Below are 144179 nucleotides of genomic sequence, written 5' to 3' on the forward strand. Positions count from 1 at the left end.
TATCACATTTCATATATTTCCATCGTTGCGTACTAATGTTACTATTATTTTATTACTGACATATGATACGTATTGTCCTCCTAGTTTCTTCGACGTGTGCAAAGCTTTCTCAAGGTTGAGTAAGTGACAACTCTCGAAGCGTACCACTTGCGTTCTTACGGTACTGGACAAACGTTACTTTTGTGTATTACTACAAAATCTACGTTTCCATCGAAATCTACCGAGATAATTTATTTATCGTTCTCTCTACGAAATTTTACCGATTTCGTACCGGTCAAACAACAATTCAAAATATGCGAAGTATCCGATAGATTTATCCGATACTATACACTTACACTCATCACTGTACACGAGTGTAACAAAGACGTTACGTAAAATAAAACAATCAAATACCTTTTACCTATTCGACGTACACTAATAGTTTGCTCGATAAGTTTCGTAATTTGATAAGAAACAGACCTACTAAGTTCGTCGTTTTATTCTTCTAAAGATGATACTATTGAGTTGTTCGTAAAGTCATTTCGTCTTTTTTTTGGTGAAAACGAAACACGATTTTTTTAGAGTGTACAAACATTTTATTAAATTATATATTCTCCATTTTGGAAAACGAAATTACATTACGAAGACCCCAATACTATTTAACGAACTGACGTAAAGTTTCATATAGATCCGTCGACTCGTTCGTATAAGTATAATTGTTCAAAGTCGAAGTAGTATTTTTTTATAATGGAAAAAATGACAAAACTTATCTAACAAGCTAGTATTTGTACGATTCTCTTTTGGCGCAAGGTCAAACCGAGAAATACTAAAATCGTCGCCTTGAGTCTCCAAGTTCCCAAAATTCCAAATTTTTCGTAAAATTTCGATATCGGTGAATCGCTTAACAAAGTTTTTCAAACGAAACTTGCGCAAAGGTCAAACCGAGAAATATTAAAATCATTGCTTCAAGTTTCCAATTTCCCAAATTCCAAATTTTTCGTAAAATTTCAATATCGATAGATTGCTCAGGAGAGTTTTTCAAACGAAACTCGCGCAAAGGTCCAACCAACAAATATAAAAATCATTGCTTCGAGTCTCCAACTTCCCAAAATTCCAAATTTTTCGTAAAATTTCAATATCGATGGATCGCTTAACAAAGTTTTTCAAACGAAACTTGCGCAAAGGTCAAACCGAGAAATATTAAAATCATTGCTTCAAGTTTCCAATTTCCCAAATTCCAAATTTTTCGTAAAATTTCAATATCGATAGATTGCTCAGGAGAGTTTTTCAAACGAAACTCGCGCGAAGGTCAAACCAACAAATATAAAAATCATTGCTTCGAGCCCCCAACTTCCCAAAATTCCAAATTTTTCGTAAAATTTCAATATCGATAGATTGCTCAGGAGAGTTTTTCAAATGAAACTCGCGCGAAGGTCCAACCAACAAATATAAAAATCATTACTTCGAGCCCCCAACTTCCCAAAATTCCAAATTTTTCGTAAAATTTCGATATTGATAGATTGCTCAGGAGAGTTTTTCAAATGAAACTCGCGCGAAGGTCAAACCAACAAATATAAAAATCATTGCTTCGAGTCTCCAACTTCCCAAAATTCCAAATTTCTCGTAAAATTTCGATATTAATGTATCGCTTAGAAGAGTTCTTCAAACGAAACTCGCGCGAAGGTCAAATCCTCTAATATAAAAATCATTGCTTCGAGTCTCCAATTTCCCAAAATTCCAAATTTTTCGTAAAATTTCGATATCGATAGATTGCTCAGGAGAGTTTTTCAAACGAAACTCGCGCGAAGGTCCAACCAACAAATATAAAAATCATTGCTTCGAGCCCCCAACTTCCCAAAAATTCAAATTTTTCGTAAAATTTCAATACTGGTGTATCGCTTAGAAGAGTTCTTCAAACGAAACTCGCGCGAAGGTCAAACCAACAAATATAAAAATCATTGCTTCGAGCCCCCAACTTCCCAAAATTCCAAATTTCTCGTAAAATTTCAATACCGGTTAATCGCCGAGGAGAGTTTTTCAAAGTAAACTCGGGCGACCGTCGCTACGCGTAGGCGATGCAACAAGGGACCCGGTGACGCAACCACGCCGCGGCGCACGATTCTTTCGGGCGTCCTCCGTCGATTCTTCGTTAAATTCGATCCACCTGTGTGCCAATTGTTTTGACATGTGTCCCTATTGTGGGCTCACGGTCCGCGGGACGATACGACGCGGTGACGGAGAGACACGCGCGCGTTCACGGGGACCCATTCGGGCTCTCGTCTCGTAACGACATGCGGGTCGTACAGTCCGACATCGAACCGAAAAAAAAGTCGAGAAAGACCGACACGGGGCTACCGTTGAAAAAGAGAACGCGGAGAACGCGCCGACCGAGAGAAGACGATTCAATTTTCTGATTAGCCGACGTAACGGTGCCGGAGCTGCGCCCGCCGAATTTAACCCACACCCCATCCACCTCTACATCCGACTTCTAAAACGACAGAAACGCTCCTCGGACTTGGTTCGCGCCGTACTCGTTTCTCCAACGATTAAAATAACGCGTTAGTAGACAGCGTATCGAGTTTTGCGACAAATACGAGCACTTTGAATCAATTACGCGCGTAGGATTCAATGACATATGGAAATGGACGTGGAAAGATTGGGTGGTTGGATCGGTGCGTTATTAGGTGGCTCGTGGAAGTTTCTCTAATAAATAAAGTGTAAGATTTTACATTTCTTTCGTGGTTTGTATTTTACTCAATTTTACAACACTGGTAAGAATATTTTGTCGTAGATGAAAAGTTCTGAGAAAAGAATTCTTTTTCGCTCTTTTTGATCTTTGTTTATGTTTTATATTTTATTGAATTTGATAACATGTGTGTAAATATTCTTTGACAAACTTACAAAGGTTTGTAAATTTTCCCATGTCGTTGTTAATAATATTTTCTCGTTGATCCAAAGTTCTGAGAAAAGAATTTGCATATTCTCCTTTCTCTCGATTCTAATCGTTTTTACAATTTATATTCTACTCAATTTGATAATCTACGTGTAAACGTACGTTATCAAACTTGCGAAAGTTTGTAAATTTTCCTTCACCGTTATTAATAATATTTTCTCATTAACCCAAAGTTCTGAAAAAAGAATTTACAGAATTTTCTTCCCTCTCTCTTTCAATTCTAATCTTCCTTTACAATTTATATTCTACTCAACTTGATAATCTGTATCCAAGTATACTTTAACAAACACGAAAGTTTATAAGTTTTCCCTCACCATTGCTAATAATATTTCCTCGTCAGTCAAAAATTCCCAAAAAACAATTTGCATCTTCCCTCTCTCCTTCCTTCACAATTCATATTCTACACACCTTGATAATCCACATCCAAACACACGTAACCAAACTTACAAAAGCATATAAATTCCCCCCTCCATCATTTCTAACAATATTTCTCCATCGATCCAAAGTTCCCAAAAAGCAATTTCCACCTTCCCTCTCCCCATCGATTCAAATCTTCCTTCACGATTCATATTCTACTCACCTTGAAAATTCACATCCAAACACACATAACCAAACTTACAAAAGTATATAAATTCCCCCTCCATAATTTCTAACAATATTTCCTCTTCTATTCAAAATTCCCAAAAAACAATTTCCACCTTCCCTCTCCCCATCGATTGAAATCTTCCTTCACGATTCATATTCTACTCACCTTGAAAATTCACATTCAAACACACATAACCAAACTTACAAAAGTATATAAATTCCCCCTCCATAATTTCTAACAATATTTCCTCGTCAGTCCAAAGTTCTTAAAAAAAATTGCATCATCCCTCTCTCCTTCCTTCACAATTCATATTCTACTCACCTTGAAAATTCACATCCAAACACACGTAACCAAACTTACAATAGCATATAAATTCCCCCCTCCATAATTTCTAACAATATTTCCTCTTCTATTCAAAATTCCCAAAAAACAATTTCCACCTTCCCTCTCCCCTTCGATTCTAATCTTCCTTCACGATTCATATTCTACTCACTTTCATAATCTTTATCCAAACACACGTAACCAAATTTACAATAGTGTATAAATTCCCCCTCCATAATTTCTAACAATATTTCCTCTTCTATTCAAAATTCCCAAAAAACAATTTGCATCCACCCTCTCCCCTTCAATTCAAATCTTCCCTTACAATTCACACTCTACTAAATTCCGTAACTCGTAGATAGAGACGCGCATTACGTAAACAGCCGGAGAGAAATCCTCCGTACGGAGTATACAGAGATCAGAAATTTACGGCCGAAAAGACAGATTTCTCCCGTACAGGGGCCACGGCTCGTATGCATTCTTTGCATCTGTTCTCGGTACGCGTAATCGTGCGCTCGGTGTAAACTAGCTCGCAGACGATACTCTACGGTCCGTGTCGTCGCGTTCGGTAGATCCGCGTGATTTTTTGGCCACGGTCTCTCGCGGCCGACACAGGATGTAGCCACGACCGCGCGGAGAAAGTTATGGCTTTTCTATTGTTTCGCGCGGCTGCCACGACCAGCGGGATCGTCGTTTTTGAATGGGGCATCGCGGCGTGCCCGCGTCTCGCTCCTCGAGATGTAACGACAGGCCTGGAGACCAGCGAGAAGAATGTTACGACCTCGCCGTTTCGACGGGGCTCCCCTTTGTTTAACTGTCCGACGATCCACTTTCAGACCGTGGCCGAACTCTGCGCGCGCCGCCCGCCGAATTTCGAATTTCGCGCGGATTACGAACGAACGTTCTCTTCGTCGAAAATATGAAAATGTGCACACTAATAAAACATATTTGGAATTTAAAATTAATCGACAACAGGGAGTCTCCATTTCATCGAAAGAACACGTTAGTCGATGTAAGATGCGTAGTTAAATTTTTTGAAATTGTTTTATCAAAATTTTAAAATACATAATCGAAAGAAACTTTTGAATTTGGAGAAGATTGGTAACCAAAAGTCTCTGTTAGAAGAAGGTACGAATTGGTAAAAGATGGTATTTTTTTTTTAATATATAGTCTTGTATTTCTACGAGGCAGTTCCAACGGAGAACGATCGGTAACTTCCGAACCGGAAGTATAGAGAGCTTGGAATCTGAAGCAGGCGCAACTTCGAGCCAAGACCTTTCGAACGATACCTAATTTGTCTAGTTCGGGGCACGTACTCGGGGCAATATAACCCGTTGGAACGTTCCTCTTGTTCGTTTAAATGTCGTCGGTAATAATCGTCGATTGATAAAATTTTACGATTCGTATAGATTCTTTTCATCGAATTGGAAGATGTAGACAAATAACGCAATATCGTATAGATTGACCTTAGGAAAGAGTAAAGTACTCGTCGTCGATAACGATCGACGATTAATCAAATTTGCCCGCTCATCGATCTATGAACACTTTTCTTTGGTGAATCGTGCAACGATAACACAACGGACACAAGTAGAGGTGTATCGAGGCTGAAATTATACTCCATGGAGAATAAACGCTCCTGTTTGGAAAATGGGGAAAAAAGGAGTTTAATCGAAGTAAATAATAACGATGGAAAGGATCGAGGAGCCGGTCGAGTGGTTCGCCGAGGCTCTCGTCAGCGGGTCCTTCCTTTTTTTGTTGCTTCGACTGTACAGGTGGTCAGTTGTCCCGGCGTGGCCCGCATCGTGCAGGACAGGTGAGGGCCAATGAGATAAATTCGATCTGACCCTCATGACCGGAGGGTACGTTAAAACGCGTAATTATGCAAATTTCCGTACGAGTTCTGACAAGAAGAAGGTCGTGCATTATTTGGGACGCGTGGCCCGAATGGATCCGTGTATTCTCGGAAACTACACGCTCGCGCGAAGCGTGGAGCGATACCAGCCAACGTGGAAGCGGAATACGTCCAGCCGAGAACCCGCGAGTTTCGTTTCAACGCAACTACGAACCGGTGAAATTAACACTCGATTAATGAACACCGTGGGCAATTGACACGCTACGGGCGCAAAATGCGGTATATTGTAAACTGGTAGAATTTACATCGCTCGAGACGCTGACGAGAGAAATTTACATCTTGCTTCTTTGAACGAAGAACGATGAAACGTTCGAGAGACCACACTCGATACGCAATTAAATCGGATATGTAATTTTAAAATCGTTCACTCGGTACTAAACGCGACTCGTTTCGGTACGATTAAAGAGACTATCGATAAATGACAAGCACTATTTTATTTACCTTTTCTTCGTAAATTTCTCAAAGAATTTCCAAACTTTGCGTCATCTGATGTTTCTATAACCATTTTCTTTCGAACACCGTGTCCTAAATGTTAATAGAAATATTACAGTTGTACACGAAGGTGACTTTAAAAGATACTTATTAGTCGTTGAAATCCACTTTCGAGATTTGTCTATTTTAAGGTATCCTTATTTGCTACAAGTTCGACCGTATGTTTTTCCAAATGTCGTCTGTCAAATATAATTACAAACATTGTAATTGTATACATAGAGCTCCGAGAAAATTTTGAGAGGACTTTGAAAAAAATTTATCAATGGTCAAAAACGATTCCCAAGATCTTTTCACTGCTTTACACAATTATGATCACGTTCGACCATGCCTTTTTTCGATCTTCCAAATATAATTCAGAGCTTCAAAAAGAAACTTATCAATGATTGAAATCCGTTTCCAAGATTTCTCTATACAATTACAAACATTACAATTACACACATAAAGCTTGAAGAAAATTTCGAGAAAACTTTGAAAGAAACTTTCACTGCAACCACGTTCAATTATGTCTTCTTTTGACCTTCAAAGCATAAATACATCTTCAAAAAAAATATTATCAATCTATACAATACAATTTCTCTATACAATTACAAACATTAGAATCACGTATATAAAGCTTGAAGAAAATTTCGAGAGAACTTTGAAAAAAACTGTTACCACGTTCGATCATGCCTTCTTTCGACCTCCCCCTCCCAAGCATAATTCGGAAATTCAAAAGAAACTTATCAGTTGTCAAAACCCTTTTCCAAGATTTCTCTATACAATTACAAACCTTACAATTACGTATATAAAGCTTCAAGAAAATCGAGAGAACTTTGAAAAAAACTATCGTTACCACGTTCGATAATGCCTTCTTTCGACCTTCCAAGCATAATTCGGAAATTCAAAAGAGTTCCTTTTGAATTCTTGTTGAATTCTTCACTCGTCGAAATCTGTTTCCAAGATTTCTCTATACAATTACAAATATTATAATTACATATATAAAGCTTGAAATAAATTTCGAGAGAACTTTTAAAGAAACTATCACTACAACCACGTTCGATCATGCCTTCCTCGACCTTCAAAGCCTAATTGAATCTTCAAAAAAAACTTATCAATCAGTTGAAAACCGCTTCCAAGATTTCTCTATACAATTACAAATATTAGAATCACATATATAAAGCTTGAAGAAAATTTCGCGAGAACTTTGAAAAAAACTGTTACCACGTTCGATCATGCCTTCTTTCGACCTCCCCCTCCCAAGCATAATTCGGAAATTCAAAAGAAACTTATCAGTTGTCAAAACCCTTTTCCAAGATTTCTCTATACAATTACAAACCTTACAATTACGTATATAAAGCTTCAAGAAAATCGAGAGAACTTTGAAAAAAACTATCGTTACCACGTTCGATAATGCCTTCTTTCGACCTTCCAAGCATAATTCGGAAATTCAAAAGAGTTCCTTTTGAATTCTTGTTGAATTCTTCACTCGTCGAAATCTGTTTCCAAGATTTCTCTATACAATTACAAATATTATAATTACATATATAAAGCTTGAAATAAATTTCGAGAGAACTTTTAAAGAAACTATCACTACAACCACGTTCGATCATGCCTTCCTCGACCTTCAAAGCCTAATTGAATCTTCAAAAAAAACTTATCAATCAGTTGAAAACCGCTTCCAAGATTTCTCTATACAATTACAAATATTAGAATCACATATATAAAGCTTGAAGAAAATTTCGCGAGAACTTTGAAAGAAACTATCGCTAAAACCACGTTCGATCATGCCTTCCTCGACCTTCAAAGCCTAATTAAATCTTCAAAAGAAACTTATCAGTCGTTGAAAACCGCGTCCAAGTTCCATCTCCGAAGGGGGTAAACGGTACGCGCAATGTCTTCCCAAGGTTTAACGAATCCCGGAGAACTGAGGCTGGAGATCGCTCAAAGGGCCTGCAAGGAAGATGGCGGATACCGGCTATGAAAATCGAGGGGCAGCTAGAATAATACTCGCGCAAAGATGTACCACGCGGGAAGATCGTAGAGGATAACGACTACGGAAAACGATCCATGGACGTAGGTGGTGTTTGGCCACGGATGGAGGGGAAGTCTCGAGAAAGAAAGATAGATAGATAGATAGAGAGAGAGAAAGAGAGAGAGAGAGAGATCCTAATCTCTCGGGCCAAGGCCTCGGTCGAAAATTCAATTAAACTTTTGATATACGGGCGGCCGGCAGCCGCGGCGCGTTCACGGCTACGCGGCTGTGTAAACGAAAATTTCGCAAGGTTCGCGTACTTTCCTTGGCCGGGCACCGGGTGCCCTCTCTCTCTGCCCTCTCTCTCTGCCCTCCGGATCCCCCCTCCGTCCCTCTCGTCACGGAACAAAGACACGCGCGAACGTTACCGATGCCCCCGAAAACCCGTAAAACGATTAAGCCACCGCGACGCTCCTTCTTCTTGGTGCCATGGATCGTCAAAGGGGGTGGTGGCGATGGAGAAGAGGGGGTTGGTTGCCTTTCATCCGGACAGGGACCGTTGAGAAGAATACCGTGGCTGGATCGATGCGAAACGACGCATCGCCGCTGGAAATCTGGAAAATTTATCTCGCAACGATTTGTCGCATTTCGGCCAGGGGGACGCCCGTTCGTCGACGTCGACGAACAAGACGACGCTGCTTCTCAACTGTTAGAGGACATCGACGCCACGCGCCCGACAGGGACCTCTTCTTCCTGGTCTTTTTGCCCTCCTTCTTTTTTCTTAGCCAGTCTGCTCTTAATGCGCGGACAAAGAGAGAGAGGACTGGCCCCGGTGATTTATACGCGATCATCCGGTGACGCTGATTCTTAGTTCCTTTTTTTCTCGCTTCTTCTTTATTTTTTTTCTTCACAGATTTTCGCGTTCTCCGGGAGGTCTTTGGCGACGTTCAAGGCACACGGGGGAACGACATTTTTCGAAGATTTTCCAAACCGTCGAAAGCACTTTGAATTCTGGAGATAAAGCGTTGTTCCTGGAGATGTTTTCTGTAGGAAAAGGTACCATCTACGCTGGTCCTGTGACTTTGGATACTAGGTAGGGGGTGTTTCTTTGGGAATATTTACTATTTTGAAAATAGTGTCGATTAGTTTTTCGAAGATTTTCCGAATCTAGAAAGCACTGTTGAGTTCTAAAGGTGAAGCGTTGTTCCAGAAGATTTTTTCCGTAGAAAAGAATACGATCCATGGTGAACCTGAGACTTTGGATACCAGGTAGAGGGTGTTTCTTTGGGAATATTTACTATTTTGAAAATAGTGTCGATTAGTTTTTCGAAGATTTTCCGAATCTAGAAAGTACTGTTGAGTTCTGAAGGTGAAGCGTTGTTCCAGAAGATTTTTTCCGTAGAAAAGAATACGATCCATGGTGAACCTGAGACTTTGGATACCAGGTAGAGGGTGTTTCTTTGGGAATATTTACTATTTTGAAAATAGTGTCGATTAGTTTTTCGAAGATTTTCCGAATCTAGAAAGCACTGTTGAGTTCTGAAGGTGAAGCGTTGTTCCAGGAGATATCTTCCGTAGAAAAAGATAAGTTTCATGGTGATCCTTTGGATACCAGATAGGAGATGTTTCTTTGGGAATATTTACTATTTTGAAAATAGTGTCAATTAGTTCTTCGAAGATTTTCCGAACCGTGGAAAACACTGTTGAGTTCTAAAGGTGAAGCATTGTTCCAGGAGATTTTTTCCGTAGAAAAGAATACGATCCATGGTGAACCTGAGACTTTGGATACCAAGTAGGGGATATTTCTTGGGAATATTTATTATTTTGGAGCTAATGTCAATTAGTTTTTCCAAGATTTTCCGAATCTAGAAAACACTGTTGAGTTCTAAAGACGAAGCATTGTTCCAGGAGATTTTTTCCGTAGAAAAGAATACGATCCATGGTGAACCTTTGGATACCAGGTAGGGGATGTTTCTTTGGAAATATTTACCATTTTGAAGCTACTGTCAATTATGGGTGACAAAGTCATACGTACAGTGATCATTTAGGGCGAGTAAGATAAAATTACCATTGTCAAAGAAAGATTGTCATTCCTTCGCCCTTGGACAAAAGTCGAGAACACCAGTCACAAATATAGAATCCAAAATAAAAACAATGTCCTATGAAAGTTCTTCTACATATTTTCCAAGTTAAAATTTCTTTTTCTTCATGAAGATTTCTTTTTTCATCATTCGTAAAAGCAACCTTCCGAGAAAATAATACAGTATACATAATCGAACTAACTATTACGTTTCCCAACCGAGAGATTATTCTCACGTGGTGTCCAGCGAGCAATTCGTAAACGCGATTGACGAATCGAGAAACGTAACTCGCGCCTTAACTCCGATTTCGTTCGAAATATCAAACTTCGAAAGAGTTTAGGCACGTGATGCATCGGTCGCGTGTATCCACCGGCGAGGTTATTCCATGTCGTGCATTATTTATGAGAATTTAAAATCTAAAATTCTGCGGGGGTTTATGCAAACGGCACGGAACAATCTACATTGTGCTTGCGTTCTTTAATCGTTGTTTCTTTATATAGACACCGTTGAGACACGAATCCGGCAAATAACGTGTAGAACGAAATATGAAAAAAGTGATACGTTCCGAGTTACTCACGGTTGAAATCAACGTTGAATTCACCCCCCTCCCTTTGAAACGAATCGTAGCCCGGTTTCTCCCAAAATATTCGTTTCTCATCCTCTGGAGCGATTTCCACCGGCTTCGAAACCCGATCGGTGATACTTTACGAGCACAAAGCGCGTCGCGAGATCAGTTCTTTTCCCCGTCTCTCGTCTCGATTCGATTCCGAGTGCACTCGCGTGTCCCGCGCACAGACAACGCGAGCCAGCCCAATTGCCGTGGAATTCCGGTTCAAAGATAGAATTGTCCAGATGCGGGGCCATATTTTGCCGCTCGATCGGCCGAGAAATGCCTCGAACGAGACGCGACACGATTTATTTTTCGACACGGAGACCGACGTCGCGGGGACGAGGGGGAGGTGAAGAGATTCGGGCTCGAGGGGCGGGGAGGGGGAGGTTGTTCTCTCCTCGCTCTTTCGTAAGAACGAGGGGAGAGAAAAAAGGAGAAAGAAAGAAGAAAAGAAGAGAAAAAAGAAAAAAACCCCCCGACCGAAGACCAGGCGTCGTCGTCCCTTGCGAAACTACAAAAACGTGGACTCGCCGATCCGTGGTGGAACGAGACGGACCATAATCAGAATCGGTTCTGGAATTGCCGAAATGTGGTCCGTGTTCCGTCCGTCTGAATGAGAGAACACGCTCGTCATCCCCGTGATGCCGTTTGTCGCCTCGTGGACTCCATTCTCCGATGAATCGTCCATCATAGGCAAATATGACAACCGGGCAGCGCCCCCTACAATGGGGATCGGCACCGTGAAAAATCTCGCTGTACTGACTCTGCAGATTCGGACCGCGTCGATCGTTGTGGTGGGGGGAGCCCAGTGCCGACCGGCGCGGTACGCGATGCGCAGAAGAACGACGACACCGTTCAATGGACGAGCGGCGGCCGCGGCGAGCTCAGAATGTCGGAAACCGGGGAACGAGCTTTCAGGAGAAGCGGAAATCGTGACCGGTTTACTCGCAACCGAACCCGTTTTTCGAACCGTTCTCCTCCTTCCAGGAAGTAATGGGATTCACCGTCCGCGATCGAAACTACGGTGGAAAAATTAGACTTTTCTTTTCTTTTATTTTTTTTTTTACTCGGGAATCGAACGATTTTTCCACCGGTGACGACGGACGATGGACAGAAGCTAGGTTATTGGTCACGATTGCGTGAAATGTAGGAAATCGTTAAATATGAATATTTTCGGGTTACGAACGAAGGAAAGTGTAGACGAATGAAAGTAAGTATTGATATAAGAATTATTGATCGAAGTTAAAATCAATTTTGTTAATGTAATTGATTTATGAATTAATTTTTAGATATTAGTATTTTAAACAGTTTTAGACTTGGAAAATTAGGATTAGACACACTGTTGTGAAAGTAAGTTTTAGTAATTAATAAATAGATGTAAAGCGTTGAAAATTGAAATTTTATCTATTGTTAATTAGATTTATTTATTGTTGTTATTAAGAAATTAAATTGAATAATAATTCAAATCAAAGTACGTTTGTATTTAAGTTTTCACGAGTTACGGTTAAATTTTTGAAGAGTATATTTTAAAACAAAATTGAAATTGGATTTAAGAGTAAAAATTTTCGATTAAAATATAATTAGTGTACAAATCGCCCGTTAATTTCGTATTTCGTAATTGATGTTAATTAAATTTATCAGTATTAATAAATACGGCACTAGGTGATAAAATAATTTAATGAATGTTAATAGTAATTTCTAATAAAGGATGACACAATGTGAATATAATAGATTGTTCGATAAGTTTCATCGAACGACGAAACTTATCGAACAACCTAGTATATTGTATAGAAATTTTCTTTTACTTTTTTACAGATTCACAATTCGCTCGAAATCAAATCGCTCGCAGAGGGGTAACATTTTCCCGCGCCACGATCGCGCGAGCGTCTTCGAAACTGTGACACGTATTTTCCCGCGAACGAGACCCTCGAAAGTTTGCAAATACGCGTAGAAACGACGACGCAAAGTCCCTACCCGGTGTTCGAAAACAGCGATCGTTTCGTAAAATTCCAAACTATTGGCTCGTTCGGAAAGTCGTTTCGTTTTTTCTCGTGAAAATGAAACACGATTTTTTCAGTGCGTTGACACATTTTATTAGATTATACTCCATTTTGGAAAACGAAATGACTTCCCGAACAAGCCAATGCTAGTTTTTCCGCGTGGAGACTGAGAGTATACACCGTGAAAAACGGATCGATGGAAAAGCAAGACGGTATCGATCGTATCGAAACGAGCCACGGGTCTATGATTAAAACTATCCGTGGAACGATTTAAAGTATCCGAGTACAATACTCTCGGTGACTAATGAAAACCGAAGCTTCGTTCGAAGCTCCAGTCCTGACCGGCTCATCGATCGAGAGCGAAGAAACACGGTGACGACGATTCGCGATAAACGACAACGGTTTGGATAAGAAAAAAAAAAGAAGAAGAAGAAAAAACTCGAGGAAACCGAGCAACCAGTCGACAAGGTCCACCTCGCTAGTCGCGGATCGCATATCTGAGATTTCTCCTGGATTCGCCAAGGAGGAAATTATTTTTTCCGTTTTGCCGGCTATTTTTGCGCCGGTCTTGCGCCCAAGGAGTTACTGACCTCTGGCCAGTTCGCGGTACGGCGATCGCCTATTTTTAAACGCACGAAAAATGCATAGTCTCCCTTTCGAAAGAACTCGACGAAACGGAGCACGGAAGACAAGCGGGGGAGAGCGGAGGGGCACGGAGGGGCGCCCGAGAGAAAGATGAGACAGACGAGAGACGAAAACGGGACAACGAGAGAGGGGGAGAGCAGAGAAAGAAAGAGAGAGAGAGAGAGAGAAGGTCCAACGTGGTCGATGCTCGAGGAAAAATTTATTTCGAAGCGGCCACATGTCACGGTCAAGAAAACTGTCTCCTTTTCCCGAATTCTTTAAGTGTACACCGCGGTGGAGGATCGTTTATTTATTCTCCGCGGTCTAAAATACGTCCCGTGGCAACAACGGCCAGACGACGACGTCCCAGAAGGATTTTATAACGCGGTCCGTGGTGCCGCTGGAGAACAAATCACCGAACGTTCACCCTCGCTGACAAACAGTGGCGTCTGATTATCCGCGTAAAGTGGCGTCGATCTATTTTCGGTCGCGTTTCTCACCGCGAAACGATTGTCTCGGCGACGCGGCCGCTTGACGAACACGGGACGACAAAGCGCGAGATTTGAAAGAACGCGGGCCGCTGGTGGCCACGGTGATTGGTTGCGCGGGTGAGGTGCGCGCGGTGATCGAATTAGAAGGGGAACGCGCGAGTGCACTGCGTCGCGTGTCCCCGCGAACGGTATAGACGCGATCCGATGCTAATTGCAACGATCGGGAAACCCGAGCTTGCTCGCCGAGCGTGTAAATCTTCACTCGAGCCGATTCGAGTGTGTATTCGGTGCCGAGGGATTGTTAAGTGTTTAGAAAATATTGTTGCGAAGTTTGTTACGAAGGTTGGATTGATATTGTGTTATCCAAGGAACTATTGGGTATTTAGGAAAGGTCGTTGCAAACTTCGTTAGTGAAATATCGAATAAAAATTGTATTCCAATTGTATTCTATACCTGAGGGATTGTTAACTGTTTAGAAAATATAGTTATTAAGTTCGTTACGAAGGTTGGATTGAAATTGTATTATCCAAGGTTATTTAGAAAACTTCGTTATGGAAATATCGAATAAAAATTGTACTCGATACCTAAGGGATTGTAAAGTGTTTAGAAAATATAGTTGTACACTTTGTTACAAACATTGAGTTAAAATTGTTTTGTACACCCAAGGGACTATTGTTTAGAAAATGTAGTTACAAATTTCGTTACTTGAACATTGAATAAAAATTGCATTGGATACCCAAGGAACTGTTACTTGTTTAGAAAATGTAGTTGCAAATTTCGTTACTTGAACATTGAATAAGAATTGCATTGGATACCCAAGGGACTGTTACTTGTTTAGAAAATATAGTTACAAATTTCGTTAACCGAACATTGAATAAAAATTGCATCGAATTCCCAAGGAACCATTGCAAATTATTTAGAACAGACAGTTGCAAACTTCGTTACGGAAATATCGAATAAAAATTGTACTCTATACCTAAGGGATCGTTAACTGTTTGGAAAATATAGTTAGAAATTTTCAAAGTGCTCGAGTAACCGAGTAAAAAAATTTTAACAACGAACCAAAGTCCAAACCGGACGATGTAGCTTTTGTTTCGAATCTCAGCACTTGACTTGGAAGATTATCTTTGCCGTGGTTTGAACTCTCGATAACGATTTACCTAAGAAGGGACTCGTTTATGAGTAATTAATTATGCGAGAAGCTCTAGGATAAAGTTGTCCTCTAACTGAAGTGTTATCGCGTACCGGTATAGTGAAGTGGTAAGATGCTTCATAAACGCAGTGATAGAGAACCGTGCGCGATTTTCATTATCGCTCGTACCTCGATAATAGTTCGAGAACTGTCCTCTTTAAATGGAGCTCCGCGAACTGAAAAAATTCGTATCGCGTTTCCAAAAATCCCTGTACAGTAACATTTTCCAAAGTTAAAAATACGACACCCCAAAGGTGTCGTACTGATATTTTCCACCCGAGTATTTTTACTTAATCGTAGAACTATACATTTCTTATATTACTTAAATACTCCACTACCTCGTTTAATGAATTCCCTCGATTTCAGAATTTCGTTAAAAATAAATCAAATATTTCCACTCCTTTCATTACACTCAATATCGCCTTTAACAAAATCAAAGAACGACGTATAATTTTGCACACTCGTACGGAGAATTCAGTTGCTCAAAACGAACGGAAAAGCAAATATTTTTCGCCAAATCCGATCCGGTAAAAATTTTCTTACGCTCGAGAGGGGATCGCTACCGAGAAAGACGAGGTCCTAGGTGGCCCAATTTCACGTTCCCCGAAACGAAGAAACGAACGAGAAGAAGAACGCGGAGGAGTTACGTGTGATGGTTTTCTGAACGAGTCCTCTTCGAGAAAGCCATGACGCGTACTAATAAGGACCGAGGAAATCAGTGGCGGACCCTGACCGGTTCCTCCGTACGATTTCCGGAAACGGGGGCTGAAACTGACCGGTCTACCTGTTCGGATGCATCTAGCCGGCTCGGTGGCTCGCCAATTTAAAAGTAATTTTCTTCTCGGACCCCTTGAAAAAAAAGAGAACGCGATCGTCTCTTCCCACGGTTGGTGGTCAGCTGGTCTGCGTCCACGGACGACGATCCGTGCCGCTCCCGTCTTTCTCTATCATTTCTCCGCCGCGCCCCTGCACTGCGCCCGCGTTTTCTGTTTTTTTACGAATTTCGATTTTTCTACCTGGGATCTATTCCCCGGGTCATCCGAGCGCCGGCCCAGGTCCCGTGATCCTTTACAGTTACGCAACGAGATCCGTCCAGGCGGATAAAGCGGAAAGGTTTATTATTCCTTTCACGGCCGAGCTAACTATTACCCCTGGATCTTGCCCGATTCGTGGACGTTCCAATTTCAAGGACGAGTATCGCTCGGATACGTAATTTTAAAGACAGCTCTGGTCGATGGTAGCTTGCGCGCGCAAATATTTGACTTTAAGCCGTTTGTTCCCTCCCTTCGCGTTTTGTATAATATTTTATACCCGAGTTAGAAAATTCGGTTACTCGAAATCGATTGAGGGGAAGAGTGCACGAATTCGAAACGTGGAAACATTTTACAAGGAAGATTCGCTCGCATGACATCGATAGGGGAAAAATTGTCCACGAACGTAGAAATTTTCTTACCCTTCTTATCTCAAAGCGGGGGTAGCTGTGCTGAAAATATTTCTAGCACTTACTGTCGAGAAAGATTTCTACAACCGAATAATTCAACAATCGATCACGTCCGAGGTAGAAATCAGCGAATGGGAAGCGGACGGTTAGATAGCAGCTGAAGGGAGTGAATTTTTCGAAAAACGATCGCAGGGTCACGCGAGACGCGAGATCTCGCGATACTCAGGCAACGATATCGTGTCACAGGGTTGACGAACAGTGAGAGGGGCCCGATGGAGGAAGGTCGATTGTAAAAATCGATCGAATGAATGGCCGAAATTCGATCAAAGGACGAATCTCGTCGGTCGAACGTCGACGAGCCGTTCTCTCACGAGAAACGTCGAAGAACACACGTGGTCCGTCGCCCCCGGGCGTCCCCCTGCGTTTTTTTTTTCTTCTCCTCTCTCTTCTCTCTCTCCTCTCGGATCGCTTTTTACAAACCTCCTCCCTTCTTTTTTCCTTCCGTGGGCCCTAGGATTTTTTTCTTACCCCTTGGCCGGCCATCTGCCGCTACGGAAGGGGCGGCCAAGATGCAGGATCCACACGAGGGGTTAACCGGGCCAGAGGGGAGGGGTAAGCGAAGAAGGACGCTCGGCGTCTACGCCGTGGTAGGAAGGAGCGACGCGGACAGAGACACCACTGAAAGGAGAAGATGAGCCGCAGAGGAGCTCCGTCACCCTGGGCTAACGGCTTAAGTCCCAGTTTCGGCTCGGAGCGGATCCATTGCGCAGCCTCCGTCCGGTGACTCCAACGGATGCGGCACAGGACCCCGTAAGATATCACGTGAAACAGAAAATTGCTCCGAAACGTAATCCGCTGGAATTAAAGCCAAATTGGACAAAACTCTCCGGTCATTCCGCGTAATCGACCAGAGAAATCGGAAACGGGGCCAAACGGTACACCGTTTTCAATTTGGTGGTATCGGGATCGTTCTTCGAGGGTTAGGTCTGGGCCTCCAGGGGAAGAATTATTTATTCGATCGCGTTTTCTCAGAGTCGACAAATAGACAGACTTTATTTGCGGCGAGAGTTTAGGTGTTTTTGTTTTAATAGGTTATTAATGAATTGAGCATGCTTTTTTTAATTTTTCCAAAATTGTGTCTTTCAGAATCTTCTTCGGGGATTTGATTATCTGATCATATTTTCTCAGAGTGGACAAATAGAGAAAATTTATTTGTCACGAAAGTTTAGGTATATTTTTTTTAATAGACCAATATTTTTTAATAGGACTATTTTTCAATGTATCATATTTTTTTTAATTTTCCAAAAACTGGGCCTTTCAGAATCTTCTGCTGGGTGTTCCCTCGTGTCTCGAGAGGAAGAATTAGTTATTTGATTGCATATTCTCCGAGTCGACAAATAGAGAAAATTTATTTGCAGCGAAAGTTTAAGTATTCTTGTTTTAATAGACTTTTCTTTAAATTTTCCAAAAATTGTCTTTCAGAATCTTCTTCGGGGACTTAATTATCTGATCGCATGTTTTCAGAGTGGACAAATAGACAATCTTTATTTACAATGAAAGTTTAGATAATTTTGATTCATTAGACTATTTTTGAATGAACTATTTTTCAATATACCATATTTTTTTAATTTTTCAAAAATTGTACTTTTCAGAATCTTCTGCAGTGTGTTCCCTCGTATCTCGAGGGAAAGATTTAACCATTTATTTTTCTTAACAGACTTTCCAAAAATCGTCGTGCCTTTCAGAATCTCTTTCAAGATATACTCGATCGAATCTTACAAAGTTCACCTTTACTCTAGATTCAAGCTAATTTTGTTCTCTCCCTAAATGACAAAATAAATCGGTAACATCGTACAAGAATCCTCTCCAAGTATTTCCTCGCATCTCTAAACAATCAATTGTTCCTCGGTCTTATATTCTTCGATTCTCGGACCTCGAACAATTCGCATCTACAATTCGCTACGATTTTCGTTACATCCTCGACTTTCCAAACAGACCTAACCCAATACATTTACCTACGGTACCCTCAGTGTACGGGATAAAAAATCCTAGAATTAAAAAAAAATGTTCCTCGTCCTGTCCGTGGTCGAGCTCCTCGACTGAGGATCGCGTCTTCGCGTTCCCAAGGGTGTGTTTCCAAAATCAACGGTACCGCTCGGTCCGTTCTCACGGAGAAGCGAGCGTGATTTTCCCCGAAAAAGCTGCGGGAAATTTTTCATCCGGCATCGTTTCCTCGCCCAGGACCGCCGGTATTTTAATTTTTTTTCTCCCCCTCTCCCCCCACCACTTCTTCTCTTTTTTTTTTCGCTTCTCCGCGCTCGTATGTTCCGTTGTCGGGGAATCTGTGCCAGTCGGGGTACCGTAAACGCCTCCCCGGTCTCACCCTCGGAACCTGCCCCCCTCCTGGTCGTTTTTTTACGCCGCACAAGGTGTTTCCGTCCTCGCGCTCAAGTTCCGGTGCCCCCTCCCCTTTTTCTCTCGTTCCTCCCCGGCCTGCAACCCCACGGTCGAATCGACGTGAAAAAACAGACACGGTGCCCCCTGCCCTCTTTCGTCCCCCTCTCGGCATCTCGGAAGTCGCACGTTCGCGCGCGCTACGGATCGTGATCGACGGAATCCACCTAACCGCGTCGCGACGCGTTCCTACTACCCCAAGCAGACAGGACGCTCTTTTTTTTCTTTCTTTTTTTCCTCCCCACCACTCACCGTTCGGCGACGTTCACCCTCCCGTTTCGCACCGCTCCTTCTCCTCGTGAGAGTTTTTTCATGCAAAACTGGACATGGGAAAAAACGCGTCTGCGGATCGTCGAGTGGACTCGTGAGACACCGCGAGAGGAACGATCGAAGCGGATAAATCGTCGCGCGACGACACGCTGCTAGTCGATTCGCACGGTGTGTCGTAACAGTCGGTGGAAGATTGTTCGAAAATCTTTTCCGAAAATTGAATTCCAATATCGAATCATCGGGCGAGAGAACCGAAAAGGATCGTTTCGGATACTCGCACGATTAATCGGATAATCGAGTGCGATCGAGTACAACGAGGCACGGATGCACCGATAAACACCAAACATCGATCGTCGTGAAATCAACCGATCGATCCCGTGGTAGTCGAAAGATTCGCGAAAAAATGTAATAAATCAACCAAGGTGCTTGGAATTCCTCCCGAATGGTGTTGTTAATTTTTTGGTATTCGTCGAGCCATAGAGTAGAAGTTCACCCCGTGGTTGGTGATTCAGAGGGCCGATGAATCATCGATCGAGCGTGGCCGTTGGTGATTCGCGAAACGGGGTAGCCCGGAAGCTGAGCACGTTAATCATCGCGGCGGAAGGAGGATTCGCGGGGTCTTCGACTCGGTCTGTAAAATTTCCCGTGGTACCGCGTCGAGATGGAACACATGAACGCGGAAACTGGTGGCTGTCCACGAAACGACGAGTCTCGTGAATAAAACGGCTCGTCTCGCGGTTCAACGACCCCTGACGGACCGGGACAAGATCGTCGCTCGACGATCGAGCAGCTGCGACCTTCTTACTGTAAATTAGTGATCGACCGAGCTGCGAATTTTCCAGCGAAGATCAACCACCGTCTTTAAATAGCCGTAGGGAAAATCTACGAACGAAAATACCTCGAAACCGCGCCGAGGGAAGGAGGATCTTTCCTTCCCCACGCGTCGAAACGACTTTCCGGAGGAACGTTCCCGGCACGCAGGACCAGAGCTAACCCTTGAGAGAAGGATGGTCCAAACACCCTTGGCAAGGGGTCTGTCTCTGGTTATATTTGGTGTCTGACTCCTCTCGGGGACACATGCCGCATTGGCGTAGCCGTGGATGGTCGAACGTAATGGTCACTGTCTGAGATTTTTTTCTTTTAGGGACAATTTTCCAGGTGTCGGTTGCTTTTAGATGGTCACTAGACGAGGATAGAGTAACTTTGGCGGTACGAGTTCGTCGAAGGTAGTTCGTTTTGTTTCTGGTTCATTTGTGTATTTCGAGAGACATTTCGACAGTTTCACGTCACAAATCGACTTGTTCCACGTTCTGAAGAAGATCGACCCATAAGTGGTTATTTTCACGTCGTTGATCAAACGTTTGTTAAGCGTTTTTAATCCTGGTGACGGTACTGGGTGAGTTCGTTGTCGAACGAATTTCAAACACGATGTAAAATCGTTCTCGGTAAACGTAGGTGAGAGTTCTCTCATTGTTTCATCGCATTTTCTCAGAGTGGATAAATAGAGAAAATTGATTTGTTACGAAAGTTTAAGTACATTTTTTTAATAGACCAATATTAAGATATTTAAGATTATTCTTAATACACCGATCATCGAATGTATTTTTTGTAGTTTACGATAACCTTTCGGTTTATTACTCGTGTATTACCACCCCCGCGCCTACTCCTGTATTTATAGATCCCATCTCGGTGACATTTCAGCTGTTCGACGTACCACCGATTATTTTATTGATGCACGTCGATAAGAAAATTGTATTTCCCGATCGACGAGCGAACATACTCTAACTCTTGTATCTTATAAGAGAATACACCCTATGTCGAAAGGTTAGCGAAAGTAGTGGATACCCATTCCTACGATGCGATATCGAATTCCTTGGACCGATAACTGTGCTCGAAAGTACTATCCACCTGGTACTTGGAAGTCTGAATACATTAGAAATCTACGCAGCAAATGTGACTTAATATCCTCTTATCCTAGCTGAATACAGTCTAGACTGTATATCTGTCTGGAAGGTATACTCGTTAGTCGGTTATCTACTCGGCTCTACTAATTATTCAAATCTATCGTAGACGCTCGTACTATCTACTCCACGGAACCACCCAACGCACAGGACTCACGAAACCCTCGGCATAAATACGTCTGAAATCTACGCGTTCACCTAGATACGATGTTATCCCAGTTGAATCGCTCGATTACTCATTAGTCGGTCGTTCACTCGACTCTTCTAATTATTCCAATCCATCGTAGATACTCGTACTATCCTCCGTGGAACCTCCCAACGTCAGGACTTACGAAACACTCGGCATAAATACGTCTGAAATCTACACAGTCATGTAGGTCTGATATTATCCTAGCTGAAGCACTCGGTTACTCGTTAGTTAGCTATCTACTTGGTTCTTCCAATTGTTCGAATCTATCAAAAATATTCGTACCGTCTACTCTGTGACACCTCCTAACTTCAGAACTCGCAAAACCCTAAGCATAAGTAGGTTTAACATCTACACAGTCAGATCTAACGTCATTCTAGCAGAATACAGTCTAGAATACGTATATCGCCAAAAGTTGCATTTGGTTGGTTGTTAGTTACTCATCTACTCGGTTCTTCCAATTGTTCTAATCGTCAGAAATACTCGTACCATTTACTCCATGGAACTTCTCAATGTCAGAACTCGCAAAACCCTCGGCATGAGTAGTTCTAACGTCATTCTAGGCGAATACAGTCTAGAATACGTATATCACCAAAAGTTGCATTTGGTTGGTTGTTAGTTAGTCATCTACTCGGTTCTTCCAATTGTTCTAATCGTCAAAAATACTCGTACCATCTACTCTATGGAACCTCCCAACGTCAAGGCTCGCGAAACTCCCAATATAAATACATCTAAAATCTCCACATTCACCTAGGTCTGATGTTATCCTATACTGAATCACTCGATTACTCATTAGTTAGCTACCTACTCGGTTGTTTCAATTATTCAAATCCATAAAAACTACTCGTACCATTTACTCTACGGAACCTCCCAACGTCAGGACTCGCAAACCCCCTAGAATCTACACAGTCAGATCACTCTAGCCGAATACAGTTCTAGAGTATTCTACGCTCCTTGTTTCATCGTACTCAGCTTGCCTATTCGATTCTTCGATTATTCGAATCGTCAAAAATACTCGTACCATTTACTCCACAGAACCTCCCAAAGTCAGAACTCGCAAAATCCTCGGCATAAGAACGTCTAGAATCTACACAATCAGATCTAACGTCTCTCTATCCAAATACAGTCCAGAGTATCTCTTAAAAAGCTACACTCGCTTGCCCCTTGTTTAATCATACTCAGCTCGCCTATTAGATTCTTCGATTATTCGAATCGTCAAAAATACTCGTACCATCTACTCCACAGATGGATCTGCAAAACCCTTAGCATCGGTACGTCTAGAATCTACACAGTCAAATCTAATATCTCTCTATCCGAATACAGTCCAGAGTATCTCTTGTAAAGCTACACTCCCTCGCTCCTTGTTTCATCGTACTCAGCTCGCCTATTCGATTCTTCGATTATTCGAATCGTCAAAAATACTCGTACCATCTACTCCACAGATGGATCTGCAAAACCCTTAGCATCGGTACGTCTAGAATCTACACACTCAAATCTAATATCTCTCTATCCAAATACAGTCCAGAGTACCTCTTGTAAAGCTACACTCGCTTACTCTTTCTTTCATCGTACTCAGCTCGTCTACTCGATTCTCCAATTATTCGAATCGTCAAAAATACTCATACGATCTCCTCTACCTACGAAATCTTGGAACGTCAGAGCTCACGGAGACCCCATCAACGACAAAGGCTCGCGTTAAGTCCAGGCGCGAGGGCTGCGATATCAAAGCGGCTGTCCCCCGTAAGACGAACCGCGGAATATCCCCACCGTTCGGTGGGTTCTCCTCGAATCCCTTAACACCTGGGCGAGATTACTCGATCCTCGCGGCATTCAACGAAGCGATCTCTTTTCCGTTGAGCGGCGGTATCTGGCACAGGAGCGAAGCGTACCAGAAGCCTGCAGTGCGGTTTCAGGCGACCTCTTGACCATCTCTGGTCACCGATATACCAACGCGACGCGCGCAGCCGCTTTGGGGACGCGTTTGCTTTTATCTCCGGGCCTCTGGCGTCCCTCTTTTCCCTCTTGGTTTACGACGCGTCGAGGGAGGGAGGAGGACGGTTGGCCGGGGTTGGTCGTAGGGAGCGAGAGAGCGCGAGCTGTTCGGCTTAGGTGGCGGGGGACGCACCGTGACGAAGACGGAGATACGTACTCGTTGCAGGATAGAAAAAGATAGATGGAACGCGATAAACTCCCACGAAGAGCTGGACGCGGGCAACGAAAAGCGCACCGAAACCGTTCCTCCTCCTCCTCCTTCTCGTCGTCGTCGTCTTGGTCGTCGTCTTGGTCGTCGTCGTCGGTGCGAGGCACATGTGCACGTCGCCGAGTCGCCAGACAGATCTTTTTTGTCCCGAAGTAAAAATAATCTTTAAAACCCCGAACAGGATGCGTTGTTAGGGCAGGGGACGAGGAGAGGACGGCCGAGAGCGAACGAGACGGAGGAGTCCGTGCCGGGCATCGTCACCAAGATGGTCCACGCGGCGTTTTTTCACCCTTTGGACGCTCGGCGCTCCTGTAACGGGTGTCCGAAATTAACAATCGCGCGCACCCGTCGGGTAACCGTACCGAGGCGTCCCCATCTGTCCCGAACGCGTAGATTCGACGTGGATCGTGCCGCTCCCCGAGATCTCGAGCTTTCGAAACGACCGCGTGGACGATCATCGACCATCGACCACGACCACGTTACGGCTACCTCGAAACAGTACCGTGTCGTATATACGTACGTGGCGCGGTGGCCGAGGCGTCTTTCCCGTGAGTTCGTCGTTTCGTTAATCGGGTTCCCTCGGCGCTCCTCGGGACGGAAATTCGGATGTGTTGCAACCGCGTACGCCGGTTCGTTGTAAATTATGTAGCGATCACGGGACCGTGTTCGTGTTCGTCGCACGGCGTTATCGCGGTCTGCTGTTTGACTTAACTAGGCGGCCGCGTTACTAAATGGCACACGTGTCCACACATGGCGCAAGCGGCACAGCTTTGCTACGAGTTACGTGGAAAATAAAGAAATCGACCGAGCCGCACCGTCAACCGCCGATTGTACATTTTTAGACCTCGTCGATGCCACAACGGTCCGAGCACTACTCCCGGCGAGAGACGATTACCCGCAACGAACAATCACGGCGTTATTGTTCGCTGGTTGCGCGCTGCCCGCTCGCAACGTCGGTTTCTCTTTCATTTCGAGAGAAGAGTCTCGAGTAAAAGATAAACAGCGCGCGAGTTACGCTTCTTCGAACCGAACTATCCGAATCTGGATCGCGCGACGCGAGACTCGCCGATTCGATCGATCGAAATTCGAGAGCTCCGTTTCGCTCGGAACGGTTAGGTCGAATCGCGCGAGTGGTATCGAGAATCGAAATTCCACTCTTACGGATTATTTTCCGCGTGGTTTTCCTTCCGGTTGTAAAGAACCGAAATAAAGGGCACGGGAAACGTTTGTGGGCATTTTTCTCCGTGGTTTCTCATCCGGCTTGGGTCCCCAATTTGGAAATATTGTCAACTTTGTCTCGTACTCGAACCGAGATTCCCTTCCCGTAGGATTCTACTCTTTTGGATTATTTTTCATCGTGGTATTCTTCGCCGCGTACGAAGACGAAAATTAAATTTGCAAGGGATGTTTGGGAGAATCCTCCGTGGTTTCCAGTGCGGGTTAGATCTTGAATTTGAAAACATTATTATGTTTATCTAGCGTTGTACGCCGTGATACCAAAACCGAGAACCTTCCATAGGATTCTATTCTTTTGGATTATTTTTCCCTGTGGTGTTCCTTCCGGAGTTAAAAGATGAGAATAAAGTTTGCAGCAAGTAGTCGTGAACATTTTTTTCTCCGTGGTTCCTGGACCAGTAGGTTTCGGTATTTGAAAATTTTACCATTTCGTAATATGTAAACATAGAATTCTCCCCATAGAATTCCACTCTTCCGGATTATTTTCCCCGTGGTTTTCCTTCCGGTAATAAATAACCGAAACGAAGCGTACGGGAAACGTTTATGGGAATTTTTTCCCGAGGATTCTGATCTGGAATTTCAAAGTACTACCATCTTTATCTCGTGTTCGATACCGTGATACCAAAACCGAGACTTTTTTTTCATAGAATTCCACTCTTTCGGATTATTTTTCCCTGTGGTTTTCCTCCCGATAGTAAAAGATCGAAACGAAGTTTGCAGCGAATAGTTGTGAGAATTTTTCTGCATGGTTTCTATACCAGTAGATTTCGGTATTTGAAAATGTTACCATCTCGTAATATCAAAACCAATAATCCTCCCCATAGAATTCCACTCTTCCGGATTATTTTTCCCCGAAGTAGTTCTCCTTCCTGCGTTAAAAGACCAAAACGAAGTACACAGCGAATAGTTGTAAGAATTTTTCTCCATGGTACCAGTAATAATTTCTCTTCAGTAGTAACATTTCTCCATGTACCAATAGATTTCGGTATTTGAAAATATTACCATCTCGTAATATCAAAACCAAGAATCCTCCCCATAGAATTCCACTCTTCCGGATTATTTTTCCCCGAAGTAGTTCTCCTTCCTGCGTTAAAAGACCAAAACAAAATTCACAGCGAATAGTTGTAAGAATTTTTCTCCATGATTTCTATACCAGTAGATTTCAGTATTTGAAAATGTTATCATCTCGTAATACCAAAACCAAGAATCCTCCCCATAGAATTCCACTCTTCCGGATTATTTTTCCCCGAAGTAGTTCTCCTTCCTGCGTTAAAAGACCAAAACGAAATTCGCAGCGAATAGTTGTGAGAATTTTCCTCCATGGTTTCTGAACCAATAGATTTCGGTATTTGAAAATGTTACCATCTCGTAATACCAAAACCAAGAATCCTCCCCATAGAATTCCACTCTTCCGGATTATTTTTCCCGAAGTAGTTCTCCTTCTGACGTTAAAAGACCAAAACAAAATACACAGCGAATAATTGTAAGAATTTTTCTCCATAGTTCCTGTATCAATAGATTTCGGTATTTGAAAATGTTACCATCTTGTAATACCAAAACCAAGAATCCTCCCCATAGAATTCCACTCTTCCGGATTATTATTCCTCGTGGTTCTCCTTCCGTCGTTAAAAGACCAAAACGAAGTACACAGCGAATACTTGTAAGAATTTTTCTCCATGGTTTCTGGACCGATGTGCTCCGGTATTTGAAAATATCGCGGTGCCTTGGAAACAACGGAGCAAGGTAGACTCGCACCGGAGGAGTGACCGTATAAGACCTCTTCCTGTGCGGGGAATCGTAGAAACCCACGGGTTAAGACGCGCGGAAAAATTGCATGAACTTGCGGACGTTTGAAACACAGTGCCCCACGGTAATGAATGTGGGAGTTTCACACGGGTCAACGGATCGCTGCGTTTTCTAGGGATACACACGAGATGCACTTGGAATTTCTCCTGGCGCAGACCGGCCCGCACTATATAGCGTGTACATCCGTAATAAACAGGCTTGATAACTTATGCATTCCAAATAGACGATACGATCTATCTGGCACTGCAATAAATACGACGCGCGCTGGATACCGCGGTTATAAATTCCCCAACATTTTAACCGAGACCCCCCACCCTACACCTTGTACCGCTGCCCAATAAAGTTGTCGCTGCGGCTGAACGGTCAAACGAAGGATTAGCTCAAAATTAGATCGATCGACGATTCCTTCGACGGGAATAATGCAACGGAGAACTCGTTCGGGGAATAAATTTGAAATCGAGAAAGAATTGAATTTAAAGAACGCGCGTTGCCAGAATCGTGGAACGGAACTATACAAGATCGAGGAATTTTACGGTTTGTCGTGCGTTTCGGTGGAAATTTAAGATCGAGAGGGTATCCGAGGATGTAGGAAAAATTTATTAATAATATGTAACGGTACGATCGATCATCTACGGAATAGTTTAGAACCGTAGAATCGTGTACGCGTCTTCGACGGATCGAGGAATTTTACAATTTTTCATGGCGTCCGAGTGGAAGTTTAAAATATCCGAGTGAAGGTTAAAAAAAGAAATACGACGTAGAATTGGTCATCCACGGAGTATTATAGAATTTTAAAAGTGTACAAAGGCATCTTTTACGAATGAAAGATTCCCACAATTTATATTTATACTCATGTCCGAGTGGAAATTTAAAATATCTGAGTAATAATTAAAAGAAAATTGTGTATAAGAAAATTGATCACCCTCTAGTACGCACACGCGTTTTCGTCGAATTAAAGAGTCCAAGAATTTAAATTCATTCTCGTGTCCGAGTGGAAATTTAAAATACCGGAATAATAATTAAAAAAAGAATTATAACACAATTGATCACTCTGTAGTACCCACACGCATTTTCGTTGAATTAAAGAGTACAACAATTTAAATTCATTCTCATATCCGAGTGGAAATTTAAAATACCGGAGTAATAATTAAAAAAAAAAGAACAACGCAATTGACCACCCTGTAATACACACACGCGTTTTCGTCGAATTAAAGAGTCCCACAATTTAAATTTATTCTCATGTCCGAGTGAAAATTTAAAATACCGGAATAATAATTAAAAAAAGAAATATAACACAATTGATCACCCTCTAGTACACACACGCGTTTTCGTCGAATTAAATTGCCCCAAAATTTAAATTTATTCTCATGTCCAAGTGAAAATTTAAAATACCGGAATAATAATTAAAAAAAGAAGTACAACACAATTGATCACCCTGTAATACACACACGCGTTTTCGTCGTATTAAATAATTTCGCGATTTATTCCGCGCTCCACTAAAACTCGGCCATCGAAGAACGTGGAACTCGAAGCTTTGGAAAAGGTATAAAAAAGTGTAACCGTATTAGTTTTTTCATCCCGCTGCGAGCGATCGGGCCCGTTTTCCGTGTTCTTCCGACCCAGAAACCAAGAGGGAGGGGTCCCCCAGTGCCGAAAACGTTTCCCAGGCCTTGGGGCTGTCCTGTTCGCGCCGCTCCTCGACGAAGGATCTGAAGTGACTTTCGACCAACCTGAGGAATTATCTGTCGCGGTTCCTGCCACGGGTTCCAGGGTCCTGGACAATGTTCCAAGGACCTGTCCCCGATATCTCGACCAATCTGTGAAACGAGACCGCTTTCGGGCGCGTTGCTCGTGTACAGACTGCGAACCGCGTTTCCATCGAGTTTTCTCGCGGTATCCGCCTCAACGAAGCCGAAACGACTCGGTGAAATAAGCAACGCGAACGATATCGATGGTTCGATGCGAAGTAATAGGTGAAAGAAGTTGGTGGAAGTATTTGTAAATTTGTAGACATTGGTATTAACATTACATAGTAAGGAGCGAGATGCATCTCACGATCAAAACGTATCGATCGTGCTACACTGGATTTCGATTAGTCGTTGAACAGTACTACGCTGCACAATATTGTTGAGCAGTACTACGTTGGAAGGTACTACATTGAATGGTACTACACTGCACAGTATTGCTGAACAGTACTAAACTGAACAGTACTACACTGAACAGTACTACACTGAACAGTACTACACTGAACAGTACTATATTGAACAATAGTACATTGAACAGTACTAAATTGCACAGTACTAAATTGAACAGTACTACATTGAACAGTACTACACTGCACAATATTGTTGAACAGTACTACGTTGTAAGGTACTACATTGAATGGTACTACACTGCACAGTATTGTTGAACAGTACTACATTGAACAGTACTACGTTAAACAATACTACATTGAATAGTACTACACTGAACAGTACTAAAGTGAAAAGTACTAAATTGAACAGTACTGCATTGAACAGTACTACACTGCACAATATTGTTGAACAGTACTACGTTGTAAGGTACTACATTGAATGGTACTACACTGCACAGTATTGTTGAACAGTACTACGTTAAACAATACCACATTGAATAGTACTACACTGAACAGTACTAAATTGAAAAGTACTAAATTGAACAGTACTGCATTGAACAGTACTACACTGCACAATATTGTTGAACAGTACTACGTTGTAAGGTACTACATTGAATGGTACTACACTGCACAGTATTGTTGAACAGTACTACATTGAACAGTACTACGTTAAACAATACTACATTGAATAGTACTACACTGAACAGTACTAAATTGAAAAGTACTAAATTGAACAGTACTGCATTGAACAGTACTAAATTGAACAGTGCTACATTGAACAGTACTAAATTGAACAGTACTAAATTGAACAGTACTAAATTAAACAGTACTGCATTGAACAGTACCGTTCAATAAGTTTTCTCGAACGACAAAACTTATCGAATCGACCTATTACCTCTTCGTTCAAGACACCATAAGTAGAATCGAGACTACAGTGAATATTTCCAGCAAAATCGTACCGGTTCGAAATCGATCAGCTTACCCGATATATTTTTCCGTTTGTCAGTTTATCAAGGAAATAATATTTCCCCGTATCCGAACACGGTGATCGGTTCAGATCAGGGTGGGAGTTCTGCGTGCTCGAATTCGTTCGAGGAACGATTTTCCCGTCATCCTTAATTCATCGGTGAAAATCGGCACCGAACCGGCGACATTTAAAACAGCCCATTGACCACGCCGCGAAAACATCGGGAGAATTATACCGCGGAGCTCATTCGACTTTTAAAACGGACCGCTTAGACACGAGCCGGTGGGATCCTTGCTACGGTTGTTGGTTCCCTCGAACAACGTATTCGTCGCTGGCGACGCCACGGATTCGCGCCGCGATTACCGATGCACGCTCGTCCCCTTCGAACTTCCCGTAAACACGTACACCGTCGAATCGCAGAGAAAGTGGAGTAGACGAGTGTACGCAAGGAGATACCTGCTCTCTCACATTAATTATTCCGTGACTAAACCCTTCATCCACGGTGGGATCGATACCCGCGACGCGGATCTTTCCACGGGATTACTCGACCAAGGATCTCGATCCTCGAGACGGAAAGACAAACGAGACCGAGACGGATCGAACGAGAGAGAAAGAACAGCGTTCAGAGTTTCGTCTTATCCTGGATTTTAACGTTCGTGGAGCCTCCAGTATGGAAAACTCCCCCGCGATGCGAAAAGATGACCATTCGAGCCGACTCTCCGCGCGAACGAACCGTCGTTCACTTTGCGTCTTTACGGAAGATCCGAAAAATCGATTTCGCACGGAACGCGGAATTCACCGTGCACAGGTATCGCGGTGAAATTCGAATTGTACAGAACTTTCGTGTGTGCTCTACTGAAAACTTCTCTGTAGAGGGAAACGAAACGACGTAACGTCTCGAGATAGGGAGCTGAGACTCGTAACCTAATACGCTAGGTTGTTCGATCAGTTTTATCGAACGACGAAACTTATCGAACAGTGCTTGGTTAGTCGATAATATTTAAATTCTGCTTGATTGGTATTATAACTTAATAATATTGTATCAAGTTGTTCGTAAATATTTTGTCGTTCGATAAAACTTATGGAAGAGTACTACGTTGAACAGTACTACGTTGAACAGTACTAAATTGAACAATACTACGTTGAACAGTACTACATTGCACAGTATTCTTGAACAGTACTACATTGAACGCTATTGCATTGAACAGTACTACATTGAACAGTACTACATTGAACAGTACTACATTGAACAGTACTATACTGCACAGTATTGTTGAACAGTACTACAGCTGCACAATATTGTTGAACAGTATTACGTTGGAAGCTACTGCGTTGAACAGTACTAAATTGAACAGTACTACACTGCACAATATTATTGAACAGTACTACGTTGGAAGGTACTACATTGAATGGTACTACACTGCACAGTATTGTTGTACAGTACTACATTGAACAGTGCTACATTAAACAGTACTGCGTTGAACAGTACTACATTGAACAATACTAAATTGAACAGTACTACATTAAAAAGTACTACATTGAACAATACTACATTGAACAGTACTAAATTGAACAGTACTAAATTGAACAGTACTAAATTGAACAGTACTAAATTGAACAGTACTACATTGAAGAGTACTATATTGAACAGTACCGTTGAATAAGTTTTCTCAAACGACAAAACTTATCGAATCGATCTACTATATTACCTCTTCGATCAAAACACCGTAACTAGAATCGAGACTACAGGTATTCACATTGAGGTTTATTTAAACGTTACTCGAGACTGGACTTTAATTCTGCGATTTTGATTCGCGATATTGATCATAATCGGTAACAGCTCCTCGTTCTTGTTTAACGTTCGTCGCCGACACCGTAAAAGTACAGTTTCCATTAACCCGACGAGGAAACCTGTCGTCGGATTCGCTACTCGTACCCGTATGCAACGCGAAATAAATTGCTCTCGATAAACGTAACTCGAAGCACCGTAAAGGTGACCGGTCTCGTCGGCGGTGAATCGCGTTCGACGAACAGGGCCCTTCTCCGAAAGAATAAGAAGAGAAAAGAGAGAGAGAGAGAGAGAAAAGAAAAGAAAAGAAAAAAAAAAGAAAATGGAAACGACGACCGTCCCAGCGGCAAGGATACCAGAAGAAATTTAGAACAGGCCGCGGGTAACGCGAGTACAACAAATGTGACACCGATCGTCAACAAAAGGCTGGCGCCGCTCCAAGCTGCGTTAACACGCGCAGAAATTACCCCGGGTAATTTGAACGCCTGACCAGCGTTAATCGCATCGTCACCCTCTGAAAACTAACGGCCTGCGTATTCCGAAAACTCTCGAGCCCAACTTCCTCCCCACCATCCAGCCACGGAAACCTGGGAACCGTTAAAACAGCGTCTGGAAACCGAGCGATCGTCCCGGGGCACTGTTGCCTAATGCGTACCGGCTCGCTTAAATCCTACCTTCGGTTTCTTCGTTATTACGAAGAGCGCGATAATACGACCGCTCTGCGAAACGTGTAACGAAACACGGAGAAAATATCGACGCGCGATTCTTACCACTTTTGAAATCGTAAGAATTTTTCCCGTTGTTACCGGTTTAATGAACCCACGACGCGTTAAATAACGGAAAGTATGGGGGAATGGTTGCAATTGTAGCAATTCGACGGTGAACGTGTAATTGAATACGTAACTTGACAATGAAAAATATCGAGGGAAGATTCCTTCGAGTTGTAAACGTCTCGAGATGTCGAATGCGCGAACATCGAGATTCGTGTAACTCGCAGGAACGTAGAATATTTTAGTTCGTTACGAATCGAACTCTTCCGATACTTGAATGGTATCTGTACGATTTCTTTGTATCGATTGGTAGCATTCGTAGATTCTTCTTTAGAGATGTCTCGAGTGAGTAACGCGCGATCAACAAAACGAGTGTGAAAAAATACTCGAGTAAATTCACGTAATCGCAATTCGTGGACGATAGTTACCTTCCAACGGTCAACGACGTGATTCGAGCGCTGCAAGAACGTAAACACAAATAAAAAATCAAAATAAAAAAAAATAAAAATTTGGAATCCACTCGGAGCGGTGTCCGTTAATCGCCGACGGACCTCCTCGGAAATGAACGCGGTCGCGTACGGGCCGGAAACGCGCGAATCGAGCAAGAGAGGAGAATCATCGAAGCATCGCGAGTGGACGCGATTAATTGGCGAGCTCCGTCGCTCGTGGTTGGCCCCGTGAGCGAGAACAAGCGGCGAAAACATCTCCGCGGGGGATCGCGGGGGTTACCGGCGCGGAGTACGGGACGAGGAAGCTGTAGAAGGAGGAGGAGGAGGACGAGGAGGAAGGAGGGAGGGTGGTAGCTACCGAAAAAAAAACCGCGGCTACCCCCGGTCGCGAAACACCGAGGAGATCGCGCGCCGCGTCTCCGAAACTCTTCTCCTGCCGCGAAACTCGCGACACAGCCTGGACAGAGAAGAACGATCGAGGTGGGCAGAGGAGTGTGCGTCGCTCGAGGGAGAGAGCGCGAAACCGCGTTCGGCGGAGGGTCGGTCGGGGTGGGGGACGGTTAGGGACACGTACGCGCGCGTACAGAGCCGCGGGAGCACGGTAGCGCGGGCGCGCGGGCGCGCGGGCGAGCGGGCGGGCGGGCGGACGGGCGAGCGGGCGAGCGGGCGAGCGCTCGGGCGGTCGCGCTCACACAACCGGAGAGAGCCGCGTCTCTCTCTCGACGCGCGCGTATACGTGTACGGCCGAGAGAAGGGAGACCGAGAGAGCCGAGCAGATGCCACCGGGCAGACAGAGACGGGCAGCGGCCGACCGAGAGCGCCGAGCGCCGAGCGCCGAGCGTCGAGCGCCGCTGCCGCGACCGGCACGGTGGAGGGGGACCGCGTTACCCCCACCACGGGGGTGAAAACTACCCCGAGAGCGCGTGGGGTGTCCGGCCTCGGCGCCGAGCCGAACCGAGCGCGTCCGAAGCGAGCGCAGTGCCCGACACACCAGGTCCCGCACGGCACGACTAGGCGCACCGTCCGGCACAGTCCACTCAGAGATACGACCCATGCTGGACCATCGTCGCTCTGGTCCACGCCGGCATCAGGCATCCAGCATCCGCGCGTCAGCCCGCACGAGACACCAGGGCCCAGTGGACGACGAGCACGGCTCGCGACGCCGCCGTCCCATCGCGACCGGAAGAAAGAGGGACCACCAGCCTCCTCGACGGTGCACGAACCAGACTCGACGCTTGGCCGAGCGGAGACGCGTGTCGGACGACGATACCTCCTCCCGATCTCTGCCGCGCGGCGACTCGTATCCGCGAGACCGCCGACGAGTACGGTGCAACGCCGCGTAAACGCCTCGAACGACGAACGCGATCGGCCTCGATTCTCAACTCGGACAGTGCCGATACGCGAGGACTTTCGGTTTCGTTCGTCTCGTTTCGCGTAACTCGCACCCTGTTGTCCGCTTAACCCCCCGTAGTGACCGATGATCGGGGAAAGAAATCAGTGAAGCAGTGAACCGAGAAACCGGCGAGATAAAGAGAGAAACCGAGAGAAAGAAAATACAAGGAAAAGGTGAATCCACGCGCGGCGCGATCGCGAGTTCCCGCGACACGGTGCGAGCGAGCTGTCGGGCGCGCGCGACGGCCGACGACCGTCAGTGATCCCGGTTTCACGGCCGAATTATTCCGCGAGGTGATCAACTCCGGGTGTAAATCGTAATATTAGGAGAGTGGTTCTCGGTTAGATCGAGACGCATCGCGGCTACCTGTGCGCGACGCTTACACCGGGGTCCCGATCCCGCGGTGACCGGGCAGCCAGCCAGTACCCGGCGGCCGGCGAACGACGTCTCACGCACCTGTCCACGCGCCGAGGAAACACCGTCTTACCCTTGGCCAGAGCCGTACCACGCGTCACCCCGACCACTAACGTCGTACCTGTTCCGTCGTCCGCGCGTAACGCGGTTGCGGTTGCGATCGCGTACGATCGCGACGTATCGCGCGGGTCTCGGGTCTCGTATGTGCGCCGCGACCCGCCGCGTCCTCCCGCCCGGGTCTCGGGAGCGGACCGGAACGCCGTTACCTTGAACATGAGGACGAACGTCAGTTGACGAAGAGGCGCGTGTACCCGTGGCCGAGGACCCTCGATCGCCCGTCATCCTCGCGGGCAGCTGCGCGCGGACCATCGGACGACACCCGGATAGGAGGGAATCGGGTGCTCGCCAAGGGGAAAAAAAGAAAAAGAAGAACAAGAAGAAAAAGAAGAAGAAAAAGTGCGACGATTTGCGCGGGGGAGACACCACCGTGACACTCTCCCCCCACCCCCACCGCGGGAACACGGAATCGCTCCGTCGAGGGCCCCGGGTGAAGTTCATCGAGGTGGAAACAGGTGAATACGACGGATGGACTCGTTGAGGGGCGGTGGTGAGGGGGAGGAGGAGGGCTGAAGCGCGTGACGATCGTTCCCTCGTTTCACGAGTTCTCCTCGAAGGAAAAATCTTGCGTTTCCAGCGCGCTCGCTCGTCTTCTTCGTCTTCGTCTTCGTCTTCGTCTTCGTCGTCGTCGTCGTCGTCGTCGTCGTCGTCCCCTCCCCCTTTTTCTTCTCGCCCACGGTGGACGAAACAGGGAAACAGATTCGTACGGATTCGAGGGTACCGCGAGAGCGACCACGAACGACCCGACCGAGCCGACACGACCCCCTCCGTCCTGGACGTCCGTGGGAAACGTTGTTCCAGACGTGCGACGCGCCGCGAACATCGAGAACGTCACCATGAGGATCAAAATGCCCGCGGTCAGGATCGCGCAAGGTGAGTGCGTAGCTGTGTAATATACGCGTGTAACCGAGAGACGGTTGTTATATCTTTTTTTTTTCTTCTTCTTCTTTTTCTTTCTTTCCGCTCCGAAACGGTTGTACGCCGACGACGCCGCGGCGTCCGTCGCCCGACACCGGAACAAGTATCATTATTTTTGGACACCGAACGCGACGAGCCCGCGGCGCGAACGCGAACACGCGGCGCGAGCAAGCGGCCACGACCGCGCTGCCTGAACTTGAAAAGTCGAGCGAAACTTTTCGTGCGCGGATCTCTCGGTAGACCGCGTTTTCCTCGCGGACGATATTTCGACGATCGAGCGCACACGCGCTCACCGCTACCATCGCGAATCGTCCGACGCGTGCTCGTCTCGAACGTTCGAGGAACACGCGCCCGTGCACGATCGTACTCCGTGATTCGTTGAACACCAACCGGGATATCGTTCGCTCGATGATACGTAAAAGAGCAACCGTGATACCGGCGACGATGATTCGCAAATAGAGCAACAGGGACACCGCAGCCTCGATAATTCGCAAATAGAGCAACGAGGACGTTATTGGGTCGTCGATTCCAAAGAATTCCAATACGTTGAATGTAACAGCGAGAAGCGTTTCCGAACGGATTTTCCGCGCGGTGGGGAAAAGAACGGTGGAAGTTTGCTCGGAGAATCCTCGATCGTTCGTAAATAGAGCAATAGAGACGTTACGGGTTCGATGGTTCGCAAATAGAGTAACAGGGATATTATAGGCTGTCGATTCGAAAAATTGTAATTTACCGTAGGTATCGTGTAGAATGTGGTAATTTTTATACAAATTTTCCGTGCACAGAGGAAAAGAACAGTAGAAGTTTGCTTGGAGAATACTCGATCGTTTGTAAATAGAGCAATAGAGACGTTACGGGTTCGATGATTCGCAAATAGAGTAACAGGGATACCATAGGCTGTCGATTCGAAAAATTGTAATTTACCGTAGGTATCGGGTAGAATGTAGTAATTTTTACACAGATTTTCCGTGCACTGGGAAAAAGAGCGGTAGAAATTTTCTTCGAGAGATCTCGACAATTCCTTAATAGAGCAATAGAGATACTATAGCCTCGATAATTACCAAATAGAGTAACAGGGATAGCATAGGTTGTCCATTCGAAAAATTGTAATTTACCGTAGGTATCGGGAAGAATGTAGTAATTTTTACACAGATTTTCCGTGTACTGAGGAAAAGAGCGGTTGAAGTTTGCTCCGAGAGATCTCGATAATTCCTTAATAGAGCAATAGAGATATTACAGCCTCGATAATTCTCAAATAGAGCAAGAAGGATATTATTGGGTCGTCGATTCGAAAAAATTGTAATCCACTGAAAGTACCAGAGGGAATGGTTTTCACACAGATTTTCCACGCAGTGAGGAAAAAAGTGATAGAAGTTTGCTTCGAAAATTCTCGATAATTCCTAAATAGAGCAATAGAGATATTCTAGCCTCGATAATTAGCAAATAGAGTAACAGGGATACTATAGGTTGTCGATTCGAAAATTTGTATTTTGCTATAATTATGGAGAAGAATGAAATCATTTTCACACAGATTTCCACGCACTGAGGAAAAGAGCGATAGAAGTTTGCTCCGAAAATTCTCGATAATTCCTAAATAGAGCAATAGAGATATTATAGCCTCGATAATTCGCAGATAGAGTAACAAGGACACCACAGGTTGTCGATTCGAAAATTTGTATTTTGCTATAATTATGGAGAAGAATGAAATAATTTTCACACAGATTTTCCGCGCACTGAGGAAAAGAGCGGAAGAAGTTTGCTTCGAGAACGCGTGCTCGGGAATCCTCGACATATTTGTAAATAGAGCAGTAGGAATATCACAGGCTCGATAATTTGCGATAGTAATAGAGATATCGTGGACCGTTAATTCGAAGACACCTTGAAATTCGAAGAAAATACCGGAAAGAATGCAATATAAAAGGGGGTTGAATTTTCCAAGAAAATTTTCCATTTCTCGAAAAAAGGGGCTCGCAAGTAAACGTTTCCCTCCAAAATGCACGATAATTTGTAAACGGAGCAAGCAATGGGAAAAACACTTTCGATACAGTGAAGGTTCCCGGAAGAGTTTTCCAACAGATTTTCCATTCGAAAAAGGGGCGCCCTGGGAAAAGCTTCCCTCGAGAGTTCTCGATAATTTCCAAACAGACTAACGAGAACGTTATCTGTTTATTGATTCGAAAACCGTTGTAATTCAAGTACGGGGAACAATGTCGAAGGAATAGAGTTTTCCAAAAGATTTTCCACGTAAGTCTTCTTCGAGAATCCTCGGTTACTCGTAAACGGAGCAGTGGTTCCTAATTTACAAAATTGTAAATTAGGTGCCTCATCGTGGGCTCCTAATTTAACAAAATTGACGATCGAAAGCAGTCGAAAGAACTCGTCTCAAAGCGAATCCAGTTTTCCAGTAGGTCCCCCACCGTCTACGAAAAATGGCGCGGGACGAAATTTTTCTTCGGTCGTCAACCGTGAAAATTCCAAGGTGACCACATCCAACGATCACCGGACAAATTACGCTCTTTCCTTTTTAACCGTCGAATTACGCGATCTCGCGATAAGGTCTCGATCCAGCGTAAAATTAACGCGGTTCGAACGCTCCCGTAGCTGAGAAACGATCGATCGATCGATCGCTTCGTAAGACGTTGAAAAGGCCTCGACGATCCTAATCTCGGCTCCGGTTCGCTGGGAAGCGAGCGTTGCCCAGCGATTCCTCGAGAATCGCTAGAGATCGTGCCCTTAACCCAGTCGCGAGGACGCCCTGCTCGCGCGAATCCTTCGTATCGATCTCGGCTTCGAATCTAGTATACACGCGCGCGAGAAAGAGGGAAAAACGAGCCACGATTTCCTCTATCTCGCCAAGCTGGAACGTGTTCATCGCGGTGACGTTTGCATCGTTGAACTCGAGAGAGAGAGAGAGAGAGAGAGAGAGACACGAGTTACGGTTGAACCGTGAAAACGGTAACACGGTGTAACGGAAACGAAAACTCGGACGGTGGGAAGAATCGAATCGCAACCTGTCGCCGGCTGGTGAGTCTCGGAGTCTCGGAGGCGGCGGCGGTGGCGGTGGCGGTCGCGTGGCCGCGGCGGGAAGAAAATAAAAGACGCGCGGACGTCTCGAAGAGCGACGCGGAATGACGCGAAGGAGCCTCGGAAGAAGAAGGGGCCGAAGGAAAGAGAAAGGGAAAGAAGGAATGAATGAAACGGGGAAGGATCGAAGGGGGCGGCGAGGAAACCGGGACACCGGGCCAACGTCTTCGAGGGACGTCGTTGTCGACGTCGACGTCGTAGTCGACGTAGTCGTCGTCGTCGTCGGTTGAATTTTTAATTAGTACCCCGACACCCCCACCCGTGACCGGCGTCGTCGGGGTAGAAAAAGACGAGGAAGGTGGCGGCCAAGGCGGAGGCGGAGGAGAAAGAAGAAGAGCGAAGGGGGAGTAGTAGCGCGGGGTGGGCGAGAAGGTGGGGCGGCATTGTCATGCGCGCGTTTTTCAGAGACTTTTCCACCCCCGACGGTGCACGCCGCCATCCCCCGCGTCGCCTCGAGCCACCGACACCCCCTCGCCCCCCACGGGGAGCACCAACGGCGGCGGCGGCGGCGGCGGCAACGGCGGCGGTGGCGGCGACGGCGGCGGCGGCGGCTCCGTTTTCTTAATTACAACTGCGATATTCTTTAGTTCGCGCGATGACGCCGCCGCGAAAAGATACCGGAATATTTTCTCCACCGATTAACCCCGAGATTCTCGGTCACGAATGTGGTACGATCGATCGGTGATCTCGATCGGTCGGTGACTATCGTCCAACGAACTATCGTGTTCTCCGACCCTTAGAATCGACCGGCGGAGAAAATCGGAAACGGTGGTCCGCCATGATCGGTGCTGGTCGTTCGTCGCTCAACGAACTCGCGAACCAAAGTTTCCGCTCGCGCGTTCACCGTACCGATTCGCGAGCCACGATGCCGCATCGGAACGCGGAACCGAGATGGTACGCGAGTAGAACGTCTTTGCAGCGCTCAACGCCCTCGGAAAAACGAGTCGAGGTTAGGTTCCGTGGTTCGTCGATGTTCCGAGGAAAACGCGATCCTCGAACCCGTGTGCACCGAGAGTGCGCTCGTCCGTCGTTCCGGTTCGTTTCCAACGTGCCGTCGCGCGTCGTTCTCTCGATTATCTACCGAAACGGAGGTGCGTACCAGTGTCGCGAGAGTGCTCCCTCCCGACAGCAAGATTCTGTGAACGATTGAACACCGGCGCACGCATGTCCCTCACCAAGAGTACCAAAACGCGTGTCCAGCATCGGCGCGAGTTGCACGCCGATCGACGCTACGTGACTCCAACGCGGCGATATCCCGCACGGGTTCGATCGGTTCGTAGTCGATCGCGTTTCGAGACACGCGAGAGGTGAGTTTGGGGAATACGTTAGCACGCGTGTCCGCTCGACGAGAATCGGCGAGATCCCATTCGACGAAAGTGGCTTCGAGTGGTTGAATTCGTACGCGGGAGGCTCCAACGCGAGAATACGTGAACGTTGCTACTGACCGATCGTGATGCGTACTCGGTCTCTCGAGTTGCATACTCGACGATCGTCGCGCTGTCACGCGACCGACGATCGTCACGCAATTTCTAAAAATTCTCGGCTAGGTTCAGAGACTTTCGAATGGGCTCTCCCGGTATACGGTTCGCGAAACTTTGCTCCCGTTCGTCCTTCCAACGGACATTCCAGAATTCGAAGGAGGGGTGAAGGGGGAGAGAGGAACGCGTCTCGATCCCGACGACGACGTCGAAGCTTTAAATTTCTGTTTGCAAACGCGGATTATCGTCTACCCGGAAACGGACCCACGTCTCCTGTTTACACCGCGATTATCTACCTTCACGGCGTCCTACATACGTGTAACGAAGTAAATAGATCGCTCGTTCGCTTGCTCGCTCGCGCTCGCGCGCGCGCGCGTCTGTCTGGCCGTCGAACGGCAAATACCTCTCTCGCGCAATTACCTCGCGGATTTATCTACGATTTCGACGGTAAGCGCGTTCTTCGTGGATTTCGTTGCGATTCGGAACTCGGACGATTTCGAACGACTCGCGCGGAATTCGCGAGTGCGCGAACTCGTACGGGGAAACGATATCTTTCGTGCACGGCTCGTCACGAAGGAAATGCTCGATATTACCGAACGGACGGTTACTCGCACCTGGATCGATCGGTACGCGATATCGACGCGTAGAATGTTTCCAACGGTGTTGCTCGAATAATCGACCCGCTCGAAGAAAATTCTCAGCGCTGTTCCGGAATTGTTTTTAATTGGGAACGGAACGCGTTTCTTGCGCGTACGTTCCGCGCGTTAGGATCCGCTCGATTCACACCGATACGAAATTCTTTCGCACGTCGATGATCAACGATCGAATTGAATATCGGGCCGCGATGTAACGACCTCTTATCTGGATAAGCAAATTCCCAATTAAGATACGAATCGTAGAACGCGTGTACGCGTTACCGGTCGCGATGACGCTTCTGTCCGAGGAATGTCGAAACAGCTGCTGTTTGAATACAAAACAGCATTGAATTCGAGCGAAATATTAACAACAGCGCGAGAGAACGAGCTGCCGAACAACTCACCCGATACGCGGGAATTATTGTTCTTCCGCGCGACGACGATAAAGAGATGAAAAAAAAAGAGAGAGAGAGAAAAAAAAACGAACGTGGAAGGGAAACACGGCGAGGTCCTCAGACGTTGCTTTGTTCGTTTATCTTCTCGGACCGTGCAGGTGGAAATTGTAAATTTAACGCGCTCGAACAAATACGGAGGAAAGGGACCGACTATTTTTAAAAGACTGTTTTCCGCGCGGGGAATTTTCTTTTAATTTTCAACGTCGTGGATCGAATCTACGACGCGAGGCGACAGCGATCGAGACACGAGGTTTGAAAACGTTTGACGAACGTTTCTTCCCGTGTACGAGTTCGATACTTACAGTGCGTTTATGTGACGCGAGGAGAACGAAGAGAGCAAGATTCTCGGAAATGCCAAAATGGAGAGTTCGATGTAAATTATTTTTTTTTTTTCATTCGATATCGAGCACACCTATGAGACGCAAAGTCGCGGCAAAGTCGGATGCGAATTCTGGTAGCCCAAAACGTTAAATATAGAACACAAATATTAGTAAGCGATAATTTCTTGCGAGCAAGTTCTTCTTGCGTTATCTCGGTGCGTTATAAATATTTTCTAGATTATTAATTTTAGGAGAAATATCTCGCGTATCCGAATGATAAATTTCTCGCGAGCGAGTTGTTTCTACCGTATATAGGTATGTTGTAATTTTTACGTCGATAATACATGTTGGATAGTGCCACACTGTACTCTCCTTTCGACGTTATACTTTTGAACGATGCTTCCACCATTGCTCTACGGTATACTTTCTCGATCGATGAAACTTCCAGAATATCGCTATATTAGATTGCATTTTTTGGATCGACACTTTTACGAAGAATACGAACCTTAAACATTCGACAAATAAATTTCTCCAAAGTTCTTACCGTACATCCATACACTGTAATTTGTAAATTAACGATATTTCCATAACCCAAGCTACATTGCATTCTCCTCTTGCGCTAAATTTTATTCTCCGAATTAACACTTGCGAAGAATACGTCGAGCATTCGATAATAAATTTCTCGAAAATTCTGGCCGCATACCGATACACTGTAATCTCTAAATTAACGACATTTCTATAACTCGTGCTACATTATACTCTCTGGATCAACACTTTTACGAAAAAAATTTCAAGCATTAGACCAATAAAATTCTCTAAAGTTCTTATCGTACATTTATACACTGTAATTTTTGAATTAACATTTCTATAACCGTGCTACATTATACTCTTTGGATCAACACTTTTACGAAAAATTTCTCAAGTATTCGACCAACAAAATTCTCTAGTTCTTATTGTACATTTATACACTGTAATTTTTGAATTAACGACATTTCTATAACCCAGGCTACATTATATTCTCTGGATCAACACTTTTACGAAGAATACTTCAAGCATTCGACCAACAAAATTCTCTAAAGTTCTTAGTGTGCATCCATACACTATAATTTCCAAATGAACGATATTTCCATAATCGCTATATTGTACTCCCCCCTTGCGCTACATTTTAGTCTCTGGATCAGCACTTACGAAAAATTTCTCAAGCATTCGACCATCAAAATTTCTCTAAATTTCTTACCGTACATCCCTACACTATAATTTCCAAATAAACGATACTCCAAAATAACCCAGGCTACATTGTACTCCCTTCTTGTGCTAAATTTTACTCTCCGAATTAACACTTGCGAAGAATACCTCAAGCATTCGACCAACAAAATCTCTCTAAATTTCTTACCGTACATTTATACACTGTAATTTCCAAATTAACGACATTTCTATAACTCGTGCTACATTATACTCTCTGGATCAACACTTTTACGAAGAATACCTCAAGCATTCGAGCAACAAAATCTCTCTAAATTTCTTACCGTGCATCCCTACACTATAATTTCCAAATAAACGATATTCCCATAACCCCGTTGTTACATTGCACTCCCTTCTCGCGCAACGCATCGCTCTCCGTACGAACACTTCCGAAGTGTTCGGGGCATTCGAGCTCCACTCGTCGAATATTCGAATGGTTGGAGGCGTTCGAATACTCGTCGAGTAGAAAAATTCGACGAACGCTCCCGGCAGGTTCCGACGGTGCGCGATACGCGCCGCGACGAGCCAGGGACAGCCTTATCGTTCGCGAAACGACGTCTCGGCTGCGCGAAAGCAATTTTATCAGCCGCCTCGAAAAGCGTGACTCGTTAATTGACGCAATTACGCCCGCATAGCAGGACACCTCGCGTCGCGGCGTCCTGCAAAAGCCTCCTCCGTCCCTCCGTCCCACCGTCTCTCCGTCCCTCCCCCGCGAGCACGGTATCGGGCCGGGGGCACTCTCGAGGACGTTATTTAGCAAACAAAGCCGAGTTTTACGCGCCCTTGTCGGCACGTGCGCGGCATATGCGCGTTTTCTATGCCCGCGCGCGCGTTAAACATTGTCTTTGATGCGGCCCGTCGGAAGCCCTTCTTCGTCTTTCACCGATCTTCGTCCCTTATCCCTCTTCCCTCCACCCCGTCACCCTCTCATCGCGCATGGAATTCTCTCTTTTTCTCTCTTTTTCTCTCATTCGCTCCTTTTCTCTCCACCCGAGTGTTTCTCGATCTCTCTGTTTCTCTTATTCTCCGTTAGGTCTCTTCCTCGCTCTTTCTCTCTCCTTCTCGCTAAATCTCGCTCTCTCGACTCTCCGCAAGAGACACAGGGATCCGTCCCTCTCGTTCGCTCTCTCTCCGTCCTCTCTCTTCCTCTCCGGTGGCAACCGGCGCGCCTTCGACTCGGGCAAAAAACTACTTTGATTTGATTTCTTAGATTAACCTTTCGGGGCGTCGGGCGCGTGGCGAACCCTTCCCTCCTCTTTCCTTCTCTAACCCTCTCTCTCCCCTCCTCTCGCCCAGTCCATCGTCCTCCCTTCCTTCGCGCGCTCACGGTGTCCTCCGTGTAGCTCTCCTATCCGTTTGGAGGGCCCGCGGAGCACGTGGCCAGGTAAGAACTCTCCGGCGATCGTGCGCGGAGGGCCCCTCCCCCCACCTGCCCCCCGATCGGGCCCGACTTTTGATCCCAGAAGCACGCGATCGCGCAAAAACTCTTCGTAACACGAGTCTCGCTAATGGCGACGTATCCTTTACGGGGCCGCGAGGAAAAGTTGCTCTCTCGGTAGAGGAAACGAACGGGGACCGTTCTTACCAGGCCCCGAATCGATCCGTGCATCGACGTCTCGACGTCCGCGTCGTCCTCGAGACGGTCCTCGATTGGTTCACAAATACGGGAATGTTTCCTAGGAATCGATCGAACCGAGAACCATTGCCGAGATACACGTACGGACGAAATGATAAACGTACAATTTAATAAAAATTTGTAAAATTTGTAAAGTTTGTAAAATTTTAGAGTTTTTATAAGAGTATCGCGACGCGGACAGATTTTGCGTTTCATGGTTCACGGTGTATTAGAAATTTCACGGCCTATCGGCGTAGTAAACCGTTGGTGGTTATTCTCGAACGAATTGGGTCGTCGTACGCGTTGATTTCTATCGATTGGAAGGTTAAAGTATCGAAGAAACGTTACCGTTGTTTCTCGTCTCGTTTGTAACTCGTATTGTAATACCATTGTAATGCCCTGTCTTTCAACGAAGATAGCGAAGCGAAGCTACTGTGAGAATCGGTCTTTCGATCGAAACGTTTTCCGGTAGACCTCGAGCCTCCCGTATCTTACCTATTACTGTATTTCTAAGTAATGGGTAAGTACTGCGTTCTTTGGAAACTTATCTCGTGGAATTAATTACGAAAATTGAAAACACTGAGTATATATATTCTGGGCCGTTCCGTGCTAGAGGACTTCGAAGGTTAGCTACGATGTTTTGCAAGATGATGTGTTTGGAGTGTCCAGTGTCTTATAAATTTTGTCCAAATCGAACTCGAGAAACAAAGTACGCCGAATAATCGAATACAAGGTACACATTCGCATTTATGATTCGCTCTGGTAGAAAAAGATATGCTTTTGTTGCAAAAAACATGCACAACGACGATTGCTGATTTTTTATATTTACTCTCTCGGGACTGTTCCCTCTGAACCAAATCCAATCCTCGACGACTCGATACAAAGATTCGAGCTACAACCTTCGATACTTTCTACCATTTATTTATCGCTGTTCCCCCCAAACACGTTACTCGAGCGACGATAATACATTTCTATAACCCGTGCTAAATTAACGACATTTCTACAACCCGTGCTAAATTAACGACATTTCTATAACCGGTGGTACATTATACTCTCTGGATGAACACTTTCACGAAAAGTTTCTCCAACATTCGATAATACTCGATTATCTTATTACTTCGACGATACATTTAGGATAATCCTTCCAAGAGTTTTCAAGCTTACAAATTGATACACTCTTCAGATTGCTCGACACGGTGTATTCGGCGAGGCGGCTCGCGGTGCTCGTTCCTACGGGTTGGCACGGTGAAATGCAAATAACGGGGGTGTCCTATCGGAGCGTAGATGGCGCCACCTGCCGCCGCTGTCCGATGTCGCGTTGACGCTCGCTACTGGATACCGCGAGCGAAAGAACGCTCGGCTCTTTTACGCCGATTCGCGAGCAAACATCGCGACGCGACCATTAGCTCGAGATCTCGCGCCAGTTCGGCCGATAGCGTTTGAAAATAGTTGCCCGATAAGATAAGAGAACGTTACAGTACCACCGTGCGCCGCTACGTTATTTCTGGACCCTGTCGACTTGACGCATCGATCACGGGAGACGATCGAAGTCTTTCGGCTTTCAACCGTTGGTAACGGGGACCCTTATTCGCAACTTAAATGATTCGTGGGGTGTTTTGTACAAATGGATACTGATATTAAATAAAAGAGTGATAAAAAGAACGATTGTGGGATGGCTAGTATGTCCGCGAACGTACGATGTATTTGTAAATTCTCGTTCAGGTCTTCTCCATCGGGGTCATTGTTTTCAAGGGTGTCGTACCAAAGACGTCACTGGAAATATTTTCAAGAATCTGTAATATATTTGAAAAATTTTTTTCGGTACCTCTTCATTGTGGAAATTGTTTTCGAGTACATTGCGCTAAAAACGTTACTGGAAGTATCTTCAAGAATCTGTAACATATTTGAAACATTTTCTTCGGTACCTCTTTATCGTGGAAGTTGTTTTCAAAGGTGTCGTACTGAAAACGTTACTGGAAGTATCTTCAAGAATGTGCGATACTATATGTTTGTAAATTTTCCTCTCCATCGGGGAAATTTTTTTCAACCGTATTGTACTAAAAACGTTACTGAAAGTATCTTCAAGAATTTATGATATATTTATAAATTTTGCTGGAAGTATCTTCAAGAATTTATGATATATTTATAAATATGGCTGGAAGTATCTTCAGGAATTTATGATATATTTATAAATTTTACTGGAAGTATCATCAAGAATTTATGATATATTTATAAATATTGCTGGAAGTATCATCAAGAATTTATGATATATTCATAAATTTTACCTGAATTATCTTCAAGAACATGCGATGTCTTTGTAAATCTTATTGGAAGTATATCTTCAAGAATGTGCGATATATTTCCAAATTTTACTGGAAGTACCTTTAAGTATGTGCGATATATTTGTAAATTTTCCTCCCCATCGGGGAAATTTTCTTCCAACCGTACAGCACTAAAAACGTAACCGGAAGTATCTTCAAGAATTAGCGATATATTTATAAATTTTGCTCGGTATCTCTCCACGGAAGAAATTATTTTCAAGCGTATCGTGCTAAAAACATACCTGGAAGTGTCTTCCAGAATTAGTGATATATTTGTAAATTTTGCTCAGCATCTCTCCACGGAGGAAATTATTTCCAAAAGTATCGCGTTGTAAAACGTTCCTGGAAGTATCTCAACGAACACCCAACGTATTTCAAAAATATTCCTCGGTTACCACTCAATCGGAGAAATTATTTCCAAAAGTACCGCGTTGTAAAACATTCCTGTAACTATCTCGAAGAACGCGTAACGTATTTCTAAAATGTTCCTCAATTACCTCTCAATCGGCGAAATTATTTCCAAAAGTATCGCGTTGTAAAACATTCCTGAAAGTATCTCTAAGAACGCGCAACGTATTTCTAAAATATTCCTCGGTTACCACTCAATCGGAGAAATTATTTCCAAAAGTACCGCGTTGTAAAACATTCCTGTAACTATCTCGAAGAACGCGCAACGTATTTCTAAAATGTTCCTCAATTACCTCTCAATCAAAAAAATTATTTCCAAAAGTATCGCGCTGTAAAACGTTCTTGGAAGTATCTCTAAGAACACCCAACGTATTTCTAAAATATTCCTCGGTACCTCTCAATCGGAGAAATTATTTCCAAAAGTATCGCGTTGAAAAACGTTCCTATAACTATCCCAAAGAACGCGTAACATATTTCTAAAATGTTCCTCAATTACCTCTCAATCGAAAAAATTCTTTTCGAACGTATCGCGTTGAAAAACGTACCTGAAAGTGTCTCGACGAACACCCAACGTATTTCTAAAATGTACCTCGGTACGTCTCAATCGGAGAAATTGTTTTCGAGCGTATCGCGTTGAAAAACGTTCCTGGAAGTATCTTCAAATATGCTCAATGTGTTAATAACCGAGCGATCGCGTAACTCTTTGCCCGGAGTACACACGGCGGCTCGGTCCGCGAGCACGATTCGTCCCGAGAAGATTCGAAGGCAGAAGTAATTAAATCCATTACCCGGGAAGAAACGGCGACTCCGAGGAGTAGAAATTAATTAGCCATCCCGGCCAGGGTGGGGGGTGGCACGGTAAGAGAGAGAGGGGGGTGGTGGCTTTCCTTAAATCCTCGTCCTTAGCCGCCAGGACAGACGATGTCGATACAGGCGTCTCCTCTAGCTATCTTTCCCGAACTCGGCTGTATATCGTCCGTCCAATCTGCCGTTGGGCAATTTCGGCTGAAATACGATGTCGTCGGGTTCGTTCGCGCGGCTCGACGGCCCCGGCTTATTGGCCTTCGTGGAAGATCCCTTAAAACGGGGTTAAGATCGCGAGACCGTCTATAGACCAGTCGCGCGGTTTTTTACACACTCGAATCACCGGACATCGTCATCGAGGATCGGTGGTCCCGACGTTCGTTTTTACACACTCGAATCACCGGACATCGTCATCGAGGATCGGTGGTCCCGACGTTCGTTTTTACACACTCGAATCACCAGACATCGTCATCGAGGATCGGTGGTCCCGACGTTCGTTTTTACACACTCGAATCACCGGACATCGTCATCGAGGATCGGTGGTCCCGACGTTCGTTTTTACACACTCGAATCACCGGACATCGTCATCGAGAATCGGTGGTCCCGACGTTCGTTTTTACACACTCGAATCACCGGACATCGTCATCGAGGATCGGTGGTCCCGACGTTCGTTTTTACACACTCGAATCACCGGACATCGTCATCGAGGATCGGTGGTCCCGACGTTCGTTTTTACACACTCGAATCACCGGACATCGTCATCGAGGATCGGTGGTCCCGACGTTCGTTTTTACACACTCGAATCACCGGACATCGTCATCGAGGATCGGTGGTCCCGACGTTCGCGGAACTGATCGAAAACAAGTCCACGATCTTGGAAAAATATTCCATTCTCTCGTGTTTGCACCGAGTTTCGAAAATCGAAATCTGAAAGTACCATTTTGCGCGATAGACTCAACTTGGTGGGTGATTCGGTGTTAAAGATTCGAAGATTGATCCCTGTGGATCGATTTCCTTTTTTCGAGGATTTGCGTTAAATATTGCGTGACTGGGGAAAAGACTATTGTAGATGCTTGAAAAAGTGTGCACGAGAAGCAGAATATTGGGTAATTGGGGAACAGACAATTGTCGATGCTTGAAAAAGTGTGTACAAGTAACAGAATATTGCCTAACTGGGAAACAGACAATTGTAGATGTTTGAAAAAATGTGCACAAGTAGCCAAAGTATGTACATGAAAAAGTGTGTTCGTGGAAAATTTGGAATCGATGGGTGGAATATTGCTCGTTTAACTGACACGCAAAGTCCTCTTAACTTTGGTTCGTTTTTCGGGTCTTTCTCGACCCACCGCGTTCGCGTATACATATCTACCCGATTCCTAGCGTCACAAAATATACAGTCCAACAAGGTTAAAGTGTTAAAGTGAAATACGATCTGGACCATCGACCGAAACTTGCATCTCCAAATGCAAACATCGTCCCGAAGAGAGCCAGTGCCTCGAACCCTTTCGAACTCGAAGCACTCGGCAGGTCCCGTTTCGATCGTAGTCCAGGCATCGGAATCGCAACCTCCGAAGCAGGAGAGGTTCGAAGGACGAGCATTGGGTCTTCGACTTTCGAGTCGTAATGGATTTACAAGCACTTCCGAATAGGCTCGTCGAGAACCCGGGTCTCGAGGAAAGCACCGTCTAAGTACCGAGTTGTTTGTCCGTGGGTAAAACTCGGTGAAAAAAAAGAAAGGGAAAAAAAAACCATCGAGGGACGAATAAAAGTGTCCAACCTGCGAACGGACGCGGTCCGAGCGCGAGCATAATGCTGGGTGCTGTAAGGAAAATTTATGTTGTTTGCAGTCTCGGTTTCCCGGTCCATTGTCCACTATTGTCCGAGTCCCTCCTTCCAAGGTGCGAACACCCTTCGGGGCGATAATCTGCTCGCATTATTGTACGCTTTGTCGGTCGGTTCACTTGTCGGGATGGTGTGGTGGGGAGATTGTACGGCTACCTGACCAAGGGTCACTTCGTAGCGCCTTCTTTCCACTTGCCCGAGGTGAGAGATCCCCTTTCTGGACCTTCGTGGACGGTGTCTCCCTGTTCACCGGGGTGAATTACCAACGAGGTTCTAAAACCTGACCGCGTCTCCTCGTTGCGATCGCACCCGTCCCCTTTTGCGGTCGAGGTTTCACCGATCTGAGGAGCAAAGGTCACCTCGCCACGTGTTGATGCCACCTTCGAGAGGCTGACCAGGTACGGAGGATTGATTCGTCGTGCGCGTTTCGCAAACTGTGTCGCGTGTCTCCGCGGGCGGACACTCGTGTATCTTCGATAATTATTTGTCTATCCGGGAGGTCAGGAATGTCAGATGAAGGAACTGCGTGGGAGTCGCTTCCAAGTGTCCTCTGGTTGCCAAGGTTAACTTTTCTACCTCGCGCGACATCATCTACGTGGAAGACCACGTTCAAGATTCAGGAATCGATTCGTCGTGCGTCTCTTCGAATCTGTGTTCCGTGTCTTCTCAGTCTGGAAGGACTTGCTTCCATAATTAGATGATTTAGAATGTAGGGAGTATCGATAGTGAATTACAGACCTATGTACGAGTTGTTTCGAAGGTTAATTTTCTTCCTTGCGCGACATCATCTACATAGAAGACGATGTCCAAGATCCAGGAATCGATTCGTCGTGTGAGTCTTCGAATTTGTGTTCCATGTTTTCTCAACCTGAAAGGTCTTGCTTCCATAATTAGATGCTTTAGAATATAGGGAGTATCGATGGTGAACTATAGACCTGTGTACGAGTTGTTTCGAAGGTTAATTTTCTTCCTTGCGCGACATCATCTACATAGAAGACGATGTCCAAGATCCAGGAATCGATTCGTCGTGTGCCTCTTCGAATCCGTGTTCCAGGTCTTCTCAGCCTGGAATTTCATAATTAGGTGATGATTCGGAACACAGGGAGTATCGATGGTGAACTACAGACCCACGTACGAGTTGTTTCGAAGGTTAATTCTCTCCCTCGTGCTATATTAACGAGGACGTCTGCTCAACAACGTACGGGTGAGATTCGACTCGGTCGTGTCTCCCTTGCGATTAACCTCTTCCACGGTCCAGAGTTAGTTGCAAAAGTCGTTGCAACAAGTTACACGGTGCCCTTCTGAGTGGAGGACAACGTCCAGGGTCTAGGAATCGATTCGTCGTGTGCTTCGATAATTGTATAAACATTTGGAACGTTAAGATTGTCAATGGCGTGTTACGGATTTGAAGTTTCTTCTACTTGTTGTAAAGTTTAGATTATAATATACTGGATCTCGCGCATCCAGTAGTATAGTTTTTGTACATATGAGAGTACAAAGTCCGAAGAAACAAGTGTACAGTAAGTGTGGAAAGAACACACAGTGTCGTGTGGTCTTCGTGACTCTCGACTTGGAACTGACTAGAAAAAAGCCAAAACAAAAATAGCCAAACTGTTGACCGCGTAGCGGACGACCCTTCCGTGTCCAATATGGAGACAATCCTTAAAACTGACATCGACCATTCGCTATCGACATCTGCCACTCTTGGGATCATTCCATTCGAACATCCATTCGAACATTCATTCGAATGCATTCATTCCAACACCACTGGCCAAGGTTTGACGCATTACTGACGACGTCTACTCGGTAGGGTACGTTACGAGTAAGACTCGACAACGATTAGCACAGTCTTTTTCGCTGTTGATATTTAGAAGTCATTGCGACAAATTACGCATTGCCCTCCCACGTGAAAGATGACGTCGAAGACCAAGCGATTCGTGCGTCTCCTCGACCCAGGTACTCGTACTTCGACAATCGTGTGGTAACACAATTCGTAATGTCAGGATCGTCTACGGTAGGCAGTAGAGAACAGTGTACAAGCTGTTTCGAAGTGTCCTCCCTCGTGCAACATCATCGATGGTGATCGGTGAGATCACCTTGTCGTGTAGGTTACAAATGAGATACGATTTGATTGTGTCTCTCGCGATTAGACCGGTCCCCTTTGCAACACTGGTCGCAAAAGTCGTTACGGACGATTACACCTTTCTCTTCTGCGTAAAAGAAGATGTCGAGGATCGATACGTCGTCGCTCGAGTCTTCCAGTACGCGTGTTTCGCGTCTCGTCGGCCATTGCGGACCAAATGATCGCTTAGCCGTTTGGAATTTCGGGAATGTCGATGGAGGAGCACCAAGATCCGCGCGAGAGACGCTTCAAAGACACCTTCCACTCGTCTACCACTTAACCAGCTGAGTTCCCAAACCGGTGCACCATTCGTCGACGAGTAGCCCGGCTCGTCAGGATACGTTGGAAATCGAGGTGCAATCGTCTCCGCGCGATTAAAATGTCCCCTGTCGCGATCCGCAAGTCACTAATCACCAGTCAACGCATACGCGTCAACTTGTCTTCGAGTCGAGAGGTTGTCGAGTGCTCGAGGGATCGATCCGACTTGGGTTTTTCGAATTCAGCACCGTGTCTCTCCGATCGTGTCGCGAACTGCTTGGATAATTGTTTAACCGTTTAGAAAGTCCGGTAGCCTGGTGTACATCGCGTGGCTCACCTGGGGAGAGCTTTCTTCCGCGAATCAAGGTAATTTCTCCGACGATTCATTATCGATTCGACGAGTTCTCGTCCTGTTTGACCGGTGATCACGTTGGTCACTCATTATCGCGAAAAGAGAGCTTTCGAGCTTCGTATCGAGGACCAGTTTCATTATAAGTCTTGCGTTAGTCTTGGAAGATCTTCCTCGAAGCCTTGGTGTATCGAGTTAGGGTTGGAATCGAGGGTCGATCGTTCGATCGCTTTTGGGGCGCACTATTGAGATCGTTTTCGTTGACCAGTGATACGACCAGTTACGATCATGCGTTGGTAATTCACGATTGTTAAAATAGACTCTCGAGCTTTGTATCGAGGGCCCAGATTCACTATAAGTTTAGCGTTAGTCTTGTAAGATCTTCCTCAAAGCCTTGGTGTATCGAGTTAGGGTTAGAATCGATTGTCGATCGTTCGATCGCTTTTGGTAATTCACGATGGTTAAAATGTGCTCTCGAGATTCGTATCGAGGGCCCAGATTCACTATAAGTCTAGCGTTAGTCTTGGAAGATCTTCCTCGAAGCATTGGTGTATCTAGTTAGGGTTGGATTCGAGTGTCGATCGTTCGATAGCTTTTGGTAATTCACGATCGTTAAAATGGACTCTCGAGCTTCGTATAAAGAGGACACTTTTCCTCTGATCTTGAAAGACTTTTCTCAAGGCTCCGTGTGTCAGGTCTGGGTTACATTTAGACGTCGTCGCAGGGTAATTGGATTACTTTCGCGACGCACGTACGAGATCGGTTGCCCTTGGCCCGTGGTCACTCGTCGTAACCTCGAGCCGGCAACCCATTATTATTATTAAAAAGTGCTCTCGAGCTCCGTTTCCCGTCGAGAGGACGTATTCCCGATAATTCGTTCCCTGGTTCTCGAAGACCTTGTCCTAGGTCGGGTCTGGGTTAGAGTCGGAGTGTCGTTACACGGTCCTTCGATAACTTTCGCAACGCGTACACGAGATAGGTTACCCTTGGGCCATGGTCACTAGCTATAATCTCGAGCTGGCATCTCGTTATACCGAAAAGGTTCTTCCGAGCTTTACCAAGAGTCCAGAGGACATATTCCCGATAATTATTCCTCTCGTTTTGGAAGATCTTGCCCTGGGTCAATTCTAGATCAGAAGTGTCGTTACACAGTTCTTCGATAACTTTTGCAACGTGCACACGAGATCGATTGTCCTTGGTCACTAGCTACAATCTCAAGCTAACGTCCCATTATCTTAGAAAGATTTTTTCGAGTTTTACTACGAGTCCAGAGGACATATTCCCAATAATTCTTCCTCTCGTTTTGGAAGATCTTACCCTGGGTCAATTCTCGATCAAACTCAATGTGTTGTCACACGGTTGTTCGATTATCTTCACACGAGATCGGTAGTCCTTGGTCACAAGCTAGAATCCCAAGCTAGCATCCCATTATCTCAAAAAGATTCTTTAGAGCTTTACCACGAGTCCAGAGGACATATTCTCGATAATTATTCCTCTCGTTTTGGAAGATCTTGCCCTGGGTCAATTCTGGATCAAACTCAATGTGTTGTTACACAGTCCTTCGATAACTTTCGCAACGTGCACACGAGATCGATTGTCCTTGGTCACTAGCTACAATCTCAATCTAGCATTCCATTATCTTAAAAAGATTCTTTCGAGCTTTACCATGCGTCCAAAGGACATATTCCCAATAATTATTCCTCTCGTTTTGGAAGATCTTGCTCTAGGTCAATTCTAGATCAGAGGTGTCGTTACACAGTCCTTCGATAAATTTCACAACGTGCACACGAGATCGGTTGTCCACTAGCTACAATCTCAAGCTAGCATTTCTCAAGCTAGGATCTCTCAAGCTAGGATCTCTCAAGCTAGGATCTCTCAAGCTAGGATCTCTCAAGCTAGGATCTCTCAAGCTAGGATCTCTCAAGCTAGCATGTCTCATTATCTCAAAAAAAGTTCTTTCGACCTTCACCGCGAGTCCAGAGAACGCATTCCCGATCGCTCAACCTCAAATTCTCGAAGATCCCGTCGTGGGTTAGGTCTGGGTGAGGGTCGCAGGGTCGTTGTATTATTTTCGCGGCGTCGCGTGTGAGATCGTCTTCCACGGGCCGTGGTCACCCGTTATAATCTAATATTCGAGGACGCTGCGCGTGTAGACCATGTGGCGTGAACGCGTCCCTTCTATAAATAGGTACCGCTGGAGACCAAGTTCAGAGGAACAGGGAGGATCGCTACGTTTTTAGATTTTCCACCGGTTCCGAGTCAAGTCTGAGGTTAGAACGCCGCGAGCCAGTTATGCGCGCTCGTTTGGGAACGGCGTAACTTCGGGAACTTGAACGCCGCTTCGGTGCCACTTTACGTGAAATCTGGCCCTGCTGCTGCCGGCGTGTAATTAAATGGGGAAAAATTAACCGACGTTAACGGTACAGCCTCGAGGATCATTCGTGACGTTCGATGAATTCGTATCGAACTCGAGATACGCACTCCAAGAGTGCTCGTCGCGCGACCTCGATAAAAAAATCCTTCTGAAGTGTTGTCCACGAGTGACTCGAGATTTTCAACGAGAAATCCTCCGATCGACGTTAGACTAATTCGGAGTCCAGGTGGTTCGAGGAATCGTCGATCTCTTCCTCGAGAACGTTTGCACTGTTACGAAGGAGTTTGTGTTGCGTCGTTTGTACACGTTCGATCGAAAGAAATGATTTTTCGTCGTCCTTGGTGACGCGAGTTTATCACCACCGACGCTGCCTTGGGAACACGATCTTTCGCGAACTCTGTTCCACGAGGCTTGGAAGCTTCGCTTTTTTTCGGGGTCGTCTGTGTTTACGCGCGTTCGAGTTTCGGGATGAATTTAGGCCTCTCCCGATACGAAAATTTACACGTTCGCGATTACGGTTCGACGCAAGAGAGTCAACGAATAGTCGAGTGGAAACTCGATATTTTTATTTGTATCTCGATCGACGCTTTCGCGGTGAAAAGTGTGCGGATATCGTCGATTATCGATCGCAATAAATTCACGGAGATAACGATAAGAAATGTATCGGTGCATTTTTCTTTCAAAATTATATGCACTTACCTCCGAAAATGCAAGGACACCTGCTCGTTTCGCGTAAGAGGTACTCGTTGACCCGGTTTGGTCAATTTCTACCAATTTTGTAGCGACGTGTCGGCAAAAGTATAATATTGGAATACAGGTGCTCGTTGTTTACACCTTCGTTGCATTTCACTTCGTGAAAACGTACGCTGCGTTCGTTCGATCGTTTCTTTAAGTGCACGACCGTTTAAACATTTCCATTTGAAAATTCGTATCGATCTATACCGATCACGGATACAAATAGTATCTCAAACAATAGAGATAATACGTGGAATAGGTTCATTCCTTACAGTCTAAAGAAACGAACTATATTTAAAAGATTATCGTCCCACGATAATTTCTCAGCTTTGCTTCCTCTTCGAAGTGTACTCGCGAAGAGAAAAAAATCTTCCACCGGCGCATGGCAACTCCTCCAAAAAGAAACGTTTATTCCACTCGTAAATTTTACCGATCTTTAACTTTCGAATGCGGTTAATCCGTCCCGAATCCCAGCGTTTCCATGGAAACGAGCGTAGTCGATAAAAAAAAACCGCAGGTAATTCCTCGTCGGAGCGCGAAGCGTTCGGTTACGCAAATCGCGCGGCTCCTTCGACTCGTTAGCACCGGAAGGGGAAATGACGATTTGAAACGCGATTTTCGGGTCGAGGCGGGCAGGATATTTGCTTTGACGAGGGACGGCCATCGGGCGTATAAAGGTACGTTTTCACGTGACGTTCGAGTCGCGTACGACAGTGTACGACAGTGTACGACAGTGTAACAGTCGGTCCTGTGACAGGGAATGGCAACGACGCGACAACTCGACGGTCGTTTTCACAACTCGAGCGACTTTATCACTGTCGCGGCTGTGATCCGAAAATTTCGATTCTACGGACAGTGGGGAATTTTTCAACCACAAACTTTTCACCGTTTCGGGAACGATAGGTGCGGATGTTAAAATTAGTTTCTTACGAGGTATTTCGAAAATGGGGAATGTCGTCACGATACGAAGAGATGTTAAAATTTGTTTCTTACGAGGTATTCCAAAAGTAAGGAATATTGTTGTTAGATGGAAATATGGTAAAAGTAGTTTCTTACGAGGTATTCCGAAAGTAAGGAATATTGTTATTAGATGAAAATATGGTAAAAGTAATTTCTTACAAGGTATTCCAAAAGTAAGGAATATTATTACATGAAAAGGTGTTAAAAGTAATTTTTTACCAGGTATTCCAAAAGTAAGGAATATTGTTATTAGATGAAAAAATGTTAAAAGTAATTTCTTAGAAGGTATTTCAAAAGTAAGGAATATAGCTACCATACGAACAAATGTTAAAATTAATTTCCTACAAGGTACTCCAAAAATAAATAATACCGTTATGATACGAAAAGATGTAAAAATTAATTTCTTACAAGGTATTCGAAAAGTAAGGAATATTACTATCATACGAACAAATGTTAAAATTAATTTTCTACAAGGTGCTCCAAAAATAAGTAATACCCTTACGATACGAACAAATTTTTAAATTAATTTCCTACAAGGTACTCCAAAAACAAATAATACCATTACAATACGAAGAGATGTCAAAATTAATTTCTTACAAGCTATTCCAAACCTAAGGAATATTACTACCACACGAACAAATCTTAAAATTAATTTTCAACAAGGTACTCCAAAAACAAGCAATACCATTACAATACGAAGAGATGTCAAAATCAATTTCTTACAAGCTATTCCAAACCTAAGGAACATTTCTACAACAAAAACAAATGTTAAAATTAATTTCCTACAAAGTGCTCCAAAACCAAGCAATACCCTCACGACGCTAAAAGATATCAAAATCAATTTCTTACAAAGCATTCCACACCTAAGGAACATTTCTACAACAAAAACAAACGTTAAAATTAATTTCCTACAAAGTGCTCCAAAACCAAGTAATACCATCACGAAGCTAAAAGATATCAAAATCAATTTCTTACAAAGCATTCGAAGACCATTCGTTACTTTCGTAACGTGGAAATAATAGTCGAAAAACTGCACTCCATCGCCAGTTACCGGCACGTGAAAACGTAGCTTAAACACAGCGTGAAAAGCGACGGGCGAGTGGACCGACGACGTAGAACGGGACAAGGTGACAGAACGAGAGTCCGTTCGCAGTCATGTCCGGCCATTGCGTCGTGACTGATCCGGAAGTTGAATAAGAAGAAGAAAAACCGGCTGGAAGGTCTGCCGGTTCGACCAGTGGCGTGTTCGTTCTCTCCACCGGCCGTCCGATTGGTCGTCGACGACAAAATTGCACAGCGGGACGGTTGTGTCCTTTTTTCGAAAAAATCCACCACGTCATCGATGGGGTGGAGGGGGATTGTCCGAGATAATTCATCGTACCGGGAACTCTGGACCAATTGCACGGCCGATCGGCGGGGCGCTACGCGACGGGACCCCCGTACCAGCGGCTTTGAAAAAAGAAATTAAGGGGCTCAGGTTTTTCTTTTTTTTTTCACGGTGCGCGCGAACGCTGAGAAATCATGGCGAGCCAGGAGGATACGCGCGGTTAATAAATCGATTCGCCGAGGTTCACGCGCACGGTAACGCGTGATTTCTTTCGAATCGTCGCGCGTCGATCCTGGGAATGGAAAATATGTCGTTGGAAAGAAGTAACTTTACGGAGGAGGAAGTAAGTTTTGGTTGCGAGAGCAAGTGTTACTCCTTGGGAAACGAAACGTAACGTTGTGGGATGTTAAGAGAGGAGTTGTGAAATTCGAGCGGGGAGTGATTCTATGTTGTGTTTGAATATCTAGGATGTGCTCGATCGGAAAAATTAAATTAGTGGGGAATAGAGTAGTGCGCGTAAGTCGTGTATGAGTTGCGTGTGTAAGTGGTGTACGAGTTACGTGTGTAAGTAGTGTACGAGTTACGTGTGTAAATCGTACACGAGTTACATGTGTAAGTAATATACGAGCTATATGATTATATAATGCATGAGGTACGTGTGTAAGTAGTGTACAAATGATATGTGTAAGTAGTATGCGAATTACATGTGTAAGTCATATACGAATTACGTGTGTAAGTAGTATACGAATTACTTTTGTAAGTCATATACAAATTATGTGTGTAAGTAGTGTACGGATTGCATATGTAAGTCATATACGAATTATATGTGTAAATAATATACGAGTTACTTGTGTAAATTATATACGAGTTACATGTGTAAATAATATAGAGTTACATGTGTAAACAATACAGAGTTACATGTATAACTAATATAGAGTTACGTGTGTAAACAATATACGAGTTACACGTGTAAATAATATTATACAACTCACTGTGTAAACAATATACGAGTTGTACATGTAAACGTTACAAAGATCCACTAGTACCCGCGTTGATAGCAAATTTACGTTATTTCCGTCTTTTGTACGTTACTCGTTATTCTCATTCCCTCGACGAAATCATTTTTATTCATTATTTCGCAGCTTGCATTTTTATGCTAGATTTCGATTCAAAGCTTATAGATTTTACGTCTCGATATCCGAAAGAGGGCCGTGGAGGTACCCGCGTGACGATGGAAATGTTGATCACGATGACGTTTAAAAAAGTTATTCGACGAGCACCGCGTTAGAAATAGAAATCTCGATAAGGATCTGAAAAATATCGATGAAAATCTGTTGCGCGCGATAGACACACTTTAAGCGTACCCTTACGAAGGGCGAGAAAGGGACACGGTGATAGGATTTGTCGTGGATCAATTTATCGCTAGCGCGATCCTCGATCGGGTGGTTTATCGTGCGGAATGAATTTCGTATAATCGTGGTTGAAACGCGGAATGATGCTCCCCCCTAAAGAGAGAAAAGAAAAATACAGTCACCGCAACGAATCGTATCGAGGCTGTGGTCGTCTCTTCGTTCGATTCTTTTATCGAGGTTACTTAGCAATTTTTAGAACGCAAGAGGCGAAAATAAAACAAATGCGGTACACTTAACGGCCGTAGAACGCTCTAGTGGGAATAATCGATGCGAGTTTGACTCGATGAAATATATTCGACGCGTTAAAAAATATAATTTAATAATGGAACGTACCGAACGTAAATAGGCGCTCGATAACCACATAAAAAAGCAGTATTTTTAACCGTGATGTACATAAAAAAAAAACATTTGTTCATCGATTAATACCTTCTTATTCACTCGTGGACAACTTAACGCGTTCGCTGTCACTGTTGCAAAAACGTGCTACAGTTCGTAGCGATTTTGCTTCACGAATATAATTCGATGAAATATTTGAAATATTTTTAACGATACATAATTTTATTAGGTTGTTCGGAAAGTCGTTTCGTTCTTTACACGATTTTTTCAAAGCGTATAAGCGTTTTATTAAATTATACATTCTTCATTTTGGAAAACGAAATCACTTTACGAACAACACAATATTTACACCGACGCAAAATAGAAAACCATCGAAAGTACTCGAGCTACTGAAACATTAAACGATCGATACATTCTCTACAGTCGAGTCTTGAAAGTAATATTGTAATCGATGTAAAATGCAACGAAGATCATACACATGGGTTTATAAACGAATGATCTAGTGTCTGTAGAAATTATGAATCATTTGTTACAAACACGTGACGAAAGGATGCATAAATATATTTGTATATACTTCTTGTTAATACACTTTTTGGATATATTATCTCGCGTTAATAATCGTCCAACTTCGGGACCAATTTTCGTGTCGTGTTCTCGTTAGGTATCCACACATCCGCCATATTTCGTTCAAACGACGTCCGTTATTTATCTGGCAACTGTTCAAGCTGCAACTTTGCTCGATTACATCGTCAACTAAACTGTATTAACCGTATAATTATTCGCGCGAACGAGTTTTCAACATTGTTAGACTTCTTCTCCTCGCTTTTAACATTCGAACGACGATTACATAGGATTTTGTAGACATATATATATATATATATATACTATGACACTTCTATATATAAATGTATATATCCAAAGTTGTTGGATAAATTTTGTCGTACTTTCGATTGCAAAAAAAAATATTACGACACTTCAACTGCGAACGAGTCGACAGATCTACATGAAACTTCCCACACGTTCGTCTTTCGAAAAATAAAACGACGAACCTAATAGCGCCATTTCTTATCGAACAACAAAACTTATTGAGCAACTTATTATGGCTACCATGTAATGTTAATACCTTTGTCTACAAATTTACAAATTTACAAATACTTCTACCCAACTTCTTTTATCTATCAACGATTCATCGTTCTACGTTTATGCATCCTAACTTCCCTCTTTTCTTCTCTAGTGCCTCTGTGTATCCTCAGTTTATATATTTCGAGTTTGTAGGCCGTATTTGAAATATTCTTTGTACAATATTTACCAAAGAGCGTCAACCAGTGTTCATGAACTGCATTATATATAACTTACACACTCGTATATTATTTAGACGTGTAATAATAATAATAATACCAATACTAGGATCAATGTCTAGGTTCAAGGTGCGAGGTGTACGTCAACCCGTGTTCATGAACTGCATTACATATAACTTACACACTCGTATATTACTTAGACGTGTAATAATAATAACAACAATACTAGGATCAATGTCTAACTTCAAGGTGCGAGGTGTACGCGATTCGTGCGAGAGAACACGTAAACATCCGAGGTAAACGATAACAAAAAAAAAAAAAAAAAAATAGAGTAACCCAGGAAACAGTCGAGTTCCGTGATCGTGATACTGGTGGTGGTCGTCGCGACGAGGACCTCGCGACGCTCGACGCGTATTCTCCGCGTGGTCCATGGGGCGGTTTGTTCGTCGCGGCTCGGTTTTCGGAAACTCGACTTGGTCGGGCGGGAAATTCGGTAGGAACAACGGGGGACCATCGTCACCGGCGCCCCGCGATTCGCGGGCGTTAATTCTCGCTCGAGAAAATTCACGCGCGATCGTTAATTATTTCGCGTGACATGCTTCGGCACTTGGCGCGTCCGCGCGTTGTCAAAAGTTTGCATTCGGATGTTTTGCGGCGAGCGGCAAGCGAGTTTCGCGGGGGACGTTTTGAATAATGTAACAACGAAGCCGTGGGCCCCACCCCTACCACTCTGCCACCCCCTCTCTACCCTCTTTCCTCTCTTTACCACGGAACTTTCTAATTAACCGACTGCCGACCGGGCGAAAGAGCGAGCCGGAGAAACGCGCGGAAGAGCGACGAAGACCGCCGAGCGGAAAAGAAAGGGAGCTGTGTGTGCGCACGAGAGAGAGAGAGAGAGAGAGAGAGAGAGAGAGAGAGATAAAGAGAGAGATATATAAAGAGAGAGAGAGAGAGAGAGCAACCGCGGCGCACACCGGACAATAAAAGGCCTCTCCATGGTGTTTCGACGCGTTCCCCATTGGCGATCCTCCTGGCTCGTTGTTGTCGCGGTTCGCGTCGTTTGTTCCCCCTTCCATCCTCTACCACCGCCACCACCACCACCACCGCCGCCGCCGCCGCCGCCTCCACCGCCTCCCCCGGTCATTGTCGAATCGGCGGACGCGTGCCGTTTCGCGGTTACAGGGAAAAATGTGTTTCGGCGGGCTCGTTACACCCGGCCCGTGATGGACGAAAAGAGCTGACGCCGGCGTCACGATTTGCCCGCGTTACCTTCGTGTACAGAGAACGACGGATATTCCCGAGCACCGTCGCGACGCTTCGACGGTGAAACCGCGGCGCTAGTTGGACGCCCACGGCGAAACGGTTTCCCGTGCACACGTTCGCGAAAACCTCGATCCGCTCGAAAGCGCACCGACTAACGTCGAACGGGATGACGTTTAACCCCCTCCGCTCACCTGCACCCTCCCTCTCTTCGCACTTTTACTCACCGGATGGAAAATTTTGCCAATTTTTAACGTCCCGCGGAAAATTTTGCCAATTTCGAACGTCCCGAGCGAAAAATTTTGCCAATTTTTAATCGGCGTTTCTTTCGCGTCGTAAGACGGATCCGAGAGACGAGAATTCGAATCTTTACCGGTTTGAAACGACGAAGATAAAGTAACGCGTGGGTCAAGAGTGACCCATATTGGGAGATTCGGTTGATTTCTTTTGCGTAAATAGTGTTACCGTATGCAGACGGTGAAACGCCAAGTAAATTTTGTCAAGTTTTAATTCGCGCCTGTTTCTTTTTTATTCTCCGGATTTTTCGGGTTTGAAACGACGAGGATCAAGTAACGCGTGGGTCAAGAGTGACCCATATTGGGAGATTCTCCTGAATATTTCGTGAAACACGTAGTAAATTTTGTCAATTTTTAATTCACGCGTGTTTCTTCTTTATTCTCTGGATTTTCCGGGTTTGAAACGACGAGGATCAAGCAACGCGTGGGTCAATAGCGACCCATATTGGTAGATTCTGCTGACTTTTTTTACGTAAATACCGAATGTGGACGGTGAAACGTGAAGTAAATTTTGCCAACTTTTCACTCGCGCGTATTTCTTCTTGGTCGTCCGGATCTCTCGGGTTTGAAACGACGAGAATGAAGTAACGCGTGGGTCAATAGTGACCCATATTGGTAGATTCTGCTGCCTCTTCCCTCGTAAATACCGAATGTAGACGATGAAACACGATGAAATACTCGATCCGAGGATCACGAGCGAACAACACTTTTCCACTTATCGTCTACTCGTGCCATCGCGACCATTCCTTATCGTTCCTTGGTGTCTTTCTACATTTACAAATACAATTACTAATACAATCACCGCGTATTAAGCGATATCGTCTCTTCCAGCGTGTTTCTCGTCCACCGTAAATGCGAACGATCCTTGACTCGAGCGTGTCTGAAACGACCACATGGGATGCAAGAGGTTAGAGACACCAAAGGTTGCAGAGTCATCCGCGTTGCGTACAGTTTCTTTCGACGGAAGCTGGAAAAACTCGATCGTGGACCGTGATCGCCTCGTAGTTTCATTTGTAGGTCCGAGATAGAAACTGGGACACTTGGAACCGAAGACAATGATCCTAATGTAAAGGACATTTTGCAAAGGAAATCGAGTCTGTCCGAGAATACTACCTTGATCAAAAAGTTCTAGGACTGTCCCCCGTGTGTCGCTGTCAATCACCCGATTGTTTCTTTTTTTTTTTTTTGTTAGGTTACCATATCTGTCATTAACACTTCCTTCCAATTTCAGCATCATAGCTTGATATTTGTAAAAGTTACGTTGTACTGAGCACATCTCCTTTGTTCGTGTCTTCGATTTTGAAAATGGCATCATTTGAGCATCAACGAGTTTGCATTAAATTTTGTGTAAAAAACGGATTTAACGGTCCGCAGACCTTGGATACGTTGGAGAAGTGTTTCGGCAACGATACTCTTTCGAGATCAAATGTTTTTCGATGGCACGAACGCTTCAGAAGTGGTCGTGAGTCGGTCGAAAAACCACGTCGTTTTCAGTCAAGAAAGAAGGCGATGCTCACGGTTTTCATGGATTACAATGGTGTTGTGCATCAAGAATTCTTGCCAGAAAAACAGACAGTCAACAAAGAATATTATTTGGGCGTTTTGAGACGTTTGCGCGAAGCAATTCGTCAAAAAAGGCCAGATTTGTGGGCAAACAACTCGTGGATTTTGCACCACGATAACGCACCGGCGCACAATGCGATCCTTATCCGCGAGTTTTTGACGAAAAACAACACGAACACTATCCAGCAGCCTTCAAATTCACCAGATCTGGCTCCCTGCGACTTTTTTCTGTTCAACCGAATTAAAAAACCGCTTCGCGGAACGCGTTACAGTACCCGAGAGGAGGTCATGACAAAATCGAAGACGGCTCTGATGGACATACCGAAAATTGAGTACCAGCGGTGTTTCGAGGATTGGATCAAGCGCTGGCGCAAGTGCATTGCAGTCAATGGGGACTACTTTGAAGGGGACCATATCGATTTGGACGAATAAATTTGTATTTTTGATTTTATGAATAAAGTCCTAAAACTTTTTGATCAAGGTAGTACAGCTCGTGGACGAAAATCCTTAACGGTGTCAGAGTCGAGTTCGATTCTCGAATCGGAAGAACGGTCCCGTTGTAGGTGTTACTGTTTCTTTCGGTGGTGTTCAACGGTATACGTCCGATCCGGGGATAATCGCGACAGCGATTGCTCGCTCGCGCGTTCGAGAGGACGCCTAAGAACGAGACGCGGCGCTGGGTTCCCAGGAGCCGCGGCTGAGCATCGATTTCGACTCCCACGGAAGGTGAAAACTCGGCTAAAGGCCACGCACGGCCGCGTGTGCAGTCGATCCGTCGTTCTGCACCGAGACGGGGATGCGACAGGATGTCGTCGGAATGGATATCGGGGGAGTTCGCGGGTCGGAAGAGGGAGGAGGAACGCTATGCGTTCTCCTCGGGCAGCTGGAACAGGCATCCTCGGCCTAACTGTACCCCACATGATTTATTTTGATCAAAAAATCACGGAAAGGGGTTTTCCTTGAAAGAAGCAGACGCGATTGAAAAGGGGACGGGACAGGTCAACTCTCTAGGACCTGTTTGGTCCGTTTCTCAATGGACAATGTCCTGCTGCCGGCTCACAAAGGACCCCCGGGACTAGAGATCCTCCCACGATACGCATGTGGAGCGACGATAGAGAGAAGGATCTAACCCGACGAGTGGGAAACCGGCGTGGAAGAGAAAGACGCCGAGTGCCGTATACCCATTCACGGCCCGTGAGAACCAGATTTCATATTTCTCATAACCGCCTGGCTGGCCCGACCGCGGAACGGATAGAACGCAGTTTTCTAGCCGTCGTCTAACTTGGACGACTAGCACGGTTCCCAAAGTGGTCAACCGATTTCACCCGTTCCGTTTGTCCCGGTCCGGCCACCTCCGCGGACATTCACGATGGTTTTGTTCGGTTTACCCGTCACACGCTCGCGACTACCTCGCAACGTGGGAAGAGACTACCGTTTTCCGCGGATATCTGATGGGGATGCCGAGAGGACGGACCAGTTCCGCCTTGAGACACGACCTCCTCGACGATTCGATATTTATTGCGCTATACTTTCTGAACGAATACTTATGATGAACGAATACTATATGAACTTATACTTCACGAATCAAATTTCGTTTCGTAATTATATATTTCGATACTAAGTCTTGTTATATTTATTTCGCTTTATTGAATTTCTAATCACTTTAATAGATCTTTGGTATCATTTTCCGTGGATATCTGATGGGGATGTGGAGAGAATGGGGCTCTTAGAATACGAAGAATAAAATTTCGTTTTGTAATTATATATTTCGATACTAAGTCTTGTTAAATTTATTTCGCTTTATTGAATTTCTAATCACTTTAATAGATCTTTGGTATCATTTTCCGTGGATATCTGATGGGGATGTGGAGAGAATGGGGCTCTTAGAATACGAAGAATAAAATTTCGTTTTGTAATTATATATTTCGGTATTAAGTCTTGTTAAATTTATTTCACTTTATTGAATTTCTAATCACTTTAATAGATCTTTGGTATCATTTTCCGTGGATATCTGATGGGGATGTGGAGAGAATGGGGCTCTTAGAATACCAAGAATAAAATTTCGTTTTGTAATTATATATTTCGGTATTAAGTCTTGTCGAATTTATTTCGCTTTGTTAAACTTCTAATCACTTTAATAGATCTTTGGTATCATTTTCCGTGGATATTCGATGGGGATATGGAGGAGACGGACCAGTTCCGCCTTGATGTATATGTATTACACAGTAATGTATTTCGATACTACACGTTGGCAAACTTTTTTTATTTTATCAACGTTCCAATCGGGTAATTAGTAGCGTTATCAGAGCTGTATAATGAATTTCCGTGACTATTCGATGGAGATATGGAGGAGACGGACCAGTTCTGCCTTCAGGCTCGAGCTGGTCGAGGATTCAATATTCAATGTGGGATACTTTGTGGCTCTTTGAATACTACGAATAAAGTTTCGTTTCAAATATGGAGTAATGTATTTCGATACTACACCTTGGAAAACTTTTTTTATTTTATCAACATTCTAATCGGGTGATTAGTAGCGTTATCAGACTTGAATTATAAATTTCTGTGACTATTCGATGAGGTTGTGGAGGGGACGGACCAATTCCGACTTGAGGTTCGAGATAGTCAGGGATTCAATATTTATTGCACGATACTTTGTGGCTTTTCGAATACTACGAATGAAGTTTCATTTCCAATATTATTATTGTTATTATTATTATTATTATTATTATTTTCTTTATTTACAGACTTAAAGTTCTTTTACGAATAATACGTTACATCGATTTCGAAACGACAACAGAGGAATCGTTAAGTGTTTTGTTGTAACTAAAAAATAAGGATAAAAATAAAAAAAGGAAAATAAAAATATATAAGTATAAGTATATATAAAAATAAAAAAATAAAAGTATAATTGGAACGAGATGTTGACAATACAGACATACAAGAGGCTTTGAATGTATTTATGGGGAGAGGTATTTTGAGGAGATTAAAAAATTTTATCCGTATCAATTTGTTTGCCATTTCGGTTATCCTGACTAGACACGGAGTAATATATTTCGATACTACGCCTATCAACATTTTTCACTTTATTAAATTTCTAATCGTCCTAATAATTCTACGTTATTCCACTTTTCTTCTAAACTTGCAATTTTCCATATTTTGTTCCCAAAATACTACTTTCTCTACTTTCTCGAAAATGCCCTAAAAACTGAAAATGACAATAAAGAACTCGACCTCGAATTAAGACCGATTTTTGCACTATTTTGTGTCACTAAAAGCGATAGTTTCCCGAAGAGGCCACCCTCGTTGCCCATACGTCGATTAACACCTTCCCAGTCTTCCAAATCGCTCTCGATCAAAGTATCCATGAATTCGACAAATATCGCTCGTACGTTCTAGCCGAGAATTTTTCCAAAACTGTAAAACGTACAATATTTATTCCTAAAAAAACGAAAAACTCGATCAAACGTTCAACGCATTACGAACACATCGATCGTCCCTCTGATTGCTCGCGATTCTCAAAAAAAAGGCACCACGAGCGAAAGTTACTGTTTGACAATACGAAACACCGACTGGTTTCTTTGTTCATCGAATCCACGTGCTTCGACACCAGGTGGAAGAATCACGTTCTTCGTCCATCTAGCAGAAAAAATTCGACGAAAGGATCCAAATTCGTCCTGTCGCGTAAAAACGAGCTACCGGTCGCGAGGAAAAATCTCCGATCCAGATAACGGGAATAATCAGAAGGTTGGACGAAGCTGACACGGTTTTTCGTCCTGTATCGTACGAATTTCTTTCAATTCGATCCCCCGTCTGGGTTTAACGCGAACGGACTACCAATACTACACCCGTGACCTCGATTCCATTCGAAAACAAGTACCCGTTAGGTCCACGGGTCTCGTGTTCTACGGCGAGGATCTTAAAGAGGCGTCCTTAAAAGGGAAAACGATCAAAGATACGGAAGAAAAGCTTCCGTGAAATAGGCCAGGCACAAGAGCACGGAGACGAGGAGATCGAAACTGCCTCTCCGCGGATCTGTAGAAAAACGGGTCGAATTTTTTCTCGATCGACGGGTCAGAGTTTTTTTTCTTTCATTTCTCTCTCTACCTCTATCTCTCTCTTTCTCTCTCCAGCTGGATGCACCGAGGCGCGTAGGTCCGGGCGCGTCGAGGGTCGTCGTTGTAAAAAACGGCGCGCGGAGACGAGTAGACGCCATTTTGGATCCTTTGTGGGGTAGCCTCGTACCGACGCGCCGAACTGGTTCACGGGGAGGGGAGGGTTAAAAACAGCTCTCGACCCTGGTGGAAAGTCGAAAGGACGATGGGGTTTCTTCCGAGCGTGGAGAGAAAGGCTCGCGGGAAAAAGAGGGCCGGAGAAAGACCGTGGAAAAAGTAGTGGAGGGGGGAGGAGAGGTGTTTCGTATAAAAATTATCCCCACCACGCGCGGGTAAGGACGTCCCGGTAGGTCCTTTCTTCCTTTGATATCCTGTCGGCGGGGCCCTTGGTCTACCGGGCCCTCTCCGCGCGTGGCCCCCCCGATGCTCTCCAGTCAGCATCCGAGCATGGAAGAAACCAGATCTCCGCAGTCCTCGAGATACCAAGTACGAAGTCTCACTCGCGCGGCAATTAACGTATATCGAATCGGGAGGATGGTCTCGTTTCGTCGAGCTCGGTAACCTGGTCGCGTGTGCACGCGTTCGTAAACGTTCGCTACGGTGGCCTCGTGACACCACCGTGTACGCGAACGGTGCTGCCTCGATGGAACTAGCCGCCACCGTGCTTACCTGCCAACGACGCGTAATGGCGCAGAAAGGTAAACAAGCCGAACGGGAGCAAAAATGTACCGCCACTCCTACGGGGTGAGAGTACAACCGTGTCGCGGAGAGTGCTTCGCAGCTCGAGACGGACGTTTTCGAAATTTAACGAATTTTACACGTATCGTTGGAACCACCGAGAGGAATCTCATGCGGGGGTTAGGAATTTACGTGCTCACGGTACGTTCCACGAGTGATCGATCTCTCGCTCGACGAATCCCATCATCCCCATCAGATATCCCTGGAAAATGGTAACAAAGATCCGTTAAAGTGATTAGAAATTTAGTAAAGCGAAATAAATTTGACAAGACTTAGTATCGAAATATATTTTTACAAACAAGCTTCAGACGATTGTTCGACGTTTCCTTGTCGGTTTAATCGAGTGATCGGGTGGATTTAAAGCGTGTTTCTTCTCCGTGAAGCTCAGAACGTGTTAGATTTGACCGAAGTGAATCGAAACGTTTTCGGTGTACGAAACGAGGGGTGTAGATAGTAATCGATGGGTGAAATATTTACCAGGATTTGCGTACATTGTTTTTGAATTACGACCTATCGTGTAATTACGAGAGTAGGTTACCGGAGTATGTGCGACAAGGAGGACAACTAGCGGGTGAACCTTGTGCCTATGGGAGCGTGTAACGAAAAATTTAACCGTGTGTATTTATTTTCATTTTTCGAACAACGAAACGAACAATCTTCTGGTTGCAATCGAGTATCTGGGATCGAGGTTCGCTCTGTTGTGATTTGTTTAATCGTGCTACGAATTTATACGAACCATTGGAATTTCTCAAGTAACGGATATTCGAGCAACGGGTCTACTGTTTGGAAAAGGGACACTTCGATTGTTCTGAACAGGGAGGTTCGTAGAAAATGAGAGTGAAGCGACTATAGTAACTGAATTATCTTTCCATTACGGTGATGTTTGCTACGATTGCTCCGGGTGATTTTTACGAACAAATCGAGTTCGCTAAATACGCTTGTGCGGTGTAGGAAACTTTACGAACGACGAGTAATTTATTCGAGTGTGAAATATTTCGATAAAACACTCGCTGGATTGCTAATTCGATGAAGTGCCCTTAATCAAACCCGAGAAACATTTACATGCGTGTGTATTAATCCTAACAGAGACTGTGCTCGGTAAACTCGGCCAACTTTGCTCGAAGATACTCGTCCTGAGATTAAGGGTAAACATAAGGGCACCATCGTCCAGATTTTCAAGATGGCGATTCGATCAAAACTGAAAATTATTTTCATAAATTTATAGTAATCGTAACCGATACTGTACTCGCTAAATTCAACCAACTTTGATCGATCTTACTGGTTCTACAGTTAAGGGAGCAAATAAAAGAAGTCTTCGTTTAATAATCGTCTTTTAATCGAGATTAAAAATTATTTAGATACATCTAAATTAATCCCAAGTAACTAAGATGAAACTCAGCTGACTTTGGTGGATGATACTCGTCTTACAGTTAAGGGTGAAAATAAGAGCACTCTCGTTCAGATTTTGGTGACCGTTTTCTAATCGTAACTGAAAATTATTTTCATAGATCTATACTAATCTTAGCCAATACTGTACACGCTAAAGTCAATCAGCTATGATCCACGATACTCGTCCTAAAATTCTGGTTATAAATAAGAGCACTCTCGTTCAGATTTTGATGACCGTGTTCTAATCGTAACTGAAAATTATTTTCATAGATCTATACTAATCTTAGCCGATACTGTACTCGCTAAACTCAATCAGCTTCGATCGACGATACTCATCCTGAGATGAAGAGCAAAATAAGAGCACTCTGGTCCAGATTTTGAACATGACGTTCCAATCATAACCGAAAATTACTTTTTCTATAAATCTTCTATTGTACTAGCTAAACTTAATCAGTTTTGGTCGACGATACTAGCTCTAAAATTAAATATAAAAATAAGAACACTCTCGTTCAAATTTTCTAAATATAACCGAAAATTATTTTCATAGATATCTATTAATCTTGGCCAATAATCACTAAACCCAATCTACTATGATTCACAATACTAGTCCTAAAATTAAAAGATAAAAATAAGAACACTCTCGTTCAGATTTTCTAAACATAACCGAAAATTATTTTCATACATTTCTACTAATTTTAGCCAATACTGTACTCTCGAAACCCAATGAACAATGATCCACAATACTCGTTCTAAAATTAAAGATAAAAATAAGAACACTCGTTCAAATTTTCTAAACATAATCGAAAATTATTTTCATACATCTCTACTAATTTTAGTCAATACTGTACTCCCTAAACCCAATTAAATATGATCCACAATACTCGTTCTAAAATTAAAGATAAAAATAATATTACTTTCCTTCAGATTTTTTAACCATAACCGAAAATTATTTTCGTAGATCTCTACTAATGTTAGGCAATACTGTACTCTCAAAACCCAATTAACAATGATCCACAATACTAGTCCTAAACTTAAATATAAAAATAAGAACACTCTCGTTCAGATTTTCTAAACATAACCGAAAATTATTTGTATACATCTCTACAAATCTCGGCCAATACTCGCTAAACCCAATCAGCCATGATCCACAATACTCGTCCCGAGATTAACTTTGAAAATAAGAGCACTCCGGTCCAGATTCCAACGATTGTGCTCTAGCTACCGAAGGGATCTCGAAACGGAAACCGAGACGCGTTTCGTGTCCACGTAACGACATTGATTTCATCTACGCGGCTCCATTATCGTCGATATCGGCGATCCGTACGTCCCACGCTGTTCGATATACCCGCGACGTGTGCCAGAAGTCTATCCGTTTCTTGATCCGTTTCTATATTTCGCGGTGGATCGTGTGCCACGTACGCGGACGCGTACGGTGCCTCGGTCGTGGACGGAAATTGGCGCGAATCAATACTAATGGATAATGGAATTATTGGTTACGGTCGGAGCTCGCCCTGGGGATGATCGTAATTCAATTGCTTCGATGTGTCCTCTGGACGTTTTGACAGGACGGATGTCCTAACAAGGAAACCGCTCCGGGGTATCTTCGGGTTTGTCGATGTTGGACGAGTTTGTATCGCGGTACGTCGTGGCTCGCGTGCGCATGCGCCCCCGACGAAACTCATCCCTCTTCTTTCCAGCTGGTTTTCAACGGTTTATTCGTCCTCGTGGATGTTGCAACGTTCATATTTTTTTTTAATTAAGCGACCTCTCGTCACACGTAACGAAACCTTCGAACGCATCGTTGCGTCTCGAGCGAATCGAGACACGGTTTGTAACTATTTGGTGTATCTATCGTTAAAAATAAATCGTATCCATCTATGAAGATAGCAGGACCTCCGAGATCGTATTCAGAACGGAGAGCTCGACCGAAACTATTTTTCAATTTTTCCATTTTCCGTGCACGAAAGGCGGTGGATCACCACCGTGGCGTGGATTATTGAAACGAAGTGATTAACGATTTAATATCGGAAGCATCGCGAGTAATCGATGCCCACCGCCGATTCTCTGGCCCGGACGTTTCCCTCTTACTTGGAGGGTATAAGAAAGAAAATTAATGTGGAAGACTAATAAGCTACGGGACGTTTCCTACAGCGATTCCCATACGTATCTGCCCCACTCGTGGATGGAAATTACCAAGTCTCTCGCAATAAGGGAGCCACGCGGGTACAGTGATCGAGGCATTACAGATGTATGGGCCAATTTGTAAGCAATCCAACTTACATTCGCGGGGGCAATATTGTATTTTTATGTTATCTTTTCTCGGCTATTCGCGGCCTCTCCGCTCCGCAGACGATACTCCCACTCGTGGCCACTTTCCTACCAGGTTTCTCTGTGTTTATGCCAGACAAGTAATCGGGAGGAATCGAATCGAAAACAAGGAAATTAAGGACCTCCCTAAGAACCGGTATAACCTTTCCTCGGAGGGTACGAGCGCAATAGTTTACAATCTGGAAATATTTCATCCGATTCGAGTTCCAGTTCCATGAAAAGTCGAAACAAAATACTTGAAACGTGAACATTGAAATCAATCGGTAGAGAGGATGGATAATTTTTCCGATTCGCAATTCTCGGTTAGGAACGATTCGATTAAGCAGAGACACGGGGGTTAGGTACACCCTCGATGGAATATTTTATATCGCCTATCGATTTGAGAACATTCTATACACTGCGTGTACGGACAATAAAGAAACAATAAACGAACAAAGGGCATTCTATGGTAGCGTCCAAATTGAAACGCGTGCGACGCAGTGTCGTATTTGTCGGTCGCGGAGTTTGGAATTGAAACGAGCTGGTTTTTTGTCGCATCGCGCACACCACGTCTGTAATAATAACGTGCAATTTCACGGTGTTCTTGATTTTTCCAGCGAGACAAATCTCTCGTGTCGTTTCAAACGTATCGAAAGTATTTCGAATTTCGAAAATGTATGGACGAAAATATTTGTAGAATACTTTCTTACGTAAAGTTATACAATAATTCTTATCTGTTAATCGGTTTGACTTTTACCGATACTAATGAACCGATAGATCTACTTGGAAATATTTATCTCGCGGTAGAAATCTTTTCGTTCGAATCTACCGAGTGGCTAAATATTTACGGTAGTGTATGTAACAAAAGTTAATTTTTTAACAAGAGAAACGATCATAGGACACTTTCATTTCTGAAGTAAACTATTGTATAGTTCCTCGAAATCTGAAACTTTCTACTTAACACTTTGTACGTCCCATTTCGGATCTCCAAAGCGACCAGACTGAACTCTACGCGAGACAAAGTTTCTAATTTTGCAACAAAACGAAAAGTGAATAGAAATGAAAGGTCGATAGAATCTACGTCGATTAGGAACTGATCCTTCTTCTCCACAAGTACCATAAACTCTTGAAGTCTTAAATTATTTCTTTACCACCCTCTATACCTCATTTCGTATCTCGAAAGCGACCAGACCGAGCTCTATCAGAAACAAAGCTTCTAATTTCGCAACAAAACGAAAAGTGAATAGAAATAAAAGGATCGATCATAGAATCTACGTCGATTAGAAACTGATCCTTCTTTTCCACGAGTACCATAAACTCTTGAAGTCTATAACTCATTTCGGCTCTCGAAAGCGACTAGACCGAGCTCTACGTGAGGCAAAGCTTCTAATTTCGCAACAAGACGAAAAGTGAATAGAAATGAAAGGTCGATAGAATCTACGTCGATTAGAAACTAATCCTTTTCCACGAGTATCATAAACTATTGAAGTCTTAAACTCTTTTTTCACTACCCTCTATATCTCATTACGTATCTCGAAAGCGACCAGACCGAACTCTCCACGAGGCAAAGTTTCCAATATAGCAACAAAACGTAAACGGAACGTGCCCTAAACGGGAAGCTAACCGAATAAGTGGTCCTGGTATCTTCTTTCCGACCGGTTCGCGTACAGGTTCGAAGATCTCCATGGGGACGGGGCGCGTGCGCAGGAAGGGAGATTCACGAAGTGACGAGGAGACACGTGTCGGTTCCTCCTTCGCTCACCTTCGGGCGCGGGTCCTGGAACGGAACGGAACGGAACGGAACGGAACGGAACACCGGGGGTAGCGTACCCGTCGCAGCTCCCTGGAGCCTCGGTCCAACATCTGCCCCCGAAAAAACAAAAGCCCATTGTCGTTAACGACCGGTCGCGCGTCTCTTGTTTCTAACCGAGCGCTTTTGAATCGTAGGCGAATAACGGACCCCGAAGTCCATTCAGAGGACCACGGGGCTCTCTCTCTCGTTCTTTTTTCCACCGCACCGACCAGCTCGATCGCTGTTTTTGCCCTCATCTCGAACTTTCATGCCACCCTCCCCCCTCCGTCCCGGTTCGTGGAGGATTGTGCCACGACCGAAGCTCGCTTTTCGAATTTTCGTTCGAAAACTTTCCTCGCGGCCTTCGGACCACCCTGTATCGATTTTACTCGCGCCTCTTCTTTATTCCGGAACGATTAACATCTACCAAGGGTACCACGAACGATTGTACACCCCCTTTCTCCTCCTCCTATGCTCTATCTCGCTTCCTGTTCGGTACGTTCAGGTACAGAGGCGTTCTTCCGGTGACAGAGGAATTGGAGAATTCGAGCCTGTTGAAAACTCGAACGGGATCGACGATGACCCGGTCCAGGTCCGGGGATGACGGTCATCTTGATCGTAACGCGAAACGAAATTAGGTTCTCGAGCTCTACTCGCGCGTCTCGAGAGATTTTCATGCGAGTTGAAGGCTCAAACTCTCTTTCGTTCTGTTTTATTTATTCGGAGAAGAACCAACCCACAATGTACCAGACGACCTGTTGGCTACTCAATCTTGAATACCCAAAGTCTGCTCGAACTTACTTTAAGTATCATCTCTTGCCGTAGAAATTATTTCTCGGTTATGTACACCTTCGATTATTTACCACTGCAGCTGAACAGTGAGCGTACTCGCAGAGCCATCGAACGTTCTCACAAGAGAGATATTTTGAAGAATATTGTTTAACCATCCTCGGGATACATCGTCTTCCTGTTGAGTATACACTCATTAAGAACACGCATTGGAAAATTAATTATTAAAATGTAGAAAGTTACTGTACACATTTCCTCGGTCTCTCTAACCCACCTTCGAAGTTACACTCGAAGTATCGAAAGTGTAAATTTTCTTTATTTCCAAGCAGACCTCTTAAACCCAAACCCATGTTAATCAATGTTAAGACTACTCGTACGAGATCGTTGCACATCGAATACTCGCGCATCTTCTCCTCCAAGGACCCGATTAACTAACAAAAATATCTCTCAACGACCTACATACTTCTTGCTCCATAAACAATACTCGGAGCGGACAAGGGTCTCGTCTCGCGTCGATGCTTCAAACTCGCGAGGCACTCGAACGGTATCGTTCGCGCGAGATACAACGTACCCCCTCCCTCCTCACGTGGTCAAGAGAGGGCGCGTTTGCGCGGTAGCCACTGGTCAATCCAAAGCCCCGCCCCGAAAGAATCGAGAACGTGCTCGCGCATCGACGAAAAACTGACGCGAGAGACGACCGAGAAACTCGTCCACGGTTCAACGCTGATGAGTTTCCAGTCGGAGGAAACGAGGGTCCGATTGGTCGGTTCGTTTCAACGCGAACGTGGAGTCTACCGATTCATTTATCGCTCCAGGATCGCGTCTACCGATCCAGGGTCGTGCCAGAGGAACTCTGATACTTGTATCGGGACTGTTGGTACACTCGAATGTTCGAGCAGCTCGAAAGAATGTTCTTGATCGCTGTGAACGTGCACCAGAATTCAATAAGACAGTCTTTTTGTAAATACCTTGCAAACTAGAGCCAACTGTCAATTTTTTCAAAGGAAAACGTTCGAAATATTGTCCTCTGCAATCGTAGAAGTTGGTGAGGACACAGGTCTTCGAGGAGTTGATTCAAGTTTTTCTCGATTGGAATAATAATTGATCAATAATATTTCATAATTTTATTATTAGAATGTACTGAATAATTAGAAATATTCGAAACATTGAAGTACATTTTAACCGCTTGGTTCTTTCGAGTTCGATTTCTCCGAGTTCTCGGTTCTTTTGAATTCTGTTCCTTCAAAATCTCGGTTCTTTCGAGTTCTCGGTTCTTTCGAGTTCATTTCTTCCAAGATCTCGGTTCTGTCGAGTTCATTTCTCCCGAGATCTCGGTTCTGTCGAGTTCATTCCCTCCGAGTTCTCAGTTCTTTCGAGTTCGGTTCTTTCGAGTTCGGTTCTTTCGAGTTTCTCGGAGATCTCGGTTCGCACCGACTCCTCGAACCGACTATTCGCGCAACTCTAGCCCGTGGCAACCGTCGACTTATCAACGTTAAACGATGCACGAAACGGACACAGGTTGGATCTCGCGTGTCCGTGAAGGAAAAACGTACGATAGGAGACAGTCGGAGGGAATAAAAGGACAAAGTCACGTTCGGTCCGGGAACGTCTGGGAAAGAAAGCGCAGAGAAAAAGGGTGGAAAGACGAGGCGGAGAAGAACAATAGGCAGAACTATCGGTAGAGAGACGGTTCGTTTGTTTTTACGCGGGGCTGGCAGTTCTATCCGAATGGATACGGATACTCGACTGGAGGGAAAGATCGATGTATGAAACTCCTGCCAATCTCTATGTTAATGGGGCTCGGAACTATAAGGAGCGGGCAAAGGAAGAGCGGCAAGAATCTCTCCGCCAGGAGGTCTGCTCGAGGACACTTAAAAGTGAATTGTTACGTCTGCGGCTGACCCCGAGACCTTCGCCCCTCGAACCACGGTGAATTATAAGTGCTGCGTAGAAGGAAATTAGATCTCTATATCAGCCGTACGCTTTCCTCCGGGCTAACTAAATTTCCCTTTCCTTTGCGTAAACGCGCGAGCACAGCCAGCACGAATCGAGTTCGTGGGTACGGATTTATACGCGCCCGGCGATTTAATTACGAACCGCGACTGGTTATCGCTGGGGAAATATTTAGAAATAGAATTGTCGGCGCGCGTGGTTGTTTCTGGAACATCTGTTGACTTGTTAATTTTTTGCTTTGTCTGACGGGTTGCGTCGCATTTGCTCAATCTTCGACCCGACTACCGCTTAGGCGCGACGTCTAACCCGTGACTGAAAATTACCACCGCGTCGCGGAACATCTTCTTACGACGTTCACAAGGCTCTGTACTCCAACACCGGAGAGCATACTTCTCGAGTAGAATTTATCTAGTTTGGATGGTAAATTACGATTTATCTCGAGAACGGAGTCAACGACGCGGCGAGAAGAAACGTATCGCTACACGTAGAACGGTACATCCAACAGGAAATTTCTTGGGTGGTCCAGGGACACAGGTCGAAGGAAACTTCGAGTGCCCGTATCCTTGGTTCTCCAAGGGGATCTGTTTAGTTTCACGAGACCATGTGTCCGTTTGCGCGAAACGAGCAAAGGCCACTCGTGAAAACTCGGCCGCGAGAGAAAGGACTTGTAAACGAGTGTCTCGTTGCGTCGAGTACTCTTTTCTCCGTATTATCGCAACGCGGATCGATTCCGCGCGAGAAACAACGAATTAAATACTATCCGATCCTTGCGACTACGCACGGTACGCGTTCGAACCCTTCGTGTACGGCGACCTCGATCCGGTTCTCCATCAAAATGACCAGGAATGATTTTCGAGTAACCAAAGTCTATGGGGTGATCCGTTTAAAGTTCTATCGAGAAGTAACTACACTTTGAATCTTCTACAAGTTTACGTTCGCAAAGAAATTACTCAGACCGTCTAATTTCCGAAACAAGTTTCGCGAGAATCTTTTCCCAACGATTTGAATCCCTCCGTGAGACTGCTCCACGGTTTCTCCTTAAACGGATCGCTCAGCGACGAATCTACAATCGGTACGAAACGTAGACTCGGTGCACGATGTGTCAAGTCAAGATCCGATCCGTGAGTTATTCGTTGGAAGTAGACCCGTTCCGATAAAACGGTCGAGCCGAGGCTAAAAAGGACTGTTTCGTTTGCAGCGGAAACCTCGCAAGGTACCACATCCCCAGACACCGTCCAATGCGGGGGTTGCAGGGCGTCCTACCCCCTTGGTGAGATCGTACGGTTCATCGAGCACAAGGTCAACCACTGTCGCGGCACTCTTCAAGGCTGTCACAGCCCGCTGGCGACCGCTGCCCCGGAGGACTCCGATCCAGAGGACGCGCTCGCACTGAAGGCCGTCGATCAGGACTCGAAGCTGAACTCCGTGCCCAGCATATCGGCACCCATCAACAAAAGGGCCGGTGGCAGGCTTGAGAGTCCACCGACGCCGCAAGGTTCGGGTCCCGAGACCGGAAGCCCGATCGAGCTCAAGGCTAGCGCCAGCTCGACACCGAAGAGACGAACGGAGGCGAGCGACGAGGATAAAGAGGATCTACCGAAGAAGCCCAAGACGGAGTCCGTCGACGCGGACACGAACACAGTCAATTCCGGTGAGTCCTTCGGATACACCCCCCTCCCTTCTTTCTTCTTCCCTTCGAAACGTTTCGGAGATTAACGTCGACATAGGGATATGAAGTTTTTGAGTAGTAACGTAGAGAATGCTGGAACAGGGGGACAAGGTGGTACGCGATTCTCTGGTGGGATATTTACAGGATTCGGACACTGCAAGATCCGAATCCACAAACAACTTCTTCGATTTTAACGCGATTTTGTAGGGTGGTAGAGCAGAGATTCTTGGCGAGGTGTGTAGAGTATTGACTGTAGATCATTTTATGAGGAGTACTGCAAGTTAGGATAGTGAAAATGAGGAACGAAGTGATGAGTGATTTCCTAGCGAGGCATTTGCAAGGTCCTCTCTGTACCCCTACGATTTTAACGCCCTGTTGAAGAGTTACAGAGCATGTGTGCTTGGTGGGTTGTGCAGAATATTGGACGTAGATAATTTTATGAAGAGTAGCTCGAGTTAGGATACTGAAAATGAGAAACAAAGTGATGAGTTATTTTCTAGTGGGACATTTGAAGGGTCCTATCTATACCCCTTTGATTTTAACGTGCTTTTACAAGGTGATAGAGCAGAGATTCTTAGCGAGGTGTGTAGAGTATTGACTGTAGATCATTTTACGAAGAGTCGTTGTTGCAGAGTTATAGGGCATGTGTGCCAAGTGGGCTGTGCAGAATATTGGACGTAGATAATTTTATGAAGAGTAGCTCGAGTTAAGATACTGAAAATGAGGAAGAAAGTGATGAGTGATTTTCTAGTGGGACACTTGCAGGGTTCAGACCCTGTACCCTTTTGATTTTAACGTGCTTTTGCAAGGTGGTAGAGCAGAGATTCTTAGCGAGGTGTGTAGAGTATTGAACATAGATCATTTTATGAAGAGTCGTGCAAGTTAGGATACTGAAAATGAGGAACAAAGTGATGAGTGATTTTCTAGTGGGACACTTGCAGGATTCAGACCTAACCCAGACCTAACCCAGACCTAACCCAGACCTAACCCAGACCTCTTCGATTTTAACGCACTTTTGCAGAGTAGTAGAGCATTGTTGGGATATGCAGAATACTGAACGTAAATAATTTATAAAGAATAGCCCGAGTTAGGACACTAAAAACGAGGAACAAAGTGATTTTAACGCGCATTTGCAAGATGGTAGAACAGAGATTCTTAATGAGGTGTGTATAGTACTCAACGTAGATCATTTTACGAAGAGTCGTGTAAATTAGGATACTGAAAATGAGGAACAAAGTGATGTGTGATTTCCTAGTAAGACACTTGCAGGGTCCAGTCTGTACCCCTTCGATTTTAACGCACTTTTGAAGGGTGGTAGAGCACAGATCCTTGGCGAGATGTGTATAATTCTGAACACAGATGGCAGATAATTTTAGAGATAGACGTAATAGAATTTATATTCAACTTGGGGCTGCACTGTGCGAATTAACCTATCATCGAGATGACGGAAGACAGATTACAATGTGTAAAATACCATCCTGCGAAGGCACGTTAAGATTAGAGAGAACGATAGATTAGGTTCTTGTTGGTATTTACAGATTCCCTCAAACCTACAACCGAGAAGTATTGAAAGCTAAAAGAAGCTGAAATAAGAGGAACTTCCTCGTTCGTTCGAGACACTATCACTTGATGTATCTTTTATTTAAAATCTATCCAACCTTTCGTATTATAGATACTCCAAAATTCACATTTCCTAGCGAAACACCAAAATTCACGTATCATAGCTTCTATATACTGTGTACATAGAACTCTGTACACTTCCTGGTGAAACTCCAAAAATCGTATTTCATTGTTTCTAATATTCCAGTATCCTCTCTGGTCGACTCGTGCGTGTCCTCTCAGCGCTCGATCGCGTCTAAAATTTTATTTCTCGCACTTTCGCCGTAATCACCATCGTCATCGTTATCCGTTCACTGTAGATTTTGAACACACCCCTTATCGCGAGGATGTTCCGTTCCCGCGTAGTTTACGCAACGATCTCCATGTGCCCGCGAAGTGTTTTCGGCGATTACGAGTTCCCACGGAACTCGAATCAACGTCGACTCGCGGTATCGAGCGTCTCTCGAAAGGGTAGAGCGTGCACGTGCTGGCGAAGAGTTGTCGCGATGTTTTGACATAGACCGTTTCGAGTTCCGCGTTGGGTCTCCAGAGTCAAGGTGATCTCTATAAATAAAGCGCGTGTGTTCCGAAAACAAATGCTCCTCGACGCGCTGAGTTTCGTATTCCGCGTGGCTCTCGACGCTTTTAGGACGATCCTGGAAACAATGTGGGAGGGACACCACGATCGAAGGGACGATCCTGGGTAGACGACGAGAAAGGTTCGTGGACGTACCTCCCTCCATCCCTTCGTCGTCGAAAATCTCTTCAACGATCGCGAAACGTAATTTCGATTCCCCAGCTTTTAATATCCACGTGGTAGGGATTTTTGCGAAATTTATCGGAAATTCTCGCTGGAACCAGCAAACATCCGGGATCCGTCGCGTTGAAAATTCTGCTTTCGGATTCGTCGGTCAATGGAAAGGGAGAGAGAGAGAGAAAGAGAGGAAAAAAAGGGAGTTTTAAAGTACAGTTACGGGCTGCCATCTGATGTCGATCGTGGTTCAACGGGCACGAACAATGCCAGGCGGTAGATTCGATTTTTGAATTTAAAGAGCACGCTCGGGAATTGGGGTGAACCTGCCCCCATGGTCTCCTCCCCCCTCGATGTGACCCCTTTTTATCGGTAGCCACATTGTCATATTTCGAAGAGTTTAACGCGCGAGCGTTCTCGCTGGTCTCGCGTCGTCCACGATGAAAGCTCGATAAAATTATTTCTTTACACGAATTGCCAGGCTCTGCTGGCTCGTTTTCAAATTCTTGTTACCTGGGATTGTGATAGGTTGCTCCATAAGTTTTGTCGTTCGATAAGAAATAACGCTATTGGGTTCGTTGTGTTATTTTTTCAAAGATGGTACATGTGCGAAGTTTCATGTAATAGGTTGTTCGATAAGTTTTGTCGTTCGATAAAAGTACGTTCCATGTAGTATTATTCGATAAATTGAATGACAAAACTTAGTAGTACTATTCGATCAATTTTTGTAGTACTATTCAATAAATAGGTTGTTCGATAAGTTTTGTCATTCAATTTATTGAATAGTACTATATTGAACAGTACTAGCTTGTTCGATAAGTTTTGTCATTCAATTTATTGAATAGTACTATATTGAACAGTACTAGCTTGTTCGATAAGTTTTGTCATTCAATTTATTGAATAGTACTATATTGAACAGTACTAGGTTGTTCGATAAGTTTTGTCATTCAATTTATTGAATAGTACTATATTGAACAGTACTAGCTTGTTCGATAAGTTTTGTCATTCAATTTATTGAATAGTACTACATTGAACAGTACTAGGTTGTTCGATAAGTTACGTCGATCGATAAAATTTATCGAATAGTACTACATTGAACGTACTTTTATCGAACGACAAAACTTATCGAGCAATCTAGTACTGTTCGGTAAGTTTTATCGATCTACAAAACTTATGGAACAACCTAGTAGATCTGTCGACTCAATTGTATATTTACAGTTCAAAGTTGAAGTGTCATAGTATTTTTTCTGCAATGGAAAAAACGACAAACTTATCAAACACCTAATATTTAATAAAAGATACCATTTTGGTTGTCGTCGTTCTCGTGGGTAAATTTCGATCCAATGTACGTAATTGAGAGTTGTATGGCTGATCTGATTTGACGACTTACGATGTCTGCACAGTATAGATATAAAAAACGTTGAAAATTATTTCATACCGTACTAACTAGCGTTCTTTCCATAAGAAATTTGTTTTCCTCGGGGAAAGAACGCCATTCTATATATTTTCTTCCATCGAATCAACGAGAAGGAAAATTTGCTATATCAACCCTTACGATATTCAAAGGGTCGATAAGAACAGACGCTTGATTGGAATACTATACCGATTGAAATATTAAATCTTCCCCCAGAGTAGCTGGACCGTTACACGGTGGATCGAAACTGTCAAAGTGCGAATTAAATTGGTAGGATTCTTACTTTTACCTAATTCGTTACGAAAGGAGCAATTTTAAAGATTTTCTGAATCGTAGAATATAATTCCGATAACGATTCTTACGTTGGGAGTATAATTTGAATTGTAGTTTCTTTTCAAAATGATTCTACCAAGATTGTATCTGCTCACAATTGTCTCTCGGATAGTATTACGTAATTACTGTAAATATACAAATTTTTACAACGATCTTGTTAAAGTACAAAAATTTCAAGCTGAATCAAGGTTTGAAGTCGAAAATTTCAATTATTGCGTAACTTGTCATTGTATTCGATACATAATTTGTCAACGGGATTAAATTATGTAACTCGATTTTTATAATTTTATTTTCCACCGTTAATAACACAATTGCTCTAAAAATATCACGAATCAATTGTCCAAGTGTTTGTATCGAAGCAAACTATTTCTTCTGAATGTAAAAGGTATTAGAAGTAAACTTTCATTGTCAGAGTAAATTATTAAAGTTAAAGTACACGTATCGCGTCTTTAAGAAAAATTATAATTCAACCGTCGAAAACTTCATTCCAATGTGCTCGCGTAGATTACGCAAAAGCTGTTGCATTTATAACAAAAATTCTTGTACAAACATGTTACCTAATTATTTGACATTCTTGAGCCACAGCAATTTCGCTGTACGTCACGTAATATCCAAGATATTAATAAAAAATGGCAACCGGAGAAAATGTTACAACCGTCCCGAACGCCGAGTTTAATTTTGGAAAATCAAGATATTTATTTAGCTAAATTGTAATTAGTTTGAAACGAAAGACATTCGCTCATTTCTACCTCCAATTTTGGACATTTGTCTCTTAATTTCTGTCAATAAAGTTTTATTTTTTTGCTCTTTGTTAAAAATTTTGTTCCAAGCATATTGGTTACACGGTTATTGTTTCTCGAAGAATTCACAACAAACTAGAAACTCGTACAAAGAAACAATCCCGCGCAAACTTCAACTCAAAGAAATTAAATTCAGTTCAGTTCAGTTCAGTTCAGAACTGCAGTTCAGAACGCAATTCAGTTCAGAAATTAATTCAGACGATTTCGGACTCATCAGGAGTAATTTTTCACGCAATTGTTTCTCAAAGAATTCACAACGAACTAGAAACTCGTTCAGAGAAACAATCTCGCTCAAACTACAATCTAAAGAAATAAAATTCAGTTCGATGATTTCGGGCTCATCGAGGGTGGTTTTTCACGCAATTGTTTCTCAAAGAATTCACAACGCACTAGAAACTCGTACAAAGAAACAATCCCGCTCAGATTACAATCTAAAGAAATTAAATTCAGTTTGACGATTTTGGGCCCATCGGGGGTAGTTTTTCACGCAATTATTTCTCAAAGAATTCACAACGAACTAGAAACTCGTACAAGGAAACAATCCCACGTAAACTTCAACTCAAAGAAATTAAATTCAATTCAGAAATTAATTCAGACGATTTGGACTCCTCAGGAGTAATTTTTCACGCAATTGTTTCTCGAAGAATTCACACCGAACTAAAAACTTCTACATAGAAACAATCCCGCTCAAACTACAATCTAAAGAAATTAAATTCAGTTCGATGATTTCGGGCTCATCGAGGGTGGTTTTTCACGCAATTGTTTCTCAAAGAATTCACAACGCACTAGAAACTCGTAAATAGAAACAATCCCGCGCAAACTTTAATCTAAAGAAATAAAATTCAGTTCGACGATTTCGGTCCCATCGGGGGTGGTTTTTCACGCAACTGTTTCTCAAAGAATTCACAACGCACTAGAAACTCGTAAATAGAAACAATCCCGCGCAAACTACAATCTAAACAAATTAAATTCAGTTCGACGATTTCGGGCCCATCGGGGGTGGTTTTTCACGCAATTTTTTCTCAAAGAATTCACACCGAACTAGAAACTCTTCCAGAGAAACAATCCGCGCAAACTTCGACTCAAAGAAATAAAATTCATTTCGACGATTTCGGGCCCATCCGTGGATCAGAATCTCCCCGATCACCGGACTAATTGACGGCCCCGAGCCATCCCTATCTGGAAATTTCCGCGGGAAGATGCCCCTCGACTTCGCACTCGTCTTGCGAGTCGAGGTGTCGGTTCGCGCGGCATTGTCGGTAGAATCGCGACTCACGGTTATAAAAGGGGGACGCCTTTAATTTCGCACCCACTCGTCGACGAATCGACACCGCGATCGCTGCGGTTTACTCCGATTAACTTCAAAGAAGCGGCGCCCGCCTCAAACGAAATTCATGCGGCCCGACGCCCTTGATGAATTGAAAGCACAGCCTTTGAGATTCTTAACTCCAGTGCTTACCTGTGCAAATTGACGCGGCGGCCTGTTTTGCATCGCAGAGAGAGAAACAGAGAGAGAGAGGAGAGAGAGAGAGGAGAGAGAGTGGTGAACAGATCGCAAAGACCTACCCCAGTGAGAGTCACTGGCCGACTCCTCTGTTTCCCTTCTTACAATTACCGTCTTCTCACTTTTGTAAATATTATTACGTTCGGTGGAACGACCCCCTGGTACTTAAGGCTCGTTGAGTCTTAATTGTCTCTCGTTCGAAAGCGACGATTATAGGGAAGGCTGCGAAACTTCGCGGATAATAATTTTATCAGACGACGCGGCTTTGAAGGTTCCTTCGCCCGCAGCTTCTCGGGCCAGCGGATTTCTTTCGGATTTAATCGACGAGTTTTCGTCATTCATCGACCACGTACGGTGAATGATGGTACGGTTTTTGGATCGAGGGATCCAAAATTCGTCACTTTTCGTCACTCGTGGACCACGTACGGTGAATGATTGTACAGTTTTTGGATCGAGGGATCCAAAATTCGTCACTTTTCGTCACTCGTGGAACACGTACGGTGAATAATGGTACAGTTTTTGAACCGAGGGATCCAAAATTCGACTCAGAGACTTGGGGTATGGTTGAACGAAAAAACTAACCGTGGTTGTTGCGAGGTGAGAATGTAAATGTGTGTTCCTCTGGTCTTTCTCTTTGTATCTCGTTGCAGGTAATTGTATAGATGAGATCGATCCAGTATTTTCTCAGTCGTCTCGTTATGTTACAAAGTTGAGAATTTTGTGCATCGAGGACATTTTGGCTCAGGTACTTCGGGTATAGTTGAACGAAAAAAGTGACCGTGGTTCTTACGAGGTGAGAATGTAAATGTGTGTTCCTCTGGTCTTTCTCTTTGTACCTCGTTGCAGGTAATTGTATAGATGAGATCGATCCAGTATTTTCTCAGTCGTCTCGTTATGTTACAAAGTTGAGAATTTTGTGCATCGAGGACACTTTTGGCTTAGGTACTTCGGGTATAGTTGAACGAAAGAACTGACCGTGGTTGAGGGATTTTTCAAAGATTTAAATTTTCATAAGGCACAATCGACAAGTTTGGACACTCGCTGTCCTACACGCGAAACTTTCTTTTCGAAGATATTGTATTCCTTCTTTTGCATTTTTAAGAAAATATTTACAAATGTGGAAAAAACACGCGCTCGGTTCTTACGTTTGGCTCGATTATCTTATCACGATATTACACGCGTAGGGATTAAAACTCGTCTACAGATTATCGATACATTCTTCGCAATCTCGTGAACGTTAAAATGCGCAAATCGATAAACACAATTTCTCGAACCGGTGTGTTCCTTCCATAAACATTCCACACGTTTCATCAATGCATTAGATTATTCGGAAAGTAATTTCGTTTTCCAAAATGAAGAATATACAATTCAATAAAATATTCATACGCTCTAAAAAAATCGTGTTTCATTTTCACCAAAGAAAACGAAATTACTTTTCGAACCAACCCAATATTTCTAGACATTCATGCAAACGTTAAAATATTACTTATTCGCAAATAAACGAATCACCTAGAATAACATCGTTTCTTTATTAGTACAAATTCACAATAACGTGGAAAATTTCTACGAGAAATTGCTCCAAAGAATCGTTCTCGATCCACCGTTACTCCGTTCACGAACAGTAACGTGTAATTTTCATAAAAAAAAAATGAAACTCAAACCGAGCTCGCGGTCTGGTAATTCGAGCTTCGATAAATGAATTGTCCGTTCGGATCGCATTTGGGCGTGGCATTTGCACGTTACAACGCGTAAGAATATCTCATCGTGGAACGCTTCTCTGTACTCGTCCACGACCGATGGGAATTCTATAGATTTTATAGGAATTGTCGTTGCGCCACAATTCCTTATTCCGTGTGTCGTGCGCACGCGCACGCGTTACACAGTAACACGTTTGCGCTCGCGGGAGCAGTTCTCGCGCCCGAAGGGTTAATTCGCGTCGTTAACCAAACCGCAGCTTCTACGGTTCACAGGATCGAGTGATTAATGCAAACGATCATAATTACGTAACAGCTTGTTGATCCCGAGTGCGCGCGCGCGTTCACCCGGTGTCTCTTTAAAATTTCATCACGGTCCGTGGAACTCGTTTTCGGGGGCCCTTCTGGTACCAACGAGCGTCCAGGAGTTAACCCTATCCGGGGTTCAACGTTTGGCTGCGAGAGAGAAACATAGGGAGAGAAATAAATAAAGAAGAAGAGAGAAAATATGAGAGCGAGACAGTGCTCATCCCTCGAACTCGTCCACGTCAGGGTTGTTCCACGGATAAGCCCCCCTTTCGTCGCTTTTTTTGCCGCGTTTCTTTTTTTTTTTTTTCGTTATCGACCGGCCAGGTCCAAAAGCCCAATTAGAATCGTCCTATTGTCTGGCCACGTGGTCCGCACGAGCCGCGCACACGAAACCCGTGCGTGTGAATTCGGGCAGGGATGTGTCCGCGCGCGTGTATCTCTGGTCCTGGTCGCATGTGTCCAGGTAGAGAAACACGGAGACGAACAGGACCGTAGTAACCCTCTGACCCTTTATCCGGCTTTTTAGCGGCTTTCCTTTCGGCCCCGCGATCGAAACTCGTCGGTTTATCTACGCTCGAGAGGAAGAGGAACGCGCGCGACGAGACGGGGAGACGCTACGAATTTGTTTCGGCGTGGCCGCGTGTTTTCCAATTACCAATATCGCGAGATTGCGTCGATTCGAGGTATCGAATGGTGTACATCCGGATGGGTGGGTATAGGGACACGCGAGTTGGAGAGTGAAGTAAACGTAAAGGGATGTCGTTGAATCGTTCGAGAGGACAAAGAAAGATTCCTTTGGAAAGGAACGTGGAATTATCGGAGAAGGGGAATACTCTGTTGTAGAAGAACGTTGTAGAATTAGTAGAAAAGGGAGGTATTCTATTGTAGGAAAATTTTGTAGAATTATTGGCAAAGGAAATATTCTATTGTAGAAACATGTTGTAGAATTAGTAGAAAAGGGAGATATTCTATTGTGGGAAAATTTTGTAGAAGTTTTGGCAAAGGAAAATACTCTATTGTAGAAACATGTAGAATTATCAGAGAAGAGAAATTATAGAAGAATATCATAGAACTATTGGAAAAGGGAAATATTCTGTTATAAAAGATTGTTGTAGAATTATTAGAGAAGGGAATATTCCGTTGTAGAATTATTAGAGAAGGGAAATATCCTGTTGTAGAATTATTAAAGAAGGGAAATATCCTGTTGTAGAAGAATGTAGAAATATTAGAAAAGGGAAATATTCTGTTGTAGAATTATTAGAGAAGGGAAATATCCTGTTGTAGAATTATTAAAGAAGGGAAATATCCTGTTGTAGAAGAATGTAGAAATATTAGAGAAGGGAATATTCTGTTGTAGAATTATTAGAGAAGGGAAATATCCTGTTGTAGAATTATTAAAGAAGGGAAATATCCTGTTGTAGAAGAATGTAGAAATATTAGAAAAGGGAAATATTCTGTTGTAGAATTATTAGAGGAGGGAAATACTCTGTTGTAGAATTATTAAAAAAGGGAAATATTCTGTCGCAGAATTATTAGAGAAGAAAAATGTTCTGTTGTAGAAGAATGTTGTACGATCATTGGAGAAGGAAAATATTCTGTTGTAAAAAAATGTAGAATTATTGAAGAAGAGAAATATTCTGTTGTAGAAAAGTGTAGAATTATTAGAAAAGAGAAATATTCTGTTGTAGAAGAATGTTGTACGATCATTGGAGAAGGAAAATATTCTGTTGTAAGAAAATGTAGAATTATTAGAGAAGAGAAATATTCTGTTGTAGAAAAGTGTAGAATTATTAGAAAAGGGAAATATTCTGTTGTAGACTTATTGGTAAAGGGGAAATATTCTCGTGCAAAAGAATGTCGTAGAATTATCGAAAAAGGGAAATATTCCGTTGTAAAAGAATATCGTAAAATTATTGAAGACGTTGAAGAAATATTCCCCTGTGGAAGAACGTTGTAAAATTATCGATGAATTCGAAGAAATATCGCTTCCTTTTGATACATCCCATTGACGATCGTTATTACGAAACACAGTCCCTACGTATTTGCAATATTGCAAAAAATGCAGCACCTTTTGCGCCGTATTGTCCCATAAACGACGAACACCGTTGGTTTCTCTCTTTCGAAACGTTCTCCAACTCGATCGTCGTACGATTTAACATCCGCGGTATTATCGAGACCGTAATATCGCAAATTTGCAAGGAGCGGGTAGACTTTCGCGATCGTTGGTCGACGAAGGGCCCAAGGGCTAACTTCTCGAGCTACCCTCGAAGCAAAAGTTTGCCCGCTCAAATTGCGAAAATTCTTCTATCTACAAAACTCCGCGAAGACACACCTGGGGAGATAAAAGATAACCTTTTAGAAAAGTTATTTCGCTCCACTAGCGGAGAATCTTTGCGGGAAATCGAACAACAAACAATGTATTGTACCATTCTACGCATCTTCGTCGTTATACTCGGTTAACTTTTCTTCCACCGAATCACTTTACTCTTCACCGATTCTTCTGTATTTTCCAATACCAAGAAACAATAATCACGCTCCGAATTTCCCAACGAGACTCAAATTCTGCACAATCGAACTCTCAAATTCTCCTACTCTTTAATTACCAAACTTATTCAAACAATTTAATTATTAGCAATTAGAATTTCTCAAAACATTGTCCACTCCCCTGAACATCCACTCATCTACAGAATACTCTCAACGCTCGAAATATTACCATTCCTCCGTAAATTTATCTCTTCGATCCCCCTGAAAACCACCGAAAACTCTACACAAAACCCATACAAAATATTCTATCTTTTCGAAAAGAAGAAACTCACGCACATTTCAAAGGAAACTCGAAGCGATCGAACGCGACGGTTTAACGCGTCTCCTCGAGAGCGAAAAAGAAATCTGGACACGGGTCGGAGGATGAAGAAAGCGGAGACAAGAAGCGATAATCCGTCGAAATTGACACCGGAGCGCTCCCGGTGATATGCAGATTTGATCTATCTGTCAGGTTCGTCTGGAATATTAATTCTCGTTCGCGGGGCGAGTTTCTTTTTTCCTCTCGGATTCTTTCTCACTCCGTCTCTCGCTTTCTCCGCGCGACGGTTCCACGAACCCCCTCGTAAACATCTCTCTCTCCCTCTCCCTCTCTCTCTCTCTTTGCTCACCCCTTCTCTCGGTTCGTGCCGGTCTTCGCGGACCGCCCGAGGCGCGTCGAGAATTGCTTGCGAATTGGTTGTATCTCAGGGTTTCGAGGTCCCGCAGCATCCCTTCCGTCCTCTTCTTTCTCCTCCTTTCTCCCTGGTTTCCTCAGCCGTGGTTCTTGCACAGTGGTCGGAAGGAAGTCGAGGAGAAGGACGACGCATAAAAGTGATACACGCGGCCGAACGACGGGAGCCAATACGCGAGCGTTACCTCGCGGGCTCCGCGCGCACGCCTCACCCCCCCTGCTCTAGCGCGCGCGCGCGCGCGCACGCTTGTGTCTCTTTGCGATTTCTGGCCAACCACCGCCGGCAACTCTTCTCTCCGTACTTTTTATCTTTCCCTTCGACGACTCTCGCGCCGGTTTCTTCTTTTTTCTCCGTTCCCTACGACGAGAACGAGACGAGCAACGGTCCCGTGGATTTTTCAAACGAGAACAAACGAATAAAAGTGTCGTCGAGTTCGGGACTCGTAATACGAGAAATATTCCTCTCGCGATCGCCGCGCGCCTCTTACTTCGCGATGCTAACAATATCCTCTCCTCCCGAATAAACGTTTCTTCTCTCTTCTCTCTCTTTCTTTCTTACTCTCTGTCTCTGGTTTTCCTTCGACTCGGACTCAAACGGAGCACGTAATGCGAATTTATTGCCGTGGCTAAACGATGCTTGTTCACCGTCTTTGACGTTTCTTTTCTTCCTATCTTGGGGCTTCTTTAACGATCGAGAAACCAAGAGGCCACTTCGCGCACCGAGCGAATCGAACACACGACCAACACCGTAGCTCGTTCAACCCTACCGAATAAACGTGGAACGTACGATCGTGGTCGTCGACGTATACGTCTTCGCGCGTTTGGAATTTATCGCGACGCACGGGAAACGAAGAATTTTCCAATATGCCCGCGTGACGAGCTACGGCTTCGTTTTTCAACGTTTTGCCACCTAACGTTCGAAGAACTTTATTAACAGTTTCCCCTTCCCTCCCTCCGCCGAGCTTCATTTGTCTTCTTCGACGATGAGAGAGAAAGAGAGAGAGAGAGACGTCGAGAAGATAGAAGTAAGTTTAATAAACCGCGTGTTTCGACGTGTTTCGTCGAAACGTCAACAGGAACGCGGACCATTCTACCGGAAGTACGACGAAGTCGAGCTGACGGGATGACGCGCGAGAATTCGAAAGAAATTTTTTTCTCGCGCGCGCGTTACTTCGAACGAACATTGTGCCCGAGTTCTCTCTTTTCTTTCTTCGTTTATTTACGAGACAAGAGAGTTAATGGCGGTCGGTTCTCGATGTTTGCGGTCGGGCGGGGGAACGCGAGACCTCTTCGAGAAATACGTCTGACCAATCGCGTCCCAACTTTCCAGCTGACCACAAGAAATATGCATCCATGTATGTCGTGAGAGCGTTCGAATGTGCATCCGTTTGTTCGAAACACGCCGGAGGCTCTGCCCGCGAGACTTTCGGCGAATCGTACAGGCTGCGCCAAATATACAGGGTGGCCCCGAATCGTTTTACACAGCCTGAACATAGCAAAGGAACAAAGTTTGAGTATAATTTTACCAGTCTCTGCGACCTTTGTATCGTAAATATTGCGTTTTTTTACCTGAATAATTTTACATCGCCTGAACATAGTAAAGGAACAAAGTTTGGGTAAATTTTTACCAGCCTCTGCGAATTTTGTATCGTAAATATTGGGTTGTTCGATTTTACATCGTCTGAACATAGTAAAGGAACAAAGTTTGCGCAAACTTTCACCAGCCTCTGCGAGCTTCGTATCGTAAATATTGTGTTTTTCGAAAAGTGGTTTCATTTTTTCCCCTGAATCATTTTACACAACCTGAACATACTAAAGGAACAAAGTTTGCGCAAACTTTCACCAGCCTCTGTGAGCTTCGTATCGTAAATATTGTGTTTTTCGAAAAGTGGTTTCGTTTTTTCCTCTGAATCGTTTTACACAACCTGAACATACTAAAGGAACAAAGTTTGCGCAAACTTTCACCAGTCTTTGCGAGCTTCGTATCGTAAATATTGTGTTTTTCGAAAAGTGGTTTCGTTTTTTCCCCTGAATCATTTTACACAGCCTGAACATACTAAAGGAACAAAGTTTGCGCAAACTTTTATCAGCCTCTGCAAGTTTTGTATCGTAAATACTGGGTTGTTCGAAAAGACCTTTCATTTTTTTCCCCTGAATAATTTTACATCGCTTGAACATAGTAAAGGAACAAAGTTTGCGCAAACTTTTACCACCCTCTGCGAGCTTTGTATCGTAAATATTGGGTTGTTCGAATTTACATCGTCTGAACGTAGTAAAAGAACAAAGTTTGCGCAAACTTTTACCAGCCTTTGTGAACTTTGTATCATAAATATTAGGTTGTTCGGAAAGTCGTTTCATTTCTTTTCCTGAATCATTTTACACAGATGAATATAGTGAAGGAACAAAGTTTGCGCAAACAAAAGCTAGCCTTTGTAAACTTTGTATCGTAAATATTAAGTTGTTCAGAAAGTTGTTTCATTTTTTTTTTTTTTTTTTATGAAAATGAAACACGATTTTTTCAGAGCGTATACACATTTCATTAAATTATATACTCTCCACTTTGGAAAACGATACGACTTCCCGAACAACCTGATAATAATGTTCAACGAGTATTCTATCGCGAATAGGGTGAATAAAATGAAATAAAATGTGTAATAAGGTAAAATGAAAGCTGTAGGTGGTGTTCCACTGTTCGAAGAGGCGTTTCGTTTCGAGAAATTCGAGATGCACCAGGGAGTGTTCGAAGAACGGTTACATCGATGACGAGGCGTCTTCGTGCACGCGTTGACGCGCATAGTGATCGTTTGGTGCATCTCCTGCGAAGGTAATCGCGCACCGAACGAGAGAACACAAAGTTGCTGTACGCGAGTCGAAACAGGACCCGCGTTGACGCCGAGTTTCTTCCAAGGACACTCTGTATATCTGGTCCAAAGTGGCAAGTTTATATAATTACCACTACTTTGTATACAATCCCTTTTCTCGTCTCGTAAATCGAATCGTTCTCTTTCTCTCTCCCGGACGCGTGCAATTTATTTTATTAACGATCGAGGATACTTTTTATTTTACTTTACCGTTATTTAATAGACACGTATTCGAGTTACGAGTTGTTTCGCGTTCAATTCTTCGAATTTACGTTCCACCGACCGTTGATTTACCGAACAATGTTGGAACGTTTTAATAAAATTCAAGCTCGTAAGACCCCGTAAGTTTCTACGAGAGTGAAATTTAAATTATCTCGAATAATATCACCGATCATCCGGTCTTCTATCGTCCACCACAACCCTTTGTGAAAATAATAACAAAAAATTCTGAAACGATACAAAAATGACAACCGCTGTTAAAGAAACTAAAATTGAAATAACCAACGATCCTTCGAGTCGTCCTGCTAAAGAATCGAATATTTTCAGCACCATTGAACGAATTTGTAAAAAATCGTCTCGCTGAAGTAAAATAATTTACAGAACGAATAATGTTCGATAATTTTCCACTTTGTTCGGACACGTGCTTTCAGAAAACTGAAAACACATTAAACCGAGAAGAAACAAAGACACCATGGATTTAACAGTATCCGTACGGTCACCGCTATCGGAATTAAGGGCTTAATAGGAAACTCAAAGACGAAATTACCGTTTTCTCGAAACCGGGTGCAATAACGACCCTCCCCGCTTTTGGAATTATTTTATTACCGACATCCTCGTAAACTGTGCTCCTCGAGTGCTGGACACCTCGTGTGCTCGAGCCTGACCACGGGTCATTCCAACGGTTAGCCGTCTCCGGCTGATTTCCAGGAATTCCAGGTCAAAATACGCTGGAAAGGAAAATATTTCTGCTCCGAGAACCGAACTCCTCCTTTCTTCGCAACTGCTAGAACAGTGACGTCCAAGCGCGAGAAACCTCTTGGAAGACAGCCACTGGCAACTCTTGTGCGCATAAAACGGATCGTACTTATCGTTTCGCAGTTGTTGCACTCGGTTGTTATCGCCCGAACGGATTAAGATCGTTACAGTTTCCTCTGTGAAACAACATCGCGACGCAACTGTTTCTGGTATTTCTCTTCGTTAGTGATTCATCGAGGCACGTCGAGAATTCGAGAAACGAATACACGTGCTCGTAGAAATCTACCGTGTGCACTTCGATCGATTTCAATTATCCTAGACACTGATCAAGAATAATAATAATAATAATAATAATAATAATAACTCCAAGAACGAATACACTTTCTTTGAATCGACGATTCAATATTCGATAAACTCGTGTATAGAAGAACGCGATAAAAACGCGTACAAGACGTCACAAGAGTACATGTAAGTCTACGAATATTGTTTTCCTATTACTTTCTCGATACTCGGTTATAAATGTAAGCGGAACCGTCTTTGCGTTCGTTTTGCATGAAATATCAAACGAATGCAGATTTATGGCTCCGTGTGTCGTTTGTTTTAAATCGTTGGATCGCAAAATTTGAACAAGTTCCTATAATTCATTCCTTCGTGGGGGACAAATGTAACTTATCCGCGACGAGTCGAGGATAATTCGTGTACCGAGTTACGAGAAGTTTCGCGTATCGAGAACGAAGTAACGCGCGGGGACGATTATCGGTTGAAAAAAAAAAAAAAAAGAAACTAAGAGGATCGTCGAGTGAATTTCGGACGACTTTGGAATTTCGAAACGAGTTTCGATCGGTCATTTCTGAAATACGTATAATCCGGGCGACGGTCCTGATTAAAATCGCCCACAATCTACCTACCTGGATATGGTCCCGTGCACGTTGTCCCTTTTAAGTGCAACCCTTGTACGTAGGACAAAGTGCATACGCCGCATACGTTGGCTAATCGATATTTTAATATTGTCACACGCCATTCTGGATTAAAGGCCTTTGTGTGTGTGTCGTGACGTCACAGACGGCAGATGTGCCCGTTTGAAAAGCGAAAAGATTTCCTCGACGGCGGTGCAACTATATTTTAATAAATTCTCAATCCGCCGCGGAGAATGTCGCCGCGTTCGCCTGCCAAAAACGATTGTTGCCCCGACGATCGATCAATCCTCGTGGCAATTAACGCTACGTGATTAATAAATTCTGGAAACGAACCGACCTGGACCGAAAACCTTTTGCATTTGAGTCTTCGTTTACGAGATATTCCATTCTGTGAATCGTATATTGAATTGTTTTACGTGCGAGATAAGTTTTGTCGTTTTTTCGTTCGAAGTTTAACAGTAGACGCTCAATTATTATTACAGATCGAAGTATATTTGCGATACTCGACGAGTTGCAATAGAAATCACCCAGGTACTTGGTGATCTCTAGAAACTGATCAGTCTCGATGGAAGAATTTCAATTATACGATGTATTATAAGTTTATAATACAACAATGGTGACAAGGTTTGTCGTTTTTTCTATTGTAAAAAAATACTGTGACACTTCAACTTTTTGCGATTGTAAATATAGGAACGAGTAGATAGATCTACGTGAAACTTCACACGTTTTTTCTTTTTAAATAGTAGTACCGTTTTTAGAAAAATAAAACAACGAACTTAATAGCTACGTTTTTTATCGAACGACGAAACTTATCAACTTATTACACGCGTACTGAATCTCGACCAACAATCTATCTGCAAATTCCTATCGTTGGTAGAGGAATTATAAAGATGATAGAGCATTGATGAGAAAGATATAGTTCGATTCTTCGTTTCTGGAATATTTCTTTCGATGACGAGATGTACAAAGTATCTCTGCTAAAAAAATTGTATTACGCAACAAACGATGTGAAAATGTTCGAGAAAATAAAATTTTATTCTACTTTATCGTTCCATTTCCTCGGGAAAATTACAGTCTTTCGACTTAGATCGTGTACGATGGAAATGCAGTAAGTTTGGAGTTGAATTCAGTAGCAGTAATTATACGCAATTACTCTCTGCTATCACACGTTCATATTTATCCAAATGTTCCTCACAAAGATTATCTTACGATAATAATAATAAATGGGAATAATCTCCACAGAGAAAGATTCTCGTATCATTTTCTCGTACCACATTTTTAAATGACAAAATATCCAATTTATTTTCTCTTCATTGGAAGAATTGCACGAAGACAAATCAAGTACAATGGAAATGCAATAAGTTTGGGGATAAATTCAGTAGCGATAATTATACGCAATTACTCTCTGCTATCACACGTTTATATTTATCCAAATGTCCTTAACAAAGATTATCTTACGATAATAATAATAAATGGGAATGGTCTCCACAGAGAAAGATTCTCGTACCACATTTCTAAATGATAAAATATCCAAGTGAATTTCTTTTCTCTTCGTTGAAGGAATTGCACGAAGACTTAGATCAAATACAATGGAAATTTGTAATAAATTTGAGATTAAATTTAGTAGCAATAATTATACGTAATTACTCTCTGCTATCACACGTTCGTATTTATCCAAATGTTCCTCACAAAGATTATCTTACGATAATAATAATAAATGGGAATAATCTCCACAGAGAAAGATTCTCGTATCATTTTCTCGTACCACATTTTTAAATGACAAAATATCCAATTTATTTTCTCTTCGTTAGAAGAATTGCACGAAGACTTAGATCAAATATAATATAAATTTGTAATAAATTTGAGATTAAATTCAGTAGTAATAATTATACGTAATTACTCTCAGCTATCACACGTTTATATTTATCCAAATGTTCCTCACAAAGATTATCTTACGATAATAATAATAAATACGAATAATCTCCACAGAGACAGATTCTCGTATCATTTTCTCGTACCACATTTTTAAATGACAAAATATCCAATTTAGTTTCTCTTTATTGGAGGAATTGCACGAAGAATGGACGAAAATGGGCACGATGAACACGTCCGAAAAATGTCCTCCCGTGTCGAAAAATGCGTACAGAGGAGTCAGCATTCGGAAAATGATTTCGCAGTGTCCCCACGACGAGGGTAGCTAGGTCTCGTGTGAAATCTTCCGTGAAGGGGTTGAAAGGAAGTATTCGTAGGATGACCAAGGCTCGGCTCGTCGTTAAACAATGGCATTCCGAGCGATTTGCCCGTAAACGTCTCGTGGGCCAATTTGTCGGGCAATTTCTGAGGAAAATCGTTCGGTCACTATCGCGAGCACCGTAGGACCGAGATTCGTACGCAGCCATATTGTTCATTTGATCCCACGATACCCCGAGAAATTTAACTCTTGGCCACGGTTCGTCGCACGACAAAAACAATTGAAGAAAAAAATGTCAAGTCTCTGCGAAGCGAGATTATGTTTCTCTTATTTCTTAACTGTCCTCGTAATTAAAGTACGCATCAAGAATTTTGATCGTAAGTTAGGTTAGAAAGCAGCTTCGTAGTGGTCTAAATAATAATAATAATCTCCGTACGAGTCGATTTTTTCTTTTTCCTTAACCGTTCTCGTAATTAAAGTACGCATCAAGAATTTTGATCGTAACTTAGGTTAGAAAGCTTCGTACTGTTCTAAATAATAATAATCTCCGTCCTTGTAATTAAAGTACGCACCAAGAATTTTGATCGTAACTTAGGTTAGAAAGCTTCGTACTGTTCTAAATAATAATAATCTCCGTCCTTGTAATTAAAGTACGCACCAAGAATTTTGATCGTAAGTTAGGTTAGAAAGCAGCTCTGTACTGTTCTAAATAATAATAATCTCCGTCCTTGTAATTAAAGTACGCACCAAGAATTTTGATCGTAACTTAGGTTAGAAAGCAGCTCTGTACTATTATAAATAATAACAATAATCTCCGTCCTCGTAATTAAAGTACGCATCTTCCAAAAATTTGGATCGTAAGTTAGGTTAGAAAGCAGCTCCATACTGTTCTAAATAATAATAATAATCTCCGTCCTCGTAATTAAAGTACGCATCTTCCAAAAATTTGGATCGTAAGTTAGGTTAGAAAGCAGCTCCATACTGTTCTAAATAATAATAATAATAATCTCCGTCCTCGTAATTAAAGTACGCACCAAGAATTTTGATCGTAACTTAGGTTAGAAAGCAGCTCTGTACTATTATAAATAATAACAATAATCTCCGTCCTCGTAATTAAAGTACGCATCTTCCAAAAATTTGGATCGTAAGTTAGGTTAGAAAGCAGCTCCATACTGTTCTAAATAATAATAATCTCCGTCCTCGTAATTAAAGTACGCATCTTCCAAAAATTTTGATCGTAACTTAAGTTAAAAAGTAGCTCCGTACAGTTCTAAATAATAATAATAATCTCCGCACGAGTCGATTTTGTGTTTCTGTATTCGCGATTTCCGTATCGGTTTCAAATTCGCGCACTTTTCTTTTTTTGTTTCTCTCCACTTTTTCTCGTCTCTTCGAAACATTTACTCGAAAGATTTAATTCCGCGAATCGTGATCGATGTCTCCCTCTATCGTCCGCGGTTCTCGAAGGGTGAACAGTTTCCCGTTGAAGATCGTGAAAATCTAAAGAAATAATCCTAACGGATGGCCACCCGCGACGTTTGCATATGAAAAGCTTTCGGCTGCGGAATCGATACACCTTTATTATGCTCGAGCACTTGCTTATCTCTCGCGTCTCGGCGGTCCCCTCTTCCGGCTCGAGGGAACTCGGCAATATTTTCGACATCCGGGGCAAGAAGGAAGCCGACACGAAGGGCGCCCCAGGGCCGAGGCGCGAAACAATATGGCAAATTTTCACGGTTTGCCACTCGATGACCCCTTATTTGCGGCGTGACTGGTCCCTTTCCTCGCTTTCTAATTTTGCTCTTCGACGCGGCCTTCGAAATCGCCGCCCAAAGGTACGAATGACTCGATGAAAATGAAATCGATTCCCCGTACGTCTTGGTAGCTCGAAATTCCCGACCCACGAATTGATAACCGACCGTGGCGATCTTCTCAGGCAACGAATTCTAAATAAAACGAATCTTTCGCGATTATTAAATTCGAAAGTGACCCGTAACCAAGACTTTGAAGCATTCGAATACAATTATTAACAGCAAAAGTTCTCGAAGAAGAATTTAACTTTTCTACGCGCTCTAAACAAGGTCCTCGAATTGAATATTTCCAAAAGAGTTGAAAAACAAAGATGTCGATCTATTCCTAAGTTTGACGTTTAATTTTACAATTCGACTTCCGAGTTTACCATTCGGCGCCCAAAAGTACGAATGACTCGATGAAAATAAAATCGATTTCCCATAGTCCATGGTAGCTTGAAATTCCCGACCCACGAATTGATAACCAACTGTGACGATCTTCTCGAGCAACGAATCCTAAATAAAACGAATCTTTCGCGATTTTAAATTCTAACTAAGACTTTAAAGCATTCGAGTACAACAATCACCAACATTAAAGGTTCTCGAAGAAGAATTTAACTTTTCTACGCGCTCTGAACAAGGTCCTGGAAATGAATATTTCCAAAAGAGTTGAAAATCTAAGATGTCGATCTATTCCTAAGTTTAACGTTTAATTTTACAATTCGACTTCCCGGTTTACCATTCGACGCCCAAAGGTACGAATGACTCGAAGAAAAAGTTAAATGTTTCTTCGAGAACCTTCACTGTTAGTGATCGTTGTACTCGAATGATTGAAAATTTTGGTTATAGATTACTTTAGAATTTAAAATCGCGAAAGATTCATTTTTTTTCATTTTAGGATTCGTTGCTCGAGAAAATAAAATCGATTTCTCATACTCCATGGTAGTTCGAAATTCCCGCCCTGTAAATTGATAATCAACCGTGACGATCTTCTCAGGCAACGAATCCTAAATAAATCGAATCTTTCGCAATTTTAAACTCTAAATTGACTCGTAATTAAAACTTTGAAGTATTCGAGTACAAAAATCACCAACAGTAAAAGTTCTCGAAGAAGAATTTAACTTTTCTACACACCCTAAACAAGGTCCTGGAAATGAATGTTTCCAAAAGAGTTGAAAAATAAAGATGTCGATCTATTATATTTCTAAGATCGATATTTAATTTTAGAATTCGACTTCCCGATTTACCATTCGGCGCCCAAAAGTACGAATGACTCGATGAAAATAAAATCGATTTCCCATAGTCCATGGTAGCTCGAAATTCCCGCCCTATAAATTGATAACCGAGCATGACGATCTTCTCGAGCAACGAATTCTAAATAAAATGAATCTTTCGCGGTTTTAAATTCTAAATTGACCTGTAACCAAGACTTTGAAGCATTCGAGTACAAAAATCACCAATAGTAAAAGTTCTCGAAGAAGAATTTAACTTTTCTGCACACCCTAAACAAGGTCCTAGAAATGAATACTTCCAAAAGAGTTGATAAACTCTTTGATCGATCTATTCCTAAGCTCGACGTTTAATTTGACCATTCGATTCCCCAAGAAGCCTAAAAGAGACACAAACCGTTCAAGAATATTACCAAAACAAAGTAATCGATGCGTCCCGAAAGCCAATGCTCGCATTTCCAACTCGGTTTTCCCCGCTCGTAAACCAGAAAGTGCGAAACAGGGAACGTTCGGCGCGAGATTTTCCCAGCTCGTATCACGAGTGTTAAAATATCACGCGCGATGTATCACGGTTCGTCGTATACGCGTATCACCGAGCCGTGAAATTCGTCGGGATGTGAGACCGGTTGAATTTACAGACGTTTAAATTCACCGTGTCGCGAGAATCGTTCCCGTCGTTCGATTTGCGGAATTTCAACAACCAGGAAGCGTTTGCTCCACCTACCGCGAATACCTGTCGCGCAAAGGCGATTGGTTCGATCGACGACGACGACGACACGCGCGTAACCCTCTCGCTACCTTTCTTTCATCTTCGGTATTCTCTCACTAATATCGAACCCAAGTTACGTCGTAAATAGCCCGGATGATCCACGATGGTCGGTTGAAAATTAATTGCGCAACACCGGCGAATAAACGGCCGCTTAACCTCCGCATTGTCATGCAATCGGTATTTACCGGGACGGTGTGGCGTTGTTGCACGCACAATGAGACTTTCATCGAAGGTATTCCCGAAGGAGAAGGGAGAAAAACATTCAGGTAGTTCACGAACGATTTTCCACCCCACGGGGACCACTCTGGTCAAGTTTCTCGGCCGGTTTCGAAGACGAGGGTTATCGTTTCGTCGGTTTCCATCGTTCCTCCTCTCGGGTGGAATCCGTCTCGTATCTCTGTCTTCGATTCCGCGAACGTTTCACGCCGTGACGCGTAAAACGCAAGCGTAATCGTGGTGAAAGGTCAGCGAGGCGGTTAAGAATAAAGAAAAATCTACTCGCCCACCGGCAGCCTCGTTATTCTACTTAGCACCTTGTTACATGCGGCGATATGTGTTCCATTGTGTATTGTCGCTTAGCGTCCTATCACTTACTAACTTGACGTCCCCGAGTTGTTTCTAATTTAATTTAGGATTCATTGTTTACCTGTCGCATTGTCGCTGGCATCCGAGGGAACGTGATTCATTTATTGGACATCGGCTATATTCGCTTCTGACACTAAGCGAGACTCGTTACCCGACTATTTTCACCGGTTTCCAACCCTTTCGCAATTATCTACCGACGACGACGCGTATCGTGGTCAAAATCTATGGGACAGCTTCGTAAACGTTCGACGAGCAACTATTTTTTCATTTTTATATACATCATTATTTTCGTAACTTTGATCCACGAATTGTACATCTTGGTTTGTTCACAGAGTGCAAATATCGTATACGATAATAAGCGTTGCTATGATAATTGTACATTTCCTATTTCTTTAAACGGTTTCTCTGGTAATATCGATTCGAATGTTTCGTATTTCGAGTATTGTTTTATTTTTTTCCTCTGTGGGTATTCCAGATAGTTTGGTAAAAATTTGAAATACGGAAACTTTCGCGCGATGTTTTTTTTTAAATATAATAGGATATCCTGTTGCTCGAAATGTAAACGAGTATCGTTCGCGTAGTTCACGACGGAGCAGAATTTATTCCGTTCGAGTCGAGTGAATTGTGTCAGTTGTCATTGAAATTCGCTTTCCAAAGTCGGGTAAAAACGTAAGACCCTGATTTAGCGAAGGTTCCGCTTTAAGACGCTCCCCGAGACTTTCTTCGCGACAAAGATCTCCCCCTATCTCGAACAGCCATTTAATTAGGACTGCTTTATTTTTCCCAGGCCCTTTGTCTCCGGTCAACTTTTCTTCCCCTTGCCGAATCGCTCCGAAACGGCACAATATAGAAAACGATCGGTAACTTTTTAATCTGTTACTTGTCCTCACCGAGAAGTACTTTTTTTAAACAATTCGGTTGAGTTAAATGGATAAAAATCGACAACCTTTTAATCTGTGATTTGTCCTCGCCGAGAAGTATTTTTTTTAAACAATTCAGTTTACTTAATTGGATAAAAATCAGCAACCTTTTAATTTGTTACTTGTCCTCCTCGAGAAGTATTTTTTTTTAAACAATTCAGTTTACTTAATTGGATAAAAATCAGCAACCTTTTAATGTGTTACTTGTCCTCGCCGAGAAGTATTTTTTTTAAACAATTCGGTTCAGTTAAATGGATAAAAATCGGCAACCTTTTAATCTGTGATTTGTCCTCGCCGAGAAGTATTTTTTTTAAACAATTCAGTTCAGTTAAATGGATAAAAATCGACAACCTTTTAATTTGTGACTTGTCCTCCTCGAGAAGTATTTTTTTTTTAAACAATTCAGTTTACTTAATTGGATAAAAATCGGCAACCTTTTAATGTGTTACTTGTTCTTGCCGAGAAGTATTTTTTTTAAACAATTCAGTTCAGTTAAGTGGATAAAAATCGAATAATTATCATTGCCTGCGATTGGTTTACATTCCCTGCGATATCTATTTCTCTTACAGTCTCATGTTTTACTAAACTCTTCGTGTATCGGAATAGTTCCCATGCACAGATTTCTATTTTCAATTAAATTTAGAATTTTTAAAGAATTTCAAAGTTTTGAATTCGGATTTCGAATAAACAATGAAAACTAAATCAGTATCGTTGGCTACAAAATAGTTCTACTCATCCAACGCAACATCCGTGTCATTCACAATGTACATTCTAACTGCACTTTTGTGCATTTCTATTTCACGCACTCTTACTGAAAAAGCAACGTTCAAATCGATGATAAATTAGTTTCAAACCGGAGAGGAACAACGAAAACTAAATCAGTATCGTTGGTTATAACCAAGTTCTACTAATCCAACGCAACGTCTGTGTCATTCACGATATACATTCTAACTGCATTTTTGTGCATTTCTACTTCACGCACTCTTACTGAAAAAGCAACGTTCAAATCGACGATAAATTAGCTCCAAACCGGAGAGGAACAACGAAAACTAAATCAGTATTGTTGGCTATAAAAATAGTCATACTAGTCAATCGCAATATCGGTGTCTTTCACGGTATAGATTCTGACTGCACTTTTGTGCATTTCTACTTCACGCACTCTTACTGAAAAAGCAACGTTCAAATCGACGATAAATTAGCTACAAACTGGAGAGAAACAATGAAAACTAAATCAGTATAGTTGGCCACAAAATAGTTCTACTAATCCAACGCAACATCCGTGTCATTCACGATGTACATTCAAACTGCATTTTTGTGCATTTCTACTTCACGCACTCACTCAAAAAGCAACGTCACAAATCAACGACAAATGAGCTCCAAAACGTTGCGAAACAATCATAAAGCATCGAGAATACAGGCCCGAGTTCTCCGCGACGAGACAATCTTCCCCATAGATCGTATCCAGAGGAATACCCGACCATAAACAGCATAATCTGTCGTTTCTTTCGCTCGAGTTGAAATATAGTATCACAGTTATTCGGCCCGTGACCGCGATCGACGACTGCTCACCGAAAGATCACCTCGCCCGCGCGACTTATGTACATCGACCCGTGACGCGTCTCCGCGTTCCTCTCGAGACGTAAATTTAAGTCACGATCGCCCTCGGGCTCTCCCTTCGACCTCCGGAACCACGGGGTCTGCGAATACGTTTCCGAGGTTAGGTTTTCCAAGCCGCGAAATAAGGGTGGTTCTCTCCTCCGAGCACATGGCAGACGATCGCGACGTCTGTTCCGTTTTTTTTTCTTCTCTCCTCTGTACACTCTCCACACCCTCTCTCTGTCTCTTTTTCTCTGGGCGTCCGTCTCGGAGGGTGGCCTCGAATTAATAAAATCCCACGGACACCCCAGCGCGTCGCGTCGCGGCGTCTCTGGTACGCGGAGCGTGAAAAATGGCCGAAAATCTGATATTCCGGATTAAAAACATTGAAATTCAAAACCCGTCCCTCCCGCGCGTACGGTCGCCCGTTGGCGTCGCGTCGCGAGAGGGTCGAGAAGTCGTTAAGGGTCAGTTTGAGCCGCTCTGCGGCAACCGATATATCCCCCCCGTAGCTCTCGTCCCGCGTTTCTTCTCCTTCGTGCCCCGTCCCACCCCGGTTAGACGCATCAGCCATCGACCATCTTTCACCGACGGGGTGGGGAATATTATTTTTAAGCCCCCGGCGACGCAACGTGCCGCCGTGGCCGCAATTTGACACAGGCGCGCCGTTTGAATTCGGAATTCAATCGACGGTACCCGATTTCTCTTCGGATCCCGCGAAATCAAGGGTGGCCGGGAAAATTGATAGTGGGGTGGACTCGGGTCGTTATTGGCGAAGAATCATCGTGGTCCGCGTGCTCGTGCGTCATCCAGGGTCCGCGATAATCGTTCCGTCGCGAAGTTATCGCGCCCTCGTATCGACGAATCGCCCTAACCTAACACCGCTGCCGCGTCTGATCCATAGTTCACGGTTTAACCGGGACCGCTTCGGTCGTTTGGTTTGTTCCAGAACCGAGATGGCTGCAGTGCTCGCAGTGCTCGAGGAGGTTGTCGTCCGCCTGGGAGCTTCTACAACACGTGCAGACCGCTCACGGTGCCCGACTCTACACGACACCGTCGTCCTCGACGAACTCGTCGTCGAACACCCCTGCACCGAGTCCACCGACGCCCACACCGACCCACGCTCACCACCTGAGCCCGCCGAATCACTTGAACCTGAGCGGGAAATCCACCGGTAGCTCCTCCGCCGCGAACTCCTCCGGCGGGACGAACTCGAGCGGCAGCAGCGGTGGACGACAACAACTCCAATCGTCCGCCTCGTTGGTCGGCGATCCGCTCCACAGCTTCCTCAGGCTACCCCAACACCTCGAGCGGAGTTTCCCGCCGATGTTCAGGCCGGACTTCCTCGCCCTGAATCCGCTGGCCGGGTACAGAGGCCTCCAAGAGCTCCAGACCGCCACCAGGAATCTACAGAACCTCGGTGATCCCCTACGGGGCATGGACGGTCTGAACCTCGGCGACCCTTTGGGACGCAGCTCGTTGGACACACTGAACAACGCCCGCAATCTAGCGAACCTTGCCGAATTGTCGCACGGTCGCGGGCTGGCCGGTCAGCCTCATCCACCACCACTCGAGACCAACCTGGATTTTTACTCGGCGCGCCTAAGGAGCCTCGCTAATCCGTCCTTAGGCGCGGCTCCACCAAATAGCGGGAACCCAACCACCAACTCGAACCAACCTGCCCCGGTACCGCCTGTGCCAGTGCCAAGTACCGTCCAACAACAGCAGCAACAGCAACAGCAGCAGCAGCAACAACAGCAGCAGCAGCAGCAACAGCAGCAGCAGCAGCAACAGCAGCAACAACCCAGTCAACAACCCAGCCAGAATCACGCCCAATCGGTCGAGTCGCCAAGCCCGGCCGTGAACAACGCGGCGATCCACGCTCACGCGAACCATCAGAAGGAGAACTCGCCACCGTGTTACAACCAGAGCCCCGTCGGGCATCACAACAACAACAACTCCACCGACAGCGAGAAGACCTGTCCACCGGTCGCCTCGACACCGATAATCGCCGATTCCGCCTCGGAGACCATCTACACCTGCGAGGTCTGCGACAAAAAGTTCCGTTTTCAGTCGAACCTGATCGTTCATCGGCGCAGCCACCGCGACAAGGAGAGGCAGTACCAACAGGACGGGACACAGGACGGTCAACAGACACCGACCAGGTGCGAGGTGTGCGAATTGGAGCTGGCCAGCTTCGCCGAGCTCAGGAAACACATGAGGAAGGAACACCAGGAGAATCTGAACGCGGCCAGCCCACAGGGCAGCGTCGAGACGGTACCCGACGACGGTTCCAGCTGCGACGAGAACATGGATCTCGACGAAGCGGACGAGAACGATCGGAAAACCGAACGGGAGGACACCGAGGAGAACACGCCCGAGGATCTCAGCACCACGCAGGGTCAGAGCGGGGAGGAGAGCGGCGGCAGGGTCGAACAGAAACCGGCGAGCCTCGTCGGTGATCTCATGGAGAAATTCGGGCTGAGCAACATCGCCCAGTACTCGGAGGCCTATCGGCAAGCGTTGCAGGAGAACCATCGCGGTGGATTCATCAAGACCGAGTCACCGTCCAATCTGGCCAACTCTCTGAACAACAACAAGGAGAAAGACAGCGCCCTGTCGCCCACGAACTTCAATTCCTCGACCACGCCCAACATATTCTCCGGTCAGGGTTTTCCCAGGTCCTCGGGTCCCGACTTCGGCGGTCTCTGGCTACCCAGTCCCCACTACTTGGAGAACAACGAGTTCCGCAAAGCGACCAAGGCGACCACCTCCAGTCTGGCGCTCCAGGGACTGCCCAGCCCATTGCTCAAGAAGGAACGGAGCGGCAGGAACGACACCTGCGAGTACTGCGGCAAGGTGTTCAAGAACTGCTCGAACCTTACGGTACACAGGCGTTCCCACACCGGTGAGAAACCGTACAAGTGCGAGCTGTGCTCGTACGCGTGCGCCCAGAGCTCGAAACTCACCAGGCACATGAAGACGCACGGTAGACACGGCAAGGACACCTACAAGTGTCGTTTCTGCGAGATGCCGTTCTCGGTGCCCAGCACGCTCGAGAAACACATGAGGAAGTGCGTGGTGGTGGTACAACAGGGCCCGAAACTTGGCATGCCGTATCCGGGCAGCCAGGACGAGGACTCCTCCTTGAGCACGAAGGACACTTGATCTTGGAACGGAAGCCTACCGCCGATCCCGCCACTGTGGCCGCACAGGCCGCCCTACCCGGTGTACTGAACTGCGGAATCTTCCTCCGCGTGGGGGAGAGCAAACAGAGACAGAGAGTAGACGGAAGGCATTATTCCTGAAGCAAGTAGGAGTCCGAGAACGACGGATACGAGAAACGTCGCGATTCGAAACCGACGCGACGATGAACGCACCACGTGCCAACGAGGATCCGCCGACGAATGGACGTCCGAGATCGCCTCTCGGGATTAGGGGAGGCGATCGGTGACCGTGATCGGCGAGATCCGAAGGACCTGGAAACGGTCCCAACAGAGGATGTTGTACGCAGACATCGAAGCGACGTGGAACTCGGCCACTTGGGACACGGCCGCGATCACGCTCCAGCGAAACGTGTGGGCCCAGTTTCGACGAACGAGGAACCGACCGCACGGGCAAAGGTTCCTGGAGGAACGTCGAAGAGAATCGTTGAACGAAGAGCGAACGAGCGGGCAACTAGACGATACAAGACCCCTATACTCCGTGTTTGATAATTCACCGACGAGTAAACGAACGAATGGTTACCACTTTGCGAGTCTCAGCACAGTTATTTAAAGTATATCCTTATAAATAGTTATAAATAAAGACACTATAAATATAAATATATGCATATATATATATATATTATACATATAAAGAATATAAATATATATATATAAATATAAATATAAAATTTAAATGCAAATTATACAGAATATAAATAATATACATAGGATAATGAACATAGTGACTTTATTATCGCATTTGAAGATTATTTATTTAACGATAGATATATTATACATACTGTATAACGTAATTTATATATGTATATATCTATGCGAACCGTGTTTCTGTATATACATATATGTACGTTACGTTATATACTATGGAGACCTGCAAACACTCTGTATGTATTAGGGACAAAAGGGAAAGGACGAGAAAGAGGTGAAAATGCGAGGAAAATCTTTTTGTACACATTCTACCGATTTCGCACCGCGGGAATACCGTCGACCGGTGCCCGAGAGATGTTCTTACGTTCGCTTTAATTGTTCCTCTAGTTTCTATTCGTTTTTTATTCCTCTTCCTCCCTTCTACTTCTTCTTCTCTCTATTTTTTTTTTCTTTCTTTCCTTCTTCCGTTTCGAGAATCAATTTTCTTTCCTCGCGAGAGAAATGAAACGATTGATCGGCGATCGGCGACGGTACCGCGTGTACATACACATACGCGCGAACATCGGTATTTTCGGGAGGTCTGTTAACGTGTCCACGATTAGGATACCGCAGGTCACTCGACCGGTACGTTAACGCGCCCAGCGTTCTAGATTTTAAGCACTAGCTCGATCCTATGTAAAATGTATCATAGTACTATTATTGACTTCTATTGTCTACTATTATTATTATTATTATTACCATTTCTATTATTGCTTATGAATATTATTATTATTATTATTATTATTGTCATTGCTATTATTATTATTATTATTATTATTGACTATTATTATTATTATTATTATCCATTGCCACTATTATTAACGCGGCACGCAGCGACTGCGAGCGCCCGTCTTCATTATTTTATCCCGATATTAAATTATTATCGAAATGCTGTTTTAAATGGTTAAGAAGATGCCAAAGTTGTTTAGGTTTAACGACGCTACGAGGTGATTTTCGTCGCGCGAGGTGATCCGTCGAGGAATAGTAATTCGTTCGTTGCGCTATTATACTTGTTACCGCGATACGCAGAAGGGTGCCCGTTTCCGAGTATTATTAACAATGCCGTACGATCGGCGTAACGTTCGCCAGCGTCGCGAAAGCGAATTCGCGGATGATAATCGAGAGGAATCGAGTGAAAAGAAATAACGAGAAAAAAGAAAAAAAAAATAACACACAAAGAAAGAAAGAAACGAACGATAACAATAACGTGAACGCGAACGAAAGAGAAGAAGGAAAATTGAAAAATTATTCATCTCGATGGTCACGTCCTAGTTACACGCCCGACGGCTATTATTGTAGCGCGTTTTGTTCGTTGGTTATATTTATTAGTCGCGATCGGCTTTCGCGGGATCGAGAACGCTGGTTCGTTGATCCGGCGAAAATCGTCGCGTGCAGACGCGAGGCGAGGCGCGGCCGCCCGACGGGGTTGGTCGACGATCATTTCTCCGTTCTTTCGTTCTAGCCCAAGACTGAGGTATTTTTCCCGGGCGACGACGACCAACGTCGCCGAAACGATATTTCTTTTTCCTTTTTTTTCTTCTTCTTCTTCTTCTTCTTCTTTTTTTTTCTTTTTCTTTTTCGTTAATCCCTCCCGCGTTCCATTAACGTTAATTCACGCTTTCCGTTTCCCTTTTACATCCCTACCTTTCGTTCATCCTAAACGCCTCGTTGTAAACGTTTTCGAAGGGGACTGTTCCTAAATAAAAAAAAAATAAAAACGATCTAGGCAATAAGGTTAATAAAAGTAAAAAAAAAAAAAAGATAAAACTCGTCGACGACCGAACGAGAGCGTAAACGAATGCGTGTGTATTGCGCGCGCGCGTTCTTCGATTTTCCGTGAGTGCGAGCGCGCGAGTTCCGTTGAAACTGTACGCGTGTGTGTGTATGCGTGTGTACGTGTATGTGTGCGTGTGTGTGTGAGAGAGAGAATCGAACGAACGAGAGAGAATTCCGTCGAGCATCGAGGAGAATTATGCGGCGCGTGAGTGACCCGGTGCGACGAGCGAGTGAGAGTAATTAATAACGAAGAATAAAAAAAAAAAAAGGAAAACTCATATCAACATAGTTGTCTCGGTGTTAGACGTGTACGGCCCTAGATAAAAATCTCGTTATCTAGTTAAAGGAAAAGAAAAAAAAAAAAATAATGCGTTTGTTAGATTGATTCCGAAATACGTACATGCCAGGCTCCGTTTATACGATATTGTAAATAATGGCACTGCCCGTAGCGAAAGAGACGAAAGCAGGGAGGGGTGGAAGTGAGAACCGGGCGGAGAATAAGGCAGACGAATGTCGTCACTATTCGAACAAGGAAAAAAAAAAAAAATAAAATAAATCATCACTACTATTTAATTGCATCAGTTTTTTCATACGAACAAAAACGAACAGGCGTTTCCGGCGAGCCGCGTGGCGAACGTCAGGCCCATTTCGTCGCGTAGCCGTAAGGTGTCGAGATGGGCCCTAAGCGCGACGCGTGCGCACAACGCGTGCGCGCCACGCGTGCGCGAACGTACCCCGCGAAACGCGCGCATCGGTTCTTCGATAGTTTCTCCTCGTCTTTCTTATTCGAATTCATCCTACATAGGACCAAGTTCCCTGCCTCGCGAAGCGAACAAACGAAAGCGAAAAGAAGAAGAAAAATACGAATTAAAAAAGAAAAAAGAGAAAAGAAAAGAAAAAAAAAAAAACACAACTCAATCACGCACGCAAATCTCGCGACGGGCGATCGGGCCAGTGGGGTACACGACGCGAGCGAAGAACGAACCGACGAAATACGTAACCGCGACGAAGTAACGAAACACCTAGCGAACACTAACGGAATTCTCGCGCCGGATCGAGATCGTTCCACGGATCGAGATCGATTCTCGATCTTCGATCGCGGCGTGTCCCCCCTACGCTCGGTTTCTAACGTTTCTACACAGGGTAAATCGAGTAAAGAAACAAAAAAGAGAAAAAAAAAAAAGGAGTAAAGAAAATGGAAAAAAATGGTAAAAGATAATCCCCAGACGGAAGCGAAGAATGTCCGCGGTATAGCGAAACGAAGTATTCTAGACAGTTTAAAAAGTAAATAAAGCTAAATAATGATGAAGAAGAGGAGGAAGAAGAGGAAGATGAAGGAGAAGAGAAATAAAAATGAAGTATTTCCTATAATATCGGTAAGCGACGGGACGAGGGAGGGCCACGCAGGATGAACGCGCGGCGGGGGGTGAGGCAACGAGGGGTGAACGAAAACGAGGCGAACAAAAAGGTATCGGTAGCAGGGAAATTGGATTTTTAGCGAAAAATCTTCTGATCCAGGGTAAATAATCCGAAGCTCGGTTTCTAGAGAACAGTACGACCGGGTTTTACCGACCTGGCCGTTCGGAGCACTTCTGAACCGAGGATCGACATTAAGGCAATACGAAAACGCAGGCGTCTTCGGGCGAAGTACGGCCAAAGATCGCGAGAACTCTTTGACCGACTTTACCACGGGGAAGTCCCTAATTATAAACATAGCAGATACGGTGTATGTCTTGTGCGATTCAAATAAACCACATTGTTTTTAAATAATCCGTCTCGAGTGCTTCTCTCGCTCATCCCGATCCCCTTACTCCACCTCTATCGACGACGTTTCTTTTCTCGGCTTACGTTGTTTCTCGGAAAGATAAAATTCAACCTACCGCCGCGCGAATATGTTTACAATACATGCACAATAACGATTATTTTTCACCGTCGTACGCGGAAGCGCGCGTATATGTTTACAATATACGTAAAATTCTCCTGCGAGATGAAATTCCAGTTTCCTGTAAAAAAAATTGTCGCGACCTCTCGCGATCGATACTCGAAAAAACGAAACGGACGATTCGTTTCGCGCCAGTTTTCGATCCGTCTCCGCGGGCTATAGAAAGCTCGTTACATAAATTGTTTAACTCGTTCCGAGGTATTACTATTGGACGCTTATTACGTTCGTTGCATAATGCGTTTCGCAACGCTACTCGCGTGTCGCGTTCACTGGTAACGAAATTCTTTCTGCTGTTTTAAGATCTGGAAATATCGAACTTTACCTCGAGAATCGTTCCAATGAATTTTTACTAAATGTATATTTTTCTTTCAATTTTCTATTCTTTGCTAATTTCACGGGACGAGTTTAGGTCTCGTTAGAAATACACCGCGCCATCTTGCGATGCAAATTGGTATCGCTGTTCGAGAGTCAGGTAAGAACAGTCATCGTCGACGAGGTGCTACAACGTACGTACGGTTGCAATTGACAAGGGGCCAGTCATTGGGTCCCTTGCAGTAGGCTTGCTGCGCTACAAACTGCATCACTGTTGCATTCTACGACGAGACACGTGTAAAACAAGGTTGCGTAGGTTTTGAGAACAAAATGTCCAGCGTTTCATTCTTTTTAGCTGATTGACATTGAAAAGTATGAAGCATGTATTTATTGCTCAGTCTGAAATGTATCTGAAGAAGATTTTTTATTTGGAAGAAACGTATATAAGTATCCAACAATTCTTCTTTGCTCTCGGGGAATAAAAGTTTCTTTAAAGTAATTATTGTTTAATTCTTTCACCCGCTTTCTAAAATACTAAAGTGTCTATTGATTCCTATTGTGTCCTATTGATTCAAATATGATAACGTTCACCACTGCGTGCCAGTCATCCAGATGTTAAAGGAAAACAAATGCAAAGAGAATGTATTTTATATACTATACGTACATTTATTCCGAAAGCGAGATTGATTTTTAAAAATCAAACATCTTCAACGACAGTGAAACTGGAAGATTTCTGTACGAGAAACAAGGTTCTGGAAGAAATCTTAGCAGAAGTTTACTTCTTAGAAGACGACTAAATAATCACTCTCAAACTTGCGCGAAACGTAACTATCCTAGAACTCGTTCGCATACCTTTCTATCTCTACACCCACTTGGCTGTTCCCAAAAATTCTTCACCTCTCGCGCAATTATTCTCGAGGTCGTGCAAAATGCACCCGTTCCAACTTCTACACCCTCTCCAAAAAACGACCACGGTAAAACCTCTCGCGAGAGATCCAGAAGAAGAAAAAAAACGCAGTCAACGAGCAGCCCTGATCAAGCGCATCTCCTCGCGTATTACCTAGGCGTCGCGAGGCGGTGCTCTCCGTAAGATCTCGGTACTTTTATCCCCCGGAAGACAACGCTAGGTGAACGCCGTAAACGCGTTCACGGTGGTGCGCGGTGTTCTCGGCGCGCTCGTACATCTCCCGGACACGTCAAAGGCAAAATACACGTCATAAAGTTCGAAATCCGGCAGTAACGCCGGGACAATCCGTCGTCGAGGCGCGTAATCGAAAGCCCCTCTACCGAGGTTCCCCCACTCCTCGACTCGTCGCGGTGAAAGCTCTCTCTTCGCGACCAGGCTGCTCCCGCGCGTCGCGTACTCCCTGTTTCGCGGTAATCGACTCGGCGCGAGCAAACACACACCAGCCGCCGCGCGAATTCGAAGTTAAGACAATGCCGTTAATTTTTGGTCGGCCCCATTGTTCTCCCCGTGCAGATTCATCTGTCAACCGGCACCTGACTTCTGGCACGTACGGCGGAAGCCGACCGGGCGACGATGGATCTCGACACCCCCCACCCACACACCCCACCCCTCCCCACTCCGCGTATCTACGGACCACCGCGAGGCGCGTCACTTTTCCGTCCCCACTCCTTCTCCGGCGCTCGGACAGGGCAGATCGCGAATCGAAAGAGAGCCGGCGGTCACCGAGCCGCTGGGTGTACTCGCGAGCGAGCTCGCGGTCTACGTGGTCAATAATTTCACCGCGGCCGCCTACCCCACGACCGTTTCAATGCGTGTTAACTATGGTGACGTCACCACAATGGCGGACACTAATCTCAACGTCAGAAGCAGAGGTGCCCCCGTGCTCGCTACCCCCGACCCAACCCTTTCCTCGTACGCCAGCTTTCGTCCCTGATCTGTCGGTTCTCCGGACAAAATATGTCAAACGCGATCCCCCGCTATCCCCCCCACCGCCGCACCACTGCCGCGCTTCCGCTGTCGTTCCGTGTCCCGTTCCCCGCGTCCGTGGAGAACAGCGTCGCGGCTGAGGAGCAGTCACCGCGATAAAGAAGAGAGAAAAAGAAAAAAGAGGGACAGAGAGAGAGAGGAGACGCGCTGCCTACGGTTTCTCCCTTTTTTTATCGCGACGTTTGCGCCCGACCGCGGCGTTCCACCGGTCCTGTCGTTTCGCCGAATTTTCGGGATTTCGGGTGCGCGTGTGTTTTATGGAGTGCTTCCGGGGAGCCCTTTGTCGCGATCCTTTGACCCCCTCGGAAAACACGGCTCGGTTTTGTTGCTTTTTCGGCCGCTACCACCCCTCGTGAACGGTGAATTCACGGTTCTGTTGCGTTCACATCGAGCCGTGACGCGTTTTCGCGAGCGTAACGACCTTGTTCTTCTTAATTGCGCCGCAATTGATCGAGAACAATCGCGTTGTTGGATTCGATTCGCCGTTGAGGTATGCTAGACGAGAGGAACAGCGAACGTGGAACTCGTATACGTTGCCACGTGTACCTTGAGACGCACACCTTTGGAGGAGACTTGTCATTTTGGAAGAATTTTTCATTGCAAACTTTTATTCGCGTTCGCGAATATTCTTCTACCTTTTGTATTGGATTGTTCGAAAAATTATTTCGTTTTTTTTTGGTGAACATGAAACACGTTTTTTTTAGCGTGTATAAATATTTTATTAAATTATATATTCTCCATTTTGGACCTGACAGTTCGACCTTTTTAATCCAACGCGCGATTCTTTTTAACGAAATATCGAATTGACCAGTCTTTTGAATCATCTTTGAAACGAAGGTTTCTCTTTTAACGTTTCGAACACTTTCTGTAGGTCCTCGTAAAAAATATTTCACGAAAATTGTGTCTATTTAACCCGAGGTACAGTACTTCCCTCACGATTGCGTAAGAACACTCTGTACACATTTTTAAGGATTCGAATTTGAATTAAAAAGAGGTTGTAAATTTGTATCAAACAGACGTAAGAAGATTTGGGTACTGAATTAGAGATCGTTAAGTGGAATCGTTGAGAAAAAGAATTGCAAAATTGCCGAGAGCACGAGAAATTACCTATTAAACGTAACGATACAGCTATCTGAATTCTTCTTGCACCGAGTCTCCTTCAAAAATCACTTTGACCTTCCTTGTTCAAGTTGTCTCCCTTCGTCGAACATTTTCAGAAAAGAACAACCGCAAATTAAGAATCATTTGGGAATCTTTCGTAACGTGAACCAATCGTTAAGAAGTTCCGTTCGATCTTTGCGTTAAAAATATCACACGGCTCGAGTTGCGTTGTAATCCGTAATGCACGCTGCAAGGATTGTATTCTTGTACAACAGCACGGATTACATTGAATTGTACCCGCATTATTAAACGGAACAATTAATTATGCATCGCGAATTTAACCGGAACAAATACGAGGCCACAATTAACCACAGATATTCCTCTATGAATGGGCCCCGGATGTTCGTGTAAACTTCAAACGTGTACTTCACGCGATGCAACAATTCCGTTGCTGGAAATAACTTGGAAACTACGAGCCCGATATCGGCACGGGGATCGCCACTTTTTTTCAACGTTTCTCGCACCTGAGCTACCTGAACTCCGACGCCGCTGATGTAATACACGGTTGCCTACTAATAGGTGGTACACTTCCGTGCAAAATTTCCTCCCCTAGGATCCGGTTTAAACCCGTAGCCTATAGCCCCTGCAACGAAAGAGACACCCGTCCCCTGAGAACACCGCCGAGAAAATAATCGAGCGATACTTGAAATTCTCCAATTACGATCTTACGTTTGGAACGCTCTCTGGAATATTTGTACAATATTTCGACAACGTTCGTGCAAAGTGTACGGTGGTCCAGAAACGAAAGAAGTCACTCTCACAAATGCAAAAGAAGAAACTAATTTCCTTTTCGTGGGAAAACAAATTTTATTTCTCTCCAATTCGTAACAAAAATCGAAAAGTAGTAAATTTTTCTTATATGTTCTACAAGTTTTACAATTATCCTAAACTTTTGTAGATTTATCTTCTAGATACAATTGTATTTCTTATAGAAGAAACTAATTGTATATTCTTCGACTTGATCTTCGATCGTTATATTTATTACAAATTTCAAACCCATAGCGTATGCATTCATTCACCGATGGAAAATTTACCGTTCTCGTACTAAACGTTGCAAATTGTCCAAAAGCGACACAAACCGAAAACGACACGACTCCGTTCGTCGAATCTCGAACCAGTCGCGTTAATTTCCAAATCGATACGACTCGACGTTTGAAAATTAATTGGCATCCGGTTTCGCAACGTTGGTCGATTCTTCTCTTATTTCGCGATTGCTCTCTCGTGCGTTCGTGTCCCCTTAAACGACAGCCATTCCGTTATCTCCTGTATACACGTATGATCTCCCGGGGCGTTAAGCGATTAGGTTGTTCGCTGTATCTTAATGTCCGGTGTTCATCCCATCGCGACGCAACGAAAAACTGTTGGAACGGAGGTTAACTACCGGGAAGGAAGAGGCACGGAACTCGAAGTTTGTTGGATCGTGGAATTAGTCGGCTGTTAAGCCAGATAAGCAGTCAACATGGACGAAAACAATTGCGCGGGATTAGTTCGGCTGCGTTCGCGGCGCTGTCTCGTTCCAGGTTAAAAGATTAAGTAATGTTCATTTGTCAACCGGCGAAACTGGCGTTCGGGGTGCAGCCGGGAAGGGAGACGGAGCTCGTATTGCCACGGTGGCGAGAGGCGTTAAATATCGCACGACGGAAAGGAAAAGGAACACAGAGAGAGAGAGAGAGAGAGAGAGAGAGGAAAAAAGTAAAAGAAAAAAGAGAAGAAAAAAAAAAGAACACGCACAAAGAGTGGCGGGAACAGGGAAAAGAGAATAACGAAGCAGGGTGGGTAATACGGACGCCATCGCGGCAAGGTGAATCCGAGGCTTAGTTGGGCAAATTTGTTGAATTATCTTATCGTCGAATATCTCGTCGGCCGGCACGACGTCGAATTAATTTCAATCTCATTATTGCCGATACTCCGCCGTTCTCGCGACCATCCTTCTCGTTTTCCCGATAAAGAACCCGGGGAAGTATTGTCGAGGCTCGGGAGCTCTTGATCTCCTAGCCGCCCGCCGCGTCTCCGCCTAATTAAATGGATATTCCTAAATCAATTGCTCAAACATCTCTTTACGCGGGCCTCGACGCGATACTTTGCCTCTTCAATTTTCCAATTTGCGAGCGAGAACGTCATCCACGGCCCACCCCTAACCCTAACCTCTCTTTCTTTCTCTCTCTGTGTATATACGTCCACACGGTTTTCGTCGCGCGAGATGTTGCTGAATAAATGATCGGGAGGAAAAACGGGCAGAGCAGGGGCGAGAAAAAAAAATATATATATACATACATACGTACACGTACACGTACACGTGACGCGAAACGAATCAGTTTGGTCCGCCGAAACGTTCGCATACGTTTCACCGACCACCCCTCCGCGCGTATCGTCCGACCCGCTCGTTTACGAGAGGTGAGGGGCTCACCGAAAGATTGCCGATATTTTTCAACCGAGAGAATATCCACCCCCGAAGGGTCAGTATTCGCCTACCAGAAGGGTGGCATTGACCAATCGTACGCGTGGGCTTGCCACCCCTTTCTACTGACCAATCGAGGACCGTTCCGACGTGCCTAGTCGACCGATCCTCACTTCAGGGATATGTCGCCTGGCCTAACGAGTCGGGCACCCGAGGCCTTCGTTAAAATTTCACGCCGCGATTTGCCTGTAATTTGTCGGGGGAAAAAAATTTTCCACTTCCTCCCGGCCACCTCGACGAGACGCGCATCTTTCAGCGACTACCAGCCTCCAAAGGGAATTTTTACAAGTAGGGACACTACCGAGCAAAATTCCTCGCGGAACGATTTTCTTGCGTTTCTTTTTTTTTTTTTTTTTCTTTCGCTTTCGCGTCGTTCAAAGTCCGTTACCACGGGAAGAAGAGGAAGAAGAACTCTTAAATGTACAGAGTGCGATAGAGCGTAATTTATTCGGAGAATTTTGAACGGAGTGCTTGCACGCATTGCTACGGGTTGTATTTTTATTATTGGGTCGTTCGGAGAGTCATTTGGTTTTTTCTTTTTTGGTGAAAATGACACGATTTTTTTCAGAGTGTACAAACGTTTTGGAAAGCGAAACGACTTTCCGAACAACCCGATAAATGCAAAAATAACGGTGGAAAAATATCCTCCGATGCTCGTAACTAAACTTGCGTTACGCTATTATTAGTAGTACGAATTACGAGGCGATTGTTAAACATAGTACGCTCTTTCAAAGTAGATAAGACGATTCCTTGCGTAGAAACGAATCGAAAATGTGGAATGAAGGTTTTTCGACGAACATATTTGGAAGAGAAGGTCAAGCGGTATTGTAACGTTCAAAGGGAGAAAAGTTTGCGCAATTCTTACTTTTAAGAACCTCTGTTCAATTTCTGTTGTTTCGAATTCGAATGTTTTACACTCCGAAATTAATATTACGATTACTTGGAGTACCAAGATCGTCGTAATATCTTCACGGTAATAAAAAAAAACAACCTTATCAAAATGTATAGAGTGCAATAGAGTGTAATTTATTCGAAAATTTTGAACGGAGTACTTGCACGTATTTTTATTATTGGGTTGTTCGGAAAGTTCGTTTCTTTTTATGGTGAAAATCAAACACGATCCTTTTAGAGTGTATAAACATTTTATCAAATTATATATTCTCCATTTTGGAAAACAAAATTACTTTTTGAACAACTTAACATATTGGAAGAGAGAGTTCTATAGAACGAAAGTTGTAACGTTCAAAGAAGAAAAGTTTGCGCAATTCTTACTTGTAAGAACCTCTGTTCAATTTCTGTTGTTTCAAATTCGAATGTTTTACACTCCGAAATTAATATTACGATTACTTCGAGTACCAAGAACGTCGTAATATCTCCACGTTAACGAGAAAAAACACAGCCATATAAAAATATTCGCGACAAACGTTTCGGCGCTATTAAAACGATTGAATATTTCACAACGGCTCGGTAAACTTGATGAAATATAAAAGAAAAGGAGAGAGTTAAGTAGCTCGGAACCGTGACCGTCGAAGAAATTATTGCCCAACGGAAAACCGGCTCATTAATTTGCCATTAAGCTGTAATATTAAAAATTAAAACGGCTCCGGAATCGCGTCGACGACAGAAACGTCTTTACATCCCCGTGTAAATCCCCCATTGAATATTCTACATTCGTCTCGGAAAATTGAATAAAACACACGATAAAACGAAGGAACCGAATCTCGATAAAATATCGAACAAAACACGAGAACGAACTATCCCTCTGGAAACCACCGACTCCTCGTTACCTTTCCATAGAATTATTATTTTCGAAATTCAAACAACCGAGAACCCTCGCGTACACACATACATGCTACGACATTCGTGCAATACGATTTATTGCCCGGTGAGTATTCACCAATGTCCGAACAATCTCGAGGAAACGTTCACCGTGCAAATCGTCGAAGAAACAACTCGTCGTCGAACAACCGTGCGGTATTTTCCATCGAGGTTCCATTTTCAAAATTAAAATGGCTTCAGAATTACATCGAGTGAACCCTCCTCGCGTCGTCGACCCGAGCTTCGTACCAGTCGTCTCCTTCTCGTGATTTTTGCATCGCGCGATTCATCGACGCGAAGCCTTCCCGCGGCTATTTAACAACGTCTCGGTAGTCGCGATGAAACGAATAAAAAAAGAAAAAAATTGATAAAAAACACCGAGTAGCGAGGATCAAGTCGAACGATTGTCCGCGGGGCCGACCGGTTCGTTGATTTATCTTTAAGCGGGGCGCGCGTCTACCGATCGTCGAGGGTAGGTGGAGAAACGCTTGGTCGCTAGTCGAGTACAAGTATCGCGGGTTTTGCAAAATTCACGCACGCCGGGAAGGTGGATACCGGGGCAGCGAGATAATAATGATGAAGTTCGGTGTCCGTGTAGCCGAGTGGATGGCGAGACCGGGAGGGTTGAAGCCGGCGGAAGGAGAAAGGCAACTCCGTCCGGAGGGGGTGGGTTATACATTTGAGTACATAAATGTATGTAACTTTGAGTTTGTGTTGGAGTGGGCGTCGGCCATCTTGTCCGGTGGGTATTGACCGAGGCGACCGCCAGGCGAGAGACATGCCATGGCGGGCAAACCGCCACTAGTTACTACCCCCGGCGCTAATTGCTCTTATTAGTTAAATCCGTGCGGTATCGTCGCCGTGCCACCGTCTACCACCGGATGCGGAAAAAAAACTTCGACTTTCGTCCCTGTCGATCTCGCGAATTACGCGCGACACTCGCGATTGAACGAACAAGCGAGAAACTTTCATTAAGAGAGAGAGAGAGAGAGATTTTTTCGACTCGTAAATCGGTATCGCGTTGGATCGATTTGCGCGTTTGGAGAGGAAGAAATTACGAAACAGGTACGCGTGACGCTGAAGTGAGTACGATTGTACGATGTCGACGAGTGCAAGTGTCGCGATTCGTTGAATCGTCTCGGGTAATATAGGAAAGAAGTACGAGCGCGTAACGAGGGCGAGACGCGTTCAATCGATACTGTTGTTTAACCGTGTTTGGAGTACGAAATTCGAACTGTGGAAGGTCGGTAACGTTACGCTTATTGTATTTCTTTTGTTTATGTATATTCGGTATTTCCTATTCCGATCCGCTCCCAGCCGGTTGGTCGTTGATCGAGCGACGATCGTTGATTCCTTGGAGATGTTCGAACGAGAGCCCCGCGATAAGGGAGTAACGCGTATGGAAAGTTGATAGAGAGGACAGCCGGGGAAAAGGAGGGCAGAAAAGGGGACGAAAAACGTTCGTAAATTTACTCCGCGGGAGTAATATGCAATTTTCTGTTCCAGTAACGCGAGCCGGCCTCTATTCGTTAAACGTTGTGCCGAGCGAGGGCGAAATTAATTGCGTCAAGTTTCCTTATTATTTTTCGTATTTCTGTTTTTTCACGCTCGGTTTAATCGCACGGCTCGTATAAATATACACTCGACGGTACACTTTCTTCGCGTGTAACGTTTCACTCGGAAACCGGGGCGAGATCGTTCGACTTCACGCCAGAGAAATTCCCCAATTTCTTCGAGGGTGGTTCTCGCGGAACCACTGCGCGAAGAATCGCTAATTTTTGGAACTCGCGGATAGCAATCTTACCAGGACGACGTAGTGTGAGACACAAGAGGAAATTTCATAGTATCGTTCGTCTTTGCGAGAGAATTTTCTATTTCAGTGACACCCTACGAGAAGATCCGTTCTTGGCAGCCCTTGAAACACGGTTGTGAAAATAACGCAACGTTCGAGAGATTCTCCAATGAAAAATTAACGAAACAGATTAAGTAACGACGCAACTTTCCGTAAATTACGGCAAGATTTGATACAGAATCGTCCCGATATCGTCGTTGGTTGTACATCGCGAAATATTTCGCGGTTCCACGCTCGCAAAAATCCCAACGTCGAACGAAAGTTCGCGAAACTGGTAAGCGAAGTAACCCGTGGGTTTAATCATTGTCTTTGGCGAGGTAATTACGCGAAACTTTTTTCCTCGAGCACGGACCGGTACGCATTTGCATTCGTCCCGGGAAGTTTTCCTTCGCTTTCCACTTTCGAACGATTACGCGAGGCGGCGCTCGTTTATTTTCCCGTGGACCGATAACGATACCGTCCCTCGCGATCGCGCGGCGGCGAAAAAAAGAAAAAAAAAAAAAACAAACTCCCGTGAACCACTCTCGGCACCGTGCCCTACCGAAAATCTCTCGCGCGGCCGCCGCCATCGATCCTGTTCCCTCCCGAACGTGTTAAAATTCAAAGTACGCCTGTGATTCCCGACGTAACCTATTTGTCTCCGTAACCTGCGCGTTTCTTTCACGCCACGGCTGGGTACTCGCTACCGTGGAAGAGAAGCCTTTAACTCGACTCAAAACGATGAAATATTAGCTGCGACCCCGAGTCGCCTCGTTTTTTACCAAGTATATAAGGATCTCGTTGCACCGCGAGTCCACGAAGCTTCCGTTTAGGTTCGAAGAGTATCCCTATCGGACGTAACTCTCGAAAAACGAAAGCAACTGGCAACCAAAATACTTTCCACTGTCCTCGAAGATAGAGGGGTTAATTGGTTGGCTTATTTTAAATGTCTCGCCCTATATATTCGCGCGTTCCCTCGATCGTCGAACCTTCTTCTGTTCGCTAGCTACGCAGACCACTTTGGACAGCCGATCGCGATGTTTTAAACCTTGACAATTATTCAATAGTTCGCTCCGTATCTGTCTCAATCTCAACCGTCAGTCAGCCGCATCGAGTTCGATGAACCTTTCCCGCGTACTTTCATACGCGGGTTTAAAATTGCGATTTATCCGCGTATATAAATCCCGTGTACGACTTTAGCGACATCGGGACTTCTCCCGTGTCCCTGTTCGAGGGTTTTAATTATTTAACGCGTCCCCGTCGATATCCAATTCGTTTATTTCGAACGCAACGACTTTGGAATATTTGCCAATAATCGAAGACTCGGTACTCGTCACGTTCCCATTGGCGACAATTTCGATCGATACCACCAAGTATAGTAATATGCACGAACGCTTCCGTTTCTTTCTTTAACCGAGGAATATTAATCTCTCTACTCTGCTCGATAGAAATCTCGATCGATACAACTCGCCGAGAACCACGTGATATTTCTTCGACTACTCGAGTCACCATCCGGTGAAGAAATTGGACCACCGGGATGGAACTCAACGTGAACTCGAACGATCGCGGAACGCGTCACGGAATTAACGGTTGGGCGTTGTTGTCGTCGTCATCGTAGTCTTGGAATTCTGAGCGTCGTCGCGATACAAGGTCCGTCTCTGAAAACGGTGCGAACGCCAGGCGTGTAAAGAGCGGCCGGCGAGCGTGGCTCGGTCTGCGGCTTGGGAAAATTCCGAAGGTTCGTCCGTTCGTTCCGTAGCTCGCCGCAGGAGCCCCCGTGTATACGAGCGCGGACTCTAATTCACGCCCGGTATTTCGCGCGGCGTGTATTTTAAGGCTAGCCCCGGCTCTAAAATTCCACCCTTGCGCCCGTGTGCGCGTCCCCCGCCCCCTACCCTCTCCTCCCTCTCGCTCGTTTCTCTCAGCGTTCGGTGTCTGTCCTGCTTGGTGTTTCGGTTCTATGTACTCCCTCTCCCGTTCACCGGCAGCCCGTTTCCTCCCTCCTCGGTTTTCCCGTCCCGCTCACCCTTTCACCGTCCAGCGGCAACAGCCCGCGTTCGTTCGTTCCTCTCTCGCTTCGACTCGATCCCACCCTCTGGTCGGTTTCTCTCCCGCCGCTACCCCGCGAACACACGAGTAACCGAGGTAGGTAGTGTACGGTGCCTCGGATGGCGGCTCGGATGCTGCCGGTGGTGGTGCTGGTGGTGGTGGTGGTGGTGGTGGTGGTGGTGGTGGTGGTGGTGGTGGTGATGGTGGGTATAGTGGCTGTAGATATAAAGGTTGTTCAGGCAGCCGGGAGGTACCGGGGAGGCGTGCGCGGGGAAGACGGGACGGGCGAAAGAGAACGAGACGAGCGGTGGCTCGAACGGGGGAACCGAGAGAACGACGGAGAGCCATCGCGAAACGCGGGAGAACGGAAAGAGAGGTGGGACACGGATGTGGAGAAACTGAACGAGACGGAGATGCCCGAGCGGTGAAGGAGGAACGGAGACGGAGAAATCGAGAGAGAGACCGAGAGGACCGAGAGGGAGACAGAGAGGGAGAGACAGTTCTTGGACTCTCGGTGTGGTAGTGCAAGGGTTCGTTCGACCCTTAAGGGGTTGTGGCTAGCATCAGCCCCCCTTTGCCCCAGTCCTCAGCCACCGCTATCCCCTTTACCGACCTCCGGCTTCTCTTCCTACTCCTTCCAGAGCTCGTCGACCACCCAGTTAGCCACCCTCGTAGCCACCCCACGCCGGGCAAAACTACCCACCGCCGGCGGCCATTTTACTCTCTCCCTTCGGCCTGGACTCGCCAAATTGTAATCCGAGGCCCTGGAATTCCGGGTAGAGCAACCCGTGGTCCGGCCTCAAAGGAGGCTTCTCCTTCGCCTCTCGACTTACCCCCGTTGGATAATGATTAACGGAGTGCTCCTCTTTCTCGCCACCCCCGCGGCTCGCATCTCCCGCGCTTTACCAAGACAAACGAACACGGCAGCCCGCGTTTCGGATCACGGCGTGCCTCTCGGTTGTTACACCGACCGCCACGCACCGACCTGCCCCCGTAATAACGCGAAAGGTCGCGGAAATTTTATTCCGCTAGCGCCGCGCCGCACCGCGCCAACGCCGCCCAACCGTTTGATGTCCTCCAGACACGTGTTTTCGCGGAATGAAAACACCGCCTTTGACGTTCCTCGAAGAACGAAGAACGCGCTACGGCTACGGCGATACCCGACGCGGTGAACAAAACGCTACGACGTTCGTCCAGACGCAACACCGTTACCCTTCTCAACGGGAATAACGAGAAACGGATTTATTAACCCTTATCGAACGCTCGGTGTGTACGCGGTTACGGTAGAGACTTTACCGGATGTATACGCCGCGCGAGGTTGCAACGACGCTAATTGTTTAGAGTGACGTTTAGCGATAGTTTTACGCGAAAATCGTCGCGCGACTTGCATCGATGGTAATCGTTTAACGTAAAGTTTAGCGATAGTTTTACGTAAATATTGCCGCTAATTGTTTAGAGAAATGTTTAGCGATATTTTTACGTAAATATTGCCGCTAATTGTTTAGCGTAATGTCCAGCGATATTTTTATGTAAATATTGCCGCTAATTGTTTAGAGTAATTTTTAGCGATATTTTTACGTAAATATTGCCGCTAATTGTTTAGCGTAATGTTTAACGATAGTTTTACGTAATTATTACCGCTAATTGTTTAGCGTAATGTTTAACGATAATCTTACGTAAATATCGCCGCGCGACGTTGCATCGACGCTAATTACTTACTCGGCGTGTTTGACATCGTTTGGCATGGCGAAATACCGGGGTCCGAGAGTTTATATTCCGTGGAATATAAGTGTGAGCGAACGAGAACGGTTTCTTAATGGACGTTTCGAACTCGTCCGTGGTTAATCCGAGACACGAAAGAACTTAAAATGAATGGAATTTCTAAACCGACGAAAGATGGAGTAAAATATTCTCACACGAGACGGACGTCTCGGTTCGTAAAGGTGGTCAAAAGTTGTGAAATTAATGAGAAGAGTACGTACATTGTCCGTGAATTATTCAAATGCCTACGTATGTCCACGTGTGCATATTTTCCGCGCGTAAACATCCAGAGTCTAATTACACTCCGCGTCGTTTGTAATTTCCTTTGTTCGTTTCTTGGGTGTAAAATATTAAAAGGAAACATCACCGGTGCGTTGGTAACGCGTGACTACTCGAACGCGGAAGCGAACGCTCGAGCAGGTTTCGACACGTTCGTTCTTGCCGCGCGAAAACGTGATTCGTGACGTTCGAATCGCGGAGGTTAGTTTTTCGTTCGCGATCGATCGCGAAGATGGATTCTCGATCGACCGATTCCGATATTCGCGATTTCGTAACGATTCCGGAATCTCCTACGCACCCTTTGCGTCTTTCCTCGAGCGCCTCGTACCCCGCGAATAATTTCGATTCAATTATTGCGTCGAGAGAGCCCAATCCGTTCTCCGATTCGTAGTTACTGCGTTCCCGCGCACGAACGAGCCAAGGAACGCGTAGACAATAATTCCATATCTCTCGACGTACGAGTTTATCTGATTGGGCGAACGGTATCGCCAGGGAAATTCGCGATTATCTGTTTATGGCGCGGTTAATGGAGGTCGTGCTCAGTCGAAACGGCTCGAACCTCGTGTCTGCCCGATATTAGCCAATAATGTAGCACGTACTTACCGTACGGTGTCTGCGCGGCTTCGCTGAATAAAATTAATGCCCGGGCGAACCGGGAAGGAGGACGAGCGACGGGAATGGAGGACAGGAGCGTGATGAACCACGGGTCAGGAGCTTTCCCTGCTGCGTTTATTTCGTCTCCTGGGTTCTTCGCGAGCACTCGTTCCGCACGGCACGATTTTTACGCAACTTCGACACGCTCGCTATCGTTGGGGTCACCGACGTGAAGTTCGGTTAATCTCTTGCGACGAACGCATAATCGTAGATCGATAAATATCGATACGCGATCACGAGTCGATCGGACAGCGTCAGCGTCGCCTAGCGGCTGGCCCTTACGTTTGCCGTGCACGCTCGCTCGTTGCGGATTAGACGCAACGCGCGGAACGATGCAAATTTTTCGTCGAACATCGTAACGATTCTCCTTCAAAAATTGGCGTAGAATTTACATTTCTTCCCGCGATACGACGCCAGGATGTTCTCGTTGCGTAAAGTTACCGCGGACGAACGTGGATCGTCGGAATATTTATTACATCAGCGCGTGTTGCTCTTGGATACGTCGTCGATGCGATTACAACGGATCGCGGTGAGTAGCAACGTTCTCCTAATTATATTTTCTATCGTTTAACAAGTTTTATTCGGGGCTTTGCTATCCGATCGGATGTACGGATTTCTTGTAATCCACGATTACTTCCGTATTACTAGCCAAGATCGCGTGCCTTAACAACGAGATTCGTTAAGTCGATATCTGGATCGCATCGAGATACAATTCTAACCTTTAATTAAAATTGTAGGTTATCGATTTCAATCTTTTCGGTGTAAATGAAATTTCAAATTAAAAGTTGTAATTAGCCAAAGAACGTCTTCCGGTGGTCGTACTATGTTACGATTCGCCTCGTTCGTAATGGAAACGGCAAGCAAATGGCACGTTAAATAAAATTAGTTAATTAAATTCCTTGTTGATTCTTTTTGCGCAAATTGAGTCGAAAGATGCGAAGATACGCGGGCGGTAATTCGTTCGTCCTTAATCGTCCAATTAAACGCGTTCTTCGCCGAGTCGGTCGGATTAATTTCCTAAAAAAAGAAACATTCGTAAGAAAAGTATAATACTTCGCGCACGATTCGTTCCCTACAAATTCGTCGATGCGCACCGTTAACGTTTCCTTTTGCGTTCGTTTGTTTCTAATTAATTACTCGCGTACATCGTCGACGCTGATGCGTCGGTGACCCCCTTGCGGAATATACTGTACACAATTCCGTAACATTGCGCGTTGAAAACGTTCACCGTATCGCGAAAGTATGGAACGTCGGCGGAGCGGTCGACGCGTTGAGGTTAAAATTCGCTCGATCTCTCGCGCAATCTTCGTCTCCCGGTAGCTAGCTGCGACTAACTCGATGCACCTTGAGAGACACGGAAGCGTCCAGGCGGTGTTCTACTTTGAAAATTCATCCTCGACGGGTTGGCTGCAACAGAAGGGACGAAAAAAAATGAACGATGCGTAAGGTGATACGGTGAATCGATCGATCGTCGTTGCGCGAGTTTTCCAAGAATTATTTCCACGACGCGGACAGAAAACGAGAGGAAAGGGCCAACGTGACGAAGGGATCGATCGAAAGAGGGGGGATCTCGTTCGACGCAACGTTTTCGCGTCGCCTTCGAGCACTATTTATCTAACTTTCGAATAGATTTTATCACCTTGGATATAATTTGTTGTGAAGCAACATTAGCGGTCGCCGCGACATTTGTCATTCGGCGCGCGCGCCTCTGTGTTGACAGGACTGGCCCCGTTTTGGGGGCGAAGTTCAACGTGGAAACCGGCCGGGGAACTGGATGAACGGGTATCGGGGCCTTGTCGTTCCCTGCGTCGAGTGACCACAATCGCCCATGTAGACAAATTCGCGTCAGTGGTGATCAACCGCGTGTTCGGCGACGGTTACATCGTAATTCGATACCAGCGATTAAATATTTAACACGGAAGAACCTCCGTCACTCGTAGCGATCAAGACTGTTCGAATAATGGAATACTCGCTTCCGCGACGTCGATCGTTCCGTATTTCGGGCACAATGGGTATCGCTAACGGAAATAAAGAACACTCTTAACCTATTCATGAGCCTCGAATTAAATTTTCAACCGCGAAGAATCTTCGACCAGTTACGAATCTTCTCGCGCAACGAAAATCCATATCGCTTCGTTTCTCGCTATCGATCGATCGAATATTTATTTTATTTAATTTTCAGAAATTTGATCTTCGGTAGCAACGTTTATAAGCTGGATAAATTTTTTTTACAATCAAATCGATCGCGAAAGATACTTATTCTTATTCTTGTTTCTTTAACTGCGTTCCAATTAAACATTCTACTATCATTAGGTTGTTCGGAGAATTGTTTCGTTTATTTCAATGGAAATGAAACACGATTTTTTTACTGTGTACAAACGTTTTATTAAATTACATATTCTCCAATTTTGGAAAACGAAATTACTTTCCGAATAAGCCAATATTACTACGAATCTCGATCGACGAGAGTGATATGAAAAAATACGAGACTAATATTTTCACCTAATATCCCATACTGATATCCCAGTATCGCACCGAAATCGGAGATAATCAATCGGAGTACGTTCCTCGTGGACGCGTTGGGTCCCTGGTGAGGGCATCGGGGTTAAATAATCAACGAGGTTAAAATGGAAATCGCTCGGCCAGCGGAAACGAACGGACGCGTCGCGAACGGTCTTAAAATTTCGATATCGTTCGATCCAGGGATCCCCCGCCGAGAGAAATGGCTTATGGGATTCCGGCTGATCGTTCATTTGAAGAACGTTCGCCGGGATAGTCGAAGCGATCGCTCTGTCCAATTTTCTGGATTTCTCGTGCACGAACTTCCACGGATCCGAGAACGAATGTGAAACGAAGCCCCGAAGAGGGAGAGAGGCAGACACCGGGTGGGGACGAGGGGGGTGGGGGTGGGACGGGGCGGCCAAGGGGTGGTAAAAAGGACTTTTCCAACGATGGTTTGCTCCTGAGCGTGTACCATCCACGTATACGCGTATCGACATCGGTCATGCATGACAAGACGCCTGACTGGCCACGCCGGTAAAAACGAGGAAAACCCGGAGAATACAAACTCACCTCGTTCCTTTCGCGCCATTTCGAGACTCTCCCCGACTACTTCCTCCCGTTTTCTTTTTTTTTTTTTCTTTCTTTTCTCTCTCTCTGTTTCTTTCTCTCTCTCAGATAACACCGCGACCACGAACAATCTACGCGCGTCGACTGCCGTTACCAAGAGCGCGCAACGTGTGACGAGTTTCCGAGACGGGACTCGAAGTTCGTCGTTAAAAAGGAGGAAAGAAGTAAAAGGGGAAAAATGATCGTCAAAAGGGAAATTAAACTTGTAGTTCTAAAGTTGAGGTTAGGTCGTGCAGCACTTGAGCCGCACCTCTTCTGCGTAACTGCCTGTCTGCATATTTTACCCGCGTTCTTACGTGTACACCGTTACGGTGCACGTGTACGCGAGAGGGCGTCGAGTAAAATAAAAATAAATTCGAAAAAAAAAAAAACAAAAAAAAACAGTTGGGCGTGTTCTTTCGCCGGAGAAAGTTTCACGTATCTTGCCATCGTCACTGTTTGGAATATCGCGTTTGGATCGGATCTTTGGGAAATGTTACACGCACTTTGCAAACTACTCGATTACTCGCTACTTAGGGTTTTTCTTACTCTTGAACGACACCCATCTGTACTCGATTCGATGTGTTCGAAACTTTTTAACAGTTGTATTTTGAAAATTTGTAAATTTTCCAAATCTAGAGTCTCACCTGTACTCGATTCGACGTATTCGAAGCTTTTAACAGTTGTGTTTTGAAAATTTGTAAACTTTCCAAATCTAAAGTCTCACTTGTACTCGATTCGACGTATTCGAAGCTTCTAACAGTTGTGTTTCGAAAATTTGTAAATTTTCCAAACTTAATGCCTCATCTGTATTCAATTTCATGTCTTCGAATCTTTTAACAGTCGTGTCTTGAAAATTTGTAAACTTTCCAAACCTAATGCTCTATCAATACTCGATTCGACGTATTCGAACCTTTTAACAGTTGTGTTTCGAAAATTAGTAAACTTTCTAAACTTAATGCCCCATCTGTACTCGATTCGATGTATTCGAAGCTTTTAACAGTTGTGTTTCGAAAATTTGTAAACTTTCCAAACTCAATACCTCATCTGTACTCGATTCGACTTATTCGAACTTTTAAACAGTAGTGTCCCGAAAATTTGTAAACTTTCCAAACTTAGTGCTCCATATGTAACACTCGATCGCTCTGATACTCAACACAACGATCGAACTCAACGAAATTAATTTCTACACCTTCGGTATTCGTTCACTTCTTCCCGTTTGCACACACCCTGAAAACCTTTACATTCGTCCCTCGATTTTCATCCACTTGCACACTTCTACGCGCGAAGAAGTTACCCGTACGTTGACAAAACGTAGAAAATCCAAGACTTCGCGATCGGTGATCCGAAAGACCGTCCCAACCGTGTAGAAGTACCCGTTTGAATCTTTCCGGTTTCCGTATCGTCGAAAGTTCACCGGAAATACCTCGACGTCCTTCGTTCGGAGGTAGCGTCGCACGTCAGGTTCCGAGATTCCGCATAGAAGGACAATAAGGAGCGTTCCGGCGCGATCTTTCGCATTATTTCCTACTCGAGACACGTAGGACGAACAAAGGACGAAGAGAGGGTCGAGGTAGGAGGTCGCGGATCTCGGTCGGTGAGGCTCCTCGCGGAAAGGTGGTAAAGTCGAGGAAAGTCGCGTTTCTTTCGTAGAAGGTATTAGTAGCCCGAGCGATTCCATCGAATTTGCGATGGCGGCGGGATCCTCGAGAGTCGGATCGCGCGGATGCGATAGCTTGTATATTTGTACAAGTAATAACGGGGCGCAGGAACAGAGGCGAGCGAGCGAACGAGCGAGCAAGCGAGCGACCGGAGGCTGAGCACGCGGAGGTGGGTTTGTCGCGAGGAGGGCAAAAGGAGGTGGAGGGTAGCTTGGCGACACTCAAGACCTCTGTCTGGCCGTCTCGCTCGGTCGTTCGCTCATTCTATGGTTTACCTTGCTCGCTCGCGCTCGGTCTCTCGGTACAAGGGTCCATCTCATAGCAACGCCCACGGAAACTCGAATCGATACGACGCACTGTTCTGGAAATTCGCCGGATTTTCCCGCTCGTTTTCGAATTTCGACCGCACGCGGGAATCATCGATACGCGTGGCCCTCTCCTCGACTTCGACGTCGAGTTTCAGGGTCCTCCCGAACCCCCCTTCTCGACAGGGGGTGTCGAGCAGAGTGGCTCGCCAGGCCGCTGGAATTTTCGTAATAACCGGCCGGCCCGCCGAGCCGAGCCATAAATTCGAGAATCACGCTCGTGGAGACGGAAAGAGGCTGGACCGAAAACTCTACCCTCGTGGCACAGCCACCGCCTCCACGGTGGACGCCAGGAGGACGAGGACACCGGTAGAGGTTCGCGGGGGATTTTTGATAAAGGTGTCCTTATCAGCCACGGGCACACGGTCCTTCGTCGCTCGTTTCTGAAAAACTGCACGAGGAGATTCCCGACCCTCGTAACGCGCCGCTCTAAACGCGCGGTTTGCATCCATCCGCGCTTCGATTACCACCCTCCTTTACGAGGAGTCCACGGTGGAGAGGGACGCATCGTTTTTCCTTCTTAGCGAGCGTTCCGCGCCGACCGACGAACACCTACACCCTGGAGCCGGGGGACGGAACCGAGACAAGAATCGCGAGGGTGCGCGCTCCCGCGATTACATCTCGCCCGGAGAATTTGATTTATTAATTTTACAGCGTGATATTTTCTTTTCTTTTTTCTTTTTTCTCTCTCTTTTTATGTTTTGTAGCAAATACTACAGCTGACGACGAGAGGGATCTAGCCGAGAAGGATTCTAGCGTTTACGGTGAAACGGACACGGTAAGAAAATGCAAACGTTATAGTTTTTAAAGGTTGTAATTATTTACAATTTATCGACCAGTGTTCTTCAGAACTTTATATGATTATAGTTGTAGCTTTTAAAGGTTGTATTTATTTACAGTTTATCGACCAGTGTTCTTCAAAGCTCTGTATAGTTATAGTTGTAGCTTTTAAAGGTTGTAATTATTTACATTTTAACGACCAATGTTCTTCAGAGCTCTCTATGATTATAATTGTAGCTTTCAAAGGTTGTAATTATTTACAGTTTATCGACCAGTGTTCTTCAGAACTCTCTATGGTTATAGTTGTAGCTTTCAAAGGTTGTAATTATTTACAGTTTATTGATCAGTGTTCTTCAGAGCTCTATATTGTTATAGTTGTAACTCTTAGAGGTTGTATTTATTTACAGTTTATCGACCAGTGTTCTTCAAAGCTCTATATGGTTACAGTTGTAGCTTTCAAAGGTTGTATTTATTTACAGTTTATCGACCAGTGTTCTTCAAAGCTCTGTATAGTTATAGTTGTAGCTTTTAAAGGTTGTAATTATTTACATTTTAACGACCAATGTTCTTCAGAGCTCTCTATGATTATAATTGTAGCTTTTAAAGGTTGTAATTGTTTACAATTTATCGACCAGTGTTCTTCAGAACTCTCTATGGTACGATCAGTTGGGATTCGAATCATCCAGATTCACAGTCCATAGTGTACACCGAGTAATGTGTCATCTTCATCGCAGATGTTCCCGATAATGGCGCAAGAGCAACGAATACTAAATTGAATACTATAGGGAAAAATATAGTGGCGTTCTAGTATACGGTGAAACGGACACGGTATCGGAGTAGCGTTAAAAAATACAAAAATTATAGTTTTTGAAGGTTGTAATTATTTACAGTTTATGGACCAGTGTTCTTCAGAACTCTCTATGGTACGATCAGTTGGGATTCGAATCGTCCAGATTCACAGTCCATAATGTACACCGAGCAGTGTCATCTTCATCGCAGATGTTCCCGATAATGGCGCAAGAGCAACGAATACTAAATTGGATACTGTGGAGAAAAAGTATCGTTTATGTATACTAATGTGTGTTCTTCCTCGGATATAAATGTATATTCCTCTTCGTTTAACGACGGAGTATCGGATCTACGCGAGAAGGTCACGACGCATACAAAAAGGAAAAAAGGGCAATCCTGTTTGGAAGCAATTGCTTTGTTGTTTATTCACAGGACGTACAAGTAGAAGACCAGCCTCGAAAAACGAACCAAAGGAAGTACAAAGGGCACATTTATAACATGCCACGATTAGTTTGAATTCTAATCGTCCAAATTCACAGTCCACAGTGTACACCGAGCAAAGTGTCATCTTCATCCTAATAATGGCGCAAGAACAACGAATACCAAATTCGATACTAAGTTCTGGAACTCTGCTACGGAAGCAATTCTTTCGTAATTTCTTCGAAGGACGTACGAGTATAAGACCACCCTCGAAAAACGAACCAACTGAGGTACAAAGGGCACGTTTATGACACATGTTCGACACTTGCCACTTGGCGCAGGTTGAATGTCCAGCATCCGGTCGAACGAGATCAGAGATCACGGGTTAATCTTCGCGCAGCTCGTCCGGCCGGTTCTGGACCACGAGAATCCTGTTTAGAGGGATGCTCCCTCCGAATATTCCCGTCGACGTTCTAAACGAGATTGTAATTCAGCTCGTTATTCATTCCTTACTGCGACCCTGTCGCATACTCCGCAGATTACATTCGAGAACGTCTTCATCGTTCGGCAAACTGTGCCAGTTGACGCTTCCCTGGCCGCTTTACGACTCTTTTCCACCATGGGGGATTAACCAGCGAAACAGAACATTGCTCAAATTCTCGCGAGTTTTCCCAAGTTACGATACCCACTTACGAAAGTCGTGAACGGAGATTGAGACTTACGGTGTACCGGATTGGACCACGAAACTGGACCAAATGTTCCTCGTTGAAGAAGACGAAGAGGCGCGTTATGGAAAGAAGTATCGATTGGTTCACAGATGCGCGTGTTACAATTGCACGATTTTCTCGAAAACTATCTTCTTGCAATGGACAAGACCCTCTCGTGGTTCCGTGCAAACTAAGACACGTCTCGATTCTAGGGACAATCTTCTAAACATCCGATTTACATCTTGTAAACGAGAAAATGGAAACTCGCGAGTTCCACGAGTGAGAAACATCGAGGAGAACGCGCAGAGACCTTCCCCTTTTCTTGTAAAATTGAACAGGGTGTGCTTGGATCGAGGATCGGGCGTTGCTAATAAAAATCATGGGAAAATCTTTCTTTTGTAAAAGGAAACGGGTAACTAGCCACTCGTGGGGGCAAGAATTATGCGCTGTCGCTTTACTCTCGCATGGTTCGCGCAGGAGCTTGAAAAAGGTCAACAAGACGTAAATCCGAGGGTTCGTATCAACAGAGCGGGGTTCTTGAGGGCGGCTCGCACGCGTCCTTTCCGGAGGACCTTTAGGGCTCGTTCTTTCTTCGCCCGCTCTTACGGTTTCCATGACGCGAGTACGTACGCGAAATAACGGGCAGCCTAGACTCACTTAATTGGGTCCGCCATTTTCGGTGGCGCGACCCCTCGAAAATCCTCATCGTTTCCTCCTCCCCTCCCCCCTTTCCCCCCCTGGTGCTCTCCCCACCCCCCTCACGGCCCCGCGCCTCGCCCCGCTACGAAAGGACTTCACAGAAGGGTTGCCCAACGCCGCATACCCGCCCCCGACCCTCCAGGCCTTCCTGCTCGACCCGAGTGGCTTTTGTTTTCGCCCCCAAAGGGTCCGCCATTTTGAATTTATGATACCCCGACGACTCGGGCCTCGGACACCGAAAAACTTCGGTCGTTAGCGAAAGTTAAGAGCCGACCCTCTCTCTATCGTCCACGCCGGGGCGCGCGGAGATCATTTTCTGTAACGGGAGACCGAGACGTTCCTGATGGACGCGCGTTAATGATACACGCTTCGCTGATAAACCGCGCGCGGTCTTTTCAAAAATTCACCGATACCGATCCTTCGTGTATCGGGCTATTAAAGACTCGATCGTTGTGAGTTTCCGCGGAAAGAGAGAGAGATAAGATCGCGATCCCGCGCGATGCGAATTTATTTCGAAGTGCGATCGATGGATCTTTACTTTTAACTTCGCGGATCTTTCAACGAGATTGAAAGATCGAATCGGTGGAATCTTACGATACGTGGACGTGTTCCTTTATTGAATGCGAGAGAGCAGTGTTGCGTTGACGATTGGTGCTTATGATTTGAGACGATCTTTGGAGAGAAGGAATAAAATTTGTTGGGGACTGTCGAATATTGAATACAAGATATTGAGTAGACGATTGGTTGTTTTGAGACAATCTTGAGAGAGAAAGAGTAAAATTGAATGGGTACTACTCTGTTCAATATTGAATACAACAGAGCAATATTGAGTAGATGATTGAGTATTTTGAGAAAATCTTGGGAGAGAAAGAGTAAAATTGACTAGGGACTGCTCTGTCGAATATTGAATGCAAAAGAGCAATGTTGAGTAAACCATTGGATGTTTTGAGACAATTTTTAGAAAGAAGGAATAAAATTGGCTGGGCACTACTCTGTCGAATATTGAATACAAGATATTGAGTAGACGATTGGATACTTTGAGGCAATCTTAGGAGAGAAAGAGTAAAATTGACTGGGCACTACTCTGTCGAATATTGAATACAAAAGAGCAATGTTGAGTAGACGATTGAATGTTTCGAGATAATCTTGGGAGAGAAAGAGTAAAATTGAGTGGGCACTACTCTGTCGAATATTGAATATAAGATATTGAGTAGATGATTGAATGTTTTGAGACAATATTTGGAGAGAAGAAATAAAATTGACTACTCTGATGAATATTTAATAGAAGACAGCAATGTTGACTAGGCGATTAGATGTTTTAAGACAATCTTGGGAGAGAAAGAGTAAAATTAACTGAGCACTACTCTGTCGAATATTGAATACAACAGAGCAATATTGAATAGACGATTGGCGCCTATAGTTTGAGACAATCTTTGAAGAGATAGAATAAAATTGACCGGAGAGAATGAAGAATAAAATACTCCGTCGAATATTGAATATAAAATAGCAATATTGCGGAGATCATCGTCGTCTCCATTTCGACACAATCTTTGGAGAAAAAGAATAAAAAAATGGACGATACACTCGACACAGTTCTTCCTTGGTTCGTTACTACAGAATGAAAGCTAGACAATAATTTTACAGCGCTTCGAGGTACTCCCTAGTCTGTAATTCGAGTATGAACCATCGTGGACCGATGGGTTCCATTTTGAAAGACGCCCCCTTGAAAATGAAAGACAACTTCCACGCTGGATGACAATCGAGCAAAAATGTGTCCCGTCCTCGAACGAAACGATCGAAATCGTTAGGTGTGCGAAAATTCGTTACGATAAATCTCCAGAAGTTCTACCGGAGTTCCGGATAATCGAGTGTCGCATAGAATACTGAATCTCTTCCGCTCAAGAGACTCGGAACCAAAGGTTCATTTGTATACAACCACGCCGTGTCGATTTTGCGACCAAAGTTGGTTACACTTGGACATAGTTTCGTGTGCAACATTTTACTCATAGTCCACGCCTTATCCTCTCGCGTTTCATAACTGACGATAATTTCCACACTTCTCGATCTACATCGTTCAATCCAGGAGATTAAATATCCGCAACATCAAAATCAGAACCAACAACCAAAGCATTCGTAAAATCTCCGTCCACAAACTCGTACAAACACCTCGTTCGTCCTTCGACACGACCTCTCCTCTTTCGTCCGTACGTATTGCAATTCTAGCTAAACTTTGAATAATAAACAACAATTTCGCGTACACTCTATAATCCAAACCACCTGGTGCGTTTCTTCCATACACACTCGAACGTCCTCCGAGTCTTGTACAAACATCATTGGTAAACGCTCGGTCAGGACACAGTCGCGCGAGGATCTCGCACGAACCCACACCTCGAGTCCGAAGAAACGTTCATCGTCGCGAAGCGTTCGTTCGACCGCGCATCGTCGACGAGAGGAACAATTTCGATCGATAAAATGAAGTTCCAACCGTACCAGAGACCGATACGATTTATACCAACCCCGATTCCGCTGGTTCCTCGAACACCTCCAGCTTTCCTTTTCCCTTTAATAAACCATCGGAGTAACTCGGAGCAGCGTTTAGAAGCGCGGTACGTACACGTGCGGGACCGTGAATATTCGTTTAACGAGAAATCCGATTTCCGTTCGTGGATCGTGAGAGAAAGAGGTGGGCGTATCTCGAAACGTTACCTTTTTCAACGAGGTCGCGATAATTCGATATTCCGGCTGATAGTTTAGTTCAAATTCGATGTCCGGAGGAGCGGCCAGGACGCGGACGAGGCGGAGATGTCAACTTAAAACAATTGCCAAGAACGGAGGGGAGTGGGGAGTGGGGGACACACCGACACGCAATATCCTGAGTCCTCTGATTCGATTAGGGAACTAGCTACGTACCACCGGCACCAGGAGATTCCTCCGCAACCTGCAGACTTCAGGTACGCCCAGACCCTCCTGAGAACCTAGGAACGGAATAGAGCCTGCCGCCACGGGCAGAGATAGTCACCGAATTATCGGACTCGATGGAAGAACCGGTTCAATTTGCCAAATTAATCCGGTGCTTCCACGCCGTACAGCCGACCAGACCGCGACGTCGGAGTTTTCGATGCAAAACGTCTACGGTTACCGCGAGTTTCGTGAACGTCGTCTTATTGGCCCCCCGGCGGGACACGGAACGGGACTGATTCCACGTAACAGTGGTCAGAACTCAATTTCTACATGTTACGAAACGGTGGATCGAATTGAACATTTTACGATACGGGAGATCGATGTTTACCTTTTGTTGAGGTACTGGTCGATGAGAATCTTCGGTGAAGGATTTGGGTAATTTTAGAGCTCACGATTTTGTCAGGTATCACGTGTAGAAGTAAAGAAAAATCTTGGGAAACTTTTGCACGGTGTCGACTCAATTTGTCAAGATTCCAGAATGGAGAATCGAATTAACAGTGATACGGTACGGGATCGATGTTTACCTTTTCTTGCGGTTCTGGTCGATGAGAATCCTCTGTGAAGGATTTGGGTAATTTTAGAGTTCACGATTTTGTCAGGTATCGCGTTTGAAAGTAAAAAAAAATCTTAGGAAACTTTTACACGGTGTCGACTCAGTTTCTCAAGATTTCAAAATGGAGAATCGAATTAAGCATTTTATAATACGGACTCGATGTCTCCCTTTTCTTGAGGTTCTATTCGTGAAGAATCCTCGCTGAAGAATTCGGGTAATCGTTTTTAGAGCTCACGACTTTGTCAGGTATCGCGTTTGAAAGTAAAAAAAACTTTTGGGAAACTTTGGCAGGGTGCTTCCTTGCGAATTCGTGAGTGTCGACTTAATTTGTCAATATTCCAAAATGGAGAATCGAATTAAGAATGTTACGATACGGGATCGATGTCTCCCTTTTCTTGAGGTTCTATTCACTAAGAATCCTCGGTGAAAGACTTGGGTAATCGAATTAAGCATTTTACGATACGGACTTGATGTTTCCCTTTTCTTGAGGTTCTATTCGTTGAGAATCCTCAATAAAGAAGTAACGAGTCAAATGTCGCGATTTTGAGCAATAATTTTTGTAGAATCCGTGATATTGTCAAGTATCACATTTGGAAGTACTTCAATCTTTGGGAAACTTTTGCACGGTACGTGTCCATACTTGCGAATCCGTGAGTCCATCTTCCAAGATGGTGAATTAAAGCATGGCGACTATACGGAGCAAAACTGCATCACCTACAACAAGGTCATCTCGTCGTTGGCGATATAGAAAGAGGATAAAGTCGATCTATCCAAAGGACTTGGTGAGTACTCAAAATGCATTGTTGTTATCTATTGGAGAGTCTATTAAATATTTGAGAACTTAAGAAACGAATAATCGAAGAAATGAAGTATCTAATATACTGGAAAGAATTTTTTTCGATTTAGAAAGTACTTCGATGTAAATGAATCGGTCGAGTAGTTACACGGATATAATATTTGAATATTTTACCGTATCCAATTTGTCGCGAGATCGCACTATGACTTGACAACTCGTTGAGAGTTGTCGTTAATTGCAAAATGCCCGCTCTAGAAATTATTTAGTCCCTAGAGGAGATGTCGAAAGCTCGAGGCATATTTTCTCAGAATTCTCAACCGATATACGTCGACCCGAAATATTCAAAACAAGAATTTCTTTGTAATTTCCACCAATTACAAAAGACGACCATTTTGTCCGCAAAATGGATCCTTCTCGAAGAAAATTAAAAAAAGGAACAACTCGATACATTCGTTACTCTCGAGACAGAAAATTCACTTTTACAAAAATTGCGACAAGTTTACAAAAATTATTTTCCAAAACAGCGAAACCTCCTTTTAATTTCACCCAAACTAAAACTTCTTTCGATTCATCCAAGAACCTAACTTCGTCCAAGAAAAGCGATCGATTTAACCCAAAACAGTTCGTACAAAACGTTTCTTGGATTTCGTCCCCAAATCGAAGAATCTTTCGATCTGGAGAGTCCGATCTAAAAATAATTAAACGATCGTCCGTCGAGAAGTATCGGGCAACCGGTACCGCCTATCGAATAATTCACACTTTCGCCGTGAATACGGAACGAGGGAGGACCACGTTCAATGAAATTGGTTTGAAAGTTTTATACCATCTCCGTACCCGACCAATGGCTCCCGTGCCATTACTACCCCTCCCCGATCCGTCCGGTGCAGTCCTACGTTGGCCGTTTCGCACCCCTAGACCGAGTAACCGGTCACAGAGAGGGGATACGGCGCATTGGACAACCCTGCTAGCCGGCAACACCGGCTAGAAACTAGACCCTGTCGCTAGCCTCGTCTACGTTACCGACTACCTACGAGAATCGCTCAGCACCGATGATTTCACCGCGGAGCCATCCACAGATGTCGTCACCACCGTTTTACCGACCCCTGTGATACCGTGTCCCGTCCTACGTGCACGCTTCTCGCTTGACGATATCGCGAATACCTCGCCCGTAATAAACGACGAGACTGTGGGTCGACCATATTTATTCGTCCCTTATCGCCGCGTTCGAAGGTAAAAAAACGTAAACCGATGACCCACCACCGTGCACGGGAGTACTCACGGGAGGACGGTGACACCGGAGAATATATAATTAGTGACCTGTGCCGGGGGTTAATTTACAAGCACTCCCTATTGACCCAATTACGATTCGCCCCGGAAATACCGTAGCGGACGACCGTAACCAGCCGCTGTGTAAATACGGTGCGCGAGATCCGCCCGCGGCACGGAAAAGAAATTCGTTCGCGGCGCGGTTACGTTTCGAGGGTGATCGCGGAAACGTGCATCGGGACGCGACACGAATTTCTTTTTTTTTTTTTTCACTACTTCTCTTCTTTTTTCTTCTTTCTGGAGCGAATTTGTTCGCCGCGAGAATCAACGGAAGTTCGGGAAAGAGGCGAGCAACACCGAGGAAAGTTTCGCGACGTGCGTGTGGCGTGGATTGTTCCCCCTCCACCACCCGCCAAGCTCCTTCTTTCCCGGTTCTCGTCTACCTCGCCCCCCCTCGTCCAACGACCGTAGACGAATGTTACTCGAAACGCGTATTTCCCAAACCCTTTCTCTTTTCCCTCTTCCTCGTCCGGTCGGCGCGGAGCTGAGACGACCGAGCCCCCGTGAATGGTCTGACGTATCGTCGGCGTGTCTGTGCCTGACACCTCGGATTTTTCCATTAAATTTTCTCGACGCGAAAATCTATCACCGGTTACAGTTCCGGAAAAACCTGCTTCGACTCTGTAAAGCGATTCCCATTACGATTGCTCCGCGGGATCCCGTGGAAACGTATCGGCCGCCATTGACGCAGGATCCAGCGAACGGTGGCTCCTTTAGCGGGATTTCGTTTACGTTGGATTAATAAAATTTTTAACAGTGCTCGCACTGGACACACGCTGGTGATTGAAACGAAATGGATCGGGAGAAACCTGATTTCTCGCGAATAAGTTTTTCACGGTTCGAAAAAAGTGAGCCTCGCGATTCAAAGGGCGAGACAGAAAATTTCGTCTATGAAAAAAATTAATAGAAATGTACTTTCTTCGGTTGTTTTCGAATCGACCGTTTACTTCGCGGAAATTTACTTCCAGTGGGATATTTTACGTGAAATTTGGAAACCACTAACGTAGGTAAATATCGAGTATTTATTTTTGTAGAGATCGGTACGACGATATTATTGCGAACCACTTCGAATGCAAATTTCGACTGGATAATATTTTTTTAACAAGTTTCGACAAACTGTGGACGTTGCATAGTTTCAAAAATATACGAATATATACTGTAGAATATTGTCGCGTTGAAATACGCACTAATTCACTGTATAGAAATATTGAATTTCTAATCGACGATGTATCTTTGTTGTCACATTGAAAATTTGTCAGGAACGTTCCAATTGTTAAGAAAAATTTTGACAAACTGTGGATGTTGCATAGTTTCAAAAATACACGAATATATACTGTAGAATATTATCGCGTTGAAATAGGCACTAATTCACTGTATACAAATATTGAATTTCTAATCGACAATGTATCTTTGTAATCACATTGAAAATTTGTCAGAAACGTCCCAATTTTGAAGGAAAATGTTACGTTGTTCTAGAAGTAGCACGAATCTCGTTCGACGATCTTTGCTCACTTTTGTTCCTTCTCTAGCGACGATTTATTAAATTCTATCTTCCGTGTTACGAATTGTAGAACACTCTGAGCGACAAACATCACTGGCTGCGTGTACGCGCAGCGACGAGTTCGGTGTGAAAACAAAAATAGCAAATACCCAACGAAATAGATCGACTTCGTATCGCTCGTGTATCTAAGTTCTTAGCTCTTTGTAACGCGCCTCGTATATAAGTCCTAGACCAATAGGGTGGCGTCGACTTTGCGTAAATACGGATTTCGCGCGCCTCGTTCAAACAAGGGTCGCTCAAATACAGATGGAGTCCCCGAGTGTTTACTCGGATAATAAGATCGACTAATTTATCAATAAGAATCCCGAATGTTCGCGTCTCAACGCCTCGCGAACACCGAACGTCGAGATTCGACGAATAACTACCGCGAATTTTGCGCTCATCTTTGAAAAATTCGTGAAAATATCAATTAGTATCGCGATCGATGACACGAGTATCACTGACAAAGAGTACAATATTCGTAATCGTATTTTCTTCTTTTAATGGGTTGTTCGATAAGTTTTATCGAACGACAAAACTTTTTTTTCTTTTAATAGGTTGTTTAATAAATTTTATCAAACGACAAAAGTTATCGAACAACCTATTAAAAGAGAAAAATGTGATTAGTTTTATCGAACTAATATGGAACTTATTGAACGATAAAACTTATCGAACAATCTAGTAGTATATTGTTAAATATGTTTACCTAGTATTATACGTCCACAGTTTGTCAAAAATTATTTAAAAAACTATTATCCAGTCGAAATTTTCGTCCGGAATTTTTTATAGATATCGCCGTACTAATCTATATAAAAGTAAATACTCAATATTTATTTACAGTTCGATGAAACTTATACATGTATTGTTCAATAAGTTTACCTAGTATTATACGTCCACAGTTTGTCAAAAATTATTATCCAGTCGAAATTTGCGTCCGGAATTTTTTATAGGTATCGTCGTACTAATCTATATAAAAGTAAATACTCAATATTTATTTACAGTTCGATGAAACTTATACGTGTATTGTTCAATAAGTTTACCTAGTATTATACGTCCACATTTTGTCAAAAATTACTTAAAGAACTATTATCCAGTCGAAATTCACGTCCAGACTTTTTTACAGATATCGCCGCACTAATCTCTATAAAAATAAATACTCAATATTTATTCGCGGTTCGATAAAACTTATCGAACACCCTGGTAAACATAGGTACACAAATATCGCGGGAAGTTTCGTTCGGTGAGCCTTTAACGCGACTGTGAATCCTCTACGAGCATTCAACGGAGGCTAAATATTCAAGTACTTTCAAATTCCAAACTCCCTGGACGTACATCGCGAAAATGAAACGCAACAGCCGTGAAACTTAAAGAAACACATCCGAAGCGAAACACCGTAAAAATATCGAGTTGTTCGGAAAATCGTTTCGTTCTTTTTTCGATGAAAACGAAACACAATTTTTTCCTAGCGTAGAAACATTTTTAATGTTTCGCAAAATGTATATCCTCCATTCTGGAAAACGAAATCACTTTCCGAACAAGCTAATAGATTCAGGTAGACAGGAAAGATAGATACAAAGGAAATTTTCATTTCGACAAAATACGCGTTCGTTGACCGTATTTGTACCGTATCTAACATTACCTGTGAAACTACGAGTATACTCGTTCAAGTTTCACGTATCCCGGAGTCTCGTGGAAAGTAGCGGTACGCGTTGGCGAAGAAGTCCCGATTGGCCGAAAAAAAGGGCATTCCCATGACACAACTCGATATTGATCAAGAAATTGAGATACACCGCCGCGTTGGGGAGAATGGACGGGACGGTCTAAAAAGGAGGCGAGGAACGGTGACACGATGGCAAAGAGCGGGGGTTGGGGGGTTGGGGGGTGTTGGGGGAGGTTTGCTGGCGGTAGAGAAAGGAAAAGTTTTAGGAGCTTGTCCTAATACCGCGAACAGAAGAGGCGGAAGGGACGCGCGTCGGTGCCGCGGAGGGGCAGGTTCATTTTTCAAGGAATCTACGAGAAAATGCAAATGCGCGGGGCATCTGGCAACAATGGCCGTGGTCTGTGGCCCCTATTTTAAGGGTTGGTTTTTTGGTCGACGACGGTGAAGGCTACGGGGGTGTCGGGGAGGTAGGGGAGTTAGCCAGGAGGGTGAGCAGAGGGAAAAACCGTGGAGCGG

The 144179-nt window shown here is 44.4% G+C and overlaps 1 protein-coding gene across 1 annotated transcript; it reads left to right on the forward strand.

Moving 5' to 3' along the window:
• Positions 1-35317: 35317 nt before the first annotated feature.
• Cph (BCL11 transcription factor chronophage) lies at positions 35318-107574 on the forward strand. Its single transcript, XM_076306338.1, has 3 exons — positions 35318-35653; positions 78471-78923; positions 105342-107574. Exons 1-3 carry the CDS (start codon positions 35617-35619, stop codon positions 107558-107560), a joined length of 2709 nt encoding a protein of 902 aa, XP_076162453.1. The 5' UTR covers positions 35318-35616; the 3' UTR covers positions 107561-107574.
• Positions 107575-144179: the final 36605 nt, after the last annotated feature.

Source organism: Ptiloglossa arizonensis, chromosome 1, assembly GCF_051014685.1.
Source record: "Ptiloglossa arizonensis isolate GNS036 chromosome 1, iyPtiAriz1_principal, whole genome shotgun sequence".
NCBI classification, from domain to species: domain Eukaryota; kingdom Metazoa; phylum Arthropoda; class Insecta; order Hymenoptera; family Colletidae; genus Ptiloglossa; species Ptiloglossa arizonensis.

Bases quoted from the DNA above. Each gene is read 5' to 3' on its own strand.
- Cph (XM_076306338.1), top strand. From the start codon at position 35,617: ATGAGGATCAAAATGCCCGCGGTCAGGATCGCGCAAG. The intron at 35,654-78,470 runs GTGAGTGCGTAG...TTTCGTTTGCAG, and splicing joins CGCGGTCAGGATCGCGCAAG to CGGAAACCTCGCAAGGTACC. The intron at 78,924-105,341 runs GTGAGTCCTTCG...GGTTTGTTCCAG, and splicing joins CACGAACACAGTCAATTCCG to AACCGAGATGGCTGCAGTGC.